At 37.9% G+C, this 116,759-nt stretch overlaps 5 protein-coding genes across 11 annotated transcripts; 3 read left to right on the top strand and 2 right to left on the bottom strand.

Annotated features, from left to right (window-relative positions):
* Positions 1-11,974: 11,974 nt before the first annotated feature.
* LOC131552610 (uncharacterized) lies at positions 11,975-13,054 on the top strand (the record flags this gene model as incomplete). The annotated part of the gene is made up of 1 exon (XM_058796506.1): positions 11,975-13,054. A coding segment is annotated over one exon (1,080 nt), but the record flags the coding sequence as incomplete, so codon positions are not given.
* A 12,888-nt stretch (positions 13,055-25,942) lies between these two features.
* rgs17 (regulator of G protein signaling 17) lies at positions 25,943-54,110 on the top strand. Of its 3 annotated transcripts, none has more exons than XM_058795000.1 (6): positions 25,943-26,148; positions 28,708-28,936; positions 36,693-36,823; positions 46,053-46,127; positions 46,451-46,682; positions 49,028-51,802. In XM_058795000.1, exons 2-6 carry the CDS (start codon positions 28,934-28,936, stop codon positions 49,211-49,213), a joined length of 627 nt encoding a protein of 208 aa, XP_058650983.1. In that variant the 5' UTR covers positions 25,943-26,148; positions 28,708-28,933; the 3' UTR covers positions 49,214-51,802. The 3 variants fall into 3 exon arrangements, with proteins under 3 accessions (XP_058650983.1, XP_058650984.1, XP_058650985.1); XM_058795001.1 differs by lacking the exon at positions 25,943-26,148 and adding an exon at positions 28,573-28,592; XM_058795002.1 differs by lacking the exons at positions 25,943-26,148; positions 28,708-28,936 and adding an exon at positions 30,329-30,532 and having other exon boundaries at positions 49,028-54,110.
* Positions 54,111-54,304: 194 nt separating this feature from the next.
* pcnx2 (pecanex 2) lies at positions 54,305-76,651 on the bottom strand. Of its 2 annotated transcripts, none has more exons than XM_058794998.1 (34): positions 76,208-76,651; positions 75,553-75,752; positions 74,842-74,956; positions 74,583-74,619; positions 72,439-73,494; positions 72,228-72,372; positions 71,451-71,593; positions 71,254-71,332; positions 71,029-71,164; positions 70,191-70,333; positions 69,947-70,100; positions 69,828-69,860; positions 69,560-69,731; positions 69,359-69,469; positions 69,164-69,255; positions 68,887-68,996; positions 68,644-68,755; positions 68,030-68,122; positions 67,770-67,920; positions 67,543-67,684; positions 66,416-66,593; positions 65,978-66,086; positions 64,982-65,111; positions 64,476-64,534; positions 62,960-63,175; positions 62,629-62,882; positions 61,596-61,829; positions 61,277-61,380; positions 60,967-61,111; positions 60,644-60,874; positions 59,288-59,562; positions 58,853-59,013; positions 58,340-58,761; positions 54,305-56,891 (listed from the first exon to the last, which is right to left on the bottom strand). In XM_058794998.1, the coding sequence occupies exons 1-34, from the start codon at positions 76,358-76,360 to the stop codon at positions 56,757-56,759; spliced, it is 6,030 nt and encodes a 2,009-aa protein (XP_058650981.1). In that variant the 5' UTR covers positions 76,361-76,651; the 3' UTR covers positions 54,305-56,756. The 2 variants fall into 2 exon arrangements, with proteins under 2 accessions (XP_058650981.1, XP_058650980.1); XM_058794997.1 differs by having other exon boundaries at positions 54,305-56,894; positions 76,208-76,649.
* Positions 76,652-77,869: 1,218 nt separating this feature from the next.
* map3k21 (mitogen-activated protein kinase kinase kinase 21) lies at positions 77,870-97,204 on the top strand. 3 transcript variants are annotated; one of them, XM_058795835.1, is made up of 11 exons: positions 77,870-79,572; positions 86,660-86,840; positions 87,591-87,739; positions 88,606-88,781; positions 90,034-90,274; positions 90,464-90,586; positions 90,942-91,046; positions 91,569-91,719; positions 91,919-92,013; positions 93,234-93,926; positions 94,670-97,204. In XM_058795835.1, exons 1-11 carry the CDS (start codon positions 78,810-78,812, stop codon positions 95,053-95,055), a joined length of 3,063 nt encoding a protein of 1,020 aa, XP_058651818.1. In that variant the 5' UTR covers positions 77,870-78,809; the 3' UTR covers positions 95,056-97,204. The 3 variants fall into 3 exon arrangements, with proteins under 3 accessions (XP_058651818.1, XP_058651819.1, XP_058651820.1); XM_058795837.1 differs by lacking the exon at positions 77,870-79,572 and adding an exon at positions 85,157-85,704; XM_058795836.1 differs by lacking the exon at positions 90,942-91,046 and having other exon boundaries at positions 77,872-79,572.
* A 587-nt stretch (positions 97,205-97,791) lies between these two features.
* On the bottom strand, positions 97,792-102,607 carry il22ra2 (interleukin 22 receptor, alpha 2). 2 transcript variants are annotated; one of them, XM_058794990.1, is made up of 6 exons: positions 102,331-102,527; positions 101,992-102,124; positions 101,670-101,848; positions 101,266-101,435; positions 98,394-98,563; positions 97,792-98,025 (listed from the first exon to the last, which is right to left on the bottom strand). In XM_058794990.1, the coding sequence occupies exons 1-5, from the start codon at positions 102,398-102,400 to the stop codon at positions 98,414-98,416; spliced, it is 702 nt and encodes a 233-aa protein (XP_058650973.1). In that variant the 5' UTR covers positions 102,401-102,527; the 3' UTR covers positions 97,792-98,025; positions 98,394-98,413. The 2 variants fall into 2 exon arrangements, with proteins under 2 accessions (XP_058650973.1, XP_058650974.1); XM_058794991.1 differs by having other exon boundaries at positions 97,792-98,563; positions 102,331-102,607.
* Between the last annotated feature and the right edge of the window lie 14,152 nt (positions 102,608-116,759).

Genomic DNA, 116,759 nt, shown 5'->3' with positions numbered 1-116,759 from the left:
TCCGTGCGTGGAGCACGGCTGATGCCTGCCACTGACTTACATTGGTATCACTTCTGTGAGCCCATCACGGAATTTTCGGCGATTCCGTGATGCCACCACAGATTCGGGGGTTAATTAAGTCCGTGAACATTACACGGAATTCTGTGAGATCATGTTGTGCGCACACTATTGGGAATCTGTGTTGCAGATTTGGCACATTTTTTTTCTCAAATATATATATATATATATTTTTTGCACCCTCAGATTCCAGATTTTCCAGATTTTCATAAAGCTTATTTATTCAGCTTTCAGATGATGTATAAATCTCAATTTTAAAAAATTGACCCTTATGATTGGTTTTGTGGCCCATGGTCACATTTAGAAAGTAGGCCTAGTTACAAAAGTAAAGATATTTTAACAACATATAGTCATGGATTTGAACTTGATCAGAAGATTTATTACTGTATATTCCCAATACACTCCAATGCACCTGTACCAACACACTTTTTTCCATTAATGGTTCTTTAATGTCCCGTACAGACAACGACAACGTTGCACTTGGAAATGTGGACTGCAGCCCTTTGGGCTGTCAAAATATTATGAATTATTAAACGAATTATTAAAATGATCCTGACCAGCCTTCAAAACTACACAAAAAGTTAAAATGTCAAATAAATTCAGAGACGTTAAATACATGAAAAGTAACAATGTATTAAAATAATTTCAATTGATACGTCACATATAAATACGCAGCGTACTGTGAGACCATCAAACCACCAAAACATTTCATTGCATTTTACATTAACATTTGTGCAGTGCATTGAGATTTGAAACGTGCAGAGACAATGGGCAGAGATGTTACGGATGGTTTTACTTTTATTCCTTCCGCATGCACTGAAACATAAGCAGTTCACATTCTTCCACCAACTAATATGGATCTGTCTGTGTTTTAGTGCACGCACAAAAATAAAACTAATGTTATGCCGGTTTATCCAATTGTTTCCTGCAGCGTTAATGACAGATTATGTCCGGTAAAAGGGAAGCAAAACATTCTGCAGATGATATTTAATGTATGTGTCCACTGACTTTAACAGCTTCAAGTTTAACGCACTTTCGTGTTCTATGCAGGCCGTTTCACGTTTATTTCCACGCACCGCTTATTGTGCCTTTTCGGCGATTCGCAGTCTTTAAGTCCATTGATTGGAAAAAAAAAACTGTTTATCTCAGGGCATGTCTGCTTTGGTGGCGCGTCTGTTAAAGCGAGTGCAGGTATGTGGCAGCGACCCGGGTTCGAACCCAGTCCGCAGTGCTTCCTTCAGTTTATGTTCAAATGTTAGTGTCCAACGATCCACTGATGTTCTCTGGATAATTGAGTTGACTGGTATGCTGGGGGAGTTAGTAAAAGGCAATTTCTTAAGACGTGCCGTTATTTAGGCAATCATTTATTTATTTATTTATTTATTTGCGTTAGCGCACTTCAGGTTTACTTGGAATGCCATTGCAATGCATTTTAAAGTCACTAAAAGGAAGGGTTAGTATATGACCTCAGTTTGTTATTAGTATAATATTAATATATGTTCAACACTCTAATTGAATTGCAATTGTATTGTCACCAAAATACATTTGAAGTTTATGCTGAATGAATTCTGCATTTCAAAAATTAAATAAGAGTGGATATTTAAAGTGTATACTTAAGTATACTTGGAATAGTTCCACTTTAGCACAAGCAAGTATATTCATTATAGCTTTAGTTGAACTTCAGCATTGCTTTTGCACAACTAAAATGCATTTAGTACAAAATTAGTTGTTCCAATTGAGCAGACTTTAAGTATACCAATTTATAGTGTGCCACAAATATATTTAGTTATACTAAAGTACATACGGATAAATTGTACTTAAGTATATTTTTTCACTAGGGCACATTTGCAGTATGAATGTATTTTGAAGGTCTGCTTTGCAGTGATGTACTGTAATTATTATAAGAGATTAATTAAAACATACATTAAATACTTCATAGTAAAAAAGTGAAAGTAAAACATTATTCCTTACAAATCCATATGTCTTTTACTGGGCTTCACTAATTAATGTTCCATTGTCTTTAGGATCTGCCGAGTGGGATCCCATGAGGGTGAGATCCTATAGTCATCCACAGTGACCTTTGCAGAATCTGATTATGCTTTCAATCCATAAACTACCATGTTTGTGTAAGTAGGCTGTTGAGTTTCAGTAAGAAGAGTAAAATTGGTGTTTGTTATTACCGTGTCTCTTTACTTCACTAAAGTTTTTTTGGACCATATGTTGCTGCAAAACTCTTGCTGAAAACCTTTAATATTCAGGCTACTCTACTGATTAATAACCATCAAAGAAAAAAAGAATTTCATATCAAACATTTTGTGTGACCTAGCTTCAGCACACATAGTTAGTCATGTGTTTAATTAGTCTTCTCTCAGCTCTTCAATTATTTAAGATTGCCAGGGCTTTGATTTGCAGGTTAATTAATGGGTTGGCTCCCAGGGGCACAGAGGTGTGTGATGAATCATGTCACCGGCTCCAGGAAGACAGCAGCTCCCTCTGGGTCTCCTGTCCAACCACTGGAACCCTGATAATGCTTGAGCTTATACCAACTAGAAAGGATATACTGCATTTGTTACAAGTTCACCCATGTGCAATACTGAGATTGCATCTTTTCTCTTTATGCATATATGATTCAGGCTTGTTTTTATATTTGGATGAAGATGAGGCAATGACATTGACAGGAATGTTAGCCCAAGGGAAAACTTTGCAAAGATTTCCAGAAATATTTAATCTTAAATTAGGCTTTTTGATGATTGGTTTAAAGTTCTAGGCTATGCAAGTCATTTCCTAGAAAGAGGAGCAGAAATGAGTCTTTCTGTTAACTCTAAACTGTGTACCAGTGGTAGCCAGAATTTTAATTTTGGGGGGGCCCATCTTAAAATGAGGGGGCCGCTCTATATTACATGTAGGCTATAATGTCAATATTAAATGTGCGCATTTTCAAGTGTTTGTGCGGCGTGTGGAAGCCAATAGCAGCGCACTTATACAGGTGCTGGTCATATAATTAGAATATCATCAAAAAGTTGATTTCACTAATTCCATTCAAAAAGTGAAACTTGTATATTATATTCATTCATTACACACAGACTGATATATTTCAAATGTTTATTTCTTTTAATTTTGATGATTATAACAGAAAACTAAGGAAAATCCCAAATTCAGTATCTCAGAAAATTTGAATATTACTTAAGACCAATACAAAGAAAGGATTTTTAGAAATCTTGGCCAACTGAAAAGTATGAACATGAAAAGTATGAGCATGTACAGCACTCAATACTTAGTTGGGGCTCCTTTTGCCTGAATTACTGCAGCAATGCGGCGTGGCATGGAGTCGATCAGTCTGTGGCACTGCTCAGGTGTTATGAGAGCCCAGGTTGCTCTGATAGTGGCCTTCAGCTCTTCTGCATTGTTGGGTCTGGCATATCGCATCTTCCTCTTCACAATGCCCCATAGATTTTCTATGGGGTTCAGGTCAGGCGAGTTTGCTGGCCAATTAAGAACAGGGATACCATGGTCCTTAAACCAGATACTGGTTGCTTTGGCACTGTGTGCAGGTGCCAAGTCCTGTTGGAAAATGAAATCTGCATCTCCATAAAGTTGGTTAGCAGCAGGAAGCATGAAGTGCTCTAAAACGTCCTGGTATATGGCTGCTTTGACCTTGGACCTCAGAAAACACAGTGGACCAACACCAGCAGATGACATGGCACCCCAAACCATCACTGACTGTGGAAACTTTACACTGGTCCTCAAGCAACGTGGATTGAGTGCCTCTCCTCTCTTCCTCCAGACTCTGGGACCCTGATTTCCAAAGGAAATGCAAAATTTACTTTCATCAGAGAACATAACTTTGGACCACTCAGCAGCAGTCCAGTCCTTTTTGTCTTTAGCCCAGGCGAGACGCTTCTGACGCTGTCTGTTGTTCAAGAGTGGCTTGACACAAGGAATGCGACAGCTGAAACCCATGTCTTGCATACGTCTGTGCATAGTGGTTCTTGAAGCACTGACTCCAGCTGCAGTCCACTCTTTGTGAATCTCCCCCACATTTTTGAATGGGTTTTGTTTCACAATCCTCTCTAGGGTGCGGTTATCCCTATTGCTTGTACACTTTTTTCTACCACATCTTTTCCTTCCCTTCTCCTCTCTATTAATGTGCTTGGACACAGAGCTCTGTGAACAGCCAGCCTCTTTTGCAATGACCTTTTGTGTCTTGCCCTCCTTGTGCAACGTGTCAATGTTCGTCTTTTGGACAACTGTCAAGTCAGCAGTCTTCCCCATGATTGTGTAGCCTACAGAACTAGACTGAGAGATCATTTAAAGGCCTTTGCAGGTGTTTTGAGTTAATTAGCTGATTAGAGTGTGGCACCAGGTGTCTTCAATATTGAACCTTTTCACAATATTCTAATTTTCTGAGATACTGAATTTGGGATTTTCCTTAATTGTCAGTTATCAGACTGAGACATTGGCTACTCGGACTGATTTAATTTAATTTTTAATATTATTGTTTTTTTTTCATTATATTTATTGTGATTAACCTCCCGTTGTTGTTCACAGTATAATTACATTCAGTCGTTGCACACAATCACGGAGAATAGCCTACAACTCGATTAAGATGATCAAACTTATTTTTAATGATCGTCTATGGGCTGAAATATTTCTTTATTTAAATCAAAAAGTCAGCGCATGAAAAATGTAAGCATTGAATTTAATACAACAAGTTTGCCCTTAACCTTTAATTTAATCCTTCTATACAGCCTTCAGTCGTAAATGTTTTAAGCTTTGGCTAATTCTAATGCTTTTTAATGTGCTATGTTGTTTGTATAGTTTTCTCGCTGTTCTGTAATGAAATAAGGTGATCAGACAATGAAGAATTGCCTACACATACAGTATGGCTCGCGCGCTTCTGTTTAAGTTACGAAATACGCATCGGGATATCTTGACAGCATATTTCTTGGTTTCATAATACTCAATTAACTGTTGTAAACTGAGATTTGTGTCTTTAGAAGATGTATCTGTGCTGAATTCTACATAAATAATCCACAACAATGTCGTGCTATGGGCGCAGCCATTGATAGAAGCTGCAGTGGAAGTTCTTTTAGGGGCCGTTCAAATATTGCGCGCTTAAGTCCATTATTTCAGAGCCTGTCCTCCAACAAAAAACGACCCTATAGGTCGTTTGTGCAAGCCCTTATTACGACCTATATTTACGTTTTAAAGTTAAGCGCCCTCTAGCACGCGTAAAAATAATGACAGTCTCGTGTTGCGTCTGTCGTCATGAAATGACGTATGACTGTCATTACCAATCAAAATGCGTGTTTATTTAAATGCAATATGTGGACTTTTTACACAGATCTCACAGTATTCGTACATATTTTACTAGGTGGCTAATTCGTATGAATGACCACACCTAACCCTACCCCTAAACCTACCCCTTACAGGAATCATGCAAAATCATGATTTTTAGTGCACATTTTATGAGCGCGTGCGTTCTCTGGGATCGAACCCATGATCGCGTAATTACATATCGTCGTATAACGCAATGCTCTACCAACCGAGCTACAAGAAACCCAAACTATGACGCAGATAAAAGAGTACAAAACATTAATATGAAAATGTCCTGTTGCCGATAGGGGCGCAATTGTAGCATACGCTCTGATGGGTCGTATTTCAGGGATTTGGACAAACGACCTATACGGGCGTATTGGTTGGAGGACAGGTTGTTATTTCAAATGTACACACGCTGCCGGCACTCTCATTTTTTTCAGGCGCGTCCGCACCACATCGAGATAAAAACATTTCAACTTTTCATAATGCTGCAAGCACACCGCGGGTCATATGGCAAGAACCAACCAATCAGCTTCATCCTTTCCCGTAACAACATTGAAAGCTCAGCTGAGATGGAGAAACAGCTGATCATAGCTGTACAGGGATAACCATTTTAAATGAATTTAGTAGCAGAGCGCAAGCGATTTTTAGTGCTGGAAATCCATTTATCCTTTGCTGAAACTTCCAAGTCTTCATCGAGAGCGCGGGTCTAGGTTGCTTAGCAACGGCAGACGCCATGGAAGTGCAAGCATAGCGCGCAAGCTACACAGCGCTCTGAAAGAAGGAGAAAGCGATGCGCCTAGCGTTTTTCACGCGTGACATGTGAACTGCTCCGCGCTATTTGAATCTTCCGCTTTTCGTACGCGGAAGTGTAATTAAAGGCTTAAAAGTTTTATTTATTCATTAATTGTTTTAAAGCAATCAGAAATCTGAGGCCCCCCAGGCCCCCTCGTGGCTACGCCACTGCTGTGTACGGTATAAACAGGAATACATTTGCTTGGCCTTTTCAAAAAAAGGCCCTATTCATAAACATGAGCAGTTTTGAACTCATTCCTGTGTAAATTATACATACAACAGTTTGTACATAACTGTCTTATTAAACTGTGAGTGTGAAAAGTTCTGTATGAATGTATTTACGTATTTGAAAATTCATGCTTGCGTTTTATAATATTTTAAAGAGCAGGTAGTCTTTCCTGGAAACGTTTTTGATTTGTGTTTTTTAATGGTTATAAAGCTAAGAATGGTTATAAAAAAAATAAAACAAAAAAAAAACTTAGTTAATAGAAGTAATGAGTTTAAGGTGACCTAAAAAGCTCTTGAAGATGCATTAGCTTATCATCATTGAATTCATTTCCTTTTATATTAAACAGGCACATCATTTCATTGAAGTCATCAAGGATTGATGTCATTTTCCGGTAAATCGGACTTCCAAGAACAAAATGTGATCTTAACCTGACCCATTACGAATGAGCTTGTCTAATGAACTCTCCAATAATTTAATATCATCTGTAGGGGACTAGACAAATAAATGGTAATTAATCCAACATGAAAAACACTGACCCTGAAATAGATGTGTAATTTTGATTACATTCTGTAAAAGTTAGAGCTTTTACAATTCACAGAACTCTTCAGCAGCATTTTATCAACTAATTGGCACTAGACTCAGCTAATTGGTGTGTTCTGCAGAGATATCTACTCTCTAGTGAATGTCTGCTGTCAGTGCTTTGACGATCCCCGTTCTCCTGTTTTCCTTGACTGCTCATCTATCTGTGTGTTTTGTCCACAGATGTTACTTAACCCCTGTGGACAGCCATGTTTTAATTAAATATTGTCAGTTTAATTGCTGTTTTTTTCATGGGATGTCACTTACTGGGACAAGGTTAATGGAGAATCAGGCAAATCAAGCCACTTTCTGTTGCCCAGAAGAAAACCGTTATATTGATTTACAGTTCATCATTTTAAAAATGGAAAAAGACTGTTGACACATTTTTAATAACACATTTTGTCAGGATGACTCTAAAAAAACAAAAAACATACAAATAACAAAATGCTAGCTTTTATTTCTATATATTTTGTCTATGAGAAGTTGGAAACCAGTGCAGAGGTCAAAAAAGCAAACAAACAAACAAATAAATAAAGTTATTGGATTTTGTATTATTTCGAATTTTTTTAACATACTATATGTAGCCTATATAATAGAGAGACCATAGACTGTAAAAAAAAAAAAAAGGACGTATAGTGTCCGTGACGTCACTCGTAGGTTTGTGAAGAGCATTTTTGAAGCCTAAAGTGGGCGGAGCCGACCGCCGCCATCTTGGAAACGCGTCACCGCGCGTCACTCCCGGATAATCGAAAATGGGCAAAAAGGCGGGACGTGGGTGGAGCTGAGCTGAAACCACGCCCCTCTATAGTGACAGCAGTGCTGCCCTGCAGACAAAACACCAAAACTTCGTTTTTGGTCTAAAAGGAGTTATCATTTTGGGCCATTACGACCTCTATCATGTGTTTAAGTATCATGGAGAAAAGCCAAGGCAGAACACAGTATAACATCAGTTACAGCTCTTTGATTTTGTTTTTGAACGCTCAAATGAAGTTACGGTGCTCTGCATTTGTTTGCATTCGTTCGTCAATACTGTGCCAGCCTGGAGTTACACGGTATTCTGACTTTGTTTTACTTTCCAATAAAGTCTGCCACGTTTAAATTACGGTATAACTTGTGTAGCCTACTTTTATACATCTGTCGGCACTTCATTAGACCAGTGGTTCCCAACCTGGGGGGCGCGGGAGCAGATATACTTTGAGGTAGGGCTGGGCGATAAAACGATAACTACAATTATAGTGATATAATTTTCCTCGATAAAACAAGTTCGATAAACATTCAATGTAGCCTAATGTTTATGCGGGAAAATAGGAACAAAACAGCGCTTCTCATTTGAACCGCGCCACACGAACCATATCCGCTCGGTTCAGCGGCGCAGTAAACAAAAAGTGTTTACTCGCCAATCACGCGAGCACTAAACAGCGCTGTGAGATCCAGTGAGAAGCGCTTGAATTCAGCGAAGAACACAAATGACTGGTGTAAACTAGTATCAGTCAATATCAGTCAACTGATATAAACTATAGTTTAAGTGATGTTTTATTAACAAATTTCGGGAGGAGCTCGCACAGATAATTAACACGGCCAATTCATCATCAGTAATCACACCGCCTATCCAATCAGCACGAGAGAGAACCCCTATAAATAATCAAGCAGTCTTACCTTCATTATCTCTCGTCTTCCAGCATGTCAGAGATAGAGCTTTTCGTAAACGAAAACTCCTTCGACGCCACGGATATTCCTGCGTCTCCAGCCGCTGTGCAAAGCACCAGCGCTCCGCAGGACACCTCAATCGAGCCCACGGCTGCAACACGGGGCCGCCGGCCTTCACGCGCCGCACCCGCTCGTGCCTCCAGACGCCGAGGCACGCCATCACCTTCGCCTTCAAGACATCAGCCATCTTCTCCAGCATCCTCCTACACGTCTGCCGTTTCCTACGCACCAGCCGCGGAAAACTGGACCGTGGCAGGACTACGCCAGGTGCTCACCAGCTCTGGTGTCATCATCCCGAGTCGCTCAACCAAGCCGGACCTCCTCGCCCTCTACGCTTCCCTCCAATCCAGGGAACCTCCAAACTCTTCTCCTCCGTCTAAAGCGGTGAAAAAGCAAGCCAGGGCCGCAGTGGTCCTTACCGCGGCCCGTTCAAATCACCTCTCCTCGGGCACGAGCCTCCGGCCACTAGGTCGCAGCAGAAGGCCTTCGGCAAGCCTGGGCCGCGACCCGGATGCCGCAGCAACCAGCCCCCACCCTCCTCCTCGAGCCGCCGAGCATCAGCTCGCAACGCATCTCGGCGGTGCCGGCCCACGCCTCCACAAGCCGCAATGTTAGCGCGAGCACACCTCCGCTAGTGGCGAAGAGACACTTTCAGTCTCAGCCCCACCCCACTCCCAATCCCTCCCTACCCATGGCCAGCAGCCCCACGGTGCAAGCCCCAGCGCCCGCCATTCCCCTCTCTTCCCTCCCTTACCTCCGCTCACCGAGCTTTCCCAGCGAACACGCTACCGCCATCAGCGCAAGCCCCGGCGCCCGCCATTCCCCCTCTCTTCCCCTCCCTTACCTCCGCTCACCGAGCTTTCCCAAGCGCGAACACGCTACCGCCATCAGCGCAAGCCCCAGCGCCCGCCATTCCCCTCTCTTCCCTCCCTTACCTCCGCCACCGAGATAGCCCAAGCATGCCCCAGCTAGCGGCTCCAGTGGCTACCCTTCCCCTCCCTCTGCTCGAGGTTCATTCTCGCTTTCTTCCGCCACACTCCTGCCCATTCCCGAATGCGCTCGCACTGGAACCAGTTCCGTAGCCAACTCCATCAGATCACAGATCTTGTCAGGTATGGATATAGATCTTTTTCCCTGTTATCACCAATTTCACCCCGTCTGCAGATCGGCAAATTGACTGCGGCGAATTTTCCGTCACCTTAAAAACACAGCCAACAACCCGTCACGTATCTTATCATTTACAGAATTCACGATCGCTTTTAACCGTTACACAGAAGTTATCTGTACTGCTTTTCCTCACAGAGACGCGAGCTCTGCGACTATCTCGCGATAATCGCTGAGCTCGCATTATCATCTGAGGCTCCCACTTCTACACGTACCACAAATTATTCGCCAAATGCGCCATCCGAGTGGCCCAATGGAATCAGTGTCCTTACTGGGGAGCCCTGGATACTGAACTCCATAATAGAGTATTTTTAGGCTGCCGTAATATTGCATGTGCGGTTTGCCGATCAATTTCCCACTCCACCATCATATGCCCCTTCATCAATCCATCCATCCCCCCCTGCCCAGAGCCATCCCAGCCCAAATCCACCAGTTACGTGCCACGCATTCCAATGTCTCACCCAACCCACCCCCTACCTCATTTCGCCACCGCCATCTTCCTCCGACGGCCAGGTCTGCATCAGTTTCAATTCTGGCAGATGCTCAAGACAACGCTGCCGGTTCATGCATGTCTGTAATTTTTGCGGCGGTGCTCACGCCCGCATGATATGTCCACTACGGAAAGCTGCAAATAAAAATGATAAAAAATATTTATCGACTCCTGTAAATATTTCTCGTTTGTCTGCAGAACTGTTTCATCACCCTGACCCCATTTCATCAATTACGTAATAACAGGTCTCTCACACGGTTTCCACCCGGCCGGAAAACTCCCCACCCAAAGCCTCATCTGCCCCAATCTCCAGTCCGCTCGCCGAACCTGAAACAGTCGATACCCTAATCAAAAAAGAAATAGACGCAAACTTCATGATCGGCCCCTTTTCCGTTCCTCCCTTTAACGTTTTCCGAGTTAGCCCCATCGGCGTAGCTACCAGAAAATTTTCTGGTAAAAAACGCCTCATAATCGATCTTTCCTCACCACATAATTCCCCATTCCCAAGCATTAACAGCCTCATCGCGCTCGAAGAATTTTCTCTCCACTACCATGACATTGACCAAGCCATTACCCTGATAAAAATCGCGGGCCGTGGCGCTTGGCTGGCCAAAGTCGATATCACTTCAGCCTTTAAAGTAATGCCCATCCATCCAGACTTCTGGCATTTATTCGGCATCCGCTGGCAGAAAAATTTTTACTTTTCCGTCCGCCTCACCTTCGGCTGCAGAAGCAGTCCTAAAATTTTTGACATGCTGTCAGAGGCTATCTGTTGGATCCTCTCCAACAATTACGATATACCTTATCTGGTCCATCTTCTAGACGATTTTCTAATCATCTCGCCCCCCGACTCCATCCCAGCCGCACACCTTTTGACAATTCAAAAGGTTTTGCAGAGCTCGATTCCTCTCGCCAAGACAAAACCGGGCCCTAGCACTTCCATTGAATTTTTGGGTATCAACTTGGATTCACAAAATTCCAGGCCTCCTACCCAAAGAAAAAATCGACAGGACAATTCTAGTAGCATCCACTCTCCTAGCAAACCCAAGCTGTTCCAAACGAGAACTGCTATCCATACTGCCACTTAAATTTTGCGATGCGCATCATTCCGCAAGGCCGCCCATTCATCTCCCATCTCCTATCCTCGCATCATCCGCCCACGCACTCGAGGATCGAATAGCTCTAACAGATTCATGCTGCAATGAGCTAAGCTTATGGATATCCTTTCTCAAACAGTGGAACGGCTTATCCTTCTTTACAACAACTTGATTTCTTGCCCAGTCGACATTCAATTGTTTACCGACGCCGCCCCTCCGTCGGTTTCGGAGGTTTTATCAAGGCCGCTGGTTCGCATCTCGTGGCCCCCAGCTGTCAGATCTACCTCAGCCGCTAATATCCTCAGCATTATTTGAGCTATATCCCTTAGTCGTCGCAGCCCTTCTGTGGGGTAAAGAGTGGTCTGCCACCAGCATCATTATCCATTGCGATAACGGCGACCGTGCACTGCATTAACAAAGGCCGTTCACACTCACCCGCTAATGCCTTTGTTAAGACGCCTGATTTGGATTTCAGCTTGCGACCAATTCATTATAACTGCAAAACATATTCCCGGTCCAAAACCAAATAGCTGACTCTCTGTCTCGTTTTGCCTTCCAGAAATTCAGAGCGTTGGCTCCAGAGGCGGATCCGCTCCCAACCCCAGTACCTCCTTATTCAGAGCTGATATTTCCGTAAGTCATCCTCTGAGACCTCTCCTTGAAGCTTCCCTCAATTCAATTCTTCAAGCGGTCTCCCCCAGGACCCTTCAGTCCTATCTAACAGCCTGGAAATGTTTTAAAACATTTCACTCCGCTTACAATCTGCTGTTTCCCGACTTTTCCCTGCTCTCCATCACCTCCTTCATCTCCCACCTTAACATTAACAAAAACCTCCAAATTGGCTCCATTAAAGGTTATCTAAGTGGAGTTCAATTTTTCCACAAACTCATATATGGTTCCCCTTCTCCCCAAATAGCCAATCCACAGACCTCCCTACTCATCAAAGGCATCCAAAAAACTCATCCCACCCGCCCGGACACCAGGCAACCTATAACCTTAAGGATTCTAACCGAATGTATCTCCACCCTCCGCAGAGGTTACCATTCCATCCACACCGCCCGTACACTCGACGCCATGTTTATCCTAGCTTTCTTCGGTTTTCTCAGATGCTCCGAGCTCGCCATTACATCTAGCTTTAACCCAATCATTCACCCCACCATTTCTGATCTAGCGGTGCTGGATGATGAAACCATCTCTTACTTCATTAAACAGAGCAAGACAGACCAGTCAAAGAAAGGCCACTTCATTTACATTTTCAACCTCCAATCACCCATACTACCATACCAAGCCCTCCTAGCCTTCCTCCAGCTCAGGAAATCACAGTCCAAACTCCCTTCCGACCCCCTTTTTACAGACAACTCCAACCGCCCCGTCACTCGTTTCTGGTTCCAAAAACACCTTAAATCAGTTCTGCTCCTATCCGGTACCCCAGCCACAAACTTTTCCAGCCATTCGTTCCGAATAGGTGCAGCAACCACAGCAGCCCATAAAGGCCTCTCCCAGCAGCAGATACAAGCTCTCGGTCGCTGGTCATCAGAAGCTTTCAAGAGCTACATTCGATCGGACCGCTCCCATATCAAGGAAGCCCACCGAACCCTAATCGGTCAACCCCCTTAATGAATGTATCCCCAGTAACCCAACTTAGACCCCCATAGCCAACCCCTCCTAACATCACCCAATCCACCCACAACGCCCCATCCCCACTCCATCTATCCCAGCAGCACCCCGCTCCCATAGGAGCCTTTTTCTCTATTCCTCCACTGCCGCAGCAGTGTCTGCTCCCGCAGGAGCTCTATCTGTATGTCTCCACTGCCGCAGCAGTGTCTGCTCCCGCAGGAGCTCTATCTGTATGTCTCCACTGCCGCAGCAGTGTCTGCTCCCGCAGGAGCTTTATCTGTATGTCTCCACTGCCGCAGCAGTGTCTGCTCCCGCAGGAGCACTATCTGTATGTCTCCACTGCGCAGCAGTGTCTGCTCCCGCAGGAGCACTATCTGTATGTCTCCACTGCCGCAGTGTCTGCTCCCGCAGGAGCTCTATCTGTATGTCTCCACTGCCGCAGCAGTGTCTGCTCCCGCAGGAGCTCTATCTGTATGTCTCCACTGCCGCAGCAGTGTCTGCTCCCGCAGGAGCTCTATCTGTATGTCTCCACTGCCGCAGCAGTGTCTGCTCCCGCAGGAGCTCCATCTGTATGTCTCCACTGCCGCAGCAGTGTCTGCTCCCGCAGGAGCTCTGTATTTTCCCACTGCGCTCTATCTGTATGTCTCCACTGCCGCAGCAGTGTCTGCTCCCGCAGGAGCTCTATCTGTATGTCTCCACTGCCGCAGCAGTGTCTGCTCCCGCAGGAGCTCTATCTGTATGTCTCCACTGCCGCAGCAGTGTCTGCTCCCGCAGGAGCTCTATCTGTATGTCTCCACTGCCGCAGCAGTGTCTGCTCCGCAGGAGCTCTATCTGTATGTCTCCACTGCCGCAGCAGTGTCCGCTCCCGCAGAAGCTCTCTGTGTTTTTCCCACGGCCCCAGTCCTATCTGTATTTCCTCTTATCTCTACTTTTCAGATGCCGCAGCAGTTCCCTGCAGAAGCCATTATATCTTTTCAGGTGCTGCCGCAGCTTCCGCAGAAACCACTTTTTCTTTTCAGATGCCGCAGCAGCGTCTGCTCCGCAGGAGCCAAACTCTCTTCTCAAAGGCCACAGCAGTGCCGTTACTCAAGCGACGTCCAGCACCCCACCAACCTTAAGCTCTGCAATTTTGGGGGGTTATCAACGTACCTCTCTGGCTGCTGTCCCGCGCTTATTGCATCTTTGGGGGGAACGCTCTAGGTCCGGGCTAAATGCCGAGCTCGGACCCCTCTCCCCAGACAGGGGAGTACCCTGGGCTCGGGAGTAATTACCGAGCTCGAGCCCTCCCCTGGACAGCACGCCAAATACGCATAATCTTTACTCAGTTTATTATAGGTAAGAGTGAACTCGTGAAGTGATGTTTTATTAACAAATTTCGGGAGGAGCTCGCACAGATAATTAACACGGCCAATTCATCATCAGTAATCACACCGCCTATCCAATCAGCACGAGAGAGAACCCCTATAAATAATCAAGCAGTCTTACCTTCATTATCTCTCGTCTTCCAGCATCCCTCCACCACCCCGACTCCTCACCTTCAGCCCGTCTCTACCCCAGCACGGGCAGGAGCACTCGAGGGGGGGGGGGACGCTCTAGGTCCGGGCTAAATGCCGAGCTCGGACCCCTCTCCCCAGACAGGGGGAGTACCCTGGGCTCGGGAGTAATTACCGAGCTCGGAGCCCTCCCCCTGGACAGCACGCCAAATACGCATAATCTTTACTCAGTTTATTATAGGTAAGAGTGAACTCGTGAAATGCAGATAAAACAGCGCTGACAAACAGCAGAAAAACACTGTGTGCAACGATACAGTCAGAAGGCTTTTCAAGGCTACAAATCGCCATCGTTTACCAGGGATTTACTGTAGTAACATTAACTGCACCATGGTATTGTGGCAGAAATGTGTGGTATTTATATCAAATTTATTATATTAATGTAGAAGTGTATTAAAGGAGTAATGGAATGTAATTACACTATATTTGTGATTAAGCTATAGGCTAGCATTTGTGCATTTATAATTTTTACCACAGTATTGAGGTGCTATATGTGTGGTTTTAACTCTGGTTATCATGTAAATGTATGGAAGAACAATGGTTAATTTTAATAAAACTCAAACAGTCAGAAAAATAATATTTATTTCACCATATAAAAAAGGAGGTTGTGATTTTGATAATGAACATAAATTTACATCTGCATCCTAACTCAAACTACTACTGTCAACTCAATGGCAAATGTGCATTTCTAAGAGACAAAACATTAATATTATTATTATTGCATATATATATATATGGGCGTGTATAAATATAATATGGATGGGTGGGGGGGCTCAGATTACCATGTGTGTACGTAGGGGGCCCATGAAAAAAGGTTGGGAACCACTGCATTAGACAAACAAATTAGAGAGATCGCGATCTAACAAACTGCTCCATATAACAAAGCACTGTAAGCAATAACGATTCGATAACTTGGCAACAATAATTAATCGTAAATAATCTTTAAAGTGTTTTATATATATATATATATATATATATATATATATATATATATATATATATATATATATAATGCAGATTATTCACTCCGTGTCAGTCTGGGGCTGCACACTTCTGTACGTGATCCTCAAATGCCGTGACTGTGTATCACACATAAAATCAATAACTGTTTGCAATTTAATAATTTTCCTTCCTTTTCTTGTAAGTCGACAAAATCCATTGCAATGAACGCCATTGATCGGAGATGTTTAATTCACAATCATTCGGAGCATTATCCTGCTGGCGTTCACATCAACAAGTCGTTCTTAAGCTATTTTAATTCAGTTCGATGTAAAAACAAAAGGCTAAGTATGACTTGCATCCTAGCGAACATTGCAAATAAATTGATTGCAAAACGGTATCCACTCACGTTTAACTAGTTGTCTGGTTGTTATGGTCAGGGAAAAAAAAAAAGAATCACATTTCTAGATGTTAAAGCCTAGCCAATGATCACTAGATTTTATCCAGATGCTACTATAATGATTCTGTAAATGGTGAGCCTTTTGCCTTGGCGTGACATCTCACTTTTTGCAGACAGTGCAAAAGCAGAGTAGGCTCAGTATTGCGGTAAAAATCAAGTTTGAGATCATTTTCATTAAAACATCCAATTGCCAGATTCCCAGTGTCCTACCTATAATTATTTTTTTTCTGTACAAATACAAATCTTTAAAGCCAGTTTTCTAAGTTTCACACTCCAGCGAGTTTCACACTCTGCAGCAGAGCGGCATCCACCTGTCACTCAAGTGGCCACGCCCTTAATTATGCAGAAATTTAAGGCTTAATATAATTTAAACGGATGAGTTATAAAAAAAATTCACCCCCCCCCTCACAGTTGTCGTGAAGGGCAAAATTAGCTATATAGATCAAAATCATTTTTTTGCACCAGGCTGTAAACATGTTTTTTTCTGCTATAAAGTTGGGCATTTTAACAACCAGCCTTTTGCAACCAGCCTCTAGCGGCCAGTCGATGAATTGCAGTTTTAGACACTTCCGTGTTGGCTTCACGAGAGGGAGCAGGAGGTTGCCGCTTGAGAGAGACACTGTTTTGTCTGATCTCTAGAGAGTAGCTTTACTGCCAATATGGCAGATATTTTCCCTTTACATTGAAAAAAAAATTATTTCCTTAATTACGACTTATTTTGTTCTTTTTTCTTAATATAACCCAGACTCGCCATTCCTCCCTATGACCAATGACAAAGAAAATTCATCAAATCAAGTAAATGGAAAAGCATTCATCCTTTCAAACATAAATTGCATGGCAGAGCACTGTAATGTTCAATCTACAATAACCCACATTTATGGATATTTCGGGGACATTGAAAATCAGCTACAACATTTGGACCCCCTTCAATCATTTTCAGTATTTTCAGCAAGTAGATATTTACTGCTACCCCTCATTTTATTTATTTATGCAACATTTGAGAAATATCAAATGGATAAAAGGGTTTAAATGAGTTTTCCTTCTGATCTGGACTCATTGAGTGATTATGTTCTGAAGCATTAAAGTAAAAACCACCAGCATACAAATACAGAAGTACTTGTGAGATTATGAGGTATAATAAGCTACAGAGTGAGTATCTCTGGTAATGCAGAGAAATGTCACTAAAAGATTATGCACTTCAGTGGGTCTTACAGTATCATCAGCTCTCACACAGTATGCCAACCACACTTGCCTGATGCATTAGTAGATGTAATCTAAACCCCTCGACAGTGATAAACAATGTTTTTCATGCATGCTTGTTCCGTGAACCATAAATGATTGCACGTGCACCCATGGAACAGTCTTTAAAACACTTATGGTTTACAGTCAGTAGGCAATTAAACATATATACTTAGGACATTAAAAAGACCTTTCAACTAACTCTGAAAAACACCAGAAGAAAGATGTCCAGAGTCCCTGCTCACGTGCTAAAGGGAGGCATGAGGACTGCAGATGTGGCCAGAGCAATAAACTGCAATGTCCGTAATATAACATGCCTAAGGGAGACAGTGTAATGTAAGACAGTTCTACAGGGACACAAGAAGGATGGCTGATCATCCTCGCAATGGCAAACCAAATGTTACCATGTGTCTATGTGTTCAAAACTTGCAAGTGCCTTGGTGCAAGAGTGGAGTAACATCTCATGGCAAGAACTGGCAAATCTTTCTCAGTATATTAAGATAGAAGCAGCTAATGCTGATGCTTACTGACTACTACGTTTGACATCGATCCTCGCTCTGTTCAGGGACTCATTCCACCTCTTTTCTAAACTTGAAGACACAGTAACACTAACACTTAACACTATCCTGTTCACCAGGTGGCAGCCAATATAAACATTATTTCACGTGTATGCTACAATGTCACACTGTGGTATAACACACACACACACCAACTCCCATACTGATGCATTCAGCTGGCTCCTTCTCTTAATTCAAACATAAGATGTAGTGAGACATAATATGTGGAATTGTAGTAAGAGAGGGAATTTAAGATTCATTTTTTTCTTTCTAATGGGTTGGGGAAGGTTGTATGGCAGATAATTAGAGCCTTGTAATTGTATTGTGCTCTCCAGCTGGGGGAAAGCTGGGTGTCCATGGCAACTGATGGAAAAGTGAGTCATCGGAGATTTTTGTGTGTGCATGTGGGTGTGTGTCTGCCCGTGAGTGTCTACTTAGGAGTGTTTGTGACCACTAAAACGGATGCACATCAGTGGATTTTCACATTCATTTTAGGTACATGTGGGATATGACGAAGTTCTCTGGTTTTTGCAGCAAACAAGCATAAGGGCTTTTGTCGGAGCACTTTTGTAGACATTTACGTAAATTACTTCCTCAGATCTCATTATCTGCATCTGTTCTCAAAAATTAAGGCATGTGAATATCGTGAAAAATCATTTTCCTTCCTTTTCTCTTATAAAATCATGTACTCTAAACATGCTTTCAGAACTCAAAACTCCCTCTTCAGTCCATATAAACATTTGAAAGTAAAATTGAAATTAGGATAGCTTTTAGAACAAGAGCAAGATATTTCAGATGTTAACAGTATGAGTTTGATGTAGATGTTTGCCAAACATGTTTATCCTTGGGCAGCATCTGCAGATCTTTGTGAACCTTCTGACTGTAAAATGTTCCAAGAAAAGAATGGCTGAAGTTTATTAATTTGTTTATTTTTTATCCTGGACATTATTAGTTTGTTCAGCATATTTCAGCTTAGATTGTTTTGTGAGCCTGTTACAATGTCATGCAGCTTTTGCAACTGTTGTGTCAATAAAAGCTGTAGCAATGACAACTGTTGCAAAGACAGTGAATAGATGTGAATAGAGTCTAAATAGCAAAAGGTGGCTTGTTTAATTTTAATGTATTTTATATTTAATATATTTATTCATCAAGGAAACATCAAACTAATCGACAGCTAGTAACAGTAAAGACATTAACAATGACACAAAAGATTTCCATTTCAAATAAATACAGTTTTTAGCTTTCTATTCATCATAAAATACTAAAAAACAATAATCACATTAAGTGAACCGCAGTCCAGATGGAAAAGTGTCCTCAGACAGCTGAAGGGCTGTAAAGGGAAGCATGCTGGCCAGGTGAAGGACATAAAGAGCCAGAACAGAGTGCTGTGCCACCAGCAATCATAAGAGATGTGGACACTGTGACTGAGAATGTCACTCCCACAGGGGCACATAAATCACAGCTGATGATGCTTCAGACACAGCGAGACCTGGGGCACACAATCCATAATTGACATTTGACTCAAAATGTTTCAGCTGAGAACTGAAGCTATCAGTCTTTCTCGCTCAAGATTAATGTTGTCACCGAACATCTTTGTATAGTTAAGATTCAATGAAGACTCAAGAAGCCATCACAGTCATGAGGTGTGTGGCCATCCAGACCACTGAATCATACAGGATGAGACATTTTGGGTGAAGTGTGAAAGGTGCCTGAAAAGGTTTTCTGTCAAATTCTCGAAAGAAATGGCCGTGTTAATGTCATGACAGTGTAGAAAGATGTATGGTTCACGCATCTCAATCAGATGCGAGTAAGCAGCACCTGCCAAAAAAGTTCACTCAAGCTTGTCTGCCTGGAGTTACCTTTCAGATGTTCATCTTTTGGTGACATTTATGCTTTGAACAGCTGATCTCACTGAGGACCAGGTGTACAATCCCATAACGACTCCTTTTGAGTTTGGTGAGAGACTAAATGATTAGCTGATTTTGAAGGTAATCAGAATAATTATAATTATTAGCAATGCTAATCAGCACCCACAAACCCTCCACGAATACATTTTATGCTCCTCAAATTTCTTGCATTCCTGAATGCACATTACTGCACCCTCTCTGAAATGACTTGATAAAACATTGATTCATAATATCAAACATGAAATGAGAGAGAAAAATCCAAGAAATCGTGATGCCCAGAGGAAAAATTGTATTGCTTTATTTTATTGGAGACTTCACGAAGATGCATGATTTACTGAATATGTTGTATGATTAGATGAGAAATGCTTGGGCTCATAATGATGTCTCTGAGTTTTGATTGCAGATTTTATTTTCTTGGCAATTAGTAGTTTGAAAAGGAGATGTGAGATTATTGGGGTCTTTTTTTTAAGGAAAATTTAATCTTTATTGCTGACTAGAAGAACAGCAGAGATATTAAAGAGATCTTGTGTGTTCTTTATTTCTTATGGGTGGAGAAACAGTGAATGTTTCTTTAAATGAGGGGAATATTAAACATAGGTTAATGGTAGATTCTTCAGTGAATTACTAAACAAACCGTTAAATTAAAGACTTTGGCATAATTAACCTGTCTTAGATTGCTAGTGAACAAAACATAATTGCAGTTTCTACTTTATCAGCTTGTGGTGCAAATTTAAGCGAAATCATGACTTGGATTTATATCTTGTTGCCATAACCTTATGTTTTTTCAGGTCAGTGTTTTTTTGTTGTTTTTTTTTAATGATTTGTGGCAGTACACTGGCAGAGGAGGGATTGTTATTCATGTAACGTTGTTTTTTTTTTTTCCAGTAAATTGTGTAATGAGATCCCAGATTGTTAAATGTAAAGTATGAAATGTGAATGTAAAAATGAATATGATATAGATGGGCAACTCAAGGGCAGACTAAAATTATAATTATGCATTATGTATTAAACAGGCACTCTGCCATAACACCCATTAATGTATATGATGTTTCAACTACAAAGCATGTGCCAAGGACGAAGGACTTTTTATGTCCTATTTTTTCTGGACTAAACTTAAACCCTGAATCACCCTTAGAGAAATCTCTCCATTAATTAATGTCCTCCACAACAGTTTAAACAAGGCCTTTACAGGGGAGATAAATGTCAAAATGATATTTCATCCAAAGGTCATGGGACTTTGACACTGCATTCTGTGAAATAATGAGCAACGGAAATTTAAAATTTTAATTCTTTGATCTTAATAAGCAGCAAGAGACCTTTATCGTCAAAACCTATGAGAAAAACACAAAGCTGTTTTTCACTGATTGGACTGAAATGCCATTTCTTGACAAGCCTTGTTTAAGGTCCGTCACCATTGTCTGAATCTTTGTTTCCTTAAGTAGACCAAGTTCTTGTGCATAAAAGATGAATGAAGCCACGAAAAATGGTTCTATGGCATCACAGCAAAATCCCCCTTTGGAAGCTTAATTTCTTACATTATATGAATGTATATACATTGTATCATTATAGGTTCACAAGGTAACCTCTATAGGTCCTTTCTAATCATCGTACATCTGCTGGCGTTTCAGCAACAGAGCTGTTGAGGTAATGAGGTGGTTAAAGCCAAAGGGCCTGATCACTAAGCTGAAGTACATATTCAGAGCCCTAATAACCAGTCCACAATACTGCAAGATACATTTTACAAGCTGTCTTTTCTTAAATCAATGCAATTGTAAATTGCAGAGCAATAATGTAGACACACTGATGAGGAAAAAACTATATATAATATCCAAAAAGATTTCACTAAAAATGAGTAAATTAAATAAACATGATAACTTTAGCTTAAAGGAATAGTTCTTAAAATTACATTTAAATTTGCTTAACACTCTTAAAAATGAAGGTGCTTCAAAAAGGTTTGATTTTAAGTTAAAAACGTCTTGATGGATTCGTTTCACAAGATTTTAATTGAGGGACAGGAGTCGTGTGGATTAGTAAAATTTTACTTAAATTTTTCACTCTGTTACATTGCAGCCATTTGCTAAAATCATTTAAGTTCCCCCCCCCCCCCCCTCAATGTATACACAGCACCCCATATTGACAGAAAAACACAGAATTGACATTTTTGCAGATTTATTAAAAAAGAAAAACTGAAATATCACATGGTCCTAAGTATTCAGACCCTTTGCTCAGTATTTAATAGAAGCACCCTTTTGATCTAATACAGCCATGACTCTTTTTGGGAAAGATGCAACAAGTTTTTCACACCTGGATTTGGGGATCCTCTGCTATTCCTCCTTGCAGATCCTCTCCAGTTCTGTCAGGTTGGATGGTAAACGTTGGTGGACAGCCATTTTTAGGTCTCTCCAGAGATGCTCAATTGGGTTTAAGTCAGGGCTCTGGCTGGGCCATTCAAGAACAGTCACGGAGTTGTTGTGAAGCCACTCCTTCGTTATTTTAGCTGTGTGCTTAGGGTCATTGTCTTGTTGGAAGGTAAACCTTCGGCCCAGTCTGAGGTCCTGAGCACTCTGGAGAAGGTTTTCGTCCAGGATATCCCTGTACTTGGCCGCATTCATCTTTCCCTCGATTGCAACCAGTCGTCCTGTCCCTGCAGCTGAAAAACACCCCCACAGCATGATGCTGCCACCACCATGCTTCACTGTTGGGACTGTATTGGACAGGTGATGAGCAGTGCCTGGTTTTCTCCACACATACCGCTTAGAATTAAGGCCAAAAAGTTCTATCTTGGTCTCATCAGACCAGAGAATCTTATTTCTCATTATCTTGGAGTCCTTCAGGTGTTTTTTAGGAGAGGCTCACTGAGGAGAGGCTTCTGTCGGGCCACTCTGCCATAAAGCCTCGACTGGTGGAGGGCTGCAGTGATGGTTGACTTTCTACAACTTTCTCCCATCTCCCGACTGCATCTCTGGAGCTCAGCCACAGTGATCTTTGGGTTCTTCTTTACCTCTCTCACCAAGGCTCTTCTCCCCCGATAGCTCAGTTTGGCCAGACGGCCAGCTCTAGGAAGGGTTCTGGTCGTCCCAAACGTCTTCCATTTAAGGATTATGGAGGCCACTGTGCTCTTAGGAACCTTAAGTGCAGCAGAAATTTTTTTGTAACCTTGGCCAGATCTGTGCCTTGCCACAATTCTGTCTCTGAGCTCTTCAGGCAGTTCCTTTGACCTCATGATTCTCATTTGCTCTGACATGCACTGTGAGCTGTAAGGTCTTATATAGGGGGGGTGGGAAGAACTTAAATGATTTTAGCAAATGGCTGCAATCTCTTCACAAAGAGTGAAAAATTTAAGGGGGTCTGAATACTTTCCGTACCCACTGTACCTTTTTCTGCATTAAAAATATGCAGTTGTGCATAGGTGTGCTCAGCTGACCTGATGTAACTGTGATGTTTTCTGAAAAGAATCCTCTAAATGGTCAATTGAATTGAGGTGGGGGTGAGCGTGGAGCTCAAATAGAATCTCATGCAAATTTGTGAATTGTTCATTATAGGGGGACCACATATAAAAGTCACACAAAATAGTTGTTCCAACCCTGATGAATAATCAGAACCTCTAGAACTCATGTACATTAATTTGTATTCTTGTCACATTTCTGTTCTCTCTAAGAGAATATTTGTACGTGTGCCAACCATTTATATAACAGTAGCCAACTACCAGTCAAGTGGTAAGTTAAATACTAAACATCAAGTGTTAATAAAAATGCTAATATAATGGCAAACATTGGTCTTACACACTTGCACTGCTAGATACACCTGCTTAGATGACTCAAGTATTAAGATTAATAGAGGGAACATTTTGCTGAAGCATTCAAGGACAAAACCCTGATAGGAAGCCATTCAGTACATCTACAACATAAACAAATAAATCATATCCTAAAGAAACCAAAACCAAAAGCTAGGCACCTGTACTGCTTTAATGTTTAGAAGAGGTGTGATCCACGAGTGTTTTTGATTAGACCCTTTATTTAAACAAGCTCATGATGATACACGATTCCACGACCAAGGATTGACCACAGAACCAAGCAACATGGAAACATAACTTGCCTTTGTTTACATTTTATTAGCTGATGTCATTTATTGACATGATATAAAGTTATTTGCTCTACAATAAAATAACTGAGACGTCAGAGAGAGAGAGAGAGAGAGAGAGATTGTGGAACAGCTATTTGGACTGGAAATTATCTTTAGCATCTTTTCACAGGTGCAAGAAGCAAGTTTTAGTAGTCTGGGGACAAGCTCTAGCTCCAAGGCACAGGTGGGCTTCCTCTAATGTTTTGAATTGTACAGCAGAGGGGTGATTTAGTAATATATATTATATATATATATATATATACAAATTTAAGTGGTTTATACAATGTAGCTCTAATAAGCTTTTTTTTTTTTTTTTTTACATGCTGTGGTATTAGAAATGATATATCATTATGAATGAAATGAAAAATGAAAAGTATTTTATTCACAGATATTGTTGTTAAAGAATTATTAGAATATTGTTAATACAGTTAGGAAACAATAGAAAACATCAATAATGACTGCGATGACGCCAGAGTCAGAGTGTGTGATCTGATCTCATGCTGTTTCATATAAAGTTTCACACAAAGCACTACAAATGATGTGTAATATTAAGCATGAAAAGGAAGATGCCATTATAAAACATTATAGAAATTATGCGCTAATGCTACTAATATTTTGATTTACACTAGACTGGCTATCTGTTGTCATTATTTTCAAAAAGAACTGACAGCATTATGGGTTATCTGTCAATAAACAAACAATTCCCAGCTGGCGGTCTTACTTAATAACCACTATAAAGAGTTGTATATCTGCACCTTACAGGCATGATAAAGAGAAGCATCAGTTTGATGGAGGTGGTCACTTAAGGCTTATCCTAATATGACCAGAGTGCTGTGGTCTCAGTGCCTCCTAGTGGATAGCAAAGTGTTGCAATGGTGGTTTGTAGCATCATTCTATCTGGTCTATTTGAAATGCATTAAAAACAGTCATCTTAAATATTTATGTCTATAAATTGCTTTTTGTGTGTGTACAGACATAATTTATAATGAAGAATTATACAGTCTTCTATAATTTTCTGATTTGTATGTAAGCTAATCAAATCAAATCATCTCTATAACTGAATTTGAATCGGTCAAGAGATTTCTCAAGTGTCAGGAGAAAAAAAAAACATAATACAAAATAAATATAATGCATAAATATATGTTGCTTTTTATTTGTTGCTTATTTATTCAGCCTTGTGATATTTAAATATACATTTCACCAGGCAGAAGTTATGTATTTTTATTTCAGTGCTGGTTAGGTGGTTGTTTTCTTCCTTGCATTTTTGTTGTTCAGTAGCTTTGCATGATAATCAGGCCCATATGAGTCATTTAGACTTCAACATTAAAAAATTAAACTGTATGAAAGATACATACATATTTTGATGAAATTCTACTGTATTGCAGCAAGTTATTTTCTGTATTGTAGGTATATATTTTTATTTTATTACTTTTGTTGGCTATTGGTGCTTTAGCAATTCTATTGTATGCAAATTGGATACAGTTTGCAAAACATTTGTCAATAAAGTAACTGAAATTGTAAAATAAATAAACAAAAAATAAATAAATAAATATTCTATTAAAAATGTAATTTAAAATTAAATTTTTTGCTCATTTGTAACATTGCTGTTTATATAGGGCATATATATATATATATATATATATATATATATATATATAATAAATACAACCCAGTGCTGGGTAAATATTGGACAGAACACATGCTGGGTTGTTTTCAACCAACAGTTGGGTTAAATGTTTAACCCAACCTTCTGGGCAGTAACCCAATCGCTGGGTCCGTCCATATTTTACCCAGCGCTGGGTTGTATTTAACCCAGCATTTTTAGAGTATATATATATATATATATATATATATATATATATTACTTGTCTTTAAATAGTAACTAGTACATACTAACCGTTTAAAGTAAACCATCACTTGTCACAACAGGACAATTTTTCCTTTTACAACATAGCCGACAATGTTTTTGACAATGTTTTATAGTGATCCACAGGGCCTTTTTACGCCGGCTATGTGTGTTGTGCATGTATATTTATTAGTGCAGCAGGCAGTTTTTGTGAGAGAGCAGAATCTCAGCCTGTCATTGCGCCTCTGCACCCTGTCCGCAGCTCGCCTCGCGCTCCGTGAGCTGACAGCTCCGCCGCGCATGCGCAGGGCGTCTCCACTGGCTCGCTCGGTGCTGAAGTTGGGCGGATGGACGGAAAACACCGCTGATGGAGATAAAACGGCAGCATGCAATCTCAACGCGTGATACCCCCGATATCCGCATAAACACGTGTAACGACACCCTTTTAGAAGACTGACATCTAGAACAAAAGGGGTAAGGCGACATACGCTCTTTAACGGTCTTGGAGGTCCCGCTAGCTCGCCAGCTAACGCGCTAGCCGTGCTTCCTTGAGCTTAGAAAATCAAAGAGCGGCTGCGAAAATAGAATAAAGTGGCAGTTACATTTGGCCTGTGAAAAATAGCGCGGTTTTAGGGAACAGTTTCCCCATTACTTTCAATTGCACCGCGCTGTCTTGTGATAGAAATGATTTAGGCTTTACCTGCGATGACTTTAGTAAAGATGCCTGGCTGTGTCGCAAAACCTAGCGAGCTGCCTACCTAGATGGCATTATTGGACAATATTCGAGCGGCTGAGATGTTCCAACAGCATTTATAACGCTCGCCGGCGTTTGGTGACTTCGTAGGGGCGTTTAAACTATCGTTAATGTTCCAACGATGCTTAAATATGCTGTCTCGGTAGGATCCTCGGTAGGATTTGACACACAGCCGCTTTTGATTCCACAGACAGCCACTGCAACCGGGAATGAAGGCGAATAACGGGATGACAGCCGTCTATATCTGTATATCACGGAACATTGTGTTGTATAGTTATGCTTTAGAAATTAAACTGTGACTTTTTGTCCTAATGCACCTTTTATATTTACCTCTTTCGTAGCCGACCATTTTCTCTCGATTGACCTTAAATTAAATATATATTTTTTTGAGTTTGTATATTATTTCTCGGACTTGCCAGTAATTATTTTTCCTGCATTCTGTTATTGATGAGAGTTTCCTTCCGGAGGAGGGCTGATTGCTCGACCATTCATCATCATACAAGTTGTGAAGTTCCTCCCATTCACTTGTGCTTCTGGTTTTACTATGCAGCTGGTTGTGTAAAACAATCTGTTTCATGTGGGGAACATTTCGGGTGTCAAATAAAATATGTCAGTTATGAATCCATTCATTAAAACCAAGCAATAGTAACCCGCTCCACACAAATGAAATGCACAGATTTGTGCATTTTTGTTTCACTATTGAACGCTGAAATGAAATGAAAATACACTGAAAATGAAAGCCAGTAAATCTGTACTTAATATACTTTCTGTTACTGATATGCTTGGGTTTTTCAAAATGTTCTGTGATAGATAATGTAAGATTAAGGTAGCATTGCAGTGTATTGCCTTGCAGAAATATTGACTTCTTTTCACTTGTTGGAAAAAGCCTAACCAAAATGTTTTTTTTTTTTGTTTCTTTGTTTTTTGTTTTTTTTTAAGTTTAAGGGTTATTGAGATTACAATAGTGTTACCGGTGTCAGATAGTAAAGGAGGACATGTAATCTGCACATTATGAAATTATTAGATTTATTTTTTGTTTTTATTAATTTTATGGGGACAATAGCACTGCAATGCAATCTTTGCTTTCCAAAATTTAATGTCTTATAATAAATTCTTCACTAAAGACTCAAATTTACTAGTTAACCAGTTGACTTATGTAGTCTAATATTAACGAAAGAAAGGTTAATTAGCACTGTTTGAATATTTTAATTAGCACTGTTTGAATATTTGATTAATTAGCTATTTGAATTTTATCAGAACATGCAACAGTTCATTTTAAGTTGCGATCAAACGGAAGTAGCAGTAGACAAGATCTTTTCAGACAGTACCATACCAGCAATACGTCTGTCATTTTCAGCGAACACTCTTAAAAATAAAGGTTCTTTATTGGCATCAATGGTTCTGTGAAGAACCTTGAACATCCATGGAACCTTTCAAATGCAGAAAAGGTTCTTTATAGTCGAAAAATGTTCTCGATGAAAAATTCAATTCGATTTTTCAAATGTTCTTCAAAATGGTTCTTTTAGGAACTGTTCACTGGAAGGTTATTTTGGGAACCAGAAATGGTTCTTCTATGGCAGTGGTCTCGAACTCAATTCCTGGAAGGCCACAGCTCTGCAGAGTTTAGCTCCAACCAGCTCCAAATCACACCTGCTTGGAAGTTTCTAGTGATCCTGAAGACCTTGATTAGCTGGATCAGGTGTGTTTGATTAGGGTTGGAGCTAAACTGTGCAGAGCTGTGGCCCTCCAGGAATTGAGTTTGAGACCAATGTTCTATGGCATCACTGCAAAAACACCCTTTTGGAAACTTTATTTTAAAGAGTGAAGGTCCAGTTATGACATGATTACATTATGCACGCTATGACGTAACATTACATATGCATGGATGAGTTGTTCATAATAAGATCTTTAACGTGCATTTAGAAAAAAAACAGGATGAATGCTTATTTCATGCTGACTATTCTTTGTGTTATTTATAAAAGTGCATTTCCTTTTTGCTTCATTTTGTCAAACAGCACATTATTATTCTTGTGGCGAACACTAATTAAATAAGAATTAGATTATAAGAAGTCCAGAAATAATCAGATTAGACTTTGAGTGCAATCTTACAAATTTGAGTAATATAAATTGTAATCCGTTTCAGAAGCAATCTACCCAGCACTAAGTGAGAATTACCATTAATCTTTTAGTTTGGAGTAAACTTACTTTATTCACGCTTATTAGTATTTATAGCCCTGGATTAAAGCAGTTCTGATGTTTTCTTTTGATTTATTTCCCAGATGTCTTATCCTGGATCATTTAGCCCTTGACTCAAGGAAAGGGTGTGCCTGCAAATACCAGGTGTTTGAAACCTACCTCCACCCACCTCCTGCATTCTCCATCAGGCATGATAAGAGAAGATACAAGAGGCCACATTTTGTTTTCCAGCACTCTGCACGTCTCAACGTTTGACATTACAGTCATGATTTTCTTACCTGATCTTCGGATGGATTGCTGCTAATTTGCATGGTAAGTTGGGGGGGGGGGTCCTCTCCTAGAGTGATTGCAAGTGCATTGATGATGTGGAAAATCACAAGACGTGTTTGCCGAGCGTTGATGTGATGCTGCGCAAGGTGAGAAATGTGGGCGAAACGGGCCCCTGTGTGATTATCACATGTATCGGAACTGCGGTGTGACATGTTTCTTGAGCTAGGTTTTGTGGGTAACGGCTCTAGGAGGCTTCTGTTGTGCAGCCAGCCATGGCCTATGCTATGCATCACTTGCTGCCATGGAATGTGTATGGGGAAGTGCACAAGGGCGCATGAGACTTCCAGTGGGAGAAGGGGGTTAGAGGCGGGACGACTGCGGCATCTGAGCATGCTCGCACGCAGAGGCATTTTCACACTTTGTAATGTAATTCACGAGTGCAGACTGTAATGTATTTTAAGCAGAGAAGTGAGTGCTCAAATGCTTGTTGTTAGAGATATGCACAATTAAAGAAACCTCTCCTGTTATTTTGAATCATAAAAATGTTCAGACTTTAAAAAGCATTTGTAATCCGTTCAGCAATCATTACTGGAACAGAAAAACAATATTTCTTTGAAGATGTGTAGTGTGTGCATGTTTAAGATTGAACTTTTGGTTAGATATCTCAATATCTGTAACCGAAACCCACACCAAAGGCTGAAGAATTATTATGTCCCAGACAGATTATCTTTGCCTGTTGTTTCTCTGGAAAGCCCTTTTATTAACATACATTTTTACATAGAACAGTGGTTTTCAAACCTGTCCTAGAGGCACCCCTGCCCTGCACATTTTGCATGTCTCCCTCATCTAACACACCTGATTCAAATCATCAGCTCATTTGTAGAGACTGCAAGACTTGATTTGGGTGTGTAATAAGGGAGACATACAAAATGTGCAGGGCAGGGGTGCCTCCAGGACAGGTTTGAAAACCACTGTTTAGAACAGTGGTTTTCAAACTTGCTCCTGGGGACCCACAGCTCTGCACATTTTGCATGTCTCTCTAATTTACACACCTGATTCAGATCATCAGCTCATTAGGAAAGAGCTCCATGAACTCAAATGAGTGTGTCAGATAAGGGAGACATGCAAAATGTGCAGAGCTGTGGGTCCCGAGGAGCAGGATTGAAAACCACTGCTCTAGAATATTTGATTCTGATTGGTCAGTTGTGTGCATTGTCCAGGGCAGTACTTTATCACTATAGTTGAGAACATTTAATTAAAGGGAAAGTTCTCCCCAAAATAAAAATCCTGTCGTCATTTACAGTGGCATGCAAAAGTTTGGGAACCCCCAAACTTTTTGAAAAGTTTGTTTCACCCCTGGCTCTTAATGCATCGTGTTTCCTTCTGGAGCATCAGTGAGTGTTTGAACCTTTTTTTAGTAGTTGCGTTTGAGTCACTCAATTGTCCTCCGTGTGAAAAGATGGATCTCAAAATAGTCACTGGAAAAGGTTCAAATATGCAAAAGATGCTGGAAAACTGAAGATTCCGCAGGACATGGAGGATTTTTCTGAAGACCAGTTCTCAGTTTAACTGAGTAGAACAAACAAGGGACTCTTGAACAACCATCACAAAACAAAAAAACAGTCGTGGATCATCCAGGTAACCACACACAGTATGAAGAACCAGGGGTTTCCAAACTTTTGAATGGGGTTATTTTAATAATGTCTGCTATTTTATTTTTATTTTATTTTATTTTTTGTCTTGTGGACTAAATGTAAACATCTTTTACGTAAAATATCTTACTCAGGACAGTACTAAATACAAAATAACATGCATTTTGTTAAAATTATTCAAGTGGTGCAAGGGGTTCCCAAACTTCCGCATGCCACTGTACTCACCATCATGTTGTTACAAACCTATATGACTGACTTTCTTCTGTTGAACACAAAAGAAGATATTTTGAAGAATGTTTATAACCAAACAGGTTTTGTGACCATTTACTTGTATTGCATGGATAAAACCACTGAAAAATTTCTCCTAATATCATTTTTTATGATGAAGAAAGAAAAGACATGTTTGAAATAAATTATCAGGATTTTATATCAAAATTAAATTAGACAGATTTTTTTTTTGGTTGAACTATCTCTTTAAATCAATGGAGACACCTACAAATACAATGACCATGAACAGTTTTGACAGAATATTTGCAAGAAATTCACTAAAAATATCTAAAAACAGAACAAGACAGCAAAGGGGGCATAGTTTTTGGCTGTTAATCTCAAAATAGCCAAATATTGTCTCATACATTTGTCTGCTAGTTTTTAGCGCCCTGACACTTTTTGTTTTTCGCACAATATGTTATAAAATGATACATAACTTGCTGTGAAATCAGACTGAGTCTGCTGTATAATTGTTTTTTCCTCAATACAACTTGTTTTACATATTGTGCAGAGCTGTTGGTCAATGCTCTAGATGTGAACAAAGGAACTCCTCAGTGTGTTTTGCATCAGGATGCGTGTTTTCCATTGCCTGGCACTGAATAACTGATGATAATTATGTTTTGCATATTTGGTTTATGAAGCTCCATTAGGGTAAACTCTCAAAGAGTGTTCACGTTACATTCCAGACAAACTGAGCTTTCATCACCAGGTAGCAGGGCTGTTTATCACAAAATTTTTTTTTTTTTTTTAAGTGTAAGGATGAATTTAGAGGTAAGGACTTTGTTTAACTAAATATTCAGAGTATTCATATTTTGGCATATGTGATATCAGTAATATTGATGGTATGTAATGAGACCAGGAAAACGATACACTGCTGTTACTTTAGTACAAGCACTATACTAATACTAAATAACAAACAATGTTTACTTTCATATGCAGTGTGCTTTATATATTTATTTTAGAGAGCAAATTTTGTGTAGCATATTTAATGCTGTTTTCTTACATAAAAATTGGCTGTTGTGAGCTTTGTGTCCTTTATCACAGCAATGCATTTCAATCAGCAGTGAATCTTTAAATTATGCACCACACGTTGCGACAAAAAGTCAGCCAACCAAATGCCCTGTGGCTATGTGGTTATGGGATATTTACCAATACCATACTGGGAAATGATAATTTGATATCATCCCAGTCCTCCAGCTTGTCCATTTAGTGCCTAGACTGTTTGTCCCTAAATATTTGGATCAGATGTCTAGGTGATGTGATATGGTGTTTGTGCTGCCAAACCCTGCCAAAAGATCAGTTTCCAAAAAGCTTTGTGCTAAAATGAACAAATTTATTGAAGGCATAGTGTGAGGCATCATGTTTACCAGGGTTTCCCAAAGTGTATTGTCACATTATTTATTTGCAGTTCACGCAAACGACTTGTAGAGCTTAAAGTGATTAATTGAATAGAGTAATGAGGCAAGTCTAATTCCAGTCCCATAAAGGCCACAAAACACCTGAAGTGGTGCAGGGGTTAAATGTATAGTTAGCTGTGAAACGAAACATCTGTCATTATTTACCTTTATAGCTTTTGAAACCATTTTGACAGTCTGTTCTTCAGACAAATGTATCAAATGTCTGCAGAAGACTTGGTATATAGCGCATGTAGTGTTTATTAATACTTTAAATTATCTTTTATTTTTATCTTTTTTTTTTTTACTTTTTTTTTTTTACTTTTTTTTTTTAGTTTAAAAAATGTTTTAGATTTGTATTATTTATCATCATCATCATCATTATTATTATTATTATATTTAGCTTTATATTTCGAACCAAACATTTGCTGGAAGCCTTTGACTTTCATACTATTTATTTATTTATTTTATTTTTTCTCCATACAATGGAAGTCAGTGGCTTTCAGCAACTGTTTGGTTACCAGATTCTTCAAGATATATTTTGTGTTCAACAGAAGAAAGAAATTCATACAGGTTTGGTACATCTTGAGAGTGACAGTAAATTACTGATTCTGAACGCGTAACGTTATACTTTAAAGGCTTGCGCACTCAACTGTTTGCGAAATGGAGCTTTGTGCTCATGTATCCTACCTCTCTCATTCAGCACAAATCCAAATATTCCATAAAATTTCCATATTTGCGATGTAAGGTATCTGAATGCTAAACTATTATTTATGTAAATGATAGGCTTTGTACTTCAGTCGCGTTCCAACGGTGACACAGAGGCGCACGCGCTGATGTTTGGCTCACTGTATTTTATTTTAATAAAGTACCAACTGCGCTGTCAAGTTAGCAATGCTGGAACAGTATGGCGTCAAATCTATGCCATTAATAACCGAGTGCACCACTTATGCTAGCGCGCACGGTAAATCACTTCCGCGAGAGGAAAACAGATCTACACGCGAGGAAACGGGAGCCCGCGAGCTAATTTCAAACAGTCGCGTGCACGTCACTTGTCCTCTGCACACAATACAAGCCCTCGCGCGCACGTGATCATCCCCCACATCCTCGTGCTCGATCTTCTCTCACATGCTCGCACGAACACTTCTATTTTTGTCAGTCGTGGGGCGGGGCTTGCTGTTTTAATTGTTATCGCTAACGCCATTGGTTACTTCCCCTTTTCCGGAAGTCAGCTGTGATTGGACGCCTGTGAAAAGGCGATCCATAATTCACATGTGACCTGAGACATGGCTTCATCAACAGACTAGATGCATGTAAGTTGTCATTTATTTTTTAATTTTTTTTATAAATATAAGTAGGGTAAAGTGCAGAACCCTCTTACAATGAAATAATATATTACCATCAACCCCTAAAATTTGACATAGTAATACAAAATATATTAAAAAGTTTATACAGCAACTCTTGCTTATTTATATGAACAAATAATTTATTCATCCAAAGGTCCTTTGAACCAATTTGGGATTTACAGTCATGTACATTTACAAGTTACATTTATGCATTTAGCAGACGCTTTAAAAGCGACTTACAGTGCATTCAGGTTATACATTATTATTATTATTTTATCAGTATTGTGTGTTCTCTAGGAATTGAACCCATGACCTTTTGCGCTACTAACACAATGCTCTACCACTGAGCCACAGGAACACTTATTATTACTTACAATTACCGTATTGTCCCGAATATAAGACGACCCTGATTATAAGACGACCCCCCTTTTTCCAGATGTACCTGTTGGAAAAAGGCTTTTTGAAAACCAAATCTTGTTTATTTTTATTTTTTTCTCTCTCTGTAAAACACATTTATTCTTAAATTATTTTCATATTGCATATTTTTCCAATTCTAATTTTTGTTTTGAAAGTATGGTAAATACTGGTAAAATGTATCAACAATGACATTGGAAAATGTTGATATACCATTGAAATAACAGGTAGCCCATCTGAATTATATAACAATTAGGCTATCCAACTCATACATGGTAGCCTACCAAAATGTTATTATCAGTAGACGTGAAATCTTATTGTAGTCTTCAAATCTGGGTACTGTCTTATGTTTTAAAATCACTTACAGAGGAAGTTTGTTCCCATCAGGCTAACATGACAGTCACGATCTTGCTGCTGTAAGCTTTTCTTTTTCATTTGTTTTCATTCGCGATCTTTACAACACACATTACATTACATATTTCATGGCACACTCGTTTTATGTGTTTTTGGCACCACCTATTGTTGTGGGTGTATTATTGACATGTCAAAGTCTAGACCCTGAATATAAGACGAACGCGTTTTTTCAGATGTATTTCCAAGGAAAAAACTTCGGGTCAATACGGTATTTAATGGACACTTCTCACATTTTTGAGGTTGTATATAAATATGGTTGGGTAAGCATATAATGGTGAACTACAACTAATTCAGCATATAGCAACAAGTTGACTATTAGTTTTATTTTATTTTCATTTTGCAAAGTTAATATAGCCCAAGCTTTATGTTGTATGAAAATTTCAAATAACCTTTTTGGTAGATTTACCATGCTAATAACCGTGGAAATGTGTCATTAAAATCTATAAAAAAGGGTTTATGGTCCTGTTTTATCTTTGTAACATCACAAGATTGTAATCACTAGTAAACGGAAGAATTTATGTTAATTTATGTTAATAAACTTTTATTCTAATGATGTATTCTACTGACAATGCATGCAATTCATTTTCATTAAAACAGCCATGTTATATTTATAAAAAAAATAAAAAAATAAATGACAACTTGCATCTGGTCTGTTGATGAAGCCATGTCTCAGGTCACATGTGAATTATGGATCGCCTTTTCACAGGCGTCCAATCACAACTTCCGGAAAAGGGGAAGTATCCAATGGCGTTAGAGATAACAATTAAAACAGCAAGCCCCGCCCCACGACTGACAAAAATAGAAGTGTTCGCGTGAGCAGGTGAGAGAAGATCGAGTGCAAGGATGTGGGGGATGATCACGCGCGTGCGAGGGCTTGTATTGCGCGCAGAGGAGTGTTTGAAATTAGCTCGCGGGCTCCCGTTTCCCCGAACCGAGGTACGTACCGAACCGTGACATCTGTGTACCGTGCCACCCCTAATAAATATATATATATATATATATATATATATATATATATATATATATATATATATATATATATAATTTGTTTTAATCAGTGATCAGAATCACATGACAATTGTTAATAGTTTTAATATATATATCACATATGTCAAAATGACATATGACAAAATTATCTTTTGAATTACTTTACTCATGTGTATGCAAGTAAGGTGCTTCCATAGTACCGAGACCATATGGTCACTATTAATAAAACTGTCAAACAGAATAATCACCCATGTGTTTCAAAGACATGTTAATGGTATGGTGATGGATCACGAGTGGAGCATAGCTCACAGTAACAACATTTGCTTATTTTCTCTCCTCGTAGAGTGCTTCTTGGAAACACATGCAATGCAATTAAAATGTTTGTGGTTAAGATCTATGCTCTGATGTTGTTTTTAACAAGCCAGTGATATTGGGAACCAAACATGGAAGAATTTATTGAAAACCATTTTATTTCACGTCTGCTCTCTGGTTGCCTGAGTATAGGTAAAAATGTTGATTTGCACAGAGATTTATCCATATTTGGTGCCAAGCTTCCAATGTAAAGACATTATGAAATCTAAAATGAGAATTTGGTGGCCCTCAGTCTATGTACTAGGAAGCTCCTAAATGTTGATCAAAACATTTTTTTTTTTTTTTTTTACACAGTAAAACGAACCTAAATATCGATGACTCATTTAGTCTCAAAAACATTTTTTCCTTGACATTGTACCTTATCTATTTATCTAATTAGTTTTCCCTAGAATAACCTTTTAGGAATGATTCATATGGTTTTATTTAATTAATTTTAAGAAACCGTAAGCGACAGCCATTGCATTTTTACAAACCTAAAAGGGAAAACTGTTGCATTTGCTCATGTGTTAGAACATGTGAGATCCCACACTACTACTGCCTGTGTGTGTTCAGGGCTGGGGGAGTGAACGCTTCAGCCACACCAGCATCTCTCTCTCTCTCACCCTCCTACAGCTCAAACTAATTTCGCATCTTGCCAGAGGAATGAATGTGTAGTCTGAAGAGTTACTTTCTGTCTGCCTCTCAGTCTCTACAGACACGCTCTCATGTGCATTCTTGTAGATTTCAGCTGAATAAGCATCCGACAATAGAGTAGGAAACAGTCCAACAAGCTCAGTTACTGAGCATCCTTATGATCGTTTGCATTGTAAAAGCTACCATAAATCTTTCCCTGGAATCTGCAAATAATTAATCATCTCTTTCGGCCTTACTTATGTAGTTAACAAGACTCTTCAGCTAACACAGTTCCTAAGCCCCCACTGCTTTGTTTCTAATCAGATGTGTCTGTCCACAGCCTCAGAGTGTGAGTGGAGTTGAAATGAGGAAAAGGCAGCAGGGACGCATTGAAGGACCCCCACAGGCGCCTGGTCACCCGAGGCCCAACACCTGCTGTCTGTGTTGGTGTGGATGCTGCAAATGCCTCTGGTACACCCCATCCTTCATTATGTTCTGCTGTAAAGATGTACTTGCATGGTAGCTATTTGCTTAACAATGAGTTTTACATTGAGCAGCGCACAGTCCTTTTAAGTATTTTATCTCTATTTTAATATCTTTTTGAATGTAATTTATTTATGTGATTGCCAGGGTTAATTTCCTTGATGAAAAATATTTGTCATAATGTTCGTCAATCACATTTTTTTCACAGACGAAACCAAGACGATAATGAAATAAAAACTCTTTTTGAATGACAAAAACAATGACGAAATTCTATTGAAATTTTCGTCAATGATTAAAAAGGAGACGAAAATATTAGGGAGGGACGATTGGATAGAGATCCACTCAGAACTAATCTCCTGCGTGGAAGGGAGGGTTGATGCGCACATTTCAACTGTAAAGATATGATCATACACTTGCTGCAAAGCTCATAAAACATTAAAAAATGTCAGCATCTGGGAGTAAGAGAAGAGTAGACCTATACATAAATTTGAAAACTGTGACGACGCGAAAGAGTGCTTAATTTTGTCCGCACACAAAGACTTTGACTAAAATTTAAATCAAAATTTGCTGTCAAAATTAACACTGGTGACTATTACTCCAGATTTCAGTGTCACATGAATGATCCTTCAGAAATCATTCTAATATGCTGATTTGGTCCTCAAGAAACATTTCTTATTATTATCAGTGTGGAAAACATTTGTGCTGCTTGATATTTTTTGTGGAAATGGTGATACACCCCCCCCCCGGAATTCTTTTACATTTATTCGAAAATCTTTTGTAAAATCAAATGTCTTGCTGTCACTTTTGATCAGTTGAATGCATCCTTGCATAGTAAATGTATTAATTTCTTTTTTTTTAATTATTTGTTATAATTTATAAATTACAACCCGAATTCCGGAAATGTTGGGATGTTTTTAAAATTTTAATAAAATGAAAACTAAAAGAATTTCAAATCACATGAGCAATTATTTTATTCACAATAGAACATAGAGCATAACAAATGTTTAAACTGAGAAATTTTACAATTTTATGCACAAAATGAGCTTCAAATTTGATGCCTGCTACAGGTCTCAAAATAGTTGGGACGGGGGCATGTTTACCATGGTGTAGCATCTCCTCTGGACGTCTGGGCATCGAGGTTATGAGTTCCTGGAGTTTTGGTGTTGGAATTTAGTCCCACTCTTGCCTGATATAGGTTTCCAGCTGCTGAAGAGTTTGCGGTCTTCTTTGACGTATTTTTTGTTTAATGATGCGCCAAATGTTCTCTACAGGTGAAAGATCTGGACTGCAGGCAGTCCAATTCAGAACCCAGACTCTTCTACTACGAAGCCATGCTGTTGTAATAGATGTAGTATGTGGTTTTGCATGGTCCTGCTGAAATACAAGTCGTCTGGAGGGGAACATATGTTGCTCTAAAATCTTTATATACCTTTCAGCATTCATAATGCCTTCCAACACATGCAAGCAGCCCATACCGTATGCACTTATGCACCCCCATACCATCAGAGATGCTGGCTTTTGAACTGAATGCTGATAACACGCTGGAAGATCTCCCTCCTCTTTTGCCCGGAGGACACGGCATCCGTGATTTCCAGCAAGAATGTCAAATTTATACTCGTCTGACCATAGAACACTTTTCCACTTTGAAACAGTCCATTTTAAATGAGCCTTGGCCCACAGGACACGACGGCGCTTCTGGACCATGTTCACATATGGCTTCCTTTTTGCATAATAGAGCTTTAGTTGGCATCTGCAGATGGCACGGCAGATTGTGTTTACCGACAGTGGTTTCTGGAAGTATTCCTGGGCCCATTTAGTAATGTCAATGACTGAATGAGAATCATACCGATGAGTGATGCAGTGTCATCTGAGGGCCCGAAGACCACGGGCATCCAACAAAGGTCTTCAGCCTTGTCCCTTACGCATGATAATGTTATGCACTGTAGATGATGAGATTTGCAAAGCCTTTGCAATTTGACGTTGAAGAACATTGTTTTTAAAGTATTCCACAATCTTTTTATGCACTCTTTCACAGATTGGAGAGCCTCTGCCCATCTTTACTTCTGAGAGACTCTGCCTCTCTAAGACATCGGCTGTATCCGAAATCGCCCCCTACACAGGGGACAGCCATTTTAAGTGGTGATCGAAACCATAGTGGACGTTCTCGAGTGCACTCATTCAATCCCACAATGCACCGCAAAAACGAGTGTACAACTGATGTACACTCAACGGCTAGAGATAACCCATAATGCACTGTGAGAGTCGCGGGCCGAATGAATTCCCGCGTCTCACCAGAAGATGGCGCCCGCAGCTGAATCATCCATTCATTTATTTTAGAAGCACTCGTCCACAGCGTGATACAACACAGGTACAAATTAATTGTAAATTGACTATTAGGGTTTATACATAATTTCCATAAGAGTTCAAGATAAATCCTTCAATCTTACTACTGGAACTGCCTGTTTCAAATGATTATTAAACAGCAAGCAAATATGCAAAAGCGGCAGTCCTTCCGGTGCACTGAGTGTCCGAATTCACTCACTCGTTTTCATTCACTCCTTCAAGTGAACTGTATGAGTGGACTAATGTAGGGAATAGTGAATGAGGGTGTAGGGGGCGATTTCGGATACAGCCATCCCTTTTATAGCTAATCATGTTACAGACCTGATGTCAATTAACTTAATTAGTTGCTAGATGTTCTCCCAGCTGAATCTTTTCAAAATTTCTTGCTTTTTCAGCCCTTTGTTGCCCCCGTGCCAACTTTTTTGAGACCTGTATCAAATTTGAAATGAGCTCATTTAGTGGATAAAAGTGTAAAATTTCTCAGTTTAAACATTTGTTATGTGATTTGAAAGTCTTTAAGTTTTCATTTTATCAAATTTTAAAAACGTCCCAACATTTCTGGAATTCGGGTTGTATTTAATTATATTAAAAAAAAAAATTTTTTTTTAATCTTACTGATCCCAAACTTTTGAACCGTAGTGTATTTGCATAATTTTTTGGGGCTCACTTTTACTTTGAGCAGGTGTTGCCATTTTCATTCCATGCTTTTAGTCTTTTGTAGCACGAGTTTTAATTAACAAAACCTAGTTTTATCATTGGATTTTATGAATTCTGTGGTTTTTCATAGTATTATTTGGTTAGTCTAACCTTAAAAAAATTCCATCCTGTTTGGTGAAATTACAGAAATTTGTAAAAAAAAAAAAAAAAAAAAAATTATAAAAATTTCACCGGGAGTTTAATTGACAGGCAATCTGACCAATCAGAATGTGGATATTATGTGCCGCCATTGCTATCTGCCATCTTGTCTGACAGCTATGGCCGGTCCCCATATAAATCCATGTTAGAACGAGGTAAAACAGTTTGACTGAATCGAAACTTTTTGAATATAACTAAATATAAAAATGTGTGCAGTGCTGTTGTTGGCTGCCACAGTAATGGCAATAAGCTAAGGAATTCCTTTAAAGTACTTGTTTAGCGTACCAGAAAATCTGTCATGTCCGGCGCTGTATGCATGGCTTGCAGCGCTTAAGTTAAAATACTGAGTGAAAAATAATAAAATGTTAAAATGTGCACTCCTATCATTCTGTGAACAAAATCCTGTGAACTTCGCCGCAATCAGAAGCTGTTTATGCATGTGTGATCATCTTTTTTCAATGCAGCTAACCTTGCATTGCTTCATCTCATCTTCCCACTCATTAAACTATAACAAGTCCTTTACTGCAAAAAGACGGTCATTGTGTCACTGTAAAGTGATGAAACTATGGCGCCATGTGCTTTTTTTAAACCATTTTCATGGGTTTCACATTATATTATCGGCTTGGAAAATATGTAAACGTGCCTTAAACTTGAAAAATGGTGTGTTCCGCGGTTGAAATAAAATGCGTTCTGATGTTTATTTCATGCTTTAAGTACATATGAAAAGATGATCGGTTCACGTGTTTGAACTGAGGCGATACAGTGATCTGACACATTAAAGAGCCACAAAACGGTATTAATTTCTTTCAAAAAATGACAATTTGAAAGCTGAGAGTTCCTGAGACCTTATTTCATACCAGAAGTAACCTGCTGTGTCTTGTCTGTTGGCGCGTTGTCAGTTTCCTCTTTGCTCCGCGATGTATGTTGAGAACGTGTGTACTGTGAGCGACATTGTTTGTCGGACATAACAACAGTAATTAAGGGTGGGTGGGTCTTTGCGAACGGTCAATTATCAGTGTCACTAATAGAGACAGAGCGACACGCGTAATAATCTGAAAACCACGCCCACCGGGGGGAAAACAATCCAACCCCCTCCATTGACTTTATATAGCGGGAAGCTACCTCTTTGTCATTTCTGACTTATAACAAAAAACAGAACAATGTCTAAAAGCTGCTGTGTGACCAGGTGTACTGTAAACAAGCTAACAAACCCAGAACTACGTTTTTATATGCTTTCGACCCCAAAAAAACGAGCGTTTAAGGACACAAAAGTAGAGTGTAACGTGTCATATTACTCTGAGAACTATGCCCACTGGAGGGAAACACAAACGGCGACAGGAGACATTCATTATTTTGGTAACACTTTACAATAAGGTGTCATTTGTTAACATTAGTTAATGTATTAACTAACATGAACAAACAATGAACTATGCATTTATTTATTAATACTATTTACTATTTATTAATCTTTGTTAATGTTAATGAAAATACAGTTGTTCATTGCTCATTCATGTTAGTTCACAGTGCATTAACTAAGATTAATAAATGCTGTAGAAATATTTTGTTTATTCTTAGTTTGTGTTTATTTATGTTGTTAACTAATGTTAACTAATGTAACCTTATTGTAAAGTGTTACCATTATTTTTAACCATGTCAAAGGATTATTTCACCACCCTATGTGAACCTGAGAGGAGGAGATATATTGAGAAACTAAATTTTATTGGTCTATGTCAGTACCCCTTTTCCTTACCTTACTTTTGTTTGAGAAATGATCCAACTGAATGGTGCAACGTGAAATACACTGACATCTACAAATATTTGTGTCCTTAAACGCTTGTTTTTTGGGTCAACAGCTTATAAAAACTTAGTTCTGTGTTTTTTAGCTTGTTTGCTGTACACCTTGTCACACAGCAGCTTTTAGCCATTGTTCTATTTTTTTGTTACAAGTCAGACATGACAAGGAGTATGGCGTCAAATCTATGCAAGTTGTCATTTATTTTTTTATTTTTTTTATAAATATAACATGGCTGTTTTAATGAAAATGAATTGCATGCATTGTCAGTAGAATACATCATTAGAATAAAAGTTTATTAACATAAATTAACATAAATTCTTCCGTTTACTAGTGATTTATAATTTTGTGATGTTACAAAGATAAAACAGGACCATAAACTCTTTTTTTATATATTTTAATGAGACATTTCCACGGTTATTAGCATGGTAAATCTACCAAAAAGGTTATATTTGAAATTTTCATACAACATAAAGCTTGGGCTATATTAACTTTGCAAAATGAAAATAAAATAAAACTAATAGTCAACTTGTTGCTATATGCTGAATTAGTTGTAGTTTACCACTATATGCTTACCCAACCATATTTATATACAACCTCAAAAATGTGAGAAGTGTCCATTAAATAATTGTAAATAATAATAAGTGTTCCTGTGGCTCAGTGGTAGATACTGTTAGTAGCGCAAAAGGTCATGGGTTCAATTCCCAGGGAACACACAATACTGATAAAATAATAATAATAATAATGTATAACCTGAATGCACTGTAAGTCGCTTTTAAAGCATCTGCTAAATGCATAAATGTAAATTGTAAATGTACATGACTGTAAATCCCAAATTGGTTCAAAGGACCTTTTGGGTGAATAAATTATTTGTTCATATAAATAAGCAAGAGTTGCTGTATAAACTTTTTAATATATTTTGTATTACTATGTCAAATTTTATGGGTTGATGGTAATATATTCTTTCATTTATAAGAGGGTTCTGCACTTTACCCTACTTATATTTATAAAAAAATTTTAAAAAATAAATGACAACTTACATGCATCTAGTCTGTTGATGAAGCCATGTCTCAGGTTACATGTGAATTATGGATCGCCTTTTCACAGGCGTCAAATCACAGCTGACTTCTGGAAAAGGGGAAGTAACCAATGGCGTTAGAGATAACAATTAAAACAGCAAGCCCCGCCCCACAACTGACAAAAATAGAAGTGTTCGCGCAAGCAGGTGAGAGAAGATCGAGCGCGAGGATGTGGGGGATGATCACGCGCGCACGAGGGCTTGTATTGCGCGCAGAGGACAAGTGACACGCGCGACTGTTTGAAATTAGCTCGCGGGCTCCGATTTCCTCGCGTGTAGATCTGTTTTCCTCTCGCGGAAGTGATTTACCGCAGGTGCCAGCATAAGTGGTGCGCTCGGTTATTAATGGCATAGATTTGACGCCATACAAGGAGGCCGCTTCCCGCAATACAAAGTCAATGGAGAGCGTTGGATTGTTTTCCCCCCTGGTCTGGGCGTGGCCTAAATGCGTTCTGTCTCTATAGAGTGGTGGAATTATGATTTCACTTTGTAGGCAAAAACCCGGAAGCGAGTTAGCATTTTAGCACTCCCGGTTCCATCGTCCCAGAGTCAATGGGTTTTTTGATTGGGAGTCTGATTAAATTCCCTAAAATAAGGTCCGTAGTTCACACAAGCTCAAGATACTTTAACGTTTTATTCTACGACATAAAACACACCAGTTACACCCCACTCATGATTTTTTTAAAAACTGTTACGTTTCTTAAAAAAGACGGTTGCTAAATGGGACTACAGCTGCTGTCAGAGACATTAAACGTCATCACGCCAAACAGTTTATCAATTTACAGTATTTTCCAATTGTAGTATAATTTATAGTACAATTAATTGTAGAATAACCAATTAATACATTCCCGCATTTTATATTGCTGTTCGACAATGGTTTTTTGCTTTTCCCCCGAAATGCAACACAAGTCTTCGGGATGGAAGATGCTTGTTTTATCGCTTTCCTACTGATAAGGAGACTTTGGGTTCGTACCATAAGGTAAACTCATATTATTATTCCATGTAAACACCACATTTACTGGCTTAGTCACGGTGAAAGTGAAACTTTAACGATGCATAGTGCTTAAAGCCACGTTACAATTAAATGTTTACGGCCACATGAAGCTGTTAGAAAGCATATAGAGTGAGGATTTTCTAGAAGCAAGGATAAAATAACATTGTGAACCCACCCTAACAAAATGATAGCTGAAATGTGGTACTTTGTTCACTAAAATAAGTTTAATCTTACCATATCCAAAAACTCGCTCACTCTGCTGTTATTTCATAGATTAAATGCACTAGAGTTTTATTAAATAGTACGTGGAGACACGTTTTTAATTAAAACATTCATATTAATCAAGGACTTTTAATGCACCTTATTTCGAAATGTACAGAAATACATGCTTTCATATGTCCTTTAGTTATGATTATTTCATTTATGTACTATAATGTCTCATTTCAGTTTGGCTCTAGTTTTGTATTTATTCCAGTTTATATGAAAAGGTTCATGTAGCGTGGATATAAAATTTTCACTTTTCACTGAACGTGTTAAAAATATGTTTGAAAAAGTTGTCGGGAGCGCGGTGGTGGTGACATTGAAGGCGAGCGACCGTGGTCGTGTAGTTCGTTTATAGCCTAAGTTTAGCTTTTCAGTTCTGGCGCTCTTATTTAGGCTTTAAAATTAATAAAAGTGATATTATTTTGTGAAGATTATCTTGATGGACAAAATGGGTAAGTTTCATGAACTATGGTTGAACACAGAGCCTATGTTTTGCGATAATCCAAAAGCCTATGGGAAAATCCTATTGGCTTTTTGTCGAGGGAACCAGTGTGATGCTAACAGCCGATCCGCCTACAAAGTGACGTCATAGTTTCTCCACTCTATACTAATGGGAAGAAAATAACCTCCCTTTTATTCACAGCTGGCCCATTATTTTAATTGAAGTTTTTCTTAATTTTTTATTTGATATTATTTTATTATTTTATTTAATTGTATCTATACAAACATACACCTCATTCTTTTTTTTCTTTTTTTTTTAATTATTAGAAACTAATTCTGGCTGTTGTTACTCTTTAAATAAAACGCAAGAATAAATGTTCCTTAAAGAGTTAAATTAGCTTGTGAAAAGATGGGGGGAAAAAAGCAGTTGGAGTTTGAGGCTGGGCCATTGAACAAAGAAAGATTGGAAAGGCCATAGCACAGCTTGCAGGGGGACTATAAATAACATGAATGAATACAAATATTGCATGAAATAAAGAAAACATTGAGGCAGTACAAACCCTACTCTGTAACCTCGGGTTTCCACAGCCATCCCCCCTCTACACACTGCCATTATCTGCTCAGCAAATGGCTATTTCTGTCCCACATCACATGCAAAACAGCTGTGTAGTACATGTTATATATTTAGAGTCTTGTCAGCTTGTCGAACCCCATGGCTAACAAACCCAATTATACTTGCTCTACAGAGACTTGGATTGAGAAACACAGTGGATGTTCACCTGTAATTTGTAGCTTAGTTTTAATAAAAGCTCTTAGTACTTAGATTATGGTTAGACTTGTGCTGTAAGTCTGTTTTTTTCCAAACTGGGGGCCAGAAGTGAGTGAGAGAAACATTTGAGAGAGAAAGAAAAGTAAGAAACAGTAAGAAGAACATGGGGTTTGTTGACTATTATTATTACATTTCAAATTGTGCAGTAAATTACAGTATAAATTGCCCTGGGTTTGTAATTTTTATTATATATTTTAAACAAGGGGGAAAATTTGGTGTAGAAACTATGTTCACTCAAAAATTGCTAGTGGATTTCACAAATAATTACAAAGAAATGGCAACATGTTGAATTAAATGTGAAATTTTGACGTAGAAAGACTGAAATTGAATTTCCTTATATTTACAACTTTGAAAATTTATTTTTTACAGTGTATTTGGACCATTAAAAAAGTTTAAAAACCACCGGTAAAGGTGTTTTACATATTACATCATCTATTATTTCAAAATGAAATATTGTTTTTTGTATATGACCCTTCAAACACCTGAGTGGTTATGTACTGTAATAGCAGCTGTTAGTCTCTAGTTTCACCATAACCGTATAACCTTGCATGATAATCAACTCAACATGTTTCAAATGCCACAGAGACTTTGCTGTGTCTAACACTTCTCTTCTCACCCTAGGAATGAAGACAGAAGGGAACGTTCAGAGAGGCAAACATGTACAAAGATGGATAGCATAGAAGCAACAGAGGAACAGTGAGTTGTTAGGAACATCTATTATTGTTCAGGGACAAGCTGTTTAATGCTTTTTTTATTAAAGCTTGTGTTCATACCTCTCCGACGTCCCGTTAAAAGGAACAACATTTTCCTTAAAATGGAACTGCAATCTTGTTAACCCTCTTACAATGAGTGAAATCATCTAAAAATCTCACACAGTTTCTTTAAAGTCCTTTTCAGGGCTATTTCATTTCAAATCAAGTGCCTTTTAATACCATGTACTGTAGTTTATTTACTGACTGCTGAAGTAAAGTTACTTTATATGGGTAGTTCCTGCTTTTTTCATTGTGTCCCATTTGAAGGCATCCCACACTGGACGAGGTGATTGCCTGGTCACGGAGCTTTGAGATGATGATGCGCTCTCCAGAGGGGAGGGGTGTTTTTCGGGAGTTCTTGCGGTCTGAGTACAGCGAAGAAAACCTGATGTTCTGGATCGCCTGTGAGGAACTGAAGAAAGAAACCAACCCATCAGCTATCGATGAAAAAGCCAGGATCATTTATGAAGACTACGTCTCCATTCTTTCGCCAAAAGAGGTTAGGGGTGAATACAAATAAACGATGCTGTCTGTGACTGCAATACATGTAAAATAAAATATGACAACATAAATATTCAGATATTTATATTAAATTCAACAAAACAAAATATATGATTTGAAAGATATGAAAAGGTATGTGATTTTGTTTATGGGTGTTTTTTTTTTTCTTCTCCTATATACAGCTTGAAATTATCACGTCTGTTTTGCTGAGCTCACCAATTTTTTTCTTGGAGTAACAGTGCTATTCTTTTTATTTTTGTACAAAAGAATATTTGCTGTACAGTATTTCACACAAAACTTAATTCAATTCAGTTCAATTCAAGTTTATTTGTATAGCGCTTTTGACGATACAAGTTTCTACATTATATTTAGTAGTAGTTTTATCAGTGGTGACTATGTCAAGTTGATGTACATATGGCAGAAATGTACGGTAAAAATCAGTTAATGACGTAATAAAACAGACTAGATCCCTGCATTTCAGCCCGGGACCGATGGGCCCCGACTTTTTTTATGCCTCTAGAGCCGGGCTTCGGGCCAATTTTCACATCATAGTACAGACGCGGGCCGGGCCTCGGGTTTGTTTTAGGCTTCTCCTTAATTTTATATTTTAGAAATCCATGAATTAGTGATGGGAAAAAAAAAAACACGAGGCCGTGCTGCCGCAACTATTTAGTGTCCCACAACAGCAGAGTTCTGTGTTCAAATGCATGCAATAGGCTAAAGCTTACCGCAAGGCCCCAGCAAAAGTACTTACCATAAATGTGTCTGGGGGAAATAGTAAGGAGATATTTGAATTATTTACTAATAAACTAGTGTTTTCTGAGTCCGTTTCGCAAGGATGAAGTTGCCAATCCTGACTTGCCATCTCCTCATTAGACGCGCCTTTAGAGAGAATCTTTATGGATTATGATTAATGAAAGAGTTTTTTATTTTCTATTTGTTTTATTTCGTTAAGTAGTTATTTAAAGCTTTCTATAGATATATTTATCATGTCTGTGAGGCATGTATTCGCTGAGTTTTTGGTTCATTTTTGTGAAGCGCTCCTGTTCAAGACGAGACGGCAGAAAGCGTATCATGTTTGTTTTCTTTGTTTTATAAAAGCACAACGTTCTGTTGATATTGTGAGTGCACACAAATAAAAGTAGACCCTTTACAGTTCCAAATTATGTGTTACTTACCTTTTATGAGCAAAATTGACGGCGTATCGACTGAAAAAAAAAATGCAAGTGATCGCACTGGCGTCTCCATGTCCTACAGAGCGGGCTTTAGCTTCCACTCTCTGCACAAACTATTGGATACAGCGCACATTTATCTAGCTTTAACGTTTTAAACATTGTTATATGCTTGAACTGTTTTATATCTATAGATTTTATTTTTAGGCAAGTCGTGATGATTTGAGAAGGCTAAATTGATCAAACAAACGATCAGTTCACAGGTCTGCCGCTGGCCGTTTGGTCATTACTTTAAAAAACAAAAACTTATAACGAACAAAAAATGCTCCATAGTTTTTCTAAATTAACTTAATAAAAAAGCGAAACGAAATATAATTAACTTTGCCATTACATACAAAACTGAACTATTTTAAAAGCTGAAACAGTAATAAGCCGTTTTTGGGGGAAGGGCAAAAAAAAAGACAGGCAAGGTAATTCTGACAAGCTGTCGGACAAGGGCTGGGCTAGGGCCTGAGTGTCTCGGGCCAGGGCCGGTCTAGGGCCTAAATTTGAGGCCCGTGCAGAGCTCTAAAACAGACGATGAACACTATTAACAGCAATGATTACAAGTTGCAATCAAACTTATAGCAAAATTTGGTAGTTCTGTATGTTGTTTCAGGGTTGGCAGATTATGATTGTTCATTTATATATATAAAAAACCCAAACCACATTGGGTTGTGATTTCTATTCATGGGTATATAAGGGTGTGCTTTTTATATGTACAACATGAGTCTGATGAAAAGCATGTATCTTGAAACATCACATCTGAGCTTTTTGAATGTTTTTCTTAAAACAAAAACAAAACAAAAAAAATAGTCTGAATTATGCAAATATAAATATTTTTATATACAATATTTCACAAAAAGCTAAAAAGTGCAATTTATACACAAAACTATGAATGTTCAGTTAGGCTTTTTTAACCATATTTAAATATATTTTATATATATATATTAAACAGTATTTTTTTGTTGTTGTCATATTTAAACAATGGACCTAGTCTCTAAATGAAAGAATATTAATGAATCACAATACACAATATAATATGGTAAAATTTTTCACACACAACGTTTGAATATTAGCAATGTTTTATAAGGTAAAGTTGTTGATCTGTACATTTGTTGTCGGCCGGCAGGTCAGCTTGGATTCACGGGTGAGGGAAGGCATCAACCAAAGCCTGGCAGAACCCAGCGGTACAATGTATGAGGAGGCCCAGCTTCAGATCTACACCCTCATGCACAGAGACTCCTTCCCCCGATTTCTCAGCTCATCTGTTTACAGGGATCTCCTTAACAGCAAGAGGGCCTGCTTAGACACCTAGGTTTCAGCAAGAACATTTGTGACAAAAAAGCCCCAGGGTTCCACTTTCAAAAGGTGTGATGTTTCTTATTTCAAGAGTGAGTAGTTAAGCAATTCTGAGCATCCACTAGTGACCCTGAAGTTCAGTTCTGTTTAAGTGCCAATATGAGCTGCTCAGGCAACTGTGACACAGAAAAAACGTGTAGGAAATCTGACCAATCCATACTTCCTGCTCTCAACTTGCCTGTTTTTTTCATTCACCCGGTTTGTCTCTTTTGACTCCTCAAATCTCCTCTCTCTTCCTGTTTACCTCACCTGTTCTCTTTCTCTCTCTGTGTTCTTTCTACCTGATCCTTTCCATCTTTTATGCCTCGCATATCTGAGGACAGCTGAATAATGTTGTTATTATTATTATTTTTTAAAGAAAATCAAAAAACAACAGATAAGCGGTAGATGTTAAACTAGAAAACCTTTGCATGATACAAGGTTATGGAATTTACTCCAGTTTGACATTTAAGCCCCGGACTACAATGTTTTTTTTTTTGTTTTTTTAATGCTGTCATGGGGAGAGAACACTGTAAAGCTCTCGTAAGCGAAGGGAAAATTAGCTGTGCCAATTGTTTTGTAAAAGAGAAGCTGGGAAGCGTAACCGCCGTCTTGCCGTCCAAACTCTTTCTTTGCGTGTCGACAGTTCTTTAACTGGGAAACATAAGGGCTAGCTAGTGTTGTGATTGGGCAGCTAAATGAATCATGAACATTTCTTTCTCTCTGCAAAAATCACAATGCCTCGACACTGAGTAAGGGCACAAAAGCTGCTGATGCTGGTGACGACACAGTTTATTGTGTGAGTCCTCCTAGCCCCTCCCAGTCCGTTACTAAAAGAGAGAAGCACAGGTACTGTATGTCATGGGCTGTAAGCTTCGCTGGATTGACCGAGAATTGCTTGAAAATCACTCACCAACATTCTGGAGGTTCTTAAAAGAGCTTCGAATTGTCTTACACATTAAAGAAATGTATTTTATTAAACAAAAGTGTAGTGAACACTATGCCTTGTTTTTGAGAGTTACACTAGGTCTATTTAAAATAACTGTGATCACCGAGACCTGCTCGATGAGGTGGTGCGACGGAGTCGGATCCATCAGGGAAACTTTTCTCTGCCGCCGAGTCCAAATGTTCGTTTTTGCAACTCGAAACGAGGAGCGGTCATTTTCACAGCTCGGAAAACCGCAGGTTATCGAAAAAAAAAATAAAACAAGCAAGTCAGTCTTTTTTATAATACTTTTTTCCAGCATGCGTTTCTTCTGTTGTGTCATGTACACATTGCAATACTCAACCCAGATATGATGTGAACCTCTGCGGGAAGCATCACGTTGAAGATGATACTTATAAAAGATGATTTCCTTTCGAGGTTTAGACGTGTGTCCCTTGTTGGATTCAAACTTGAATGTTGCTGTTCAATTTTCTAGACATTTATGTGCTATTGCAATCGCAGCAGCCAGTGCATGAGAACACGATATTTAAAACACTGGTGTGTTAAACCACTCTCTCACCTTTTAGCGGAGAAATTCAAGAGTGAATTGCATTTAAACCTACGTTTTTTGGTCACCATACCCAACCTCAAAGTGTCACTTTCCCTGAACTCTTGTGCCAATGAATGAACGTTTGTTAAGTAAATCATGATCAAGTGTGTTGTTGTTGGGTTTTCTTACTGGTGCTCTGAGAGTTAAGTGCCATTCACTCTGCAGGTTTACCACATTAAAATATAGACCTTTGTCACTTTACCGAGTGCATAGATATCCTTCTTTGAAGTATTCGTGTGTGTGAGCATCAGCCAATGTGAGTAGGTCCTTTACTTATGTTGTTTTACAAACCGAATAGGTGTTACCTAGTAGTTTACTTACTGAAGCAGCAGACCACCATTTCTAAAACAAAATGATTGAATTTTCTTGTTTGTTTTAAAAGAAAAAATCATGTCATTAAAGAAATGAGCAATAAATCAAAATTGTCTTGCTCTAAAAAAAAAAAAAAGACCCTGCATGACATGTGGACATTTACTGTACCAAACTATCTTTGAGGGGGGAAATTAACATACATTTACTGTAAGTTTTATGATAAATGTCAATGAAAATTAACGTGACTGTATGACTATTTCAATCCGTACATTTCAGTAATCCAGGAAGTCCAACATCATGGAGGTCATTGAAACTACTGGAGTGAATATATAATTTTTTTTCAAAGCAGATATGGATAGATTTAAAAAATAAATAAAAATACAATCACAATAGAAGATAATCATGTTCATTTAAATGATGGAAAATTTGAAACATACCTCTGAAGATCTTATTGACAAAAAATGTCGTGCAGTATTATGCTACTATATTTGGCTGCAGACGGAATCATTTAATAAAAACTATCATAAAGTTTCACAGACGAAGGTATTATTCAGATTTGACATTTGCACCCATTATTAATTGGATTGCAGAATATACAGGAACATGCAATGTCACATTTGGTCCCGTTTCCAGTGTACCATCATTTTAAGAGCTGTTATCTGTTTCATGTCAATGCCTCAACTTTATTTTTGCTGCTAATGTTTTATCCGATTTAGAGAGTTTAGGAGTTTTTCACTTGACGGCTGTCACAGTGATGGCTAACAGCTGTTGATAATGATTTTATCAGCTTGGTATGACTTGGAAAAATAACCTTTCTTGCCAAAAGGCTCCTTTTCTAAGCAAATGAAGTGGAGCCTGTGCTATGCGATTATAAAAGCGTCTCGTTTTCATTGGTTTTCCACTACCTCTCGTTATGCTTAGTTATTTTTTTCTCATCTAGTTATTAATGTTAAATGTTTATTTTGATCTACTTGAAGCCTAATACTGTAAATGAGATGGGTTTACAAAGAAGAGTAGCATTTTCTTTTGTTTGTTTGTTTGTTTGTTTTGTTGAATTCTTTTCAGCGTAATTATGATATATACTCACGAAGAATTCAGGAAACGTACTATTTAAGGGCTAATCCCATATTGCCTATGCAAATATCTTAATTGTCATATTGGAATAATTAGTGACTGAGGAATGTTTTCCTGAAATTGGGTGGAACACTGGTTTACATTTGCCCTTTTCTGATATTCCTTAGTCTCTTTGGTCACATAATATGTCATATATAAAATCCGTCTTGATGAAAAAGCTACTCAATTAAGATTGAAATAAATCTGTGTTGTCTACTGTGGGTTGACAGTTCACTATTGATGTAAAGTGCATGCTTAAGTTTATTTGTTCAAGTGATGGAAAACTCTGGCCTCTGGAGCCGCACTGGGCAGGAGAGAAGTAATTGAATTATTTGTGGATGAAGCGAGTGTCTATTCTTGTTTTTAAGGGTGCTTCAGTCTTTTTTGCAAAGGTTGAAGGGCTACTTTGGGCACTTTAAACACGCTTTTCACGAATAAGAATATCTACCTCTTGGTTCTGTTCTCTCCATATGCTTAATATAGAAGACTGAGCCTTGGAAAAACAACGTAGCTTGCACACATTTCGATTGTTTTGACTTGGTTTAGAGCCACAGGTGAACTGCCAGGCACTTTTTGGGGACTGAATTTTAGCTCAACCTCACTGATTAAACTTCTCATCCTTTAGTTATGTTGCTTTTCTTCCTGTTTAAACGAAAGATTGACAGTTTGTGCCCAAACACTAAAGAAAACACTCATTTATTCCAGTATCTGTTATAGCATGTGCTTGCGTTTTGTGATGTATGGATTGTTGTAATTACAGAAAAGAAGTGTTAACAGCAGCACTCAGTAGTAACAGTGTGATACACCTTTCACAATTCTTCATTGTAAGCACATAAAATATGCTCTTTACATTCATAAGACATCAATGCCATTGATTTGAAGGGTTATGTAGGGTAACCTGAATTTTAATGACCCTCAATATATTGGAATATTGCAAGGAGGAAGGCTTCATGTATATCCGCTTTTCTTTCATTAAATCATTTTCACTATCACATGGAATTGGAAAGAGATCAGGTAAAATTTTTCATTCAAATTTGTTGCCTGACTTTAAAATCATTATTCATAATTCATTTATTGTTGTGTTTCTAAAGCCTCATGGTGGATTCTGAATAGTTGTGTGTTTATATCAGTACACAGTTACATTCCAATTGTTTTCATGATTAAACAGTCTGACTACGACTAACTTCACAGAGTAAATGCTGAATTATTTAATTTCAACATTTTATTGCTAAAACACTGTGTACCACAAACTTTACATATTGTAATTGGAATTAATAATCAAAATTATTAGAAGGGATATAGAGCTCTGTGTACATTTATGCTTTGACAAAAATGGAGAATTATCAACTGCTATAATTTCATGGCATCCTTCAGACTCTGTCTCACAGTTTATCACAGTCACCCTGAAGTGCCTTGAATGTTTAGGCCATGATCTATGATTTATAGTTAATATCCCAAGGGAAGATGTTTGTCTTTTTAAAACCTGTGCTCTTCTCTAGGATTAAATGCATGATGCACGCTGTAAGCAAAAGACATTTGCACATGCAGAAAGATGTTAAAGCCAAGATCTTTGGAAATAAGTGTGAACTGATAGTATTTTAGCATTTTAGCCGTTCAGCTTCTGTCATTGTCCGCTGCTCAAAAAACAAACATTCATTATTATTATAATTTTTTTTTTTTTAACTATCATCATCTTGAAGTTGTGCTTATTATATAAGTGTTTGGTGCTTATTATCTGTCACATAATGAAATATCAAACCTGTCATCCCATTGTCACAATTTTTTTTTTTTACAGAATACAGACTTGCCCTGTTTTGTTTTTCCTCGGACCAGACACAGATCAGGCCTTTACTGAAGGCGTTCTTTAGAGCTGTGCTATGATATGAGTCCTAATAAATCACCTATTTTAATATAAACTATTTTAAAATAATCTAGTATTTAATCATTATTCTGTTGTTTTTAATACGAGGGGACAAACTATAATGCCTTTGTAAATTATAACAACTCGTAGAAGAAAAATGATCTTTTATATTTGGCATGCTTTTGCTATTCAAAATAGTTTAGTTAACACAATACTGTACAAGTGTATATATAGAAGTACTGCAATCTGCAGACAAAAACACTGAATCTCTCGGAAGAGTTTTAAAAAATGGACACATATTGGAAATATTAGAGGTTTCTTTATTAAGTGATCATATTTAAATACAGTATTCTGTGCTGAACTCTCAAAACTTGGTGAAATGACTGAAATTACTTATAGTAATGAAATTAGTTTATTGTAAAGTGATGCAGTTTCGTTCAAGAAAGGCAGTACTGGTTTATTAACAATTTAGCCCAGGCGAATGGGCATCTTTCAGATCACATGTACTCCTGCATGAACACTTTAAAAACAGAGAACAAATGTATTTGTAGACATCAAATAAAGTGACTTACAATATGGTGCTGCTTCTGTCTGTCTAACACATAATAACATACTGTACTAAATAGCTGAAGAGCAAAATAACTGTCATTTGTGGAACAATGTATGACACTAACATGAAAAGTTATTTTATACTCACTTCTCAGTCTGTGCGAAGTTTAAAAGAAAAATATCTCCTGATATTGTAGCAATAGTTGTTTGGCAGTTTAACGCAGATATCACAGGAATGACATGTCAAGTAATTGACTTTTCAAGCTCACATGCATGAGAACTGTACTAGTGTATGTGTATCACATTCCCTTCTGAGGGTTCACATGAGCTCTGATGGTTCCTTTTGGAAGATCTTCACATCAGACTCTGCTTAAATTCATTTTTTCTGGTTGCAATGTGTTTAACTATTTTTGTCTTTATTCCCCAGGCAACAATATTATAAGCTCTAGAGTGCATTGAAAGTACTGGCATTCTCATATTTTCTGTAATGATTGCCTATCATGTGCCAAAATAAAAAAAAAGATCTTAGATTTATGAAGAGAAACTCTCCAGACACAAATTCCTCAAAAAGTCATGGGTATCATATCTGTTTTGTGAACTCTACTTTATAATAGCACGTTAGGTAAAGTTTTGCTCTCATTAACAGCAGACTGACACAAATCAAGAGGTCTTATAAAATAGCTCAAGTATGTTATTAGTAAAAAAAAAAAGAAAGAAAAAGGTTTCAGACAAGTGTTTACAAACAAGCAAAAAATGTGATTAAATTCATATATAGTGCCAGTCAAAAGCTTGGAGACAGCTAGTCATTTATTATTAATGTTTTTCACATTTTTGAATACTAGTGAAATCGTCGAAACTATGAAATTACACAAATGAAAGGATGATAATTCCTCATCAATTAAAATGAAATAGAAATAATACTTACAATTAAATATTGCTTTTGCAAAGAAATTCATACATGGGCACAAATAATATTTGTTTACAAAACATTGTTTTTAACTGTCAAATCATAAAATTTTAAATCGAAATAGATCGTGAGAAAAACATTTGTCAGATGTGATGGTGCATCTTTTGACTGATACTCTATACAGATTTTTTTTTTAATGAAATGAGGACAAAATTCAGATTATTTTTCAACTTTTTTTATTCAAATTGTGTTAATGGGAGTGTATTTTTAGGTTTTTGAGATCTCCCTATTTATGGGAGCATTATAATATGCAAATAATATTAAAGGGCTAGGCTTACCGTGAAATCATTTATATTACAACACATCATACAGACTCCCGTCACATAATAAATATAATGGAAGCCCCATGTTTCCCATAGTAAAAATGCTCATTTTGCTTTTATCAACTATAGTTTCAGATGAAACTCCTCCATCCTCATTTTAGTTTGTGGAGGAATTTATGAATATAGTACACACTCTTCAAATCTTAAGATTGTGCTTGCCATACTCAGGTATGTAAAGATCAATTTACAACAATTTTTTTTATTGGCCAATTATTCATCTTATTAATGGTAAAATATCAGAAGAAAGTGCATACACACCGTGTGCCAAAGAGTGAACATGGCAACTTTTAGTTGTTGTTTTTAGAAGATTTGCAGAAATAACATTTTTCTTGTCACTGCTTTTAATGCATCAGTAACCACTTCAGAATCCTTGCAGGGCTTCTATGTTAATATATACCAATGACACATCTGGATCACAACACGTTTCAAAACAGCAGTGTGCAAGAAAACTACTATGTAACCGTACCTGACACTTTCTTTAGTCACGTGATCTTACATTATTTGAGCAACATTTCATATTTTGCCACTCTATAAAAACAATCACCGCTGTGAGTGATGGTGTTCGTGAAGTGCATGCACTCAAGGTGCAAATGGAAATACTTGTAGTCATCAGATTCCACCATTTAATCTCAGAGATGGACAGTAACAAGCTTTTGCCCACTCTCATAAAACATTTTTTGCCTGTTCATCTTTTTTTCTTTTTTTTTCTCTCGGAAGAGCGGTTCTTTTCCCTTTAATAGGATACTTACATTTCTACACATGGCAGATGTTTAGTTTTACAAAAAGACGTTTGTAATGTACATTACTTGAGGGCTCAGGTGCTTGATCATGCTGGGCTGAGGCATTTGGTGGTTGTGGTCTCATATGGTCTTCTCCTCCGGAGCCTCATGGAAGGCTGATGTGGAGTCGTCTTGGCTCTTGTCTGTGCTGTGGACCTTGGGTCCCGTGGCAATGGTGGAGGTGGCATCTATGCTCTCGTACGCCTCTGATGTCCACTGCTGAAAAGAAAGGATTTTTAACAATTACAGCAACAACTTTTACAAATCTGTAAAAGGCACTCATTTATGATTATGATCAACTGAAAAACTGGTTGAAAGGAGAAAGAAGAGGGAAGAAAAAATATAGGATGATTAGGTTTATTCAGGGTTCAAAATTAACAAAAAGGAAAAAAAAACATTTTTCAAATAAAAGATGTGACATCCTACTAAAGAAAACTTTTTCTCAGCTGCTTTACGATGAGAAGTTAACTTCAGAACTTATGTAGTTATATCTACCACTCAAAAGTTTGAAAGAAGTCTCTTGTGTCTCTTATTAATTTGATTAAAATACAGTAAAACCAGTAATACTGTATAATATTACTACTCTTTTCTATTTTAATACATTTGACAATGTAATTTGTGATGGTAAAGCTGAATTTTTAGCAGTCATTGCTCCAGTCTTTAGTGTCCAATGATCCTTCGGAAATCTTTTGGAACATTATAAATGTATATATAAAATGCACATTTTGCTATATGTATGTATGAAAATATGTGTGTGTGTGTGTGTGTGTGTGTGTGTGTGTGTGTGTATATATATAATATATATATATATATATATATATATATATATATATATTATTTTATATTTTATATATATATATATATATATATAATATATGAATGAATGAATTAAGCATTTATAAAGCAGATTTATATATTTATATAGCGCTTTGTGTATTGCTGTACACACAAAGCGCTTTATATGTACTGACCCCAAACTTATGAACAGAACTATAAGATAAAAAGTTAATCCAGCAAAACAAAAATATGAAACTGAGACTAGCTCATTACGGTTCATTACAAATATGTTAAATAATTCCCTTTTTATTTAAAATGCAGATGGCAAATGCAGATGGAAGGCAGATATGCAATATTAATGGTTTGGTACATTTTCTCAATTGACCGACCACTGGCACCAGAGTCCAAAAACTTCATTTTCAGAGTTAAATAAGTAGTTTTTAATAAGTAGTATTTTATTTTTTTTATATATATGTCTTTATATGTCTTTTTTGTGCAGCACGCCCTTTGTCCAAGCCAAATTTCACGGGAGAACAGGAGACAAATAAAGTTAACCTAACCCAACCTAACCTTAAAAGCACTGCAAATTACTATTATTTGACAGATCATTGAATATATATATAGATAGATAGATAGATAGATAGATAGATTCTTTATTCTAAGTTATAAATAATTTTGAAGTGAAGTGTTTCACTAGCCTCTGCTTTAAATGTCTAGATTGACCATAAAAACCTTGGAATGGGCAATTAGCATCAGGTGAAAATGGACAAAATCCCATCTGGAGGCTAATAGCGGTCCATTCTTGCAAGCTTTTGTTTCTTGAAAATGGTTTAACAATAAAATGTTTTGTATATCATTGTAAAAACACCTCAAAGACATCATCTCACCTGCGTTGCTCGACTCGAGCGACAGGACGGGCCCAGGACGATGTTGACGGAGCTTGAGGACTGCGTATCGCTGGTGTTTCCCCCCTCAGCTGCAGAGAGGCCCGAGATAACCAAGCCGCTGGAGAAGCTCCGCTTGCCAAACAGCAGGCTCAGTGTGGAGCTGGAGGAAGACACCTGGCTGGAGCGATGCTGACCTGTGGCTGAAGCCAAAGGCCCTGTTGTGGACAAACGAGGCACCTGGGAAAAGACGGAGGCAATGGAGGAGGTGTTGAAGGACAACTGGCTGTTGGAAAGGCGATGCACTAGCCCAGGGCCTCCAGAGCCCAAGCCGTGCTGGCTGTCCAGGATGGGACCCGATCGACTGGTGACGGGGGGCCGCTGGCCGTGAGGTTGCACTGAGCGGCTGCGATACTCCCGGTGACCTGTGGAGAAAAAAAATTACTTTAACAAATATGTTACATTTCTTACAGGCTTTAGGACTGCAAACTGTACAGATGCATAGTATGTTCTGACCTCCGTGGTGTCTGGACTGGGAGCTGCGAGGGCGGCCGTGATAAAGGCTTAGGCTCTGGGATGTGGCGGAGTTATGATTCTGACTTAAGGAGGAACCAGCACAGTCCACATCCTCCATGTTCATGCCACTGTTACAGCTGGTAAGGTTATCTTTCCTCACCCTAGAAAGTGCAAGGAAGGTTTAGAAAAAGACCTTTTCAGAATAGAAAGAAAAATTTGCTGAAAATGTACTCACCCTCAGGCCATCTAAGATGTGGATGAGTTTGTTTTTAAACGGAACAGATTTGGAGAAATTTAGCATTACATCACTTGCTCCTCTGCAGTGAATGGGTACCGTCAGAATGAGAGTCCAAACAGCAGATGTTCCGATGAAGAAATAAACTCATCTACATCTTGGATTTTTGAGATAATTGTTTCTTAATGCCTCATACATACCGAAACCACCTGGAGAGCAGCCAGGTGCGAATGCTCTCCAAACTGAGAGGGCCGCCCCATATGTTTCTGATCTGCTTGTGAGTTCCCATATACGAGGTGGTGAGTGGGGACACAAACATGGGGTAACCCAGAGGCTGGTCGCAGGAGGAGTTGATCATGTTTCGCAGAGCCTGCTTTGAGTTCTGGATGCTTCCACGCTCAGGATTGCGGTTCCGGAGAAAGATGAGCTCCTGCTGCTGACCTGCCCACAGCCCTCGCACACATTCTTTATTTATCTGAATGGAGAAAAAAAAAGAATAACAATCAGTGTAAGGACATAATAAACATACAAATCTATTAGGCCTTAATATGTGAATAGCAAATAATGAATAATGACAAAATGATAAAACCATTTATTTCATTGTTAGGCTTTAGATCAGTTGGTTTATAGTGCATATTCTATTTCATCAATATATATATATATATATGTCAACTCAAAAATTATTCATACATCAGATATAATTTTTGATATTTTTATACTAGTTGGTGCAGGACACTATAGTTCATGTATGTAAGTGAGGATAGCAAAATAAAGTAAACTGTGACACATTATACCCTAAAATTCTTCATACAGTGGACTACTAGTAAAATTGATAAAAACTTGGGACCAAAAATTATTCAGACACTTTGACCTGACCATGTTTTGCTCAAGTATTTTTCTTTAATTGCTAATGAACCTTTTTACACCACAGATTGAACAAATTAAGCATTGCTTGGTAATTGGTTGACCTAAATTTGTATCATCTAATTGTGTACTTAAATTGAACAGCTGACAGCTATTCAACCTAATTCATTACATACTTTTCTATCAAAGTTATCTGACATTATCAAGATGAATTTGTTCTGACACAGTTTTAACTCTGAGTTCTTGTCATATTTTATTACAATTTTCTAAACTATAGCAAATAAACTGTGATTAATGTGAGAAATGTTGAAGGTGTCTGAATAAATTTAGGGTTTGACTGTATATATTAGTATTTAATATTAGTTATCTATTATAACATTTTACAAATAAAATACATCTATAAATGTGCACTACACTACCTAAAATACAACTAATGAACTATAAATAATCAATCAATATTGGATTATCTGATTTCATTAATCTCTAAAAACTAAAATAAAAAAAAAGTGAAAAAGCAGTTTTTATTATTTATTTTATAAATGAATGATTTAAAACTAAACTTGGAATGGAAATGAAAAACTATACAAAATGCAAAAATTGAATAAAATTAAACAAATAGTGACAAATAGTTTGAACAGTATTTTTTCAGGATAATTTCTATTATATTCTAAAGTATAGTTTTGCTCTCTTGCCTTTATAACTTTGAAGCTGAGATGTCGTTTGTAGAGCATGATGATCTTGTACTCATCTGCGCCTTCATCGACCATGTGCCGGAGCGTGAGCAGTGTTTCTCGACTGGACAGTACCGCTCTTCTCCAGGCGGGGTCACTCTCGTGACATATTACTAGACTGGTTCTGTAGTTGCTTATGGCCTCGTACAGCACGGCAGGCTCCTCCGTTTCCTCCAGGCTTGTGAAGTGGTCCTGTATAAGTAAAATTATTGAGGTTATACCAAAGGTAAGTGTGAACAGTCAGTAATGTTATGCAAAATCCAAACATTGTAAAATCATCTCACTTGGTGAAGTTTCAGACTCATTCTCACGGCTGGGGCCACCACCGTCTGTAGCAGGTCCATGTCAGAAAAAACCCATTCATCCTTAGCAGCAATACGGAAGTCACCTTTGAACAGCGTGTTGAAGCCATAGAGGAATGACTCCAGACTGTAGAGGAAACCATTGAAATGTGCAATCTATTATGGCGGTAAAAATACTATTTGGTATTCTTGATTTTGACTGACATCCATCAAACTAAGAATTATTCTTTATTGAACAGTCGTAATATGATTTATCTGTTGAGGTGCACAGCACTAATGCTGAGAAGTGTACCTGTTGGATCTGTTATGTGCTGCTGTGCTGAGAGATCTCCGTCCAAGTACAGATAGTGCGAAACACAGAGTAACCAATGGAGAATCTTCATCGCTGTCCACTGGCTGAGGACAAAAAAACTAAACTTTAGATTTAATATTCAAGTTTAGATCACTTTATTGAGGAAATGCTAGAGCTCAACTGTCCTACCAAAGGTAATTCCCAAGTTTTGCACCATTTGGAAATCAGTCAGATGCTGTTTTTTATTGTGTCCTTCAAGACTACCTTGTATCAGCTCTACTTTGTATCACTCTAAGAAATGGCATTTGTGTCTCCTCACCTCCTCTAGTTTGTTGGCACAGTATTGGATCCACTCCAGGTAGACGTTACAGTAGCTGGCTCTGGTGACCCCCTGTAGACAGTGGACATAGTCCTCATCAATCTTCATGCTGAACACAGCCGGGTCCTTCTCGATGTGATGCCATTTGGTGTATGGCTGCAGGGCTTCCTGCATGGACTGGTCTTTAACCCATATCTGCAGCTTGGGGTTGATCACCAGGTAGTAGATGATACTCTGAAGATAGAAATGATAAAAAATCCAGAGATGTGAGTGTTGTCCATGTCACCAACCAGTGATGTCTCATATTTTAATGATGTCCTTACTACCTTTCTGGGCCTTGAACGTGGTAGTTGCATTCAGAAACTAGTAGAAAGCTCTCAGATTTCATCAAAAATATCTTAATTCGTGTTACAAAGATGAACGAAGGTCTTACGGGTTTGGAACGGCGTGAGGGTGAGTAATTAATGACAGAATTTTCATTTTTAGGTGAACTGTCCCTTTAAGGCAGGAATACGCTACTACAGGACAGATTTTTGCCCTGGTTTACAGTCTGAGGGAGTTGATGCTAGTTGCTTAAAGTCAGAACCAGTCTGCAGATTTGAGTTGACAGATTTCACAGAAAACTGCAAAGTCACAGACCCTCAGTCGTTTAATGTATGATGCCCATTTTTTTTTTCTGTAACCTTTTACAAAGTCAGTACGTTTATGATGCCTAATGTTAAAAATAAGATGTAAAAAATAAATAAATGATTGGATTGCATTTACTGTATGTCTTTAAAAAGTCTGTTTACAAAAACGATACATTTTTTTTATCTCATTTGGCTATGAAATTGCACCCCAAATCATAATTCTTAACAGCTAATAAAAGAACTGTTTATTAAACTGTTGTTAAGAGTAATTTGAATGTAGCAATTCTTATTCCTAGTTGTATATAACATAAATATACTGAACTATTACAACTGTTATACATTGTTATACACAACTATTACACCTCTTCTAAAATAAAGAAGTCTCACAACAGTGTTAGTGGTACCTTAAGGTAGTAAGTAACGAGTAGCTTGCGCAAGTCATAAACTTGCAGCATGGTTGCAGCGTTGTTTTCGCTGATGCTGTAGCCCTCCAGCAGATACTTAGTGGTGGTCACCTCCCAGGCCAGCCAACGGAGGTTGAAAGCAGCATTGCAGGACAGTACATGGGGCAAATGACCCGGCTCACAGCAGCAGCAAGAATCATCCTCTTCTACACCCTCTGTGATGGCCTCCACCTCCCGCTGCTGACAGTAAGTACCTGAGGAAATGAGAAATTCACTGTGACGAGAGGGAACACTGACCTCAGTGTGACAATATAATGTTAAAACCATTTACCCCTGAACTCCAGGCCTCGCAGCTGGAAGGTGACCAGACCGTTGCCAACTTCGATGAGGTGAACAAGTGCATTAAGGTAGTCAGAAGCCAGGATGAAGCAATCTCCAGCACAGTAATTCCCCCAGCGGCCTAACATCAGGTCTCCACATAAAGAATGCTGCAAGGAGCGTGTCAGGTACTCGTAGAAGATTGAGTTGAGATTGTTGTCATCACAGCCTACATGGTGAGCGCATAATGACTGAACATTTTTATTTAAAAATGTATGAGGACACTGTTGTGTCTTCGGTAATAGTAGAGACATGGCATCCTAAAACAACATCTGACATACTGAAAAAGTTTGAACAGTGTTTACAACGAAACTGAACCTTCATGCATCATCAAAAATCAAATCCTAAAAGGATAGTTCACCCCAAAATAAAAACATGATCATATTTTACTCTGTATGACTTTCTCTCCATGAAACATGGAAGAATATTTTGGCCATTCTTTTTCATATATTGAAAGTGAAAGGTCTGTCAAACTCCAAAAAAAAAAGGCAAAACTCTCAAACATCATATTATCATATTAAGCTTATAATATTAACAATTCAACATTACTTATAGGAAGTGTATTTAACCAGTTAAGAACATAAATAAAAAATAAATAAATGTGAAATATACTGTAAATAATATATATAATATAAATAAAAGTGAGTAAAAATAAAACTAAAACATATATAAAATTTTGTATTAAAAGCCAAAGTACTTTAGAGTGTGAAACATACTGTAATATATACATACATAAATACATGTAAATAAAATATAAATAAAAGTAATATAAAAAAGTTAAAAGCCAAAGTACTTTAAAGTGACGAAGTTTAAAACTTCCCTGAAAACAGTATTTTTGTTAATGTTCTCAGTAATTGCATATAAGCATGTAACTGGGAAAAAACACAAAAGCTATAATACAATTTTAACATGCAGCTTAAAATGCTGCATATAAAATAAATTTAAAAAAGTGGTTCTCAATCAGATGGCTGAATAGGTCTTAATTATTAAGTATTAATTATCTTAAGTCTTAATTAAAATCTTAAAAAATTCTAAAAGACGCACAACATTGAACTGACATATTTATTATTTATTTTTGTTACAACAGAAGTACTAGAGGCACATATCAGCTTAGATAGTGGCATCTTTGAAAACTGTTCAAGGAGTCAAAAAGTTACTAAATTGCTTAGAAAACTTGGAATATAGCGCAAAGTCACGTAGACCACTTTTACGATGCTTTTGGAGCTTGACACCACCAGTCCTTACTCACTTAAAACAGTCATACAAGTTTAGAACAACATGAGGGAGAGAAAATGACACAATTGTCTTTTTGGGATGAAAATACAGATCTTTAACACAGATCTGAAAACATAAATATTTGATACATTTTTCAGTAAACTGTTTATAGTGTGTGTGTGTGTGTGTGTGTGTGTGTGTGTGTGTGTGTGTGTGTGTGTTATAAGACGTGTATAGATAAAGACAGTATTTACCAGTCTCTTTGTCAACCTGAGACACCAGTCGGCTGTTGGAATTGTCGATTCGTTTGGTGCTGAAAAACCAAATGAAAAGTTCATGAAGTGAAATATTCAGTCATGTCAAACACCCCATTTAATCTGATGCCTGTGCCTGTACCACCATTCAAGTTTAATATCAACAACAGAAACATTCTGTGTCATCACATTTGTGGTTGGAAACTACATCAATAATTCAACATAGTGTGGTTTTCTCTCTGCTGCTACAGACTGTTGGACTTCAGATAAAGCCCATCAACCATGAAGGAACTTTGTCCTAGAGGAAACAAGGCAAGTACATGCCAAACATGTCCAGCCTCAACAGCTGGACCCTGTCTCAAAACAGTGAAATATGCTCTTATTCTTCCGAGTGCCATAGAAGACAGAAACCTGCAGTCAAGTGTGCAGCTGGCTGACAGTGCATTACGTCACTCTTGAGGTTGAATGCATATTTCATGTACATGTGAAAATAAGAGGCAGCTTACTTGTAGTTCCTCTCCCAGAATTTTACAGGCCGTGGATAAGAGGTGATAAAAATGGCGCTCCCGAGAAACGGGCTGAGTGGTGTGTAGAAGAGCGTCGTGATGAACGTCTGCAGCAGCAGCATGGCAGAGTCTGAGCTGCTCCGTCAAGGAAAAAACTAAATATGTGTGCTACATTTGGAGGTATGATGACTGTCCTTAAAGGTGCTGTAATCAATTTCTTTCTTGACACTCTTAATAGGTATCATGAGAATACACACCTGACTCAGAGAAGAAAATTACATTTAAATTTTGTTTACAATAATATCATTTCACTCTGCTTTGTAAACACTGCCTGGAAATCATGAGATTAATGACAAATTATGTAATTACTGTATGTTGACAAAAAAGATGAAATGCCAATGTAACAAATATTATTAAATATTTTCTAGATAATATTTTACACTTTTTTTTTTTTTGATGCCTTTAAGTTTTAACATACTGCCACAGTCCTTTAAAGGCGCTGTCAGCTATTTCTTTCCCAACTACCTGACACTCTTTAAGAAGTATTCTGAGAAAACACACCTGACTTTGAAAAAAAAAAAAAAAAGTAAAAATTTAAAATATGAAACTAAATATATAAATAAAGGGAATTACATTTAACTGAATTTTACATTTTGAATATTAAATTATTTTCATTCTGCTTTCTAAACAATAGCTGGAAATCATGAAATGAATCACAAATTATGTCATTCTGTTGATAAATAAATGAATAAAAATTTCATTTAACTGAATTTTACATTTTGAATATTACATTATTTTCATTCTGCTTTCAAAACACTGGCTGGAAACCAGTGTACTGTATATATTATATTATTATTATATTTCTGTGACTTAAAAAAGTTTGAAAACTTCTGGTTTATAACACCTTTACTTTAACAGATTAAAATTAGGAGTGAACATAGTACTTGGAATGTACTACCAATATAAACACGCAAACTGGACAGATTGTAAGGATATGAGGTACAGCGAAGGGTTGTGCAAATGCATGAAATGCACTACCCCATGCTATCTGCCAGGGGGCGATATACACCAGAATGAAGTGTAGCTTGTGGAGAAGATCCCAAAGCTGTTGACAAAACAAAGAGCTGTTGTAAGAATTCACAAGACAACAAAGGCAGTTATTTTGGGACTAGTTACTAAATGCACTGTCTGCTGTGAGCTATTTTAGACAATAGTCTGGCACAATAGACTTTTTTCTTCTTTTTTTTTCCAAGTTAGATAAAAAAAAAGTTACAGACTTTAATTGTATTATTTTTTGTATTATTGTATTTTCTTATTATATTACTTATTTTACTAAATGTATCTAAATGAATGCTAAATCAACAAAAATGTGTAGGGCATTGTTAATGATGAGTGTTTCATTGCACTAATGTCCATCCAACTCATAGCACTGACCTTGTTGAAGACGATGGACATGAGGAAGAAGTTGAGCAGGAATGTCTCAGAGGCACTGCTGCAGTCAAACTCAAAGAAGATGATGGTGAAGATGAGCGTGAGGAACTGGTAGCTGGGATTGCAGAAGGAGGCACGAAGAAGCTTCATCCCAGCAACTGTCATCAACAAGACATCACAGCTGGAGCGAGACACAGACACCTGAGCCACTCAGGTGCAGAGGCAGCATACAGCCAAGCACAGCAAAAACCAATCAGGGTGACTCTGACTTCTGCTAACACCACCACAATGCTCAGTAACATGTGTTATTAGGTTCTTATTGGGTACCAATTCTGCTCACCAAGGCAGCATTTATTTATTTAAAAACTACAGTAAAAACAGTAATACTGTGAAATAATATAGCAATTTAAAATAACTGTTTTCTGTTTTAATTTATTTTGAAATAAATTATATGAATCTTCAGCAGCCATTACTCTAGTATTCATAATCATAGTCATCTTTCAAAAATCATTCTAATATTCTGATGTGGTCCTAATTTATTTATTTATTTTTTTCAGTGTAGTTTAGATTAGTTATTATCAATCAGTTGAGCTGCTTAATTATTTTATTTAGCAAACAATTATACATTTGACAATTAAACATTATCCTTTTGACAAATAGAAAGTTACAAAGAAATGTGTATATATATATATATATATATATATATATAATACTGTTAAAAAATTTTTTCAGAGTTTTCAAAAAAAAAAAAACATTTGAAATAGAAATCTTTTGCAACCATGTAAAAGATTTTTGATCAAAAAAGAAATTGCGGGGATGCATTACATTGATCAAAAGATTTATATTTCAAATAAAACACTACTATTGGTTTCCATAAAAGTTTTAAGCAGCACAACTGTTTTTAACACAGATAATAATAAATGTTTCTTGAACACCAAATCAGCATTTTAGACTGATTTCTGAATGAGACCCTTAACTGTATAAACACATTAGCATTATGTAATACTAATGCCAATATACAGTTAGGGTCATTTAATATAAATTATGGGATTGACTGAAGAGTAAAACATTTAAAAAATGTTCAAAATCTTTGTTAAATTGTCAACAAGAATAAGGAGAAGGATACTTACTGTATTCCTAATTTCTTTCGATGGCTGAGGGCGAAGCCATCGTTGGTAAGTGCACTGAGGACAATGGCTGGGTAGACGATATACTTCTCAAAAGTCAACAGCCCCACATAGAGATGCTCGAACCACATCAAGTGAGCATCCTCTGAAAACATAGAATACTAAAATGAATTCATATTAATAACACAATGTATTACAGCAGACACATCACAGAAGTGCAGGGGACTGACCTCTGGGTTCAAACTGTGAGTACTCCTTGCTCTTCAGCACAGGATGAGAGATCCACAGCCAGGGATGGTGTTTCCGTAACTGAGGGATGAGATAGTGGGTGACAAAGCCCACAGTGGCTGCTAATGCATACAGCACTATGGACACAAATGGCTGCATGTGATGAAAAAAATTGTTAGTTGATATGTATACTGCAAGCTTTATTGAATATGTAGGCATTGTCTCATTATGTATAGGAAATGTAAAAGGAAGAGAAACTTACCCGTAAAGAAAGGAAAACCGTGCTGGCTGTTATTGCAAAGGTCAAAACGGAGGCGAGAATACAGACAACCAGATCTGACAGTAAAATCTCTTTCTGCAACATAAAATATAAGCCATTAATTATAATTAATACAAGATTCCTTAGATGCAAATATTATAACTCCATTCAAAAGAAACTAATACTTTAATTCAGCAAAGAGCCATTAAATTGTTCAAAAACAGTAAAGACATTTATAATTTTACTAAAGATTTCTATTTCAAATAAATACTGTCCTTTTGGACTTTCCACAAAAATATTAAGCAGCACAACTGTTTTCAACATTTATAATCAAAACAGCATATTAGTATGATTTCTGAAGGATCATGCGACACTGGAGTAATTCAGCTTTGCCTTCACAGGAATAAATTACATTTTAAGGCATATTCAAATAGAAAACACTTATTTTAAATTGTAATACTATTTCACAATATTACTTTTTAAATCAAACACATGGGAGACATAAGAGGCTTCTTTTAAAAACATGAAAAAATCTTGACTCCAAACTTTTGAATAGTAGTGTACATCTGATTATTCTTGTCAATGCTCAGGTGAAATAAAAATCAAAAGATACCTACCACTGAGCATCTGAGTTTCTCTGGAAGAGGGTCTGTGCTCTCAGCAGATATTTCCTCCTCCTCTTCCTCAACATGTCCAAGTGAAGGCATCAGCTTGGACTTAATCAATGAGCTGAGATAAAAGAAACAAACAAATATGTGCTTACAAACTGAGTACTGGCATGTTTTGAGGGCTTCAAGCTATGGCAGCAGTTCAAAATGTTCCTAACCAAATGATCAGTGGAAAGTGCATAGTGTTCTTACCATAAGACAGTTGGATCACTGCTTTGTCGACTAAGATGATAGGACAGGACCACTAGCAGGGCACAGAAACCAGAGAAAAGTGCTGGAATATGCTGTTCATCCCAAGGCTCCTACACAGAAGATTCCATTACCATTACAAACTTACAATATAGCTTGTATTGCATTAAAAAATAAATTATTCATACTGAAGATCTACTCATTTTTGAAGTGTACTTACTCATTCCAGCAGATTAAATGCACGTTGTCATTTAAAATACATAATTCCAACAGATCTTACCTTCAAAGCGCCAAGACAGAATCCGTAGAGTAAAGATAGCGCTATAAGACTCCTTACTATGCAGTACACAGCAGATGGGAGCCCAGTTGCAGCTAAGCAGAAATCAGAAACAATAGTATCCTCCAACTTGTAATTATTTTTAATTATCCATGTTTGTCAAGAAATTGTCAAAAATGGTTTAGCATGGATACGTACCTGTACCTCCAAAAAAGTGCATGTCAATTTGTTCTAAAAAGTATATAACAAAAGTGTTGATTTGCGGAAAGAGGCCAAGAAGGAATGTTACTGGAAAGCAGTATGTAAACCCTGAAAAGATCAGATCAACATCAAGTCAAATGTCTATCAGTCACGTTTGACTCAATCTGTAATTTTTCCAACATGCACAAAAACACATACCGACTAAAATGTCTTGCAGGTACTGAAGGGCGTCTGATGTTACTATTGTGATGCCATAGACGGTGGACACAGGGAGGTCTGGTGTTCTCAACAATATCTCCAAAATCCAAATAAGGCCACAGAACATACAGAAATATGCAGCACGGCTGTAGATGACAATTTGATTATGGCCCTGTAAAAAAAAAAAAAAAAACACTGTATCAGCTTTCTTCATCCTGTTAAACATAACTATATGAAATTTTCTTGAATGCTTATCTAGAAAACTCACATGAGTAGGTGAAGCTGCATCTGGCTGAACACTCTATAAAACATAAGAGGCTTTAGCAGGCAGCCTAGCAGCAGATTCATTTTCAGCAAAAACAGGCTGTAAAATGAGGAACACAGTACCTTCAGCAAGGAATACTGACAGCTAGCAATGACCAGGCAGAACTGAAAGACCCAGATGTCTTTGAAGCAGCCCTCATTTAGAAGCACAAACCCCAGAAAAGCCACCAAGAAAGCTAAGAATACAGCCACCATGTTTTCAGTCATATCCTTGTTCCTGCAAAATCAAAGCGCATGCTTTTGTTCTTAATGTTGATTGAACAGCAATGCAGTGTCTAAAAAGGGACACTTTCATTGTCACACTCACCTGTCTAACAATGCCGTCAAGGTTAAGCGATCGTACAATATGTTCACCCATTTCCCAGGAAAAACCTTTAGTTTATAGTACAGCTTTCTGGAGGGTTTCTCTTGGGTTGATGTCTCGGATGATTCATCTAAGGAGTCCTCCTCCTGTGTATGAGAAATATTTAAACCCTCGGTAAATGTTGGCTGAATTTTATTTTTGGTTGATCTATCCTTTAAGATTATGGGCCAGTTTTATTAGAAGTTTGCGCCAGCGCAAACCGTCTTTTGGCGTTAAAATTGTACTGTCAGGTTTTACTAAAGATGCGCAGTGAAGAATTAGCGCTGAAAAGGCGTGGACACAGTTATTTTTGTGCCTGACCTTATTGAATATGCATTTTTAGGAGTTTCCCTTTCAGACAAAAAAGTTATGGGAGGAGAGTATTCAAATGAATCACACAACACGTTTTACTAATGTTTGTGCTTGTCAAATTACTGGCATTTGCGCCATTATTTAACGCTCAAAAAAGCATGTCTTAAACTATTTTGCGCTTGAAACGGCTGCAATTATTGTTGCTAAGAGGAGGCTCCGCAGAGAACAGAGAGCACGTGGTAGAAGGCAGAGGATTTTTTCCACTTGTATTAATTTATTTTGAATGCCAGAAGAACACATTATCTGAACATATCGTTTGCCAAGCCATGTTATTTTTAATTTGCTTCATGAAATAAAAGACAACTTGGAACCCTCAACTAGGAGTCATGCAAAACTGGCCCACAGTATTTTAACCAAATCATGTTTTCTGTGTTTTGTCTATTGTGTTGAATCAGTGCCAGCTTAATATGTGGATAAAGGGATTCTACACCTGGAAGATTTCCGGATGGGTTCTCCTGGGCCGGAGTCGGCGAGTTGGAAGGATGCGTCGCTGGAAGGGGCATTCAGAAGGACCTCCCACTAACCCGTCCTGACACTCGGAGTTAGAGGATGTGGAGAGGAGATCACTAATGGAGAGATGGTAACATTACAACAAACATTTGACTTAATATGAATTGATGTGATTGTAAAAGAGAAGTAGAATAGGATACTGTACCATATGTTGCCCGTGATAAGCTCGGCACCAAGGGGTAAGTTTAGAGCTCTTTCATTGTACAGTTTCCGAGGTCTCTCTCCTGTAGATATTATACATGTTAAAAGCCCAGCTCTACGTGCACAAACACCAGAGAGATATGACACTGCACATAACAGACTACAATTGTTTCTGTCATAGTTGTCTGTCACTGTACTCACTGTGAACAGTGTGAAAAGTGTAAGCCTCCTCTTTGGATGTAGCCTCCGGTCTACAGATGACCTGAAGCATAGAGCTCTCTGACTGGGATGTTTGTGAGGGCAGAGAATCATAATCAGGGTCCCTCTCCTTATCTGTCTGTGGACTGTGAGGATAAAGAGAATATTAACCCTAAAGTGAAGTGAATTTGTATTAATAACTGTTGTTTTTCATATGAGGTACACACACTACCATTCAAAAGTTTGGGGTAATATATGTTATATATTATTTTTGTTTAAAAGTCTCTAATGCTCACCAAGGCTGCATTCATTTGAACAAAAATACAGTAAAAACAGCAATATTGTGAAACATTACTAACATTTAAAAGAAGTGTTTTCTATTTGAATATATTTTCCGAATATATATTCCTGTGATGGCAAAGGATTTTCAGCAGCCATTACTTGTCTTTACCATCACTTTTTATCACTTTAACGAAGAGCTCCTAAAGGGACGTTTTTTTTAAATCACCATGTGTCTGTCCTTGCTAAAATTAAAGTGTATTAATTATTAATAAAATTAAAAAGCTCTACTGACTAAAACATTTGAAGAGTACTGTGTACAGTATGTACATAATATTATACTTTAATACTATTGCCATATATATTTAAAAAATTCATATGTTCTCTATATATGCAAATATCATGTTTATGTTCAGGTTTAAAAAGAAAGTAAATAGCAGCAGTCATTTAACAGATGCTATCCACAGCAATTTACAGTGTGCCAGATGGCACAATACCCACCTCTCTGGAGAAACAATAGGAATGAGAGTTTCTGGAATGGTTTTCATTGTGTCTGTAGCCAGACTGTTTGGGGGATTTGGACGCTCCTGTTGTTGTCCTGTGGATTCCGACACATCTGAGTTCTTCTCTGCCATCATACTTTGCTCTGAAAGGAGTTGGACCATTAGTTTGAGTTAAGATATTAAATCCAGTGTCATAAATCAGCACTCACCATTTCTCTTTTCATTCTCCTTCTCAGCCTCATTTCCTCCACCAAATCTGGTGCTATTGATTGATTCCAGCAAAGACACAAACTCAACAAAGTTGGACTCATTGGGTATCTGTCCCTCCTTGGCTTCTAGGTCTGATTTAGAGGAGGTCATTGTACCGAGCTTATCTTTAGCTCTGTGGCTAATGAGGACAGCATCTCGTCCACTGTCAATACTGAGTCCCCTAGCATGTGTTCTTCCACTCTGAGTGCACCTCATATACACTGAGGGGATCTGCAAGAATCCATCAGCATCCACTTTAAGCTCAGGTGGGTCGTTTTCTTCAGTGTGGGAGTTTACATCAATGCCTGACGAGCTGTTATTGGTCACTTGGGGGCTCAGGTTGGGCATCTCAAGCTCATTGCTCTCTATTTCTTTGCATTCTTGAGCAGAGTCAGAACTGATTGGCTCTTTGGCAAGAAGACTGTCTTGATGTTCGGATTTCTCCTGAACTGAGCTGTCTCCTGCAAGCAGTGTATCTTCTTTTTCATCACCTGCGGAGGGTTCCTCCACTTCGTGAGGTGAATCAAAAGTGATGACAGGAATTTTGACAGGACAGTCGGATTCTCCCTGCTGGGACTGAGCTGACTCTAAAATGCTCTGTTTGACGGACTCCTCCAGTTCGGCTGCTGTCTGTGGGTCACAGCTCATTGTGATAATGATCTTCACCGTATCACTCTCGTCCAGGTGGGTCGAGGGACTCGAGTTGTCAACCAGCACCACGGCAATTTCATCCGAGCAATAATTCTCCTCGGGTGTTTCTCCATCATCGGCGTCTCGTGTGATTTCTAGAGAGGTATTATTGTTGTTGGGGTCGGTTGGGGGTTTGTCTTTCTCCTCTATACTGTCTCCTTCATTCACAGGGGAAGGTGTTACATTATCCTCAGCTTTGTCCCTGTGGGCTGAAGGAATCTGCTCTCCCTGCAGGAGGGGGGCAGACTGGTCAGTGTTGGGACTGAACACATCCTCAGGGGTGAGTCGCTCCTCCGCCTCTGGCCTGGATCGTTCATCACTCTGACCTGTAAAAGCCAGTCAGTATACAAACAGCATGTGTAAAATGTCAAATAGGCATATGGTTTATGAAAGAACTGAATTCAATAGCTACCAGATGATGAACCCCATTGGTTGATGTCACAAACTGCTTTAAATGTTTAGTTCAACCAAAGATTAAATTTCTGTCATCACTGACCCACCCTCATGTCGTTCCATTAGACTTAAGTTAGTCTTTGAAACACAAATGAAGATTTACTAAAACTTGAGAGATTTCTGACTCCATTGAAGGTCCAGGTAACCAAAACTTCCAAGAAGGAGTCAGATTAAATTACACAAGATGCATGCACAAGCTTCCATGTTCACTATCTCTATGATCACTATTTAGATGTAAACAAAAACCTAAATTAAATCTGTTCAACATATAAAGTGATCATATCACTTCACAAGATATAAAACCGCTTGATTCATATGGATTCATTTTATGATGCCTTTATAACCTTTTTGGATCTTCTAAGTTTTGGTGACAAGGACTTTCAATGAATGACTTTCAGTTTATTCATGTATTTATTTTAATTTGTGCTTTTAAGATTAACCAAAGTCTTATGGGTTTGGAACAACATGAGGGTAAAGAAAGGATGACAGAATTTTCTTTTTTGGGTGAAAAATGAATAGAATCCCTTTAGCCAAATTTCCTTAGTATATACTGCTGTATAATTTATTTAATACAATTATATTAGATTTAAAAAATATATTTTTATAATATATTACATGAACAACTTACACTTCTTCATTAAATTCAATAAAATATTGTAAAAAAATGTCTGTGTTTTAGATGCAGTCGGAGACCCTCACAATGTAAGTGTGAAGCTGTGTTTGGGCTTTCTGACAAAGCTGTCTGACAGCTCTTTTTGAGAGGTCCTGGCAGGATGTCACACTCAGTGTGACATGTAACTGAGGCAAGATAGAAAGTAGTCAAGTTATTCCTCAGTTCATATGCAAGGCTATGTGACAGAAACTTACAGTGATGTATCTGCACAGCATGTTCCCAGAATTGTGAGGATCTCTTGCACTGCAGTGAAACCAGGCCAGTGCTATAATTAAAGCTGGTACATACCCTCTATATTCTTCAGCTCCTCAGATTTTGGACACTCCTTCACAGTTTTGTAAAGCAGGTTAACAAAAAAATATATTATTTAAAGTGTACAAAAAAATTGTATACATAACAATATCCACTGCAAGATTTGTGTAAAGCAGTTAAGTGTTGCTGTTATACCAATTACCATTAACATATTTGTGACATTCTGTAAAAATACGTATTTTGCAGAGTAAATGTAAATAATTATGGTACATAAATTCATGAAAGTATTACTCACTCCAATCAGTCCAGGGTTTGTTTCGGTCTGTTTCACTGTGACTTGTATTACTGGACTTGGTCTGTTTTTGGTCAATACTGATGTGGCAACACTGTCAGGAACTGTGCTGCTCTTCCTGTAGATTAAAACAGTTCAGACTTTAGCCTGGTCACGAGACAAACATGTGACCCTGGATCACAAAACCAGTCTTAAGTAGCACGGGTATATTTGTAGCAATAACTAAAAATACATTTTATGGGTCAAAATTATCAATTTTTGTTTTATGCCAAAAATCATTAGGATATTAAGTAAAGACCATGTTCCTTGAAGATATTTTGTAAATTTCCTACCATAAATATATAAAAACTTCTTAGTTAGATTAGTAATATACATTGCTAAGAACTTCATTTGTACAGCTTTAAAGGCGATTTTCTCAGATTTCCATTTTTTTTTTTTTTTTTTTTTTTTGCACCCTCAGATTCCAGATTTTCACATAGTTGTATCTCGGTCAAATATTGTCCTATCCTAACAAAACCTATCCTAACAGATGATGTATAAATCTCAATTTCGAAAAATCAACCCTTATGACTGGTTTTGTGGTCCAGGGTCACATATATCAAAGTACTTTCGGCAGTGGAGTTTACATGCATTGAGGACAGGAGGCATAAGACAATAACAAAGACAAAAATAATATTGAAATCAGTAAATGGCACAAATGATTTTGGATCTTACCTTAGAGATGGAAGACAGGAATCAGATGCGTTGCTTTTCTTGTCTACACCTTTGCTGATGTCAGGCACACTATTCTGGGCTACAATGTCGCCCTGATCGAACATTAGATGGAGGCGATAATTTACCATCTTAATGACAATAAAGAAAACTGTCACTGAGGTGCAGTAAATACTGAGGGTGGTAGTGGTGGGTGGAAGAGCCTGAGGAAGGAAGAGAGGGAAAACCCATCAGAGCCATGACATCTTTGGAGCTATTTTAGATATAGCTAGATCAACTATAAAATAGTAAAGTAGATTTTTGGGTTTGTATTATTATCTCAATGACAATATTAATAATTTATTTGTTGTCATTTCTTTACCACTGACAAACACACGTAATATATCCTGTGCACACTTTTGTATACTGTAAATGCAAAACAATGCTTTGAGACGTTCATCACCTGTACTGTACAGGAGGCTATGCAGAAGAAAAATGCGACAGTGCTAGCACCAAACAAACACCAAAACTGATATAAAATACAATACATTTAACGCGTTAATCAATTTTATTTCTTCAGAGAAATATTCCGTGTAAGGTTTCTGCAGCAATAACGCACTGAATGCTTTCTAATTGCAGAACCCATATAATCGGCGGCCTGCGGCATCGTATCACTCACCAAATGAAGAGATAATGGAAGCATGAGCAAAAACATCCATAAATACAGGTGACATGAATTGTTGAATTTATTCTGCTCTGGATCATGATACCATCCTCCGGTCAGTGAAGCCCAGACTCCTTGGCGTAGCGTTTGCACAACTTGAGAGCCCATATTTTTGCAATAATGGTCGCTACAGATATGTCATGCTGCAAGCTGCGAATTCACACCACTGCCGTCCTCGACTCGCTACCCCTGCGCGCGATTACATATTTACAGAAGCTGCCTCTACATCCTTCCTTGAAGCCGTTTACTTTTCTTTTTCATCGTCCACGCCTTGGCTCCCTGTTTCCCAGCATAGGGGCATTGGTTTTGTGCGGTGAAAGGCGCCTAGCAGCATCCTCCTGCGCCAGGCAGCTTCACATGAGCGGAGAGGAGAGGAGGGAGGAAGGGACTGATTCATAGCGATGCTCTGCTGCTCACTGAGTCACGCGCCCCCTCCCTGCGCTGCCAGTCCAAACACGAGCCACGGAGAATCAGCTGAACTGCAGCCAGACAAGCGGGACAGCATCTTCAACTTTTACTGAGAGAGATAACAGTTCATTTTGACCAATTTAAAATATTGATTACCGCAATAAATGTGTGCGCAAAATTTAAAACGTCTATGTTTTAACTTCACCACCTCCCTCGACTCCATCAGCCTCACCACCGCGCAGTTTTTTACACAGTAACAACAGCAATTTTGAAATATTTACCTCTTCATTACGGGAAGTGCAGAGGCCTATAATGTTTTTAACACTAGTATGTGACTCTATACATCAATCATGGTTATTTAATGCCTTTGTCAGAATTAAGTGAATAAAAATAAAGTGAATAGAAATTAAGTGAATAAGAAATACATAAAAATACACACACACACACACACACACATATATATATATATGTGTGTGTGTGTGTGTGTGTGTGTGTGTGTATGTATATGTATGTACAGAATGATATGCTATAAACAATTATGCAAGGGGATGTGAATAAGATGATCCATTGTGATGATACTTTGTAACGATGTGCTTTAGATGCCATGAAGTATGTCAATAAATTAATATAGATATACACAATATTATAGAGGCCAGACTTAAAATTAACAACCTTCATTAGTAGCAGACAAGTATAATGTGAATATTATGTAAGTATAAATGTATAAAATATCTAGCCTAAATGCGTTACAACATTCTTCAGTTTCCCAAAAATATTTTACATGTTGCCGATTTTATGTCTAAAATAAGCATTATTAATTATTGATAATTCTGCATTTTTTTTTTGTGGCATTTTTGCATTTTTTATTTTATTTATTATGTAGGTAACAAAAATATCTCTTGATATCTTCATCATAATGAGATGAGGCATTTGCAGTGTGTTTTAAGGTATGTTTGTTTGTTTATTTTTCTCATTTGAAATCATCTCATTAATGTAATAGTATACAGGTAGGCCATAGGCCTATAAACAATACAGAATTGTTTAACAAGGCCAGTCGGGTGCATACTAACATATTGTAAGCTATATGTTGTAAAGTGTAGGGTAAAGCAGATTTATTTATCCAATCAGACACCATTATAAATCTCCAGACGTAGCATAACACCGCAGATTAAAAAAAGAAAAGTTCCCAGTTCCCACTTTTGTTTTGCACTCACGCAGAGTGTCACGTGAACTCCTGTAACCAATCCATTTCCACCTTTTCCTTCTCTCCGCTGGGGTCAGTCGAGTCGGAGGAGCGGAGAAGCGATGGCGGTGCGCTCATAGACTTTACCAAGCAAAGTTTAAGCTGCTCTGAAAAAGTCTTTGGATCTACGCGAGGGGGGGAAAGCCGTCATTTTTGTAATGCTGGTGAATGATTGAAGTGAGCACTGGACTGACTCTGCGAAACGTTTCCTGCTGCGCGCGCGCGATGAGTCCTTGGCGACGGCGGAATTTTGGGAGCCGCAGTTTACTAGTTTGTGAACTTCGGAGAGAGAGCTAACGCGTTAGCACAGCTCTTTAGCCTGCTCGTGTAAAGTGTTTCAACTAGCCAGAGACTGTCCAGGTGGAGGATTTGTACATGTAGACACGCAAGTTAATTAGTAACTCAAATTAGGTAGTGAATTAATCGTGTGTATATTTAGCTTGATTCATTCGCTTGGGATGAGCAGGTACTTTGCACCTGTAGCCTTACGGCTTGAAAACTTTCCCGGTTAGGTATGTTGTTTACCTTCATTTTTACAAAGATTAAATTCGTTTGTATATCTGGTTGAGCTTAAATCGATAAACCAATAATGTAGCGTTTACTCTCAAAAGTAAACATAAAGTTAGCGTCGCAAATATTCCGGCTAATGCTGATGTCCAAGCTTCAGAGGCACTTCGCACTCCCAGACTGGTTATCTGGCTTACGTTGAAACAAAGCAATGCGTCCCTTAACCTCTATTAAGCCGGATTTAACCTGACCGACTCAACATTAATGATATAAAGTGACCTGGCTGGGGTTCCTAGGAACTTTTTTGTGTGTATGTGTCATTGGGGAATACGACCACAGGACTAGTTTACTTTGATTTGACATCACGGCACCCTATGGTGCTCCTGCAGGCGCCGAGACATGGATGTTCCCCAGGCCGTTTACCCAAACGGTGAGGGGCGCCTGAGCCTCCAAGACCATGTCTGGACGGAGTCCTCCAGCTCGGGGGCTTGGGCTCACTCTGCCCCCGTGTGTCCCCGCTCGCTCTGGACCGCGGTGTTTGACTATGAGGCCAGCGGGGAGGACGAGCTCAGCCTGCGGCGAGGAGACGTGGTGGAGGTCCTGTCTAAGGATGCTGCCATCTCGGGAGACGAAGGCTGGTGGACTGGTAAAATTAACCATCGCGTGGGCATCTTCCCATCTAATTATGTTACTTACCAACCAGCCATTTATAGAGCGGTAGGGGCTCGCGAGAGTGACCCGTCCGCCCCTGTTCGGATACCGTTTTCTGAACTCGTTCTACAAGAAATCATTGGCGTCGGTGGGTTTGGCAAAGTCTACCGGGGGACCTGGAACGACCAGGAGGTCGCGGTGAAGGCAGCTCGACAGGACCCCGATGAGGACATTAAAGCGACTGCAGACAGTGTTAAGCAAGAAGCCAAACTTTTCTCGATGCTTCAGCATCCTAATATTATTAAACTGGAGGGGGTGTGTTTGGAGGAGCCTAACCTGTGTCTGGTGATGGAATATGCCCGAGGAGGGACTCTGAACCGCGCTTTGACGGGCAGGAGGATCCCCCCTCATATCCTCGTGAACTGGGCCGTCCAGATCGCCAGAGGCATGCAGTATCTCCACGAGGAGGCTGTGGTTCCCATTATTCACAGAGACCTCAAGTCCAGCAACAGTAAGCGAGAGTTACCACACACTCATTAATGCCTCCTTATCTTGACCAATAATTGCAGGTATTTGCTCTACTGTAGAAACACACACAAGCTTATCACGTTGGTATTTCCTTTCGCAATTAACACGTTTGTTTACAAAGCTTATCATTAGCACATCAACCTTTTTTCCAAATAAGCCTGTGTTAGGACCCGAATGGAGGGGAACAGAACACCACGTGCTCATCCTTAAAACATGGGTCATCTAGGAATATACTGGCAATCTAACTGTATTTAATGCAACCTGTGTGTAGTGTAGTTTAGCGTAGCGTAGGGAACTGTGGACTCTGTCTTCTATCCAAAAGCAATATGATTCTCAAAGGAAGCCACTAGCTAGTGAAATCTAACCCCAGAAGAAAAGCTATAAAATTGATGGATGCTCTGAGATTGAATGGAGCCTTTGTAGTTAATGTTAAAGACACTGGATCCTTCCAAGTCCTTCTGGCAACTTCAGCATTCGCTCATCTTAGAGTACAACCTAAGCTGCAAGTTTTTAAATATTTAAAAAACTTCTTTGCTTACACTATTTCTTAAATCCTCCCTGTTCTTGCTTATACTATTCTAGACAATGTTTAAAACATGGCTGCCATTTCTTGTTATTGCCTCCCTAAAATTGATCATTTGTTACTCATTTCTACAGCTTTAGATAAAAGCAACTGCTAACTGAATAAATGTATATTTATATTGCAAAAAATATTGCATTATCACACTGCTCTATATAAAGTTGGATATATAATATCCAACTTTATCTGCATACATATCGTCCACTCACATACAGCGATTTATATATAGTAAATCTCAACTGCTTGAGATTTTTAGTCGCTATATGTATATACGCATACATGCAGTATACTGCATATATGATACATGCGAGTATACCGTATGCCTATATTATATTCTGTATTCTCGCCCAGCTCTGCTAAATTTGACAATAAGGCATGAAGATGTTATAAACATTAACATACAAATCATTTTGACTGACTAAAATGTAAATATTTTCACATTTAGTATAAAATAACCTGTGGTTGAATGGCCATTGAACCCTCATTCCCCATCATATACATGTTGGCCTACATCTGGGCCAAAATGCTTAATTACTAAACTGAGATGGTGAAATTACCTTGCTTTGTAAATGTTGGCCCTAAAGTCATCAGAAGATTTAATGTTGCATTTTTTTTCTCCACACCCCAATTGTTACTGACAAAAGAGCAGGCTGTTTGAAAACTGCACCTGCGCTTCAACAGTGGATTCGAGTCATGTGCATTAGCAGGGTTTCTTGTTTAAGAGGTGCACAGGCAACAAGTGATAAGCCACTAGCTATATTCAAGCCTAGGAATGATTTCTTCTGAATGAGTGTGACCCTGGGCAGGTTGTGAAGTTGAGAGGTTAGAGTTTGAACAGCTGCTGTACTCTTTGAGAAACTGCCTATCTGCTGACAAGGTTCAGAAAACTTTTTTGCATAATGACTAGTGGTGAGTATTGTCATGCATTACCTTAATGTTTTACGTATGTTTATAAAGAGAGTTTCTTTCATGTAAATGGGGATATTTGCTTTTTCTCTAAAACAAAACTATAGCTGCAAAGGATACCGCATGACTATGGGACTGTCCTATCATGTTTCTTAGTCATAGATGGAGTTGGGAAAGACCCTAATGTTTATCTGCCTCAGGTATGCTATACATTGGTTAACCAATACCTAAAAGAGGCATTTCAGATGTTGTTTAAAGTTAAGTAACTTGTCTGACTAAGCCTCACAAAAATCTGTAAACTCAAATAGTCTTTCTGTACAAATTTGATCAGCTAGTTGACCTGATAATGTAAATCTATTCAGCAGCTGAATTTACACATTGGCCACAATTAACGGCACCCTTTTATTCAATACTTTTTGAAACCTCCATTTGCCAGTTTAACAGCTCTAAGTTTTCTCCTATAATGCCTGATGAGGTTAGAGAACACCTGACAAGAGATCAGAGACTATTCCTTCATCCAGAATCACTCCTGACCCTTTAGATTCCCAGCTCCATGTTGGTGGTGCTTCTCTTCAGTTCACCCCACTTAGGGGTGGGCGATATGGCAAAAATATCATATCACGATTTTTTTTTTAGAAATATCACAATTTCATGATTTTATCACGATTCTTTGTCATGTTGGTTTTACTATTTTGTGTGTGAGTGCAGCCAAAATAATTTCCCTATTATAAAGACAAAGCCTTTCAAGGTAACAAAATATAAAAAAGAATGGTGGATATTTAGGCCAAAGTGGACGAAGATAAAAATCTTTGTCATTTTATCTTTGTTATTAAAAATAAGAACAAAGATACAAATACAAATACACATAATATACAAATAAAACAAACAGTGCTTTATTTTCAGGTACAATAGGCATATTTAGCAGGAGCATTCAAGAAACTGAATGAACAAATATAAAAATAAAACACTATATATATTGATTCCTATTAAAGCAGCTGTATTTATTTTTTTCTGTCAAGAGTAGAGAGTTTTTTTGTTTGCTTTTTTTTTTTTTTTTTTTTAACATTAAAGAATAAAAATTTTGTCGTCTGTCGATTCTGTCATAGTGTGTTATATTTATACCATCATTTACTCACTCAAAATTAGTTTTAAACCTAAATGAGTTTCTTTCTTCTGCTGAACATAAATGCTGTTTTGAAGAATGTGGGTAACCAAACAGTTGCTGGTCCACAGTGACTTCCATAGTATCTTTTTCCTTCTTTCAAAATCAATGTGGACCAGCAGCTGTTTGGTAATAATGACAGAAATTAAATTTTAGGGTGAACTATCCCTTTAATGACAGTCAGCAGCATGTTTAGTTCTGTCCCTTTAACACCTGCACGCATCTAATATACAGGCTCGCATCCGTTTGTCTGAACTGTTTACCTTCATTTTAGACATAACCAACTGAGTCTATACATAAACCTTGTGTGTTTTGACAGTATTAGCGCAAATGGTAACTTAGTTCAGTAATAAGGCGTTGTTAGACAGGCTTTTTAGCGCGCGTGCTTCAGGTGTACAGGCTCAGTAAAAGCACACGTCAGACCAGCGCGTGAATGAAACGTTTAACCGGCAAGGCTTTAAAACGCACGTAAATAATGTACTTTTGTGATTGCTAATAAGTGCAGTGTCCCGTGAGAGTAACTACCGCTGAGTTAACACTGATGTGAATGTGTGTGGTGTTGTACAGTATTACTGATATGGAGGCCCCAGAACTGTAATTGATAGAATGTGCGCTGTAGCACGATACTACGATATTTCTCCAAAAGCAGATCGTGGATGATAAAAATGATCAAAAATCGTCATATCGCACACTCCTAATCCCACTAATTTTCTACAGGGTTCAGGTCAGTGGACTGGAGTGGCCATAGCAGAAGCTTGGTTTTGTGCTCAGTGACCCATTTTTGTTGTTTTTGAGGTTTGTGTTTGGATTATTGTACGGTTGGAAGACCCAAACATGGCCCATTATAAGATTTCTAACAGAGTCAGTCACTTATTGATTTTTTATTTGTTGGTATTTGATAGAATCATTGATGCCATGTGTCTAAACAAGATGTCCAGGACCTCCAGCAGAAATATAGGCCCACAACATCAAAAATACAGCAGTATATTTCATTGTACCCATCTTGAGTGTTTGCTGCTAAAAAGCTCTTTTTTTTTTTTTAGTTTCATCTGACCATAGAAGCCAGTCCCATTTGAATTCCTGTCGTGTCTGATAACTGAATATGCTGGAGTTTGTTTTTGGATGAGCGAGGAGAATTTTTTTTTTTTTATAAAGGTTTTCTGACCCCAAGACTCAACTATTTTCTGCAATTCTCCAGCTGTGGTCCTTGGAGAGTCTTTAGCCACTCAAACTCTCCTTCTTACTGTGCATTAGGACGATATAGACACATGTCCTCTTCCAGGCAGTTTTGTAACATTTTATGTTGATTGGAAATTCTTAATTATTGCCCTGATGGTGGAAATGGGAATTTTCATTGCTCTAGCTCTTTTCTTAAAGCCACTTCACTGATTTGTGAAGCTCAATTATCTTTTGCTGCACATCAGAAATATATTCTTTGGTTTTTCTCATTTTGATGGATGATTAAGGGAATTTGGGCTTTGTTTTCCCTCCTATTTATATTTCTGTGAAACAGGAAGCCATGACTGGATAATTTCATGTTCCTAATCACCCTGGAGTGCTCATAATTGTGAATATGAATGGGAATATACTTCAGAGATATTTTACTCATAAGAATTTCTAGGGGTGCCAATAATTGTGTCCAACGTGTATTTGAGAAAAACATTTATTTCAAAATATTTCCCCATTTTAAATTCTTATCATCCAATGAAAGGTTAGATTTTGTTTTGTTTTTTAAATAAAAGATCAAAAGGATTAACAATGCAGATTAATTTTCACAGCCTTCTTTTATCATATTTACCAAGGGTTCCGATATTTTTGGCCATGACTGTAAGTGTCTTTACAGTCATGTTTGATTAATTTAATATATCATTGCTTCAAAAAAACAACCAAAAACCCCCAAAACATTTTGAACAGTAGTGTAGTTGATTTCGGTATGCAAATGCGCTACGTATCATTATTATTACTCTATCATTCTCTGTTAAATTAGCATCGTATATACAGAACAATAAAATAGACTGCATTCCACTATCAACAATAGACGCAATGTGGCACCCTGCCCCCGTTCAACATGGCAGTGCTACTGTTAACGCAACTCAGTTTGTTCATCTCTCCACAGGATTGTGACAAACAACACTGGAAGCTTGCTGACCTTAATTGAAAAAATAACGTGTGTTTGCTCAGTGTTGCACTCAAGACACCCACCCATCATGAGCCAGACCCTTTCTGCTGTGTTCTTAAGGGGAACTCTTTGCCCATTCAGGTTGCAGTACATTGTTTAGCAGGTTAAAGGTAGAGGGTACATTTTTAGGGAGGCACAAACAGCAGAGTCAAATAGTAGTCTCTCAAAAAGTAAGAAATTAAATCAGATTTGCTTTGTGCCCATTCTTGCTTATCTGATCAATGATTATCTTTAAGATATAGCAAATAGTGAGTGAAATGATGTTTTTGTGCCCTAATCTTTTAATACCTCACTCAAAGGAATGTCGCTAACGAGGGGGCAAAAGCTTAACATAAGTTTGCACAATGGAATGGTCAAGCACTGGTTGCTAGGTGACTGCCAACCCGAGAATGCACCGACTCCTGGGCCTGAAAGGCTTATTTTCATTATTTTTAATCTCCTCAATGGCTGCTGTTTTCTCTCCAAGACAGGGAGCTTCCCCTGATTGGGGGTAAAGAATATTGCAGAACTGTAGCCAGCAGCCCCTGTGAAACTCGGCACTGTGCCACACTTCAAAACTCAGTTTTGTAATTTCAGGCACACGAAGTGAAACGTTAAGGAATCTCAAGCATGTGTGCTCTCCAAAACACACACACACACACACTCTCTCTCTCTCTCTCTCTCTCTCTCTCTCTCTCTCTCTCTCTCTCTCTCTCTCTCTCTCTCTCTCTCTCTCTCTCTCTCTCTCTCTCTCTCTCTCTGACTGACAGTGTAGAGAACAATGGCCTTGTTGGAGGGATTGAGAGGGACCGTGGCGAACATACTACAGGCAATGGTTATTGTCTCATGATCTAAAGATGATTTTCTGCCCCATAAAACGAACACCATAGAAATCTGAGCAAAGAAAAGACTTGTAAGAAAAGTGGAGGCAAATCAGAGCAGGATTGTTTTGAAGCACTATTAGTTTTAGAAGTTTTTAATTTTTATTTATTTATATACATTTTTATATATTTTTTTTTGTTTGTTTCAGGTTCACAGAAAAAGTGGATCTTCTTTAGTAATAAGACCGCATTCATATCCAACCAACTGGTTTACTGAAATGTTACTGAATGTGTAATAGGTTGTGGGTGTGTAGAGTCATTTCATTACATTTTAAACAGTTGTTTACTCTTGTGTTGTTACTTCATGGAAAAGAAACCTAAAAGTGCATAGAAACCAACAGCTGAGATTAACCTGAAAGCATCAAAACTGGTGAAACCTGTTCGAAATGGAATTCCAATCTTCATGTTTGTCCCAAAATGAAAGATTTGTGAGTTTAACATGAGAATTTTCTAACATGCATGTCTTTTATCTTTTAAAAGACACTGTCTGATTCTTTTTATTTGCAGTGTCCAGCATGTTTATATTTTTAAAGGAAATTAAGATAATTGTAAAGGAACTAAAATCCTCATTGTGAAAATTGATTTAACTCCGATTAGATGGCTTCCTCTGGCTTATTTCCTAAATAAACATTATTTCAGATAACTGAACGGGTGAAAATGTTATAATAAAAATGCAAGACAGTTATACTAAATATCTTACTTTGTAACAAGTGGATAAACTGGGAGTGTAGTCAAGGCCAGTCCTCGCCACTGTACGTTGGGAAAGGCTAGAGAAGTTAGAACATGTTTAATGAAATGTCAACAAATAAGAATACTTAGTTACCCCCTCAGGTCATGATGGAAAGGGAGTCAAGGTCAGATTAATCAGACATGTAGTTATCAACACTATTTATTACATACTGATGTTGATAAAGGTCTCAAGTTGGATAATTGTCAAGGACAGAACTGGTGAGCAACAATACTACTCCGGACCTCAGGATGTTCCTCACTTCAAAGCGAGCTGGCCTACATTCTCATGTTGTTTGTCATTTGGTACGAGACTGTATTGTAAACTAGACAGACATGTATGTCTCTTAGAGTTCTTCTTGTCGACCTCTGTTCTTGAAGATTCCGCTTCATGATAAAAGAGTGGAAATATGAGCATCCTCTTAGCATTCTTGTATTGTTATTCGTTGACATAAATGCTCAAAGGCTAAGGCTCACGTGTAGAAAACATTCCCATTATACTGATCTGAACGGCCCAGTCACTTCTATTTTTTTTTTGTCTTATTTCAGTGTATTTTTTCACTGCAGACTTTTACAATTCATTTATAACTAATATGGTACAAATAACTGAAACAATTCTTTTCTCTTTTTTTTTTTTATTTTTTTTTTTTTTTTTAGTTTTATTACTTGAAAAAATTGAGAATGATGACATTGGTCGAAAAAACCTGAAGATTACTGACTTTGGCCTGGCCCGTGAGTGGCACAAAACGACCAAAATGAGTGCAGCTGGCACTTATTCCTGGATGGCTCCTGAGGTCATCAAGTCCTCTCTGTTTTCCAAAGGGAGTGATGTCTGGAGGTAAGCTGTTATTTTAACTTAATTGCAATGTTGAGCACAAAGCCTGTTATTATAGTGAATTAGTTACTTGAGGTTAGACACACTCACTCTAGCATCATAGACGCACTACCAGCTTTTCAAAATGCAAGCAGGGTAATTATCCTTCTATGACACATCTGTTTAGCTGTTTTAAAATATTTATTGTTTTTAATGAATTACGTACTGATGTAATTTTACCCAATGTTTGTGTGCCATGATACACACACATTAGAGAATTGTGTATTTAGCTTGCCAGCTCCAAGCTGTATTGGAAGTGTTCCAAATCAGTCTCTTAAAATAATCAGTTTCAATTCAAATACCGCATTAAAAGGAAACTCCCCATGTAGGCGGGTAGGTTTTGGAACACAGCTTATATGCAATATGTAGTGGCTGATTTTGTTTTTAGGTTCTCAGAAATGTTAGGTCAGTTTGAATTAGAACAGTGTTTTGGTGGTGATCCAGCTGCCCTTTTACCTTGTTTGTGAAAGCTGAATGTGAAGACTCATCTTTTTCCAAACATTCTCATGCCACTTTGGTCAAACATTGCTTACTGTATGCCAACACATGATTGGTTTCACTTCTCTCTTCTTTCTTTCCTGACATTGCTAAACATTGTTTTTCCCAATTCTTGTTAGTATTGTGCATAAGCACTGTTCATTCAGCCCATTGGTGTGATTAGTACCAATCCATACTACACTGACACCTCCCTAATGTATTCTGTTCTCTCTCCAGCTATGGAGTCCTCCTTTGGGAATTACTGACTGGAGAGGTTCCTTACCGTGGCATCGATGGTTTGGCAGTTGCCTATGGAGTGGCTGTCAACAAATTAACCCTTCCCATTCCATCTACCTGTCCCGAGCCTTTTGCCAAGCTCATGGAGGGTAGGTCTGTTAGTAGTTCACTGATGGTGCTCATTTGTTTATCCAGTGGTTCACTATATGTTGTTATTGTTGCATGACATTTTTTAACGTTTGAGCGCTGATGCACTGTTCACACCTCTAGGGTGTCTTTGTACTTTAAGTTGCTTCTGGGTGTTCTTAGTGAGTGCTGTCACTCTAAAGTTATTGATAGACTGCATATCATAGATGATGTATGTTGATGGTAAAACTAAGATATTCTAATTTGACTAGGTATTTTCTTGGCGCTAAAGAAGTAACTTTTGTTACTTCTTTAGTGCTAGTTCATTAAATCATTACCCAGATGAACGATCAATTAAAATACAGTTTAAACTGGCTCCTACTGCCAAAAATTCTCATTTGATTTTGAAAAATGACCAGTTTGTCTCTGATAATGAACATTATGCAAAGGAAACTGTTCTACCACAAACTGCATCAATGCTAAACAGCTCATTGCAATGCATCATATAATCATTGGCTGAATCGGACCGCAGACAGTTCCACATATTATTTTATTATATCCATGTATGTTTTTACAGACAAATCAAATCATATAGAACAGTGAAATCGCCACATTCTGTCCTGTCTTGCTTGCACTTGAGATGGACGATCTGAGCTCCACTGACACAGCCTTCATTTCTATTGGTTGTTGTTCCCAAAAGATGCTCTTCATTTGCGTAAAGTTAAACATTTCTCAAATCGGCAGCTCTCTATTGATATGAAAAGGATCATGTTACTGTGTGTCGCTGGTGGCATGAACAGGGCTTGAGTGTGAACAAGTCCCACTGCAATCAGCAATGAAAGGTGTTTGTAATGATAACCAATAGGATTCTAACATTTTGTACTTCTAGAATGCTGGGAGCAGGATCCCCACATCCGTCCGTCCTTTGCTTCCATCTTAGAGCAGCTGACGGCCATAGAGGAGGCTGTGATGGCCACCATGCCACAGGACTCCTTCCACTCAATGCAGGAGGACTGGAGAGTGGAGATCCAAGAGATGTTTGATGAGCTACGTACTAAAGAAAAGGTCAGTTGATCAAGATTTTGTTGGCTTGTCTATTTCTGAGCTTGTTTTACATGGACTGAATAGTTTTGATTTATGTGCCAAAGACATGTTTAGTAATGAGGCAGTGGACCTATTTTGTTTTCAGGGTTACAGATTTGAACAGGGTAGCTGTATTTAGTTGAACTTATCCTCTTAAAGCCATCTATTACCAATGAAATGGCCTTAAGTGTTCGATAAAGTTAATAGGATAAGCTGCTTCCAGTCCTAGCAGCTTGCTGTGTTGAAAAGGATTTGCCGTTGGTTGATCAAGAATGCCCTTTCCTGCAAGTCAGCTAAAACTTCATGTAGAAACTCTGACATTATGTTCCACGTACATTCTTGATCAGTGAATTATTCCACTGGTGTAAGTAAAGCCTTCTCCCATAAATATTGTCCTTGTTACGTGAAGCGTAAGTCTTTTCCTCACTAGTAAATAAACAAATTGTTCATTCATTAATGAATTGTCAAAATCATCTGCCCAAGTGTGTTTCTTGGCAGACTGCCCCAAAGCTTCTTACAGAAGTTATTCATAAGAGATTAGGCCAAACGGCTTTACTCCATGTGGCCGGAAAACTGTTTTGATTAATGCTTAACAATTCTGCCTGCAAGTTTTATACATGTGGATTATTCTGTTCAAAAGATTTGGAGAAGTAAACTTATTCCATCGTAAAGGTGATTGATTCTTTTAACCTAAAGGCAGATTTCCATTGCCATATTCAATTTTAAAGTGTAAGCCAGAGCAAAAGTGAAATGTAGAGAACGAGAAAACAAGCAGTTTTTAAGTATTTATTTACTGTATGGTGCCGTTGTTGTGTGAATAACTCACTCGCAGGTCTCACATTATAGTATATTTGTGGTGCTCAAGGGTAAAACCAAGAAAAGACGACTGATCTGAAATGAGCTGTTTAAGGCAGAGAGGAATCTGAGCTGTGTCCTCCAAGGCCAAAGGAAGTGAAACTGCCATTCATACCATTTGATTTTTTTTTTTTTTTTTTTTCTTCTCTTGCAGACAGTGGAGTCATAAACATGAGAACTGTTCAATTTTGCTTCCCTAGGCAGTGGTTCAGTATATCAGAAAACTTGGCCATAGTTTGTTTGGTCAGAATTTCAAAGAATTGTTAAATCGAAAAAAGAAATTCTGTCATTATTCCCAACCATCATGTCGTGATTAGATTAACTGTTTACAAATTCTTTACCAAATGTACTTGATCACAAATGTTCTTCACACCAACAGGAGCTCCGTTCTCGTGAGGAGGAGTTGACGCGAGCAGCCCTTCAGCAGAAGTCTCATGAAGAGCTGTTGAAGAGAAGGGAACAGCAGCTGGCTGAGCGGGAAATTAATGTGCTTGAGCGTGAGCTCAACATCCTCATATTCCAACTCAACAAGGACAAGCCCAATGTTAAGAAACGAAAGGGCAAGTTCAAACGCAGCCGCCTCAAGCTCAAAGATGGCAACCGCATCAGCTTACCCTCAGGTTAGAGCTGTATGAATTTGTAGTGTAGCGTGAATATTACCTTAATGTCTCTCAATAAATTGTTTATCATGACTGTTTATAGATTTTCTTTATACATTTACATTTATGTGGCTGAAGTTTGTGGTTGAAGTAGCAATGTTAAAAGTGATTTAAATACTACTAAGGCATAACCTTATTTGTGTTCAACAGATTTTCAGCATAAAATCACAGTTCAGGCCTCTCCGACTATGGATAAGAGAAGAAGCCTCAACAGCACCAACTCCAGCCCTCCCAGCAGCCCTACACTGATCCCTCGCCTCAGAGCCATTCAGTGTAAGCACCTACTGTTTTACACAATCATACAGCATCTGCTAAATTGATATTTTACAATCGATCAAGTTTTTCAATATTTTTGGTTAAAAAAGCATCAGATATATCGCTGTTTGCAATAGGTTTAGAAGTTTAACATTTTGTTCTTTATTTTAAAGGGAAGTTCCATCATTTATCTTCCTACAAGAAACTGAAATTCAAACATACATCATTGTCGTAAACTAATATCAGGATTGACCCTTAGCCCTTCTCTGTTTAAATGTTTGCCAATTTCAATACAACAAAAGACCCATCCAGGTCATTGCCGGTCTGAATCCTATGTCTGTCACACATTTGTAACATATTTTCTTCCCATCAGTGAGCCACCCAAGTGACACTAGCCGAAGGGGCAGTATGTTTGTGTATCACCAGGATGTGGATATCACAAGCGAGTGTAAACCTCCTAGCGGGTTTAGGAAGAAAGGCAAGGACACTGTGGTCCTGTGAGACAAAGCCACCCCATCTAACTGTGTGTTGGTGTGATTCCTGATCACTACTGCTCTGGCTTCACAGCATCTCTGTTTGTTTTGATGACTTTGGGATACGAATGATTCTCATAACACATTGCTTGATGCTTTTGAAGTTTTAATGGTTTATAATGAGTTTGCTTCGATTGCCTTTGGGGATCAAGTACATTTTGGTAGACCTTGAGCTGCTGCTTTAATAGTTTAAGGTCAAACCAGTGATCTTCCTGAAGCTCCAATAACCATTTTTGAGAATGATTGCAATGATCTAACACTTGTTCACAAGTGATAATTCCATCTCCGTGTTGCTAGGTGGTGGAGGTTGCCTTTATTCACTAAATAAAGCTTGTTTCTGCTCTGCTGTTAAGAACTAATATATTGAATCTCATTCTATGGTGTGACAGATGTTGGGACTGTCGGTTAAGAAAGTTTCTGTTAATATTAGCAGTTCTGTTTCAAATTCTTTGTATCTTCATCTCTAGTGACCCTGGACGAGAGCAACAGGACATGGGGTCGAAGCACAAATTACAAACCTGAGGAGTTTGAAGATGTTAAGAAAGGGTTTAAGAAGAAGGGCCGCACATGGGGGCCAAGCTCTGTGCAGACCAAGGAAAGAGGAAATTGTGCTGAAAGGTTAGAATGGTTCATGGTTTTGTTTGTTCTTTTTTTTTTTTTTTTTTTTTTTTTTTTTTTTGAAGCAAAGACACAAAAAATCTTGTTTTTTGTGTGTGATTCAAATGTGTAATGCATGTTACCTTTTTAATGCTTCAGTAAATCAGATGTGTTCTTATGAGTAATAAAATTGTGGGTGTCACTGTCATTTTGTCTTCAGAGTTCGACCTCTCTCGGATGGAAGCAGTCCCTGGTCCACTAGTCTTATGAAGTCCCAGAAATCTGTTCCACTAGCCGCATTATTTGCAGAGCAGGGTATGTAAAGAAGACTCATCTTACTCTTTCCATGTACTCAATTTTCATCACGGTTTGTTGTATTTTTGAATCATGTTACAAAGAACATTACCGTAATCACCTGCTGTGTTTGAAATCGCCCCCCATACCCCCATTCACTATTCCCTGTTAAAGGTGTGAATGAAAATGAGTGAGCAAATTCAGATGCCGAGTTCACCGGAAGGGCTGCTGCTTCTGCATAATTTGTACTTGCTGTTTAATAATCATTTGAAAGTTACCAAACTGGCTGCTCAAGGAGTAGCAGAGATTTATCTTGAACTCTGTCATGGAAACTAGCATGTATAAACCTTAATTAAACCATTTAATTCTTAAGTAAAAGTACATTTGTACCTGTACCATATTACACTGTACCCACATTGGACCAGTGGTTTGGAAAATGGATGAATAATTCAGCTGCAGGCGCCATCTTCAGGTGAGGCGCTGGAATTCATTCAGCACAACCCTCACAGTGCATTTTCAGTGTTCCCTAGTCGTTGAGTGTACATTGGTTGTACACTCGTTATTGTGGTGAATTATGGGATTGAATGAGTGCACTCGATAACAATCCTCTATATTTTCGGACACCACTGCGAGCAGCTGTCCCCTCAAATAGTGCCCCGTTTAAGGGTGTAGGAGATTTCACAAGCAGCCTCTGTGACACGGCACCCATTTATGTGCAGTGTTCTGCTGTATTGTGGTGAATTGATTTAACTACTAAAATCTGCACAAATGATAAATCTGCACTTTTTTTAGATTCTATTAGTTTCAGTCTAATCTTGTTTCCAAATTGCTTGTTCACAGCAGTCTTTTCATGTTTTTATTCATCTTTTTTATTTGAAGTGTAAAACCATTTTAACCCTTTTTGTCCTCCTCAAGGCTACATTTATTTAATCAAAAACGTAGTAAAACAGTAATATTGTGAAATACTATTTCAAATGCAAATTATTCCTGATGGCGAAGCTGAATTTTCAGCAGTCATTACACCAGTCTTCAGTGCAATATGCTGATTTGGCACTCAATAAACATTTTATTATTATTATCAGTGTTGTGCTGCTTTTTATGAAATTTGTGAAAACAGATTTTTTTTTTTTTTTTTCACATAACTTTTTGCTGAATAAAAGTATTTATTTATTTAATAAAAACTCACTGCCCTCAAACTTTAACTGTTAATTGTATTAGCTTGTTTTATGTTGTTTTCCCAGGAACCAATAAAGATGAAGTATGCTCTGCTGATGGATCTGACAACAAACCAAAGCAACTCAAGTTCCCCAACCAGGTGTATATTGATCTACCTCTGTGGAAAGATGAACAGGGGGAGAGCCAGGGGCCGGCTGGTGGAGGTGAGAGCCAGGAGGACCCAACAACCTCCACCAGTTCCACCAGCACCACACCGCAGCACACCCCCACCAACAGCCTGAAGCGCACCACCACACGCCGGCGCACAGACGCTGTTCTCTTCGGCTGTGCCTCCATCCTGGCATCTGTCGCCTTCGGCTTCGACCTGCGGGAGGTTTGTAAGGGTTCTGCTAATGAGGAACCAGAGCCACGTGAGGAGAAGAAAAAACGAGAGGGCCTGTTTCAGCGTGCCACTCGCTTCCGCCGCAGCACCAGCCCCCCCGGTGGCCGCTCACGCAAGGATGAGGTTAGCCCAGGACCCATAAATCTACTCGCCATGTCATCGATTTCTGAGTGCAACTCCACCAAGTGCCTCCTGCAGTCAGATTTCGAGGGGTCTGGGTATAACCTAGTGAACGAGACTCCAGCTAGCAATTCCCAGACACATCAGGATACAGGCACTAATGATGTTCTTCCCTCAGCCCCTCTACAAGATCATCCTTCTGGATCCAACTCTCGGCTTAGGAGAAAGAAGTCCAGCCCTGCTGTGTGTCAGACCAGTAAGTCATATGTTATTATTTTAGGAATGATCACAATATTATAATTTTCTCTTATAACTGATAAATGGCCCATATTAAAATGTTATACCATTTTGTCAAAATAATGTTAAAAAAAAAAAAAATCAGATCATTTTAAATGCTACAAGCGAATATAGACCTCACAGCATTATAATTTAAACTATGAAATATGATAAATGTTTTTATATCATTAGTGTTTTTATTAGATGATAGCAAAGGTAATCTAAATAAAAAAATGAAACACAATTTCGGCCAATACAGATACTTTTTTTTTTTTTTTTTTAAATATCTAATATTAGCTGACAAACACACATTTTTACATTTTAGACTACCTTTGCTGTCATCTAATACATCAAATGCACCTAATACATAACTTTGCTGTTTTCATATTTTACATTATAATGTTGTTCACTTGTAGCATTTAAAATGATGGATTGTATATTTTATCTATAAAAAAATATATATAATCTAAATTTTCTAAATGTAAAATAGTTTGAAATGAGCATGTGACATAAACTCAATACAGGCAGAAAAAGATAATTAAAAAAAAAATATCAGCTGATTAGCAATATTTTGTGCATCTTTAGTGCATTTTATTTAGATTGTTGATTTATGGAATTACAAAAAAGTAGAGGTTTTACTCTGCTCATTACTACATTAGCCCATAACAGTGAAGTTTTGTTTTCAGATATTGCTTATTAATGATGTTACTTTGTTTGCTTAAGTTAACGGCAGCAGTAACTCCCAGGCTAGTCCAGCTGATTTCTCCACCACTTCCTTGAAAAAGAAGGCTGACAGAGAGCCTGCTCAGGAGAAGCAAGCCTCCAGGGAATCAGCATCTAGACCCAGGCCGCTTTCCCTAAGAAGCAAACCTCACTCCTGGGGTCTTCTAAAGAGCCGCAATAAGAGCTATTCTCTCGGGCACTACTCTGGGGAGAAGAGTGCCCAAAACTTGGACATGGTCCTCCCCTCAGAGGTCAAAATGGGCTGCTCTTTGCTGGATATGGACACAGAGGGTCAAAAACGAGACTGCACGGTTCCCCTCTGTCGAATACAGAGCACACCAAGTCGACCGTCTGTCTTTGAACTGGAGAAAGAGTTTTTATCCTGAAATAAGCTGGAACACAGTCTTGCTTTTGTCTTGATTCTGTCTGTTCAACATGACATTGTTTTTATTTTTCCCCAAGATTAACATCATGGCCTTTGATCAATATTTGAGCCATTGCTGCTGGAGATATTCTGTGGTACTTTTATTTATATGCTGTTTACTTTGATATGTAATTTAATATGAAGTGACATATATGAAGTGAATGATCAACATTCCGCTGAATTTACAGTAGAATTGCTGGTTTATAGTTTTTACAAAGTGACTTGATTTGTAAACCTTTTACATTTATGAACAAGATCTCAGATTCTGTTAGAAACTACTGATTTTTTTTTTTAAAGTGTTCAGGCATTTTTGTCATTTGATTTCGTATCACGTAATGTCATATGAAAGGCATAAACAGGGCCCACAGTGTTTATATAAATAATAATAGTTGTACAGATGAAGTGGCATAGCTAATGTGATTGACCAAACTAACAGACCTCATGTTTGCCAGCTCAAACACCGCAGTTCCCTACATAGCTCTTTATTTTTCCTGTACTAATACATTACATTTTCAGGGTTTTGTCTTTTTTGACCTATTTGAAATTGATTCCTTCTCTTTTTTTTTTGGAACATTTTTCCTAAAGTTATATTGGAGCCTTATGGACTTTTTTTTTTTTTTTAAAGCTTCAAGTCAGAAGCATTTTATCTAATTATGTATTTTTAGAGGTGTACACATGCCTGTAGCTTTTTAGGTTGCATAACCCAAATGAGAAGCGATTAATATATATAGATATTGCATTATGCTGCCAAATAGTGATGAATGAATTAACTATATTGTTAGTGTCTATCAATATTGTTATTATTTACAAATCATTCCAGTCTATACAAAACCTAAAAAATGAATTTAATAAGATTCATAAAGCACCAGGATGCTACTTAAAACTGTTACCATCTGAGTAGCTTCATTTTGAGTTTTAAGCTGTAGTAGGTTCACTAAAAATGTAAAGCAGAATGTTAAGAATTATAAGTGATTATATAACATTAAATCAGGATTTGGTGCTTGAACTGTGTGTAAGTGATTTAATCTGTTTCTGCAAACCCGATGTTTTCTCAATCATTACCCTGTGTGAAAGACTGAATTATTAACTTGTTCACTGTCTATTGTGTACTTAAGTAGTTCAGTATCTTGCTTTTCCGTTTTCTTTCTGTGTCACTTAAAATATTGTTTTCTGTCTGTGGAGACTGTGATTTGAAACATACTTAATTGAACAAACTGAAACGTTATTTTGTGGTTATAGGGTGTCAAATGCAAGAGTACTGTACTCTTAGTTTGTTGGAGGAGATGCTTTTGAGAAACAACTCAGTATTGAAAAAGTTGTTATAGTAGGGATTAGAATTATTTACTGTAATTATATCAGTCAGCATAAATGTACTGTTTGTTCAGAAATAATCAGAGGTTTTCCCACTGACTCCTGTTCAAAAACACCCATTATGTGGTGCTGTTTCGAAGAAAGAACAAAATATGTTTTGTTGCACTGGAATTTTCGAGTCATGATGATTGTTCATTACATTTATGCAGTTATTGTATTAAGACATAATGATTACTGTTAGTTTAGATAGACAACTGCACATTAGGATTCATAAGAACAAAGGACTTGGAGAGACATTGTGGTGCCTCCTTTTTATGTCTTGCAATGATCATTACTAGATGAAGTAATAATATGATGCCTGTTTTTAAGGAATTCATCTGGTGTTATTGTCTAAGCACAATCATTTCTCCTATTATGGGAGAACTGCAGAGATCAAACTTTTAAAGGACAGATGTGTGAATGACAGAAAACAGAAGATATATGTTTTCACCAAAGTTGAAGTCTTGGATTGTGAAACGGTTTTGAAAGATTGTTACATGGTACACATGCACTGCTAATAGTTTTACTGGTTTTGCTTTTTAGTGTCTGCACAATGTATGTTGTATTGAGCTCTGTTTTTATCCAATGTTTTACTACCCATGTGACCAATTTAATGTTAAATGCTGTTCTGTTCAGATGTGGACTGGTTATTTGCTCCAGGAGGGCTCAAAGAAAAAAGGGCTGAGCCCAGAATCATCTCATTTATATCAAATTCTACTATTTTACTGTACACAAGTGACCAATAAATACTTTATACAACATTTACGCATCGTTTTTCTTTCATAATTTATTTCGTTTTACTTTCAGTAATACTTTCATTTGTTGTATATTTATTGACTTCCAACACTGTGTAACACAACATTCAAATACTACTGTCTGGTGTTCAGTTAAACACCACCTAAACCTGAAGATTAGTTCATGTTTTAATTTTCAATAGTCATTAGCCTTAAAGCTGAAGTGTGTATATATTTTAATAATAATAAAAAGCGAACTTAATACTAAATATCTTCAAGTAAGCCATTTGTTGATTTCCCTGAGAAAAAAAAAAAAGTGTAAATACTTTCCACTGCTGTTGGCTCAAACCAGTGGTGTGATTTGTGGGCGGCACTAATTCTTTGTCCACCCAATGAAAGATGAGAGTGTTCAGGAAACCTGTGTGTAAACAGTCATTGGCCGTTTCTCAAACGGAAGGCTGCATCCTCCGGAGGTCATATTTGTAGATATGACATATTTGAGTCAAAAGCATTTTACAACAATTTACACTTAACTAAGAATAATGGTCAAATTTATAACTGTTAATATTCTAAAATAAGATCATCTTTATGATATATGCAGCCTACAAATGTGACCTCCGGAGGATGCAGCCTTCCGTTCGAGAAACGGCCATTATTTTGCTGATAGTGATGGTGCTAGTAAGTGCACAAATTACACACTTCAGCTTTAATGTAACCTAAAGGCAAAGCCAGGCTTACAGTCGGTCTTATAGTAAACATGACCTTGGTGAAAAATTGCAGACATTCCACTATGTAGTGTGTATGTGTGTAATTTTCATGTTGAACAAAGGTCCAGAAGCAGCCTCACCCTGTAGGCAGATAAAACAGAAATGTTATAATCGAAACCAGAAATAATACGAATACTCTAAAAATACACGTGCATCTTGTATGTGCTCAAAATTCTCAGAACTGAAACTCTTAGCAAAGTAGACAATCACTCTAATTTATCCTAAGGTGGTTGGAACTTGATCTGAGGGTGTCTCAAGAGTGCGATCTCTGTCTCGAATAACAAGTAGCGTGTCTATGCTCACTTTGTCGTCTTTTTGTCTGCCAACCATCAGTACCCGGGAGGCAACTTGGAGAAAGCACAAAGGCGGAAACTAGTCATGGACACCATCATTTATCTCAGGTGTTTCCCTTGCTAAAGAAACCATTTCAGGTGTTATGTAAGGCTTACCTGTGGGAGACACTAAGCCTTCAATGAGTGCTGATGCAGGTGCTGGGACTCCGTAAGCTTTTGCGGCCTGAGCGAGGGGTAACGGACACAGCCTGAAGGCAGTAGGTGGTTTTCGGACGTAATCCCTCGATCACAAGCTCCTTGGAGCAACTGTCTGTTTCATAAACTTCCTATTGGGGAAAGATGGGATTGGTGAAGGTTTAGGATACTGAATTTGAGGAATTTGGAGTCATTTAGGCCTATAATAATTACAGTAATTTAGTGGGCTGCCAGACAGTTATTAAATTATCAAAATATTTTGGAAAAACAACTGCCAAATGAAGTGCAATTTGCTCTGCATGCCAGTCTTCATATGCAGATTATTTCCTACAATGTAACAAATTGCAATAAATAAACTAGATAAAAAAGTTTGTCAAGACAAACTTTAGTTTGGCTTGAGAAAGCCTTATACTTAAAGTTTACAGCAGTGTTGTAAAAGCCTGAAGTTTGAATATTTAGATAGATTAGATAGATGTTGATAACATGTTTCTAGCACGATTAGCATGTTTTTAACATGATTAGCCTGTTACTAGCATATTGGTGGCATGCTTAGCAAGTGACTAGCATGTTTCTAGCATGATTAGCAAGTGTCTAGCATGTTGCTAGCATGATTAGCAAGTGACTATCATGTTACTAGCATGGCTAGCAAGTGACAAGCATGTCGCTAGCATGTTTCTAGCATGATTAGTATGTTACGAGCATGTTTCTAGTGTGATTAGCAAGTGACTAGCAGTGTTGGGCACATTACTTTAAAAAAGTAATTAGTTATAGTTACTAGTTACTTCTCACAAATAGTAACTTTGTTAGTAACTGAGTTACATCATTATAAAAGTAACTAATTACCAGGGAAAGTAACTATTGCGTTACTTTTTTAAAAAAATGTTCAAATGTCAAATAACTTTGGATGCCCCCAATATTAAATATGTTAAATTAATGAAATGGACACTAAAAATAATAAATTATTATTATAAAACATTTTACATTAATCTACACTATTTATCTACTGATACTTAGTATCAATCAGTCAAGCATTATAATATAATATTATGATAATTTAATATTATATGATGATAGAACTTTAGTAATTAGAATAACCAAGTATGAATGCATATTTATCATCAATATAAAACACACTAAGGATCAATGAGCTGCTGGGTTCATGAATATTAATCATGTTGTCTGCGTTCGCTCGAATTGATTTGCTGAAATCAAAACAGAGACGATAATAGGTGAGCGCCAGCCAATGAGATTGTCGTTTGCGCATTAGTTCCGCCCACTACCAGACAAACCGGCAGTTCTTAAAAGCTGAAGAATTCCTTTTTATTTTGACAGGAAAATACAACAAAAAATATAGTTTACATGTAGTGCATCAATTCTGCATGTTATGAAAGACTCTCTTGCTCTGTATCTTTCTTTGCGTGCGTGTATGTGAGAGAAAGCGACGGTGAGTTGTGCGCTTCACACTAGAGTTTATGGTACGTCAAATACAGCTACACTGCGCATCCATTCAGATGAACTGAAAAATGTAATTCTAATAATATAATATAGTAATGCTGTTTGTGATCTGTTCAAGCAACAAAATATGTATTAAAGTGTTGAAAATGTGTTTTAGTTTTTTTTCTTTCAAACATTTTTTTTGTTGTCCCACATTATCAAATATGATTGAGAATGTGGGACAGCATGCATTGGGTAATCTGGGACAGTCTTCAAATGGGGGAAATATGAATTTAGGGACTTTATAAATCTAATGACAAGGGTTAATATATGCCATAATGAGAAATGGGTGTTAATTCTGGAGGTTATAACATTAGCACAAGTTCACAGGTAGCAGCTAGTTAAAGCAGCTAGTTAGAGAGATGCTACAGAGACGGAATCTGGGAAACGTATTCCAATAGCAAGCAAAGGTATCAGTTCAAAATGTTCTGTTCACAAACGCACAGAGCAGTGCGCTCACCACACACCAGCTACAGGTGGAGAGGAGAGAGAGATAGAGCCAATCAAGTGGATGGGGATTATTAGGAGGCCATGATTGACAAGGGCCAGTGGCATAATATCTACATTATTTCTTCTGGTGTGGTTAGAAAACATCTTAGGGATTTCAGAAAAGCCTAATGTGTTGATCTAATGTGTTAGATAGATATCGAAATAAATCGCAGATGTCAAAATTGCAAGAAATGTCCCAGATTACCAGAATTCACCCTAACCAAAACGTTCTGTGATCACTGACTTCCACCGAATGGAAAAAAGACATTTCTTAAAATATTTTTTGTATGTTCCACAGCAGAAAGAAAGTCATGCAGTTTTGGACATTGACATGAACATGAGTAAATAATTCCAGCATTTTCATTTTTGGGTGAACTATCCCTTTAAATGTAATATTCAACAGTTAGTTTCGTTCCTCGAATCTGAATAGCCGGAGGAGCGTTCCAAGAGCACTGAACCTACAACAACGCAGGACTTGTACTTGTTTTATCACTCCGCTTACCAGACAAACTGCCTGTGTATTAGAGGTAAGGATTTTACACTGAGTATTTCTGCAGGTTAAATCTTTCCACCAAGTGTTTGGCTTTATGAGTGGGTTATTGAATCATTTTCTTAACCGATTCGTTCATTCCTTCATGTGTTGACACGAGACGCAACTCATAATGCCGACTAAAAAAAGGCAACACTGTTTAAAATGTGAGTTCTTCTTGTTTATTGAACTGAAACCCATATAATCTGAACAACACTACTCTTGACCATGTGATATTGTTTAAATCTATAATTTCACATAGGCTACTTATACTATATATACACCTTGAATTTGTACATTTATATGCAAGGGTTTTCTTACCTTTTCTACATCATTGTGCATGAGGTATATTCTAAATTTCAGTTTATGCAGTTTTGTCACTCGTATCCTAGAGCCCCTCTGTCCTCGCAGTGGAGTCCTCGGAGGTCTGATCTGAACTGAAATGATCCTTCCTGTCACAGTCAACTTTATCTGCGGTGGGCTGAAATTGGCTGTAATTCAGAGGAAGTTATTTGGTGATAAGTTCCATGGGAAGAAAAAACTAAATAAAATTGTGCTGTTATGCCATCACGATAACATTGTGTAATCTTTCTTCCTCTTCGATTGGCACCTGGTATCAAAATCAACCATATGCGGATGGAAGATCATTTCAAATGTAGACAAATGTGTTGAATTATAAGCTTTTCTCATGGAAAATCATAATTAAAATGATGCAGCATACTCACTTTCCCACTGAGGGTAAAACCTGTGGCTAAGGACCCAAGATGAGAAGCCCTCAGAGGACAAGGAACGGACCCTGGCATAGTACCATTCTCTGGGATCTGACATTGCCTGGCTCAGGTCACACTCCAGCAACCGGATGCCCTGACATTGTTCAGAGTTAGTCCACTCCTTGTCTCCGTAGCTGAAATCAAGAGAGGTCACCAACATGAAACGTTTCATAGCTACAGAAATGTGAGGATTCAGTTTGGGTGGTGCAGCAGATATCGGCAAGTTAGTTTACGAACATAATTTACGTTCTTTGACAAGAACTTTGTGCACACTTACATTTTATGCTGAACAAAATATGTCAGATTCTTGACAGCTTTGTGTGGATGTTTCCAGTGTAAGACATTTCTGAAGTCCAAAGAATGGAACTGCAATTCAAGGGGAGCCAAATCATCCTGCGCAGTGGGGCTGCCTTAAAGACAGTACAAATTAAACTTTACATGGAAATTCTGCACATGTTGATGTTCATTGTTTATGCAGGCTGCCAATGATCGAGTTAAAGGCTTGAATTCAAACTAAATTACTGTTTGTATCGAAGTTTATAATTTAGAAGATAATATTACAAATATTAACAGTGCCATCATCGAATTTCAGTGCAAGAGACAAGCTATTACTTACAGTCCGCCCAACAGAGAAGTGACATCGCAAATGCCAGTTCCAGGCATTTATGTCCAGTCAAGGCATACATGTTAACAGATAAATGACATTGTGGTAGTTTAACTCTGAGACCTTTTAAACCATATCATGGTTCCCCATTTTTTGCGCGTCATTGTTTTTTTTTGTTTTTTTTTCAGCTCTCAAAAATAAATTCATTGCTTTTTCTTAATTTCATTGAAGAAGGTTTTTATACACAATTTAAAAAAAGTTGGGTCCACAATTTAATTTGTTTAGGTCAACTTAATGTTATTTTGCAAAAATTATTTGTGGGACCATTTTTTTCATTGATTTACTGAAGTTTAATTAATTTTCTAATGTTCTAATGCTTAATCAAGCAGTTGTGTATATCATTATGAACAATACATATAATGAACAAACAAAAAAACTAGTATCAGCACTGACACTAGAATTGCAGTTATTCATTGAGTTCCCACAGCCTAAGCACAGGCCACACTTTTCTGCATAATGGTAACCACTAAATTCAAAAACATTACAGAAACTCCTCTAAATGTCAACATAACTGAACATTAAACTCTTATATGTCTTTCCCTTTATTGAAAAACACTACCTAAATTTACTCTTCTAATGCAGCCCCACAGATCCACTACCCAGTTAGTTATGTCAACCAAATGATTTGAGTGCGGTAAAGTTAGTTTAGGTTGATATTCGCTGGATATTCGCCTAGGTTGCTTTAGGGACCGTCTGCAAATTTACCTCTCAGTAAAAAACGAAATCCAATAATTAATACAAATTATGTTTACAAAGCCATAGTAAATGACTTGTGGGCAAACTGACTGAAAATATTTAGCCAATATGTCGCCTTAGACAATACCTCCCCTAATGTATGTACAGTACACAATATTTTTAGAAAAAGAAAAAAAAAAAAAAAAAAACAGTAATTCATCAAAATTGGGGTTTTCAAGTTCCAAAGGTTGTAGTACATTTGTAGTTACAAGACTGACTTAGTACAGGTGAAACTTTGTCAACATCTCCCTTACTGTACATACAGTACACAATTATGCTTAGAAAACAATTACTTTAATTCACCAAAAATAGTTTTTTTTATGTTCCAAAGGTTGTAGTACGTTTGTAGTTACAAGACTGACTTACTACATGTGAAATTTTGCCAATATGTTCCTTACTGTACATACAGTACATAATTATTCTTAGAAAACAATTACTGTAATTCACCAAAAGGGTTTTCATGTTCCAAAGGCAGATGTACATTCCTAGTGGCCAGAATGACTTACTACAGGTGAAATTTTGCCAATATGTTCCTTACTGTACATACAGTACGTAATTAATCTTGGGAAAAATACTGTAATTTACCAAAATGTTTTTCATGTTTCAAAGGTTGTAGTACATTTGAAGTTACAAGTATGACATACTACGTGAAATTTAGCCAATATCACCCTTACTGTACATACAGTACATAATTATTCTTAGAAAACAATTACTGTAATTCACCAAAAGGGTTTTCATGTTCCAAAGGCAGATGTACATTCCTAGTGGCCAGACTGACTTATTAAAGGTGAAATTTTGCCAATATCTCTATTAGTGTATGTACAGTACACAGCTATTTTCTTTAAAAAATAAAATAAATAAATATATATATATATATATATATATATATATATATATATATATATAATAATTCACCAAAAGGGTTTTCATGTTCCAAAGGTTGTAGTACGTTTGTAGTTACAAGACTGACTTACTATAGGTGAAATTTGGCCAACATCACCCTTACTGTACATACAGTACATAATTATTCTTAGAAAACAATTACTGTAATTCACCAAAAGTGTTTTCCATGTTCCAAAGGTTGTAGTACATTCCTAGTGGCCAGAATGACTTACTACAGGTGAAATTTTGCCAATATCCCTATTACTGTATGTACAGTACACAACTATTTTCTTTTTAAAAATACTAAAATTCACCAAAAGGGTTTTCATGTTCGTATTACAACGTTTGTAGTTACAAGACTGACTTAGTACAGGTGAAACTTTGTCAACATCTCCCTTACTGTACATACAGTACACAATTATGCTTAGAAAACAATTACTTTAATTCACCAAAAATAGTTTTTTTTATGTTCCAAAGGTTGTAGTACGTTTGTAGTTACAAGACTGACTTACTACATGTGAAATTTTGCCAATATCTTCCTTACTGTACATACAGTACGTAATTAATCTTGGGGAAAAAATACTGTAATTTACCAAAATGTTTTTTTCATGTTTCAAAGGTTGTAGTACATTTGAAGTTACAAGTATGACATACTACACGTGAAATTTAGCCAATATCACCCTTACTGTACATACAGTACATAATTATTCTTAGAAAACAATTACTGTAATTCACCAAAAGGGTTTTTTTCATGTTCCAAAGGCAGATGTACATTCCTAGTGGCCAGACTGACTTATTAAAGGTGAAATTTTGCCAATATCTCTATTAGTGTATGTACAGTACACAGCTATTTTCTTTAAAAAAATAAAATAAATATATATATATATATATATATATATATATATATATATATATAATAATTCACCAAAAGGGTTTTTCATGTTCCAAAGGTTGTAGCACGTTTGTAGTTACAAGACTGACTTACTATAGGTGAAATTTGGCCAACATCACCCTTACTGTACATACAGTACATAATTATTCTTAGAAAACAATTACTGTAATTCACCAAAAGTGTTTTTCCATGTTCCAAAGGTTGTAGTACATTCCTAGTGGCCAGAATGACTTACTACAGGTGAAATTTTGCCAATATCCCTATTACTGTATGTACAGTACACAACTATTTTCTTTTTAAAAAATACTAAAATTCACCAAAAGGGTTTTTCATGTTCGTATTACAACGTTTGTATTTACAAGACTGATTTACTACAGGTGAAATTTTGCCAATATGTTCCTTACTGTACATACAAGCCACAATCAACAACCTGATCAATGTGTTGCACTGCGTGGGGCAAATGGTGGTCACACCAGATACTGACTGGTTTTCGGACCCCCCAGACCCTCCCAATACAGTAAAACTGCACATTTTAGAGTGGCCTTTTATTGTGGCCAGCCTAAGGCACACCTGTGCAATAATCATGCTGTCTAATCAGCATCTTGATATGCCACACCTGTGAGGTGGATGGAGTATGTCGGCAAAGGAGAAGTACTCACTAACACATATTTAGACAGATTTGTGAACAATATTTGAGAGAAATAGGCCTTTTGTGTACATAGAAAAAGTCTTAGATATTTGAGTTCAGCTCATGAAAAATGGGGGCAAATACAAAAGTGTTGCATTTATAATTTTGTTTAGTGTACAAACGTATTACAGCTTTTGGAACATGAAAAAAACCCTTTAGGTGAATTACAGTAATTGTTTTCTAAGAATAATTATGTACTGTATGTACAGTAAGGAAGAAATTGGCAATATTTCACCTGTAGTAAATCAGTCTTGTAACTACAAACGTACTACAACCTTTGGAACATGAAAAACCCTTTTGGTGAATTATAGTAATTTTTTTTAAAGAAAATAGTTGTGTACTGTACATACAGTAATAGAGATATTGGCAAAATTTCACCTGTAGTAAGTCAGTCTGGCCACTAGGAATGTACTACAACCTTTGGAACATGAAAACCCTTTTGGTGAATTATAGTAATTTTTTAAAGAAAATAGTTGTGTACTGTACATACAGTAATAGATATATTGGCAAAATTTCACCTGTAGTAAGTCAGTCTGGCCACTAGGAATGTACTACAACCTTTGGAACATGAAAAAACCCTTTTGGTGAATTACAGTATTTTTTTTCTAAGAATAATTATGTACTGTATGTACAGTAAGGAAGAAATTGGCAATATTTCACCTGTAGTAAATCAGTCTTGTAACTACAAACGTACTATAACCTTTGGAACATAAAAAAAAAAACCTTTTGGTGAATTACAGTAATTGTTTTCTAAGAATAATTATGTACTGTATGTACAGAAAGGAAGATATTGGCAAAATTTCACATGTAGTAAGTCATTCTGGCCACTAGGAATGTACTACTGCCTTTGGAACTTAAAAAAAAAAAACCTTTTTGGTGAATTACAGTAATTGTTTTCTAAGATTAAGTATGTACTGTATGTACAGTAAGGACGAAATTGGCTAAATTTCTTCTGTAGTAAATCAGTTTTGTAACTACAAACGTACTACAGCCTTTAGAACATGAAAAAAAAACTTTTGGTGAATTTTAGTATTTTTTTTCTAAGAATAATTATGTATTGAATGTACAGTAAGGGAGATATTGGAAAAATTTCATGTGTAGTAAGTCAGTCTTGTATCTAGGAATGTACTACAACCTTTGGAGTATGAAAAAAAGGTAAATTTCTATAATTTTGTCATAAAATACACTGACCAAAATTATAAACGCAACACTTTTGTTTTTGCCCCCATTTTTGAGCTGAACTCAAAGATCTAAGACTTTTTCTATATACACAAAAGGCCTATTTCTCTCAAATATTGTTCACAAATCTGTCTAAATCTGTGGTAGTGAGCACTTCTCCTTTGCCGAGATAATCCATCAACCTCACAGGTGTGGCATATCAAGATGCTGATTAGACAGTATGATTATTGCACAGGTGTGCCTTAGGCTGGCCACAATAAAAGGCCACAATAAAAGGCCACTCTAAAATGTGCGGTTTTACTGTATTGGGGGGGGGGGGGTCCGAAAACCAGTCAGTATCTGGTGTGACCACCATTTGCCTCACGCAGTGCAACACATCTCCTTCGCATAGAGTTGATCAGGTTGTTGATTGTGGCCTGTGGAATGTTGGTCCACTCCTCTTCAATGGCTGTGCGAAGTTGCTGGATATTGGCAGGAACTGGAACACGCTGTCGTATATGCCGATCCAGAGCATCCCAAACATGCTCAATGGGTGACATGTCCGATGAGTATGCTGGCCATGCAAGAACTGGGATGTTTTCAGCTTCCAGGAATTGTGTACAGATCCTTGCAACATGGGGCCGTGCATTATCATGCTGCAACATGAGGTGATGGTCGTGGATGAATGGCACAAAAATGGGCCTCAGGATCTCGTCACGGTATCTCTGTGCATTCAAAATGCCATCAATAAAATGCACCTGTGTTCGTTCTCCATAACATACGCTTGCCCATACCTTAACCCCACCGCCACCATGGGCCACTCGATCCACAACGTTGACATCAGCAAACTGCTCACCCACACGTGGTCTGCGGTTGTGAGGCCGGTTGGATGTACTGCCAAATTCTCTGAAACGCCTTTGGAGATGGCTTATGGTAGAGAAATTAACATTCAATTCACGGGCAACAGCTCTGGTGGACATTCCTGCAGTTTGCATGCCAATTGCACGCTCCCTCAAAACTTGCGACATCTGTGGCATTGTGCTGTGTGATAAAACTGCACATTTTAGAGTGGCCTTTTATTGTGGCCAGCTTAAGGCACACCTGTGCAATAATCATGCTGTCTAATCAGCATCTTGATATGCCACACCTGTGAGGTGGATGGAGTATCTCGGCAAAGGAGAAGTGCTCACTAACACAGATTTAGACAGATTTGTGAACAATATTTGATAGAAATAGGCCTTTTGTGTACATAGAAAAAGTCTTAGATCTTTGAGTTCAGCTCGTGAAAAATGGGGGCAAAAACAAAAGTGTTGCATTTATAATTTTGTTTAGTGTACAAACGTATTACAGCTTTTGGAACATGAAAAAAACCCTTTAGGTGAATTACAGTAATTGTTTTCTAAGAATAATTATGTACTGTATGTACAGTAAGGAAGAAATTGGCAATATTTCACCTGTAGTAAATCAGTCTTGTAACTACAAACGTACTACAACCTTTGGAACATGAAAAACCCTTTTGGTGTTTTGTGTATTTGTGTACTGTGCGTACAGTAAAGGAGTTATTGGCAAAAATTTCACCAATAGTAAGTTAGTATTGTAACTAGGAATGTACTATGACCTTTGGAACATTAATAAAACCACTTCTGGTGAATTACAGTATTTTTTCATGAAAATATTTGTGTACTGTACAGTAAGGGAGATACTGGCAAAATCTCAACTGTAGTAAGTCAGTCTGGCCACTAGGAATGTAAGGAAACTAGGAAAACCCTTTTGGTGAATTTTAGTACTTTTTTCTAAGATTAATTATGCATTGTATGTACAGTAAGAGATATATTGGCAAAATCCCACCTGTAGTAAGTCAGTCTTGTAACTACAAACGTACTACAGCCTTTGGAACATGAAAAAAAAAAACGCTTTTGGTGAATTACAATATTTGTTTTCTAAGAATAATTATGTACTGTATGTACAGTAAGGGAGATATCGGCAAAATCTCACCTGTAGTAAGTCAGTCTAGACTCTAGACTGGAATATGCTACAACCTTGAACAGCCATTTGGGTACTTACAGTAGCTTTTTTATGAACATAATTGTGTACTGTACTGCATATATGAAGGAAGGTATTGGCAAAATCCCACCTATAGTAAATCACTATGAGTAATACAAGCTTTACAGTTTGGCAATGTTTTATTTTAAATGTTAAAATTCACTTTAGTTAAATTACATTGGACGTTTTAAACCCAGTCGGTGGAATTATCAGAGACGGTCCCTTATGCATCAAGCGCCGCTATAGCACGTCAAAGCTATCTTCGGTTTAAATTTGCTGCTACAATACACTTACAATATACAATCTACAATAAATAATATTTTCATGTCGATATAAAGTTGTTGCATAATGTTAAAACTAATCGTGGTAGTGGTATCTTTGTAGGACTGTCGAACAGTGGCACGCGAAAGCGAAAGTGTCCGGCGAATATCGAACCTAAAACTAACTTTACCGTGCTAATGATTTGTGTAGGTTTAACACAAATTAATTAATGAAAGTTTTAGGGATGTAACGATATTATCAATATCGCAATATATATTATCAATATAGCAAAACTGCCTCGATATTATCGTGGTCACTTGACGATATGAAACGACAGGTGTAGTTTTTAAATATATTTGTTTTGGGACATTATGCTTTGGCACAGTATCTGTCAAATGAACTAAAACCGAAAGCACAATATAGCTTAATCCCTTTTTTGCTCAAGCTCATTTTTGCTGCGTGTTTTAAAGCAAAGTGCACACATTGTTCATGCGATCAGCTCGTGATCCAGTGTTCCCTATCGAACGTTCACTTCACATTGCGTTATGGGTTACACTCCTGCTTACCCTGTTACCGAAGCCTGATTTGTTAATGTTTGTGTAACTGCACAAACCAATGGCGCTTTAGCCCACCAGAATGGGCAGAGTATAAGTCGGCTCAGAGCGCCATTCATCAGAATCTTCTCCTTCAGCGACGAGACCATCTCTTCACTGACTCTACTACGAAGAAGCAGAAGAATCAGAACGAAGAAGCAGCTACTCACCTGCTCTCCTCGCTCTCTACTGTGACGCTTCCCCTGCGGCCATCCGGCTATCTAAGAGCATGTCCAGTGCAAATTTCCTGAGCAAATTTCCAGTGGCGTTGTTGCAAATGTCCTGCAGCGCCTCATTTCGCCAGTGTGTTTCACACGTGAGGATCAACACCCCTCGTCAGCTGCGAGTGGCCTGGTGTCTTTCAGTGCTTCTGAGGAAGAGGTGATCGTCCTCGACGATCGGATTCTCAGAATCTCAACCTGGATCTGGCGGCCCCGGAAGAGCCCTCTTTGACGAGTGGTTCTTAAAGGAGCACCGTCAACCTTACCCCCGGCAGTGACCAGCTCCTTTCATGCCTGCGGTTCACGACGAGCTCACCAAAACATGGCGGACTCCCTACTCGGCACGTGTAAACCCTTCTACTGCAGCTGCTCTCACCACCGTTGATGGCACTGAAGAAAAAGGGTACAGCTCGAAGAGGCTGTGGTGGCAAAGTTCTCCGTGACATGGACGAGTCTGGCAAAGATCCGGGCACCTTCAGGGAGCTGCGCACGGCAACTGCTCCACAAAGACTACAGTGCAGGCAGTGGGCAAGGCCATGGCCAACTTGGTAGTGTTGAAGTGCCACCTGTGGCTGAATTTAACAGAGATTAGGGATACTGAGAAAATGGCTTTCCTTGACTCCCCATTTTCTCCCAAGGGACTCATCGGCTCGGCTGTGGATGATGGATGACAGAGCACTTCACCGAGGCACAAAAGACATCGCAGGCGCTGTGTCATTTTATAGTTTATAGTCAACAGCCCGCAAAACCGGTACTGCCACAGCCTCTGCCTAAACGGGAGCCTGGGCTTCAACAGCGCCCCCAAACAGCTAGGAAGTACCCCTTCCCGAAGCGCCAAGGTCCCCACCCTCGCATAGTGCTGGACCCAGAGCCTCAGAAGCCATCTTGATCTGCCAGACAGGAAGAGGAGAGGGCTTGAGGGCTTGTTGCGCAGAAGCCGGAACTCCCTCGAAGAAAGCTCTTATTCACTCCCCGCCCCTTCCAGCATCTCTGAATGGTGGAGATTTTCTAGCAGGGCATGTCCTGCAAGCTCAGTGTGTGCCCCATCAATTTACCGCTGTGATAGCGAACCCACATATTATAAGGAGTGAGAGAGGTTTTTGCAGCCACTACTTCCCTGTTCCCAAAAAGACTGCGGGCTCAGACCAATTCTCGATCTCAGATATCTGAATCGTGCTGTCATGCGACAGCCATTCAGAATGTTAACTTTGAAACAACAACAACAACAACAACAACAACTTATTTTTCCCCCGGGGGCCTGGTTTCTGACTCTTGATTTGAAGGACGCGTACTTTAATATCCAAATAGCCCCCCATCACAGAACATTCTTGAGATTCGCATTCGAGGGAATGGCCTATCAATATACAGTTCCTGCCCCCCACCCCCCCCCCCCACCCCAACACAATAGATGTTCTCTCATTTTGGTGGTCCCACGTTGGAGGAACCAACCTTGGTTCCCGGAAATGATTCAGCTGACATCAGCAGGTTGCGTGACCGATACCACTGAGGAGAGACCCTCTCTCGTAGGCACAAGGCAAGATTTGGCATCCCCAGCCAGAGCTGTGGAATCTTCATATTTGGTCCCTCGACGGGAGTCTAACCAGCTCCCCACAAGAGTCTCTATCACCATCTTAGAAGCTAGAGCGCTGTCTACAAGACGTCTGTACTCTCTCAAGTGGTCAGTCTTTTGTGACTGGTGTTCAGCGCGAGATCAGGACCCAAATTTAAGTGACGTGTCCTACGTGGCACACCCCATCCACACTTAAAGTCTATGTTGCAGCCATCGCAACGAATCATTCTCTCGTGGCTGGCCGGACAGTCGGCAAGAATGACTTGGTCGTTAAATTCCTGAGGGGTGCTCAGAGGTTGAATCCTCCTCGTACCAGGACTGTGCCAACAAGGGATTTGTCCTTAGTTCTAAGGGCCCTCAAGGGCCCTCCCTTCAAGCCGCTACAATCAGCTGGTTTACGGGTCATTGCTCTCGGCCTTGGCATCGGTCAAACGAGTAGGTGACTTGCAAGCCATTTCAGTCAATGCTTTCTGTTTTGAGTTTGGGCCCAACGCGCAGCGGTTACGTGCCCAAGGTGCTCTCAACTCCGTCCAGTACGGATAGTTATTGTTAGCACATGTGAAGTACTTTATTATAATTTTCATTTTAGTTTTTTAAATATTACATTTAAATTTTTAAAAATGTAAATGTATTAAATTGGAATGGAATAGAATAGAATAGAATAGAAATGACATTATATCTTAGTCTACCGTAAATGGTTGTTCGTATACTTTAGCAGTACACTTTAACCATATTTCAAAGACAATAGAATAAAGATGTATTAAAGTCCCACTTAAGTGGGTCAAAAAACATAAGCTTAGTTTAGCTATGTGTTCAATATAAATTTAAACTATAATCCATTTTATTGAATTGAATTGCAATTAACTGTCAGGAAATATGCTAAATGTACTTCTTTTTTAAAAGGTCATGCAGTAGTCTAAAATAATATTAAAATATTGCATGCTACTGAGCTATATTTAAAAAACCTCTTTCCCTATTTTTGGATAAACAGAAGTTGTGAGTGGAGCATATGGAATCGTTTTCCACTCTCAAACTGTTATTGTTCCTGTTAAAGATGTTAGAGACACGTAAGTTTATTTCAATGGAAATTAAAAACCATGACAAGATGGTAGAACAGATATAGAAAACGTGGCATTTAGCTGGTAATACGTGACATTGTTCATCATATCAGACATGTAAATGTCCTTTTAACAATAAAAGTGAAGTGAAAATGTGAAAACACAAAGGCTGGGGAACAAAGTGAAAGGTCAGTCTTAGCTGAGTTACACAAGTATTAGGTAGATACATTTCAAAGTACACGCGAAAGAGGAAATGTGGTTACACCATTTCCAAAAGTCATGAAGGTAACTGCTGATCTCACCTTGGTATCAAAGCTTATTAAGTTTTATAGTGCACGCATTTCTCTTTCCTGTAGACCTCTGCTTCTTTCCTGTGAATGAACCAGAGGTTTTATCTGATGTATATATTTAAAGAACAGACGTGTCTGGCAAGCACAAGATAAAACCACACTTTTTTTGTTTCCATGCAGTCAACTCATGCATCCTGTGGTTAGCGAGTGTGAGAGAGGTATTCCCTGACTTCATATGACTTCAGCATGATGTCCATATCCTTACAGAGGAACTATTTAAAATAAAGTGCGGGGAAAAAAAAGCCTTTCTTCAAGGGTTTTATGAGTCTATCATTGTGGTTTTGGATCACCATTAAACATATCGGATCACATTTTGGGATTTAATTTTGGGAACTGAACGTAATTAACTATACATAGATTCATTTGTTTTACATATTTAAATATTTAGATATCATTATTAAAGTAAAATAATGTAACAATATAGTGTACAGGATGACATACATAATGGCCTTGGTGCAGGGTTGCCATTTCTTCACTCAAAAAATAAAAAATAAAATAAAATACAACAACAACATCCATTGTTCAGTTTAATTAATTAATATGAGATAAAGAAACATGATTTTTGAACATTTTGCACCATCTTATTTTTATTTATTTGTATTTAAAATGAAAGTTCTAGGGATGTAACGATATCAAAATCTCACGATACGATATTATTGCGATATGAAGTCCACAATACAATATTTATTGTGATATTTAAAAAGAAAAAAAGACAAATGAAGAATTGGGAAAAAATGAAAATTTTGCTTTGTGACCGGTAGCCCTTTAGAGCGGCCTCCAAAGCACACAAAAAGCTGCTCAGACTGAATGACTGAATGACTTAGAGCGCTCAGTGTAAACTCTGAGTTTAAACTCTAATTTCTGACCCTGTTCACCGTCCACCATAGGGAGGGCCAGCAGGGATATTACTCTGCAAAAACTGCTTTTCTTACTTAGATTTTTTGTCTTGTTTCCAGCTCAGATATCTAAAAAATCTTAAATCGTGAAGGATTTTTTTAGACATTATTGTCTTGTGTTTTTTGCTTGAAATAATCAAAATAATCTGCCAATGGGGTAAGAAATACTTTGAAATATGGTTAGTGTTCTGCTGAAGTATACTAACAACCATTTATGGTAGATTAAGATATAATGTCATTTCTATTCTATTCTATTCCAATTGAATACATTTACATTTTTTACAATTTAAATGTAATCTACTTTACATGTGCTTTAATGTTATTAATATTTATGTATTTATTTTTTGAACAATTGAACATTTTTTTGAACATTTCTTTTTGAACCAGAAGAATGCAATGCATGGCTCCAAAAAAAAAAACACACCCCAAAAAAACACTTTTATAACAGACAAAATGAGTGCTATTGTTCTTTTCACTGATGTATCTTAACATCTCAAAAAATGTGTTATGACCCTTTTAAGCATGACAAAAGATTATTAAAATAATTATTATAAAATATACGGTAACACATTACAATAAGGTTCAGTTTAACTATATTTAATGCATTAAATAATAATTAACAATGAGCAATACATTTGTTACAGTATCTTTCATAATGTTAGTTATTAAAAGTACAACTCATTGTTAGTCCATATTAGATCAGGTCCATTAAATAACATCAATACATACAACTTTTGATTTTAATAATGTTTTAGACTACTTTTGTTGGTCTATCAAAATACCTTTGACCCAGTTGCCATGGTTTCATTATCATTCCCTACAGCAGTTCAGGCAACCCTGCCCCACGCTGCTGTTCTCGCCATTTTCCTCCATCGGATTTACCCCCCCTCTCTTCACTCGTGGTGAGCAGTTTTCCCTAGGCTTCCCTTGACATCATTTCCCAGGAAGAACAAAGGCTGTCCCCTCACCTTTAGTCAAAGAATCTCAAAAGAAATGATTTGTGCACTGCCTGTGAGTTCTGAGAAAGTGCTGCAGAAATGATGACTCAGCCAAGAAAAACCCTCAGAAACACTTTTTTGATTTATTTCTTCAGGAGATGAACAATAGAAAGAGCTCAAGATATTCACCCCTTTCTTTCTGACTGCTGTTTGCTTTTGTCACAGGATGTGTTCAGTCTCATGTGTTCTGGGACTTTCCCAATCCATTCATTGAAAAATGCAAGTTCACAAAGTTCATTGAGCCAAGATAATTACATGGCTCAAATTAGAGCAAACTGGTTAATATTTTATGAACTTTGAACTGTTATATTTACCACTTGTTGGCTAAAAATAAAATAAAATAAAGATAAGAAATAGTAAACATGCACTTACAAAGGTACAAAAGCTGTCACTGGGGTGGTACCCTTTCAAAAGGTACACATTTTTACCAATTTGGTATTAAAATGTACTAATATGCACCTTTTTGAGACTGTAAGCACATCTCCTTATTTGTATTAATTTATCAACCATCACAGGAGGAATAATTTATGTTGGAACAAATAGAGTAGAAGCCATTTTCAAATCATTTTTGTCATTTATACTGTATGGTATAATTGCATCTTTGCATAATGTCCCTTCTTTTTTAAATATTTCCCCCCATTAATAATGAATGTACAGAAAGTAAAATAGCTTTAGCTAAATGTACTTGACATTTAGAGATTTTTTTTGTGCTTGAACTTCCTTGTTCTTTGCCCTTCCTCGCTGACTAACAGACAGAGGTGTAAAAATACTGACAAACTACGAGAATGCATTTGTATCAAAATTATCTAGCCAAAGCATACTAGAATACAAATTTCAATTTTTGTGTTTTCCATTGTAGGGTTTTGGAGAAATAAAATTTTCTGAGCTTTGACAATTTTAGACTTTTTTTCAAATTTATGTAGGTTTAGAAAATTTGAAATGGTTTTGTGCATTTTCATTTTACAGTCCCTGTAAGATCTACTAGATCATCATCCATTAGTGATTGTGTTGTTCCAATTCGTCACTCTGCCTTCCCAGTGAAAGCTATTACTTGTTGGAACACTCTACCAGAAGACATAAGGATGTGCACATCTATTGATGTTTTTAAACAAACCAAAATCTTATTTAAAATCAACTCAACTCTGTAAACACTGATATGGTTATAGTTTAACCTGAGGTTCTTTTTTCCTGTTTTTCTTTTTCTTTTTTTGGCTCTGATACGATGTGTATTACTGTACTGTATGTTTTTGCTGTTTTGTTTTTATGTTTCTTTGTGATTATGATTACCTGCCAAGGGACTGCGGATGAAAACTAGCCATTGGCTAAATTCGGTACAATGCATGAAATGGAAACATTTATGTTAAAATTGCACATGGTCCCTTTTCAAAAAAAAAAAATAATAAATAAAAATACAAGTATGGACTAGTGCTCTAGGACCAGATATTAAACTGAAACCTGTTACCAGAAATTGCATTTTAATTTCAGAAAAAGCTGGTTTTTAGTTAAGATTTGAAATATAGACTGATTGTCGACCGTGTTCACACTTGAGTCAAGTTTGTCCATCTTCAACAAAGTCTGTAAAACATATTGCTTTAGGTCAGATTGTGTTGTGGTGAATGATGAATGACTTGTTGTGTCCAGATACAGTTTACAACGGCATTGATGTCATTGACTGGAGAAGTTCAGCCTGTAATTTGATCAGATTGTTAGTTTAGTACAAGATGAAATATATAGGGATGACCAGCAAAAACCATTTCCACTGTGAAAGAAATGTTTCCTGGGCAGCAAATCAGCATATTAGAATGACTTCTGAAGGATCATGTGACACTTAAGACTAGAGTAATGACTGCTGAATATTCAGCTGAAAACATTTCAAAATTTTACCAAGCCTAAACTGCTGAACATAAGTGTCTAATGTTGAATCAAATGTGTCTAATTTTCTCACCATAACGAAATCGCTGAACATCCTTTTGACTTTGATGTCTGTTACATTAACACATGTGTTCCAACAATGCCTGCATTCCCATTTACTTCCT

Source organism: Onychostoma macrolepis, chromosome 13 (assembly GCF_012432095.1).
Source record: "Onychostoma macrolepis isolate SWU-2019 chromosome 13, ASM1243209v1, whole genome shotgun sequence".
In the NCBI taxonomy this organism is placed as follows: Eukaryota; Metazoa; Chordata; class Actinopteri; order Cypriniformes; family Cyprinidae; genus Onychostoma; species Onychostoma macrolepis.
The sequence above is the reverse complement of the archived record's forward strand: the minus strand, read 5'-3'. Positions and strand labels throughout refer to the sequence as shown.

What these genes read in the sequence shown, in the direction of transcription:
- il22ra2 (XM_058794991.1), bottom strand. Translation starts at nt 102,400, where the DNA reads ATGTATGCCTTGACTGGACATAAATGCCTGGAACTGGCATTTGCGATG. An exon ending in ACTTCTCTGTTGGGCGGACT is followed by an intron (nt 102,125 to 102,330) that starts GTAAGTAATAGC and finishes ACTGTCTTTAAG; the next exon opens with GCAGCCCCACTGCGCAGGAT. An exon ending in TGCACAATGATGTAGAAAAG is followed by an intron (nt 98,564 to 101,265) that starts GTAAGAAAACCC and finishes TTTCCCCAATAG; the next exon opens with GAAGTTTATGAAACAGACAG.
- map3k21 (XM_058795835.1), top strand. Translation starts at nt 78,810, where the DNA reads ATGGATGTTCCCCAGGCCGTTTACCCAAACGGTGAGGGGCGCCTGAGC. An exon ending in AAAGGGAGTGATGTCTGGAG is followed by an intron (nt 86,841 to 87,590) that starts GTAAGCTGTTAT and finishes TTCTCTCTCCAG; the next exon opens with CTATGGAGTCCTCCTTTGGG. An exon ending in TTTTGCCAAGCTCATGGAGG is followed by an intron (nt 87,740 to 88,605) that starts GTAGGTCTGTTA and finishes TTGTACTTCTAG; the next exon opens with AATGCTGGGAGCAGGATCCC.
- rgs17 (XM_058795000.1), top strand. An exon ending in GGATGCTGCAAATGCCTCTG is followed by an intron (nt 36,824 to 46,052) that starts GTACACCCCATC and finishes TTCTCACCCTAG; the next exon opens with GAATGAAGACAGAAGGGAAC. An exon ending in CCATTCTTTCGCCAAAAGAG is followed by an intron (nt 46,683 to 49,027) that starts GTTAGGGGTGAA and finishes GTCGGCCGGCAG; the next exon opens with GTCAGCTTGGATTCACGGGT.
- pcnx2 (XM_058794997.1), bottom strand. Translation starts at nt 76,360, where the DNA reads ATGGGCTCTCAAGTTGTGCAAACGCTACGCCAAGGAGTCTGGGCTTCA. An exon ending in CACTTTTCACACTGTTCACA is followed by an intron (nt 71,333 to 71,450) that starts GTGAGTACAGTG and finishes TAATATCTACAG; the next exon opens with GAGAGAGACCTCGGAAACTG. An exon ending in TCAGGTTGACAAAGAGACTG is followed by an intron (nt 63,176 to 64,475) that starts GTAAATACTGTC and finishes CTCACCATGTAG; the next exon opens with GCTGTGATGACAACAATCTC.